Raw genomic sequence first — 101,794 nt, 5'->3', positions numbered from 1 at the left:
ATGGTGGAACATCAGTCTGGAGTGATGATGAGGAACAGGAGCGACCCAAACAACAAACATGAACGGGATTCTGTGAAACACAAGGTTAAAGGCTAGCCTCGTGAAACCAGACTGTGTGCATGCCAGATCAGGCTGGTTTAACAAGACAAGTTAAGGGCAGGACTTCCTGGCAACACCAGTCACATTCCATTAAGCTGCTATACAGTAGAGTGGACCCAACAAATGGTTCTCTATAAACAAGTCAATACTCAAATGTATGTACAATACATTTTGTATTCTATTTTATGGTTTATATTAGATTTTAACGGGGCATTATTGTTCTATTTATAAGGTTGGATTGTTCAGTTCTGGACTGCTCAAGCAAGCTAATGTTTGTAATGTATATGGTGCTACATGAAACTGAATCAATTTCATCCCCTCTGAAGACACTATCTTGAAATCACCTAGCTTTTTTTTTTATCACCAAAGGTTGTATACTGTACCTCAGATGATAATTGGCAATTGTATATTAAATATAACATTATTGAAAGTTGATGTATGTTTTATTAGGTAGAGAAGCTTTCTAGCCTGTAGGGGGGAGCATTGTTCAATTATAGTTGCTGTGTTGCCAAGTGTGCTCCCAGATACTCAATGTACACTAGAAACCACACGATGGCCTGTAATTGGTGCATTTCATTCAACTCATTTCATTGAGTGAATTGACAAATCATGTACAGGGAAATTGCCCATTATTTTCAAGTATTTGAAAAGGTATTGAAATTTGAAAGGTAGTGAGTGGAAATTGTATTGAATCCTCTCCACCCATGATAGAGATAATGGAAAACAGTCACTAGAAATGTGTTGAGGATGATCTTCACCTGAACAAAGAGATCATGACATGTCCTGATGTCCAATGCTAAATACCAAATATTACTTCCAAATCTTACCCCAATTTTTTAGGGGTGTGACATCCATTCATTTGTTACGTTTATTGTATTCATTTTTACCTAACATAGTATACACACATGTATGAGTGTTGAATGTATTTTATCTCTGCCTCTATGATTGACAAGCATAGCCTACATTTAGAGTCATGAGAGAACACTGTTTTGGGGGAATCTCTTTTTCTCTGTGATAACCCTTCCAGAGTGGGTGACTGTTATCATGGATGTCATGCTGTATTCTCCAAGACAGCACAAGACTCCGCCTGCCCATGTGACTACTGCCTCAAGGTTAACCTGTTACTATGGAGACAAGCCCACCAATGAAAATTCAGCAGATGGTTGCGATGTTGACTGCAAAATTTTTGTTTTAAGGGTGACCTATTTTTTTCTACAGCTAGTCAGACACGCGCACACACACACACACACACACACACACACACACACACACACACATAAACAAGGATACTCACACACATCTAGACTGTTCTAGACTGTAGGAGGTTATGAGGATACACAGAATAAATCAGAAAATTTGATCTTTGTCACACTCAAAGATAGTAAACAAAAAAGCTTTTTAATTAATCTTAAGATTACAGTTTACCGCGCAGCCCAAAACTGAATCATGTTGGCCAAAATGACACATTTCCTTTGCAAAATGCATTAAGGCTCTCAAAACATTAAATACATGACGCAAAATCAACTACCTCCATCAAAACATACAACTTGTTATCTAATGAAAAATTATTTCAATCAATCGTTGCACAATGGCCCAATAAATACTAACTACAACTATCAATATTCCCTAACAGGGTTAACCCTCTTTTATATGTCTGTGCCATCTGTTGATACTATAATCATAAAAGGCAACTAAACATATTATTACAGCATGGGCTGTATTCTTTTTTTCCTAAAATGATTTTACCAAAGATGACCAATGCAGAAAGAATGTTACTCAAGAACATGCATATTCAGAAACAAAAGGCTTTATTTTACATTTTTTCATTTTAACTGAGAGCTGAACTATCTTCCTTTATGGACCCCTCTACCCCTCCTTTGTCCTTGCCCTCGGCCTCTTACTTGGTCCATTCTTGCAAACAGTAATTCAGAGGTGACCTTTTTTATGCATGAATAAGGACTGATTGCTGATTGAACAATTGTGCAAAGAAGTTTTGCACACATGCAGAAGAGGTTCACATTCATGGGAGTAATTTGTATCAGCTGTGAGTGTGACCAAATGTTTGAATTTGGTTTTGTCATGATTTACTCAACTGAGTTTTGCATCTTTTATAGAGTTGTGTTTACCGTTTTGCAAAAATGTGCTTAGAATTAGCATTGTGTGTGAAAGCAATGAGAAATGACTTACAGTTTCGCAAAAAATAATACTGTTGTGCTCATTAGGTTATGATGGAGATCAAGTGAACCACAGTTTCATTAAAAGTGTCTTAGCAATCGAGAAAAACTGTCATATTTTGACATGGCAAATTTGAACATTTATCTCTGGGAAATGCATGAGAGTGTAATTATGGAATAAAGTGAATGGCAGATTGTTTCCTCAATGATAATCACCCTTATATCTACTTGAATGCATCTGACTTTCTCAATGTCTTAATAGCCAATTAAATAATGTTTTCCTGTGATAAATCTGTAGCACTATTGAAGAACCTTTGGCTTCCATTAGTCATCACCAGTGTTTTTCAGAGTTTCCTTTGGTTTCAGGATCAGTTTGAAATTGCTATAAATTTAGCCTACAATGGGGGTTAAAGACAACCATGTGTTTGATTTACGAGTTTGATCTATGTCAATGCTTTGATCAAATTGTATTTGTCACATGCTTCGTAAACAACAGGTGTAGACTAAAAGTGAAATGCTTACTTACAGGTCCTTTTCCAACAATGCAGAGTTAAATATATTTTTTAAATGGTTAAAAATAGAAATTGTGACACGAGGAACAAATACACAGTGGATAACGAATAATGATAACAAGTAAAGATAACAGCTATATACAGGGAGTACCAGTACCAAGTCGATGTGCAGGGGTACGAGGTACAGTGCCTTGCAAAAGTATTCATCCCCCTTGGCGTTTTTCCTATTTTGTTGCATTACAACCTGTAATTTAAATTGATTTTTATTTGGATTTCATGTAATGGACATACACAAAAAAGTCTGAATTGGTGAAGTGAAATGAAAAAATTAACTTATTTAAAGAAATTAAAAAAAAATAATTACGGAAAAGCCCCTAAATAAGATCTGGTGCAACCAATTACCTTCAGAAGTCACATAATTAGTTAAATAAAATAAAGTCCACCTGTGTGCAATCTAAGTGTCACATGATCTGTCACATGATCTCAGTATATATACACCTGTTCTGAAAGGCCCCAGAGTCTGCAACACCACTAAGCAAGGGGCACCACCAAGCAAGCGGCACCATGAAGACCAAGGAGCTCTCCAAACAGGTCAGGGACAAAGTTGTGGAGAAGTACAGATCAGGGTTCGGTTATAAAAAAATATCTGAAACTTTGAACATCCAATGGAGCACCATTAAATCCATAATTAAAAAATTGAAAGAATATGGCACCACAACAAACCTGCCAAGAGAGGGCCGACCACCAAAACTCACGGTCCAGGCAAGGAGGGCATTAATCAGAGAGGCAACAAAGAGGCCAAAGATAACCCTGGAGCTGCAAAGCTCCACAGCGGAGATTGGAGTATTTGTCCACAGGACCACTTTAAGCCGCACACTCCACAGAGCTGGGCTTTACGTAAGAGTGGCCAGAAAAAAATAAGCAAACACGTTTGGTGTTCGCCAAGAGGCATGTGGGAGACTCCCCAAACATATGGAAGAAGGTACTCTGGTCGGATGAGACTAAAATTGAGCTTTTTGACCATCAAGGAAAACGCTATGTCTGGTGCAAACCCAACTCCTCTTATCACCCCGAGAACACCATCCCCACAGTGAAGCATGGTGGTGGCAGCATCATGCTGTGAATATGTTTTTCATCGGCAGGGACTGGGAAACTGGTCTGAATTGAAGGAATGATGGATGGCGCTAAATACAGGGAAATTCTTGAGGGAAACCTGTTTCAGTCTTCCAGAGATTTGAGACTGGGACGGAGGTTCGCCTTCCAGCTTGACAATGACCCTAAGCATACTGCTAAAGCAACACTTGAGTGGTTTAAGGAGAAACGTTTAAATGTCTTGGAATGGCCTGGTCAAAGCCCAGACCTCAATCCAATTGAGAATCTGTGGTATGACTTAAAGATTGCTGTACACCAGCGGAACCCATCCAACTTGAAAGAGCTGGAGCAGTTTTGCCTTGAAGAATGGGCAAAAATCCCAGTGGCTAGATGTGCCAAACTTATAGAGACATACCCCAAGAGACTTGCAGCTGTAATTGCTGCAAAAGGTGGCTCTAGAAAGTATTGACTTTGGGGGGTGAATAGTTATGCACGCTCAAGTTTTTTGTTTTTTTGTCTTATTTCTTGTTTGTTTCACAAGAAAACATATTTTGCATCTTCAACGTGGTAGGCATGTTGTGTAAATCAAATTATACAAACCCCTAAAAAAATCCATTTTAATTCCAGGTTGAAGGCAACAAAATAGGAAAAATGCCAAGGGGGGAGGGGGGGGGAATACTCACTGTAAGTGAGGTAGCTATATAAACTCTGCAAAAAAAGAAATGTCCTCTCACTGTCAACTGTGTTTATTTTCAGCAAATTTAACATGTCTAAATATTTGTATTAACATAACAAGATTAAACAACTGAGACATAAACTGAACAAGTTCCACAGACATGTGACTAACATAAATTGAATAATGTGTCCCTGAACAAAGGGGGGGTCAAAATCAAAAGTAACAGTCAGTATCTGGTGTGGCCACCAGCTGCATTAAGTACTGCAGTGCATCTCCTCCTCATGGACTGCACCAGATTTGCCAGTTCTTGCTGTGAGATGTTACCCCACTCTTCCACCAAGGCACCTGCAAGTTCCCAGACATTTCTGGGGGGAATGGCCCTAGCCCTCACCCTCCGATCCAACAGGTCTCAGACGTGCTCAATGGGATTGAGATCCGGGCTCTTCGCTGGCCATGGCAGAACACTGACATTCCTGTCTTGCAGGAAATCACGCACAGAACGAGCAGTATGGCTGGTGGCATTGTCATGCTAGAGCGTCATGTCAGGATGAGCCTGCAGGAAGGGAACCACATGAGGGAGTATGATGTCTTCCCTGTAACGCACAGCGTTGAGATTGCCTGCAATGACAACAAGCTCAGTCTGATGATGCTGTGACACACCGCCCCAGACCATGACGGACCCTCCACCTCCAAATCGATCCTGCTCCAGAGTACAGGCCTCAGTGTAACGCTCAATCCTTCGATGATAAACGCAAATCCGACCATCACCCCTGGTGAGACAAAACCACGACTCGTCAGTGAAGAGCACTTTTTGCCAGTCCTGTCTGGTCCAGCGACGGTGGGTTTGTGCCCATAGGCGACGTTGTTGCCGGTGATGTCTGGTGAGGACCTGCCTTACAACAGGCCTACAAGCCCTCAGTCCAGCCTCTCTCAGCCTATTGCGGACAGTCTGAGCACTGATGGAGGGATTGTGCGTTCCTGGTGTAACTCAGGCAGTTGTTGTTGCCATCCTGTACCTGTCCCGCAGGTGTGATGTTCAGATGTACCAATCCTGTGCAGGTGTTGTTACACGTGGTCTGCCACTGCGAGGACGATCAGCTGTCCGTCCTGTCTCCCAGTCTTAGGCGTATCACAGTATGGACATTTTATTAATTATTAATTTATTTAAATGAATTGCCCTGGCCACATCTGCAGTCCTCATGCCTCCTTGCAGCTTGCCTAAGGCACGTTCACGCAGATGAGCAGGGACCCTGGGCATCTTTCTTTTGGTGTTTTTCAGAGTCAGTAGAAAGGACTCTTTAGTGTCCTAAGTTTTCATAACTGTGACCTTAATTGCCTACCGTCTGTAAGCTGTTAGTGTCTTAATGACCATTCCACAGGTGCATGTTCATTCATTGTTTATGGTTCATTGAACAAGCATGGGAAACAGTGTTTAAACCAGGGGTGTCAAACGTCCAGCCCGCGGGCCGGATCAGGCCCGCAAACGGGTTTAATCCGGCCCGCGAGATGATTTTGTAAAGTATAAAAATTAGCTGCAATTTTTCAATAAAATAAACTGCTGTTCCAATTGTGTCCACTGGACAGCGCAATAGCAATTGTGTTAAGCAAGCAAACTGTTTATACCGGGGCAGAGCAAATAGGTCAAGCAAGTGCAGCCAGTCCGGATGAGCTACTTTGTTTTGCCCGCGATATTTATTACGGCTTCTACTTTTAACATTATGTGATTTGGCACCCTCATTGCCCCAATATGTCTCTGTCAAAAAAGAGAAAAGTGTTCCAAGAAAAGTGTTCCAAGAAAAATTGTCATCCTTCTATTTATTCACGGAATTGAATGGGAAAGCTGTATGTTTGGTGTGTTCACAGCATGTTGCAGTGCTGAAAGAATATAACCTTCGTCGCCATTATGTGAGTCTTCATGCCGACAAATATGACAACTTTCAAGGACAGCGGAGAAGAGAGAAGGTGAATGAACTGTTGGTGGGTCTGAAGAAACAGCAGTCTGTGTTTACTCACAGCCGAGACATCAGTGACGCTGCAGTGAAAGCTAGCTACCTCATTGCTAATGAAATCGCAGTGGCTTCAAAACCATTTAGTGAGGGTGAATTTGTAAAAACATGCATGATGAAGGCAGCAGAGATTGTGTGCCCTGAAAAGCACCAGGCTTTTGCAAATATCAGCCTGACAAGAAACACAGTTGCAGACAGGATTTCCGATCTTTCAGTGGATTTGGACAGCCAGTTGAAGCAAAAAGTAAAGTCATTTATTGCGTTTTCGGTTGCAATTGATGAAAGCACGGACATTACAGATGTTGCACAACTGGCCATTTTCATCCACGGAGTTGATGACACATTGACCGTCACCGAGGAGTTCGTGGAGTTGGTGCCGATGACAGATACAACGACAGCAGCTGATATTTTCACTGCACTCGTCGGCGCGCTGGACAGGGTCTGAGTGGACTGGTCCCGCGCTGTCAGCCTGGCTACAGAGGGTGCGCCCTCAATGATCGGGAAAAAAGCAGGCGTTGTGACAAAGTTCAGAGAGAAAGTGCAATCTGCAAATGGAGGACGTGATTTTTGGACTTTTCACTGTATTTTTGCACCAGGAGGCTTTGTGTTGCAAGTCATTAAAGATGGATAACGTCATGAAGGTGGTCATCCAAACTGTTAATTTCATCCGATCCAGAAGCCTGAATCACCGTCAGTTTGACAGCCTTCTCAGAGAGAAAGACCACATCTATGGCCTGCCATACCACACTGAGGTAAGATGGTTAAGCCGAGGTGCTGTGCTGAGGCGTTTCTTTGATTTACGAGAAGAAATTGAACAGTTCATGGAAGAAAAGGGCAAACCAGTGTTAGAATTTCATTCCGCAGAATGGATGCAGAACCTTGCATTTATGGTGGATCTTACAGAGCACCTGAATAACTTGAACAAACAGCTGCAAGGGCGCAACGCCATAGATGTGGTCTTTCTCTCTGAGAAGGCTGTCAAACTGACGGTGATTCAGGCTAGGTCCAAAAGACTTCTCAACAGCTTCTACCCCCAAGCCATAAGACTCCTGAACAGCTAATCATGGCTACCCGGACTATTTGCACTGCCCCCCCACCCCATCCTTTTTACGCTGCTGCTACTCTGTTAAGTATTTATGCATAGTCACTTTAACTCTACCCACATGTACATATTACCTCAACTACCTCAACTAGCCGGTGCCCCCGCACATTGACTCTGCAACGGTACCCCCCTGTATATATAGCCTCCCTACTGTCACTTTATTTTACTGTATATATAGCCTCCCTACTGTCACTTTATTTTACTTCTGCTCTTTTTTTCTCAACACTTTTTTTGTTGTTGTTTTATTCTTACTTTTTTTGTTTAAAATAAATGCACTGTTGGTTAAGGGCTGTAAGTAAGCATTTCACTGTAATGTCTGCACCTGTTGTATTCGGCGCATGTGACCAATAAAATTTGATTTGATTTGATTTGATTTGAACAAAGTTGCCACGCAGTATTATGACAGCATACGTTCTTTCAAGTTGAAGCTGTCATTGTGGGAGAAGCAACTCGCCGGTGGTGATGCAGCTCACTTCCCCTGTCTGAAAAATGTGTGCGCGACCCAACATGTGGCAGACATGAAGCGGTTCAAAGATAAAATAACGGGACTGTTAAGGGAGTTTGAGCAACGCTTTCAGATTTTTGGTGAACTGGAGAAAGACTTCAAAGTTTTTTGTTCGCCATTCACCGTGAATCCCTCTGATCTGCCCGTCAGCATCCAACTTGAAATAATAGACTTGCAGTGTGACTCGGATTTGAAGGGCAAATTTGCTGCAGCTGGCTTGGACACATTTTATCAGAATCTCTTGCCAGGTTACCCCAACTTGACAGCCCTCACTGCAAAACTGTTGTGCATGTTTGGAACCACATATCTTTGTGAGCAAGTTCTCTGTAATGAGCATAAATAAAACAAAGCTGCGCTCAAGGCTCACGCACAAGCACTTGAATCACATCCTGAAGTTGGCTGCCACTCAGGATGTGACGCCTGATATTGATGCGCTGATGAAAGCTAAAAGATGCCAGGTATCAGGAGTCAAATAAACTATGCAACCCCACTTAAAGTGCTGCATGAGACACCCTGATATAGTTCTGTGATCTGTGATATACTTCTGTGAATCACTGAGGCATTGTGTGTTTGTGTGTTGTTTGTCCTCAGAATTTCAAATAACTTGGAGGTGTTTTATGATTAATAGTGATGTTGTGCTTTTGGACACACTGTCCTCAGGCTCCAGCTTTATGTTTATATGTTTTTATGTTGATGTGCTATTGTTTTTATTTTGATTTTATTTTATTTGTATATTTAACCTATTCTTGACTCTGTGGTTCTTGCACTTGTTTGGGGAACAGGATTTTATTATTTGTATCTACATTTCTGCCTGAGAAATGACCCCCTGATATAGTTCTGTGATCTGTGAAACAGTCCTGTGAATCACTGAGGCATTGTGTGTTTGTGTGTTCTTTTTCTTTAGAATTTTCAAATAAACTTGAGGTGTTTTATGATTAATAGTGATGTTGTGCTTGTACTATTTTGGACACACTGTCCTCAGGCTCCAGCTTTATGTTTTATGTTGATCGTACTAAAACAAAGAAAACAATCTGAAGTTGTTGTTTTTAAGTTATATATACCATGATTTTACCGGTCCGGCCCACTTGGGAATAGATTTTCCTCCATGTGGCCCCTGAGCTAAAATGAGTTTGACACCCCTGGTTTAAACCCTTTAAAATTAAGATCTGTGAAGTTATTTGGATTTTTACAAATAATCTTTGTAAGACAGGGTCCTGAAAAAGGGACGTTTCTTTTTTTGCTGAGTTGACATATACAGTGGGGAAAAAAAGTATTTAGTCAGCCACCAATTGTGCAAGTTCTCCCACTTAAAAAGATGAGAGAGGCCTGTAATTTTCATCATAGGTACACGTCAACTATGACAGACAAAATGAGAAAAGAAATTCCAGAAAATCACATTGTAGGATTTTTAATGAATTTATTTGCAAATTATGGTGGAAAATAAGTATTTGGTCAATAACAAAAGTTTCTCAATACTTTGTTATATACCCTTTGTTGGCAATGACACAGGTCAAACGTTTTCTGTAAGTCTTCACAAGGTTTTCACACACTGTTGCTGGTATTTTGGCCCATTCCTCCATGCAGATCTCCTCTAGAGCAGTGATGTTTTGTGGCTGTCACTGGGCAACACGGATTTTCAACTCCCTCCAAAGATTTTCTATGGGGTTGAGATCTGGAGACTGGCTAGGCCACTCCAGGACCTTGAAATGCTTCTTACGAAGCCACTCCTTCGTTGCCCGGGCGGTGTGTTTGGGATCATTGTCATGCTGAAAGACCCAGCCACGTTTCATCTTCAATGCCCTTGCTGATGGAAGGAGGTTTTCACTCAAAATCTCACGATACATGGCCCCATTCATTCTTTCCTTTACACGGATCAGTCGTCCTGGTCCCTTTGCAGAAAAAAAGCCCCAAAGCATGATGTTTCCACCCACATGCGTCACAGTAGGTATGGTGTTCTTTGGATGCAACTCAGCATTCTTTGTCCTCCAAACACGACGAGTTGAGTTTTTACCAAAAAGTTATATTTTGGTTTCATCTGACATTCTCCCAATCCTCTTCTGGATCATCCAAATGCACTCTAGCAAACTTCAGACGGGCCTGGACATGTACTGGCTTAAGCAGGGGGACACGTCTGCCACTGCAGGATTTGAGTCCCTGGCGGCGTAGTGTGTTACTGATGGTAGGCTTTGTTACTTTGGTCCCAGCTCTCTGCAGGTCATTCACTAGGTCCCCCCGTGTGGTTCTGGGATTTTTGCTCACCGTTCTTGTGATCATTTTGACCCCACAGGGTGAGATCTTGCGTGGAGCCCCAGATAGAGGGAGATTATCAGTGGTCTTGTATGTCTTCCATTTCCTAATAATTGCTCCCACAGTTGATTTCTTCAAACCAAGCTGCTTACCTATTGCAGATTCAGTCTTCCCAGCCTGGTGCAGGTCTACCATTTTGTTTCTGGTGTCCTTTGACAGCTCTTTGGTCTTGGCCATAGTGGAGTTTGGAGTGTGACTGTTTGAGGTTGTGGACAGGTGTCTTTTATACTGATAACAAGTTCAAACAGGTTCCATTAATACAGGTAACGAGTGGAGGACAGAGGAGCCTCTTAAAGAAGAAGTTACAGGTCTGTGAGAGCCAGAAATCTTGATTGTTTGTAGGTGACCAAATACTTATTTTCCACCATAATTTGCAAATAAATGCATTAAAAATCCTACAATGTGATTTTCTGGATTTTTTTTTCTCAATTTGTCTGTCATAGTTGACGTGTACCTATGATGAAAATTACAGGCCTCTCTCATCTTTTTAAGTGGGAGAACTTGCACAATTGGTGGCTGACTAAATACTTTTTTTCCCCACTGTAGATAGTGGTAAAGTGACTAGGCAGCAGGATAGATAAGACAGTACCAGCAGCGTATGTGGTGAGTGTGAAAGTGTGTGTGTGTGTGTGGCGTCAGTATGCATGTGTGTGCATGTTATGTGTGTGTGGGTGTGTGGGTAGAGTCCAGTGTGTGTGCATAGAGTCGGTGCAACAAAGGGTTAATGCAGGTAGTCCAGGTAGCCATTTGATTAGCTATTTAGCAGTCTTGTTTAACAGTCTTATGGTTTGGGGGTAGAATCTGTTCATGGTCCTGTTGGTTCCAGACTTGGTGCACTGGTACCACTTGCCGTGTGGTAGCCGATAGAACAGTCTATGGCTTGGGTGGCTTGAGTCTTTTAAATTGTTTTGTGTCTTCCTCTGACACCGCCTGGTATAGAGGTCCTGGAAGGCAGGGAGTTTGGCCCCAGTGATGTACTGGGCAGTACTCACCACCCTCTGTAGTGCCTTGGGTGATGAAGCCAGTCAAAACGCTCTCAATGGTGCAGCTGTCAAACTTTTTGAGGATCTGAGGGCCCGTGACAAATATTTTCAGCCTCGAGTGGGAAGAGGCGCTGTCGTGCGCTATTCACAACTGTGTGGGTATGTGTGGACCATGTTAATTCCTTAGATCATGATATTGTAATAGACATAATAGTAATAATAATCATATCTTATCTGTAACGATCCCGGCAGTCTGAGTCGGGTCCTGTCTGGTGACTAGTTTTTCTGTTCGTGATCTCCAGTTTCCCGAGGGTTCGGGAACGCTCCGGGGAGCTCTTTTGATTTCCGCACCTGTATCCCATCAGCAATCTGCACACCTGGTCCTGATCATCACCCTTCTTAGGCTCTGGCCTAACATCCAGTTCCTGCCGGATCGTTAGCCATGAACAGTAGGTTTACCAGAGTATCAGTCTTAGAGCCTAGCGTTAGTTTTGTTGTTTTTGCACCTTGTTGGTTTGTTGCTTACTCACCCCCGTTTTGTTCCATCTGCAGTCACCCGTCCGGAACCTTCATCCAACCTCTGCCTGGTGGTCGGCGGCTGCCGACCCAGGATGGGATCAACCACTGCACCCCCAACAACTAATCAACGCCGCCCGCTCTGTTCCCTGGATTATTCAGCATCACTATTGAACTTGTAAATAAACACTCACCTTCGTTTCACTTACCTTGTCCTGGTCTGCTTCTGGGTTCTGGCTTAGCAACTCGTGACAGAACGATCCGGCCAGAAATGAACCCAGCGGACCTGGACTCTGTTCGCCATGCCATTACCCAGCAGGAGAAGATGTTGGGCCATCATAGCACGGTACTACAGGAGATCGCGTTGTCAGTTCGGAACCTTTCTACCGGTCTGACGGAGGTCCAGAACCAACGCAAGTGTCCGGTGGAAGATCCACTACCGGTTTCACCCATCTCGCCTGCCGCTTCTGAAGCTGTGTCCTTCCGTGAGCCCAAGGTTCCGACACCGGATAAATATGAGGGGAGCTGGGAAGATGCCGTTCCTTCCTTATGCAGTGTGGATTAGTGTTCGATCTACAGCCCTACTCTTATGCCACAGACAAGGCTAGGATAGCCTTTGTGATTGAGTTGCTGCGTGGTCGAGCGCTGGAGTGGGCTTCAGCCGTTTGGGAACGACAGGATCCCTGCATGGCTTCATACCAGGGTTCACGGCCGAGATGAGGAAGCTCTTCGACCATTCCGTCCGAGGGAGGGACGCAGCTAGGCGCCTGTTTTCGCTTCGCCAAGGAACTCGCATGCGTGGCCGACTTCGTGATCGAGTTCAAGACGTTGGCTGTGGAGAGTGGGTGGAATGAGGAGGCTCTGCAAGCGGCCTTTTACCAGGGTCTGTCGGAGCAGCTCAAGGATGAGTTGATCTCCTATCCGGAGTCTAGTGACCTGGACAGCTTGGTAGCCTTGTCTATTCGGGTGGATAATCGAGTCCGAGAGCGAAGGAGGGAGAAGCAATGGGCTCCGTCCAACCGATCAGCTTCTCAGGTTCCAGTCGGGTGCGTCAAACTGCGCGGCTCGCTAAAGTTGGGAGGACTTTTAGCGAGCCAGTTTCGACCTCTCAATACCTCTGTCAGACCCCGTTTCCCGGCTACCCTTATGAACAGGAATCAGAGCTTAGCGATTAACGCTTTATCGATTCAGGTGCCGATGGAAGCTTTCTAGATGCCGAGTTGGTGGAACAGCTGGGGCTTTCCAAGGAGCAATTGCCGGAAGCCATTGAAGCTACCACTCTGGACGGCAGTAGTCTGGCACGTATCACGATGAGGACTGAACCGGTTAAGATGCGGTTGTCGGGGAATCATTCTGAGATGATTTCATTCTTCATTCTGCCGTCTTCCCAGGTTCCTCTGGTCCTTGGATACCCCTGGCTGAAGGAACACAATCCCACGTTCGATTGGGTGACGGGCAAGGTAACGAGTTGGAGCCTTGATTGTCATGCTAACTGTCTCAAGACTGCCTGCCCCCATTCGGTTCCCAGTCAGGTGATTGAGGCTAAACCCCCAGATTTGTCCCTGGTTCCCGAGACATATCACGATTTGGGGGAAGTTTTCAGTAAGCAGAAGGCTCTGTCACTCCCTCCCCACCGACCATATGATTGTGCCATCAACCTGTTCCCTGGAGCTGTCTACCCCAAGGGAAGGTTATACAGTATCTCCCGACCTGAACGTGAGGCTTTGGAGACCTACATCAAGGAGTCCCTAGCTGCTGGTCTCGTTCGTCCCTCGTCATCACCCCTGGGGGCAGGATTCTTCTTTGTGGGTAAGAAGGATGGCTCTCTTCGACCGTGTATTGATTATCGGGGGTTGAATGACATCACGGTCAAGAACAAGTATCCCCTGCCCTTGATGAGTTCTGCCTTCGACTCCTTACAGGGTGCTACGGTGTTCACCAAGCTAGACCCTACGCAATGCGTATCACATGGTCCGGATCAGAGAGGGGGACGAGTGGTTGACGGGTTTCAATACACCGATGGGTCACTTCGAGTATCAGGTGATGCCGTTTGGACTGACCAATGCTCCAGCGGTATTCCAGAGTATGGTGAACGACGTCCTGAGAGATATGATCGGTCTCTTTGTGTTTGTTTACCTGGATGACATTCTGATCTTCTCGAAGGAACCTTCCGACCACGTCCAGCATGTCCGGCAGGTTCTGCAGCGATTGTTGGAGAATCGCCTGTTCGTGAAGGCCGAGAAGTGCGAGTTTCACGCCCACACGACATCCTTTCTCGGGTACATCATCTCCAGGGAGAGATTAGGATGGACCAGGAGAAGGTTAGAGCGGTTCTGGAATGGGCCCAGCCCGGTACGAGATTGCAGCTCCAGAGATTTTTGGGGTTTGCGAATTTCTACCGCAGATTCATCCGGGATTACAGCCGTGTGGCCGCTCCGTTAACTGCCTTGACTTCCAGTATCAGGACCTTCAAGTGGAATCCGGAGGCGGATCGAGCGTTTCTGGATTTGAAGAGGCGATTCACCAACGCACCGATTCTCTCTCAACCGGACACGGCCCGTCAGTTCGTCGTTGAAGTGGGCCGCGTCTGATGTGGGAGTTGGCGCCATCCTGTCGCAGCGATGCTCCACGGACAGTAAACTCCATCCCTGCGCCTACTACTCTCGTCGCCTTTCGCCTGCGGAGAGGAATTACGATGTGGGTAACCGGGAGCTTCTCGCGGTGAAACTTGCCTTGGAGGAGTGGCGCCACTGGTTGGAGGGGGCGGAGCAACCGTTTATTGTCTGGACTGACCACAAGAATCTTGCTTACGTGCAATCGGCTAAACGTCTCAACTCCCCGTCAGGCCAGGTGGGCGTTGTTTTTCGGACGATTCAAGTTTTCCCTGACGTTCCGACCTGGATCTAAGAACGGCAAGGCGGACGCCTTGTCCCGGATGTTCTCCAAGACGGAGGAGAGTGGGTCCAAGACCGAGACAATTCTCCCCGGAACTGCGTCGTGGGAGCAGTTACGTGGAAGATTGAGGAGGAGGTGCTGGCGGCCCTTCGGACTCAGCCCGGTCCCGGTAACGGTCCACCCGGTCGGTTGTTTGTGCCTGAGTCGGTTCGTCCTGCTGTCCTCAAATGGTCCCACGCCAGCAAGATGGCTTGTCACCCTGGCGTGGCTCGGACAATGGCGTTTCTTCGCAGACGTTTTTGGTGGCCTGCCATGGCCGAGGATACTCGGGGTTATGTTGCGGCCTGTCCAGTGTGTGCGCAGAATAAGAGTACCAATCGGCCCAGCTCTGGACTACTTCACCCCCTTCCTATTCCCCGGCGACCATGGTCGCATCTGGCCCTGGACTTTGTCACTGGGTTGCCCGCTTCTGAGGGGAACACGGTCGTTCTGACTATCGTGGACAGATTCAGCAAGTTCGCCCACTTTGTGCCTATTGCCAAGGGTTCTCTGCCTCGGAGACGTCCGAGATCCTGGTTAGGGAGGTTTTCAGGGTCCACGGGTTGCCCAGTGATATCGTTTCCGACCGTGGCCCTCAGTTTACCTCTGCTGTCTGGAAGTCCTTCTGTTTGGCCATTGGAGCTACAGTCAGTCTCACATCTGGTTTTCACCCCCAATCTAATGGTCAGGCGGAGAGAGCCAACCAGAAGATGGAATCCACGCTACGCTGTCTGGCCTCTTCCAACCCCACCTCCTGGGTCTCTCAGTTGCCTTGGGTTGAGTATGCCCACAATACTCTCCCTACATCTGCCACTGGGATGTCTCCCCTTCCAGTGCCTGTATGGCTACCAACCTCCCTTGTTCCCTTCTCAGGAGAAGGAGCTCTCAGTGCCTTCTGTTCAGGTCCATATTCGTGCGTTGCCACCGGACCTGGCATCGGGCCAGAAAAGCACTCCTTAGAGTTTCGGACCGGTATCAGCTCCAGGCGAATCGTCGCCGGATCCCCGCTCCCACCTACACCATCGGAGATAGGGGTCTGGTTGGCCACACGGGATCTTCCTTTACGGACTGAGTCTAGGAAGTTGTTACCGAAGTTCATTGGTCCGTTTGTGGTGGAGAAGGTGATCAATCCGGTGGCAGTTCGACTCAAGCTCCCGAGGACGCTCAGAGTCCATCCCACCTTTCATGTCTCCTGCCTCAAGCCTGTTTTCCTCAGTCCTCTGTTGCCTCCTCCGCCTCCTCCTCCTCCTCCTCGGATGATCGGAGGTGGTCCTGCCTACACGGTGCGTCGCATCATGGATTCCAGACGGCGGGGCCGGGGTTTCCAGTATCTCGTGGACTGGGAGGGGTATGGTCCTGAAGAGAGGAGTTGGATTCCGCGGCGACAGGTCCTAGATGCTGACCTCATCAGTGACTTCTACCGCCTCCATCCTGGCGCTCCGGGGAGTCCCGCCCGGTGGCGTTACGTCGGAGGGGGGGTACTGTAACGATCCCGGCAGTCTGAGTCGGGTCCTGTCTGGTGACTAGTTTTTCTGTTCGTGATCTCCAGTTTCCCGAGGGTTCGGGAACGCTCCGGGGAGCTCTTTTGATTTCCGCACCTGTATCCCATCAGCAATCTGCACACCTGGTCCTGATCATCACCCTTCTTAGGCTCTGGCCTAACATCCAGTTCCTGCCGGATCGTTAGCCATGAACAGTAGGTTTACCAGAGTATCAGTCTTAGAGCCTAGCGTTAGTTTTGTTGTTTTTGCACCTTGTTGGTTTGTTGCTTACTCACCCCCGTTTTGTTCCATCTGCAGTCACCCGTCCGGAACCTTCATCCAACCTCTGCCTGGTGGTCGGCGGCTGCCGACCAGGATGGGATCAACCACTGCACCCCCAACAACTAATCAACGCCGCCCGCTCTGTTCCCTGGATTATTCAGCATCACTATTGAACTTGTAAATAAACACTCACCTTCGTTTCACTTACCTTGTCCTGGTCTGCTTCTGGGTTCTGGCTTAGCAACTCGTGACAGAACGATCCGGCCAGAAATGAACCCAGCGGACCTGGACTCTGTTCGCCATGCCATTACCCAGCAGGAGAAGATGTTGGGCCATCATAGCACGGTACTACAGGAGATCGCGTTGTCAGTTCGGAACCTTTCTACCGGTCTGACGGAGGTCCAGAACCAACGCAAGTGTCCGGTGGAAGATCCACTACCGGTTTCACCCATCTCGCCTGCCGCTTCTGAAGCTGTGTCCTTCCGTGAGCCCAAGGTTCCGACACCGGATAAATATGAGGGGGAGCTGGGAAGATGCCGTTCCTTCCTTATGCAGTGTGGATTAGTGTTCGATCTACAGCCCTACTCTTATGCCACAGACAAGGCTAGGATAGCCTTTGTGATTGAGTTGCTGCGTGGTCGAGCGCTGGAGTGGGCTTCAGCCGTTTGGGAACGACAGGATCCCTGCATGGCTTCATACCAGGGGTTCACGGCCGAGATGAGGAAGCTCTTCGACCATTCCGTCCGAGGGAGGGACGCAGCTAGGCGCCTGTTTTCGCTTCGCCAAGGAACTCGCAGCGTGGCCGACTTCGTGATCGAGTTCAAGACGTTGGCTGTGGAGAGTGGGTGGAATGAGGAGGCTCTGCAAGCGGCCTTTTACCAGGGTCTGTCGGAGCAGCTCAAGGATGAGTTGATCTCCTATCCGGAGTCTAGTGACCTGGACAGCTTGGTAGCCTTGTCTATTCGGGTGGATAATCGAGTCCGAGAGCGAAGGAGGGAGAAGCAATGGGCTCCGTCCAACCGATCAGCTTCTCAGGTTCCAGTCGGGTCGTCAAACTGCGCGGCTCGCTAAAGTTGGGAGGACTTTTAGCGAGCCAGTTTCGACCTCTCAATACCTCTGTCAGACCCCGTTTCCCGGCTACCCTTATGAACAGGAATCAGAGCTTAGCGATTAACGCTTTTATCGATTCAGGTGCCGATGGAAGCTTTCTAGATGCCGAGTTGGTGGAACAGCTGGGGCTTTCAAGGAGCAATTGCCGGAAGCCATTGAAGCTACCACTCTGGACGGCAGTAGTCTGGCACGTATCACGATGAGGACTGAACCGGTTAAGATGCGGTTGTCGGGGAATCATTCTGAGATGATTTCATTCTTCATTCTGCCGTCTTCCCAGGTTCCTCTGGTCCTTGGATACCCCTGGCTGAAGGAACACAATCCCACGTTCGATTGGGTGACGGGCAAGGTAACGAGTTGGAGCCTTGATTGTCATGCTAACTGTCTCAAGACTGCCTGCCCCCATTCGGTTCCCAGTCAGGTGATTGAGGCTAAACCCCCAGATTTGTCCCTGGTTCCCGAGACATATCACGATTTGGGGAAGTTTTCAGTAAGCAGAAGGCTCTGTCACTCCCCTCCCCACCCGACCATATGATTGTGCCATCAACCTGTTCCCTGGAGCTGTCTACCCCAAGGGAAGGTTATACAGTATCTCCCGACCTGAACGTGAGGCTTTGGAGACCTACATCAAGGAGTCCCTAGCTGCTGGTCTCGTTCGTCCCTCGTCATCACCCCTGGGGTCAGGATTCTTCTTTGTGGGTAAGAAGGATGGCTCTCTTCGACCGTGTATTGATTATCGGGGGTTGAATGACATCACGGTCAAGAACAAGTATCCCCCTGCCCTTGATGAGTTCTGCCTTCGACTCCTTACAGGGTGCTACGGTGTTCACCAAGCTAGACCTACGCAATGCGTATCACTAGTCCGGATCAGAGAGGGGACGAGTGGTTGACGGGTTTCAATACACCGATGGGTCACTCGAGTATCAGGTGATGCCGTTTGGACTGACCAATGCTCCAGCGGTATTCCAGAGTATGGTGAACGACGTCCTGAGAGATATGATCGGTCTCTTTGTGTTTGTTTACCTGGATGACATTCTGATCTTCTCGAAGGAACCTTCCGACCACGTCCAGCATGTCCGGCAGGTTCTGCAGCGATTGTTGGAGAATCGCCTGTTCGTGAAGGCCGAGAGGTGCGAGTTTCACGCCCACACGACATCCTTTCTCGGGTACATCATCTCCAGGGGAGAGATTAGGATGGACCAGGAGAAGGTTAGAGCGGTTCTGGAATGGGCCCAGCCCGGTGCGAGATTGCAGCTCCAGAGATTTTTGGGGGTTTGCAATTTCTACCGCAGATTCATCCGGGATTACAGCCGTGTGGCCGCTCCGTTAACTGCCTTGACTTCCAGTATCAGGACCTTCAGAGTGGAATCCGGAGGCGGATCGAGCGTTTCTGGATTTGAAGAGGCGATTCACCAACGCACCGATTCTCTCTCAACCGGACACGGCCCGTCAGTTCGTCGTTGAAGTGGACCGCGTCTGATGTGGGAGTTGGCGCCATCCTGTCGCAGCGATGCTCCACGGACAGTAAACTCCATCCCTGCGCCTACTACTCTCGTCGCCTTTCGCCTGCGGAGAGGAATTACGATGTGGGTAACCGGGGAGCTTCTCGCGGTGAAACTTGCCTTGGAGGAGTGGCGCCACTGGTTGGAGGGGCGGAGCAACCGTTTATTGTCTGGACTGACCACAAGAATCTTGCTTACGTGCAATCGGCTAAACGTCTCAACTCCCGTCCAGGCCAGGTGGGCGTTGTTTTTCGGGACGATTCAAGTTTTCCCTGACGTTCCGACCTGGATCTAAGAACGGCAAGGCGGACGCCTTGTCCCGGATGTTCTCCAAGACGGAGGAGAGTGGGTCCAAGACCGAGACAATTCTCCCCCGGAACTGCGTCGTGGGAGCAGTTACGTGGAAGATTGAGGAGGAGGTGCTGGCGGCCCTTCGGACTCAGCCCGGTCCCGGTAACGGTCCACCCGGTCGGTTGTTTGTGCCTGAGTCGGTTCGTCCTGCTGTCCTCAAATGGTCCCACGCCAGCAAGATGGCTTGTCACCCTGGCGTGGCTCGGACAATGGCGTTTCTTCGCAGACGTTTTTGGTGGCCTGCCATGGCCGAGGATACTCGGGGTTATGTTGCGGCCTGTCCAGTGTGTGCGCAGAATAAGAGTACCAATCGGCCCAGCTCTGGACTACTTCACCCCTTCCTATTCCCCGGCGACCATGGTCGCATCTGGCCCCTGGACTTTGTCACTGGGTTGCCCGGCTTCTGAGGGGAACACGGTCGTTCTGACTATCGTGGACAGATTCAGCAAGTTCGCCCACTTTGTGCCTATTGCCAAGCTTCCCTCTGCCTCGGAGACGTCCGAGATCCTGGTTAGGGAGGTTTTCAGGGTCCACGGGTTGCCCAGTGATATCGTTTCCGACCGTGGCCCTCAGTTTACCTCTGCTGTCTGGAAGTCCTTCTGTTTGGCCATTGGAGCTACAGTCAGTCTCACATCTGGTTTTCACCCCCCAATCTAATGGTCAGGGGCGGAGAGAGCCAACCAGAAGATGGAATCCACGCTACGCTGTCTGGCCTCTTCCAACCCCACCTCCTGGGTCTCTCAGTTGCCTTGGGTTGAGTATGCCCACAATACTCTCCCTACATCTGCCACTGGGATGTCTCCCTTCCAGTGCCTGTATGGCTACCAACCTCCCTTGTTCCCTTCTCAGGAGAAGGAGCTCTCAGTGCCTTCTGTTCAGGTCCATATTCGTCGTTGCCACCGGACCTGGCATCGGGCCAGAAAAGCACTCCTTAGAGTTTCGGACCGGTATCAGCTCCAGGCGAATCGTCGCCGGATCCCCGCTCCCACCTACACCATCGGAGATAGGGTCTGGTTGGCCACACGGGATCTTCCTTTACGGACTGAGTCTAGGAAGTTGTTACCGAAGTTCATTGGTCCGTTTGTGGTGGAGAAGGTGATCAATCCGGTGGCAGTTCGACTCAAGCTCCCGAGGACGCTCAGAGTCCATCCCACCTTTCATGTCTCCTGCCTCAAGCCTGTTTTCCTCAGTCCTCTGTTGCCTCCTCCGCCTCCTCCTCCTCCTCCTCGGATGATCGGAGGTGGTCCTGCCTACACGGTGCGTCGCATCATGGATTCCAGACGGCGGGGCCGGGGTTTCCAGTATCTCGTGGACTGGGAGGGGTATGGTCCTGAAGAGAGGAGTTGGATTCCGCGGCGACAGGTCCTAGATGCTGACCTCATCAGTGACTTCTACCGCCTCCATCCTGGCGCTCCGGGAGTCCGCCCGGTGGCGTTCGTCGGAGGGGGGGTACTGTAACGATCCCGGCAGTCTGAGTCGGGTCCTGTCTGGTGACTAGTTTTTCTGTTCGTGATCTCCAGTTTCCCGAGGGTTCGGGAACGCTCCGGGGAGCTCTTTTGATTTCCCGCACCTGTATCCCATCAGCAATCTGCACACCTGGTCCTGATCATCACCCTTCTTAGGCTCTGGCCTAACATCCAGTTCCTGCCGGATCGTTAGCCATGAACAGTAGGTTTACCAGAGTATCAGTCTTAGAGCCTAGCGTTAGTTTTGTTGTTTTTGCACCTTGTTGGTTTGTTGCTTACTCACCCCCGTTTTGTTCCATCTGCAGTCACCCGTCCGGAACCTTCATCCAACCTCTGCCTGGTGGTCGGCGGCTGCCGACCCAGGATGGGATCAACCACTGCACCCCCAACAACTAATCAACGCCGCCCGCTCTGTTCCCTGGATTATTCAGCATCACTATTGAACTTGTAAATAAACACTCACCTTCGTTTCACTTACCTTGTCCTGGTCTGCTTCTGGGTTCTGGCTTAGCAACTCGTGACATTATCAGATCATGAACAGTGCATATGGCAAAGGGTCCAATGGAGGGACTTCTTTCGACTGTGCTGTGTTTTAGTGAAGTTAGCTGACATGGTTGGACAGATAATTATTACCTTCTGGTAAAGTTAATCCTGTCTAATAAAAGGCATATGAGGTAAATGTTTAGATTTTTAAAAAGTGAAGCTTAGAGAAAACACATTTTTCAAAGTGCCACTTTATTACAAAAGTATAAACTTGACTGACATTTTCATGAATAGTAATCTTGATATAAAACATTACAATCTTTTGCATTTTTAGCACTTAATTACAAGCTTGGAGTACAAGACCCTGTAGTCTGATTAGCAAACACACAACATTAGCTGCCACATAAAACTTAGCTTGGCTTTTCAAAGAACACATCATAGCTTAAATGGCTTTGAAAAATAAACAAAAGCACACCAAAATTCACATTGTAACTTCTTTGCAATTTTGCCACCAGATAAGTCATTCCAAAAATACAACCAAACATAAATAGTAAAAGATAGATTTCTTGACACCAATTATATATTTATTATTATTTCTCTTTTTGTAACATACACACGCACACATTGCATCAACATACATAATAATAACCACATTGTGTGCTGGTATATTTGGTCAAATGAAGTTTTCTTCTTTAGTATCCAGGTTGAGATGACGTTTTATGCTATACTTCTTATATGCTCCTTTACAATATCTCTGTTGTATCGTTGTCATTTATTGTCACTGCACTGTTGTTGTTTTTCTGTATATTTAAGATGTCACTGGGGATTGAGAGGAGATCAAAATGTTCATCAGTGGAGTGATGAGACACAGTAGCTATAGAGGGTTTGATAATGGATGTCAGTTCCACCTGCGTTCAGAGTTGAGGAGGGTGAAATCACCACCATCAGTGATCGGGATCGTGAGGCAGAAGCAGTATCTTGATTGATCCACAGTTTGTGTAGACTCCACCAGCATGCCCCCTTGACTTGATATGGCCCCTGTGGTTCAGATAGTAGCATCCTCTCCTCTCTGTGTTAAAGATGAAGGCAGTGACCAACTTGACAGTAACCATTACCAGAGATTCCCAGTGACCAAAGCTATCCTGAATCAGAATGACATTTTGCTCTCTAAGAGAAACAAAGCAACGTAATAACTAAACAATCAACAACAGTAACAAAAAAAAAACGTTCTTAGGTACCACGACAGTGCTTGATTTGATTTTTTTTTTGCATGCAACACTAAGCAGGCAAAGTGCAAGAACTGGATCGACAAAATAAAACAATTAATTTACAGATGGCAGTGGAGACAGTTATCAGTCCATGTGATATGTAACAAATGAAAAGGGAAAAATATATTGTATTATCATCTGTGAATATGGTCAAAATTATTTGTGTTTTTTGTAGGGAGGAATGCAACAATGTGTGCAATTTAGTTAATTATTCTCTCATAATTTGACTCTTGGTCCCTGAGCTTTCAAGTCTTTTGATTAATATTTAATTTATTTACTTTTAATATTTTTAATTCCTTCCTGAATCACACCTCAACCAACTTGGGTGAAAGGTCTGCCATACACAGACTAAGTGCTACATCGGGAGTAAACTGAAAGTTGTGCTCATTCCTAAACTAGGGCTCCAGGATTGCCAGTACAATAACACTGTTTTAACCATAGAAATGAATTATATTTCAATGGTTATACCCGCAAAAATTGGGAAGAATTTAGGCAATTTTCCCTCTAATTGTGCTCTGCACATTGTTAAAATAGTGCTACCATCCTACAGATTTTTCTGTAATAGTTTTGTGCTCATTTCTCATCACTACCTTTGGATTCAAGGTAGGGTTTTGACCCAGCCAAGGACTTTCTCTTCAGCCCAGGTTGTTAACCACTGACCAACACTGTTGCCCTAGGCTCTGAAAGGCAGGAAGTTATGACTGTAATGTAAACATGTGTGAGTGAGCATGAGAGGGCTCAACCAGCTTTCCTTAACTGTGGTCTTCTTTTTAAATGCTAAGGAGGTGAGAGGTCACAGGTCACAGAGGGAGCAGCCTTAGAGCCCAGTGACATACATCTCCATGCCGTCGTTGAAGGTGAAGATGGTGGTGGTGCTGGAAGTGGCAGTTCCGCCCTGCTTCATGTCCCCAATACTCTCGTACAGGTTCTCCCCAGGCAGCAGCAGGGCTTTGGCTGGAAGGTGCTGTAACTTGGGGGTCTGCTGTGTGGGCGGCGGAGGGGGAGGCTGCTGCTGCTGCAAAGGCTGCTGGGACTTCTTCCTCCTGGGCCTGAGGGTGGCGCAGGTGTTGGGAGGCCGTTCGGTTCCTCCGACTCGCTTCCAACCCCCACCACCTTCCATTGGCTCATAGGCAGGGTTGCATTCCTCCCCCATCCCGATGGACTCGTAACAGTGGTCCTCCAGAGTTGCAGAGGCTCCTCCGACGAGCTTCCCTTCCTGCGGGGCCCAGTTCTGGGGCTTGACTACCACACTGAATCCCCCGTCTCGCTCCCGGTCCCGGTCGCCGCGCCCCAAGGTCCGGAAGCCAATGTTTGCTGGGGGAGACCCAGGAACAGTTCTCTTCTTCTTGCCTGGTTTGCACACCTTGGAGTACATCTCTGCAGCCTGGAAACCACAAAGCACAGGACAACCTTCAGTACTATTCAGTCTGATAAACACCATGAACACAGACTTTGTAATGACATACATACTCACCAGAGGAGGCTGGTGAGACAAGCTATAGTAGGACGGGCTCATTGTAATGGCTGGAATGGAATTAATGGAATGGTATCAAACACATCAAACATATGGAAACCACATGTTTGACTCTGTTCCATTAATTATTTTCCAGCCATTACAATGAGCCCGTACTCCCATAGAGCCACCCACCAACCTCCACTGATACTCACCATAGCAGTAGATGGCTGTATGTTCTCTCCACTGTGAGGACTCAGAGGGCCTAAGGGTTTGTTTTGGAGCATGGTGATTTCATCATCCTCTGGAGGCTTCCATATGTACTGCTCTCCATTACCCATGAAAACTGCCTCCTGCCAGCCAATCAGAGAACAGGAGAAATGAGTTGTCAACACATCACATATGATTAAGATGAAACACAGCAATAAAACAAACAAAACATCATGCTTTGGTATAATACTTGCGGGAGTGTAATGAAAAGTTAGGTTTCAGGCTTATTGTTCAAAATGCCTTTGCTCTCCTCTGCTAAGGAGCATACAAGTAATTCCTTTTAAAAAATCCTCATCAATCTACACACAATACCCCATAATGACAAAGCGAAAACTGGTTTTTAGACATTTTTGCAAATGTATTAAAAACAAAAAACAGAAATACCTTATTTACATAAGTATTCAGACCCTTTACTATGAGACTCGAAATTTAGCTCAGGCGCATCCTTTCCATAGATCATCCTTGAGATGTTTCTACAACTTGATTGGAGTCCACCTGTGGTAAATTCAATTGATTGGACATGATTTGGAAAGAAACACACACCTGTCTATATAAGGTCCCACAGTTGACAGTGCATGTCAGAGCAAAAACCAAGCCGTGAGGTCAAAGGAATTGTCCATAGAGCTCCGCGACTTGATTGTGTCGAGGCACAAAAATGTCTGCAGCATTGAAGGTCCGTAAGAACACAGAGGCCTCCATCATTCTTAAATGGAAGAAGTTTGGAACACACCAAGACTCTTCCTAGAGCTGGCCGCCCGGCCAAATTGAGCAATCGGGGGAGAAGGGCCTTGGTCAGGGAGGTGACCAAGAACCCAATGGTCACTCTGACAGAGCTCCAGAGTTCCTCTGTGGAGATGGGAGAACCTTCCAGAAGGAAAACCATCTCTGCAGCACTCCACCAATCAGGCCTTTATGGTAGAGTGGCCAGACGGAAGCCACTTCTCAGTAAAAGGCACATGACAGCCCGCTTGGAGTTCGCCAAAAGGCACCTAAAGGACTTTCAGACCATGAGAAACAAGATTCTCTGGTCTGATGAAACCAAGATTGAACTCTTTGGCCTGAATGCCTAGCGTCACGTCTGGAGGAAACCTAGCACCATCCCTACGGTCAAGCATGGTAGTGGTAGCATCATGCTGTGGGGATGTTTTTCAGCGGCAGGTACTGGGAGACTAGCCAGGATCGAGGAAAAGATGAACGGAGCAAAGTACAGAGAGATCCTTGATGAAAACCTGCTCCAGAGCGCTCAGGACCTCAGACTTGGGCGAAGGTTCACCTTCCAACAGGACAACAACCCTAAGCACACAGCCAAGGCAATGCAGGAGTGGCTTCAGGACAAGTCTCTGAATGTCCTTGAGTGGCCCAGCCAGAGCCCGGACATGAACCCAATCGAACATCTCTGGAGAGACCTGAAAATAGCTGTGCAGCGACGCTCCTCATCCAACTTGACAGAGCTTGAGAGGATCTACAGAGAAGAATGGGAGAAACTCCCCAAATACAGGTGTACCAAGCTTGTAGCGTCATACCCAAGTAGACTCGAGGCTGTAATCACTGCCAAAGGTGCTTCAACAAAGTACTGAGTAAAGGGTCTGAATACTTATGTAAATGTGATATTTCTTTGTTTTTTTTTTGTAATAAATGTGCAAACATTTCTACAAACCTGTTTTTGCTTTGTCATTATGGGGTACTGTGTGTAGATTGATGAGGATTTTTCTTTTTTACCATCTTAGAATAAGGATGTAATGTAACAACATGTGGAAAAAGTCAAGGGGTCTGAATACTTTCCAAATGCACTGTAAATCCATTACAATTAAATGTTTAGCTCGCAACAGAATTACTTCAGCTGTAGAAAGGCATCAGGAGAAATTGACTGTACAACTCAATGCTCTCTAGGGGCTGCCTAGGGACCCAGCATCCATGACAGATCCTAAAGAAGATGCATGCTCATTCAAACACCTCAAACAGCCTTGCAGGCATAAATGTAGGAATCATCTAGATTCTAGACCATTACAGTTATTCATGCAAGCTGTATAGCTCTACATTATTGGAGCACAGGGGATACTAACCAAATCAAGAATACATTATGTATATTAAAACTAGGATTACAGTCTTGACTTGAAGTACCACATCTTGTGGATTTTAACTGAAAGGTGCAGCTTGCTGTTTGAATGACAGGACTGAAAGCAGCACCATTGTCTTTCTGCAGGGATAATGGTTTGTGTTTCAATGCATTGCATCATCCAGATGGCATTGGGCCTGAGAGAGCAGCGCTGTGAAGACTGCTAAGTACAAAACAGAATCTTATACAAAACACACAAACATACACACACACAGTCTGTGAGTAATAAATGTAGTGAACTGCAAGTGCATAAAGAGACATGTAAAAACATGCAGGAAAATGCAGTGAAATGAATCAACATTTCTCCACACATTGCCTTTGTCAAGGTCTGACTTTTAGACTTCCCTAACGAACAGCAATATTTATCTATTTCATTCTGTATTATCAGCCTTTTCTCTACCAACCTTGGGGAAGGTGGGCAGGTTGAAGGCCTCCGCGTTTTTCCGGGGCATTTTCACGCTCTGAGGGTGTGGCGGAAGCGGGGCAGGATGTGAAGGTGGGGCATGGCGAGGAGGCGGCACCGGTGCCTCCCCCATATCCGTCCCACTATCTATCTTCTGGGGGACAGCCTTGTCCACCTTCAGGAGCTTCCGGACGCAGGCATACTCTGCAGTAGTCTCCGGGGGGTGTGGAGGAGCCATAGCCTGGGGGATGGGCTCAGGCTCGGGGAGTGGTTCATTCAACCCATCCCCGTCTGGGTCAGGGGGGGCAGGGGTGTTGGCTGGGACGGCTGGAGGGGCTGGGGTGTCTGTCTCTCCGGCCCTGCCCACTATTGCGTAGAGGTTGTTATCAGGGCCACGCTTCGGGGAGGAGCGTTGACCTACCTCAGAGTAGGTATGCTCTTCTCTGGTGCCAGAGGGTACCTGGGGTAGCGTCCGTCCCCCGGAGCGCAGGTCAGAGTTGGACCGGCGGCTGGGCAGCAGCAGGAGGTCCATGCTGGCCGGGCGGTTCTTTTTGGATGACTCTGCAGGACACATGGAAACCAGAAAGGTTAGCATTCTTTCACACCTAAATAAAAGAAGGCTTTGTAAAAGGTGTAAAGATCATTGTTTGTTATGTAGTGAAGATTTCTACAAATGGAACTGAACATTTGTGATACTCTTATGCCTAAGAGTTGTACTCACTCTTGCCATTGCAGTTTAGCTTGTTCATCTCACTGTCCGACTTGCTGATGGAACGCAGCCTTGACTGCTTGAGTATACTCTGAAAAAACAAAACAAAATTATAGCTTTTCTCAATTGCTTGAAAGCATAATGTATCCATGTTTAACCTAAAGTGATGCTCACAGCTGAGGTAAATGTGGAAATATGAGGGATTCTCTGCTCACCATGTCCATCAGCCTGTGCTTCCCACTTTCATTGGAGACATTATGCGTCTTTCCCTTCCTATAATATACACAACATTTAATGTACTATAAAGATGCAAACAGCTGTGTGTGTGTGAGTGCGTGTGTGTGCACATGGTCATGGTCATTAACTTGTCTCACCTCTGGCAGCCCACACAGAGCACCACGATGAGGATGGTGATGACGAAGGCTGAGGCAGCAGCGATGGCACCCAGCAGCAGGACCTTGCCGTAGGTAGGAGACGTGAAGTTCAGCCCGTCCTGCATGGAGGCCATGTGGGAGCGCTGGCGCTCGCTCTCTCACAACCACACACACACACTCACCACACACATGCACACCACACACGTAGGTGCCACAACCTCCCTAGGATCTGCAGAGATGGAGTAGGAGAGGAAGGAGTTGTGTGTTTGTCATACAGATCAGCTGCTCTTATTTAAGCACACATAATTATAATGGGAATGGGGAACTTGGGCAAACATATCATTCAAATAAAAGGAGAACGCATCATGAACAACAGTTGTTTCAATTGCTCCGTTTGTTCCATTGCTCCAATAACCAACAGAAGAAAGACATAGGAATAACCAAGAGGTCAACCACAGCATTTCTGACCTCATTTTCTTTGTCCTTCTCTTTTCCTCTCCACTGCCTGTCATTTACCATGTGGCATCTTTATCTTCCTCGGCTCGTTAACGATTTGGGGCATTTCTGACATATCCACAAACGTCAGGTACCTAACCTGTTGTGTCCAAAGAGCCCATAGTGCTACAATCAATATCAATGGAATTAATATCCAGATTCAAACGTGTGCTGGACTTTGTCTTTGAAACTACCACAATACACTTAGCCTTTAGTCTACAGGGACCACCCTCACCAGGACCTCTACACACACATATACTGTATCAATAATCCTTGAGAGACACCAGTTGAAGATATGCTGATATATTTGTTTGTTTAGTGTAATAAAATTCACCCCTGTAACTATCATGATTTGCCCCATGTTTTAATCATTTCTTCACAACAGTGTAAATATTAAGAGGGTTGATGAGTCACATTGGAGCTAAAAATACTGTAACACAGACAGAGACACAGGAACAAAGAGAGGAGGCACACATTGTTATTTTATTCCAAAACCAAAGAGAAGACAGAGAACAGAGGAAGTCATATTTTCTTTGATTATATTGTCCTCCAAGCTTTTTCCTCTCTCAGTGAAAGAGAAGTTTAAGGTAGACAGTTTGATTGAAACAAAGAGGAAAAGTCCTTATCAGGATTATTTCATGATGCCCTCCAAATCTCCAAGGGACAGCAGATATGTTTCTGATATAACTGTCCTGGTTAATCAGTTGCATATTTTCACAAAATCTGTTAAATTTATTGAACTACATATTTACAGAAGAAAACATATTCCCCACCAAGTATTTTGAACCAGCAACCCTCAAGGTGCTAGCCTATTTTGAAACAGGTTCCCAAACCTCTTCTCACATATATATTAATTGGTGAATATACTGTAGCACTCTTTATACATTACGATTCATATGACTCATTTTACTCTGATCTATAGTCTAAAGTCTCTATACCCTCAACTTTCATGACTTTCCAGAGTTTATCATAGCCTCTTGTTGACTTACAGTTGAGGCTGAGTCGGGATGGTCTCAATTAGTACATCGAAGGAAAGAGTTAAACTTTGTCTCTGCATGTGGCTATGGTGGGACACCTGTGCTTCTGAATATATTCATGCTAACTATGGAGTGCCATAACCTGGCATGAAAAACATTTGACATGTAAATCCTCAGGTCACACAGCATGCTGAGGTACAGTATAATAAGTCCTTTATGTCCTTGTTAACAGTACAACATTGTTTTCGGCCCCACTACCGCCATCTCCCCCCAAACACTGGTTCAGACCAGCTGCTAGGTAATTAGGAGGTACTGTGCTGTATGTCCAGTTTCACAGGTGCTTTTCCCCTCTTCAATTAACTCCTATTAGGTTACTCCTATATCCTTCTCTCTCACACACCCTTATCTCCCCTGACTGTCTGACATCCCTATCTCGGGATGGGTGGGGGTGTGGGTGGGGGGTTCTGGGCAGGTGGGGGGAGTTCTGGGCTGTGAGCCTTTGCGCTTGCATCATCCATTCTATAGGAACAGATGAGGTTGTAAATAATGTAGCACTGATTTGCAACATATGGAAATTTCACACAGGGAATTTCACCACCAACAGATATGCATGTTTCTGCAAAGTGTTGATATCTTTGAAGCATTTATCTTATGTCCTCCTTGGGATTTGGAGTAAATAATTGGTGGAATGCACACACATTCTTTTTTGGTTTTAGCAAAAGAGTGTCTATGGTCAGATCAATTCAGTGGCTATGGGACCAATGTGCCAATTTGGTATGCACTTACATGGTTTGTATTGGCAATGGTGATCCAAAATGGCTGAATCAGCTCAGATAAATGAGCCTTTACCATCGCAGTGGGGTGTGGTGATGGTCTGTACAGTGGTAGTAGGGCACATGTTTACATTGCAAATTATTTGGGAGAGAATGTTCTGATTCCTCCAAAAATATGGTTTCATCCAAACAGTCTTCCGCTGTTCTCATAAGTATGATACAAAGTGCTCTCAACAGGGCACAAACACAAACTGTGCTCTTTCTTGACTCGCAAATTAATCCCTGCTTGATAAATATTAATAGAATGTATTAATAAATTACATTTAGCAAAGGTAGAGAGCCAATCACTACATACCTGTACACATCTTTTGGCAATGACTGTACAATACATTGAGGCAGAAAACATGCTTAATAACAGCTCTTTATTACCTTACTACTTAATGGATGTACTTATACACTACCGTTCAAAAGTTTGGGGTCACTTAGAAATGTCCTTGTTTTCTAAAGAAAATCACTTTTTTTTGTCCATTAAAATAACATAAAATTGATCAGAAATACAGTGTAGACATTGTTAATGTTGTAAATGGCTATTGTAGCTGGAAACGGCTGATATTTAATGGAATATCTACATAGGCATACAGAGGCCCATTATCAGCAACCATCAATCCTGTGTTCCAATGGCACGTTGTGTTTGCTAATCCAAGTTTAGACAGGAGAGGTGAAAAAACCTGTAACTTTATACAATTAAATACATTCTCACCAGAATTCAAATGTCTTTAACTGCTTTCCAACTCCTTCCCCAGAGTTGACCCAGAATATGTATTTTGTAACACTCTCACCAGAATATCCTGAATATTCTGAAATACCCAAATGGATCCACAAAGTCATATTCTATTCATTCACAAATCTGACAGATTCCAGTGTATCTAAATCGCCTTGGGAACAGAACACATGTGTAGAGAGCAAGGGTAAGGCAAGAGGAAGAGAGGAAGCAGAGTAGGGCTGAAAGGAGGGCGAGGAAGAAGGAGAGAGACAGGCACATCAGTGTATGCGTGGGACTTCAGTGACAGGTGTTTGAAGAAGCTGAAAAGCTGATGATGAGAGGAGGCTGTCACAATCCCAGAGCCTGGTTCCCAGAGCTGCTGCCTTGTTGTCTCTGTCGGTCCTCCTCCTCCTCCCAACATATTCTAATCTACTCTCTCTCTCTCTCTCTCTCTCTCTCTCTCTCTCTCTCTCTCTCTCTCTCTCTCTCTCTCTCTCTCTCTCTCTCTCTCTCTCTCTCTCTCTCTCTCTCTCTCTCTCTCTCTCTCTCTCTCTCTCTCTCTCTCTCTCTCTCTCTCTCTCTCTCTCTCTCTCTCTCTATACCTTCCCTTACCCCTCGGCTCATAGGCAGAGTGACGCCTCAGCACTGCAGTGTAATCTCTGGCCCTGGAGCAGCTTCCTCTAAGCTAACCAATTGGACGTTGCACTCCAAGCAGAGCAGAGCAAAGCAGTCAAATGGTCCTTCACCAGAGCCTCCTCTGCTAAACAAAGCCCCTCTCCCCAGCCACAGAGAAAAACCCCTCATCCTATGGCACTACTACGCGCTTATACCTCAAACTGTAAATGTTCATTCTTCTTCTAATCTTGTCCTCCCTCATATCCCTCATTCCAGACATCCCCTTGTGTTGCCCTACCTGTCTGTGTGTTACTGGGGTGACAGGAGGCTGGCCATGTCAGAGTATAAGGGAGCTAAGGAGAGGACATGTGGTGTGGGTCCTTGAGAGACCATAGAGACAAGTTTTAGAGCATGTTGATGCACCTCTTTATGCCTACATTATGTCTTTAAGCCTGTATCTGCATGCTCATCTGTTTTGTGAAGAAGGGATCCGGGGGTGTATTTAATCTGTATAGTCTGGAAAGGGTACTGGGTTGGAAATCTTTAAAAAATGTGTCTGTGCTTGTCTACCTACCATCAACCCTCAAGCATCCTATGCAGACAGACAGACAGACAGACAGGCAGGCAGGCAGGCAGGCAGGCAGGCAGGCAGGCAGGCAGGCAGGCAGGCAGGCAGGCAGGCAGGCAGGCAGGCAGGCAGGCAGGCAGGCAGGCAGGCAGGCAGGCAGATAGACAGATAGACAGATAGACAGATAGACAGATAGACAGATAGACAGATAGACAGATAGACAGATAGACAGATAGACAGATAGACAGATAGCAGATAGATAGATAGATAGATAGATAGATAGATAGATAGATAGTGAAAGAAACAAAAAAAACTGAGAGAGGCAAGTAACTGGAACAGGGATGGGCAATTGCAGCCTCTAATGATGAGTTCAGATTTTATTGTGGCCCCCACCCCCATCAAAGTTACCCATCCCTGAACTCGAACATCCTTCATACACCCCAGGCCCATGCAAAAGGGCTCCGGTAATTAAAACATGTCAGCATCCTATCAGTGTGAGTGGGGGATACTGTACACAGAGCACTTTCAAGTAGAGCACAGGGAAATAAATACATACAGGATGTTCCTTTAGTTTAAAACGAATAGGAAACACCAACTGAAGCATGCAAAGCTCCAGCAATCGAAAACATAAATAAGTAGAGGAGTAAGAGCAGCACCTTGTTGGTAGGGTAGGGTTACACCACTACACTAAGGAGTATACACACAAACGATGTGCATCAAAAAATTGACTTTGTAAAACCATTCCTGTGGTTCCAAGTAATTTGTATGGGCTTATTTCACATGTGCATCCAAAATACTGCTAATGGCAGTTCTGCCACTTCTCTCGTGTGTCAAGGACAGTGAGTGGACAGAGGTAATTATGTTAAATGCCTAAACATTTAGCACCTGTTGCCTCTGTGCAGCAAACTGGGAATGTTCCTGGAGACTTTAGGCAGCTTAACATTCCAGAATTCCCATTGATCGTTCTTCATGTTTACCAATTCGGTGCCTTTTGAGAAGTGTAACTTTGTTTTTAAAAAACATTCTGTCATAGAGAACACATGTTCAACTTCATAAAAAATATGTTATCCCATCTCAAAAGGTTAAAGTTGCAATCAGCAGTTGAAACAATAACAATGCATACTCCTTGCACCTGTGTCGGTAAAAAGCTGAGGGATGGGGCTGGAGAAATGTAAACAATCTCAAATTCATAGGTACAGTTATGGATGCAAGGAATGACCCACCAATATATTAAAAGTATGGTTTGAATCATGTTTTGAGGCTATATAGTGTTTGTTTACATTAGAGTAAAGCAAGTTTATATTTTGGGTTCTGATGGGGTACGACAGTTGAACTAAGCTCATGAGGCATTTATAAAATATATTCTTAAAGAATCAATGGGCACATATCCTTAATTTATAAGTCGCAAAATGGATGTGGCAACTGCTGATTGCCCCTTTAAATAAAAAAATTACTATAGCAAGTGCCTATTAAGTGCCAAATAAAGTAACAGGTTTGACCGTAACAGGTTTGACCGTAACAGGGTTGACGATTTCATCTTAAATCAGCCATAAATCCCCTTGTGACAGGGGGAATGGAAGCTTGTTGTGTGCAACAGGGGGTGGCAATTGAATGCAAGCTTCTCAGACATTTTTACATTGTTCAAACATTTCTAGCCTATCTATCTATGCTTAACAGGAGTGACTTGTTATGCTCGACCCGCTATGTTTTCCACCACAAAACTACAGAAAATTGCCAAAAATAGTAGAACCAGCTCACCTGCTTTTACACTATGATTTGGCTATTAAAAAATGTTTTAAGTAATAGTTTCACCATATTAAAATGTGATTTCAGTTCAGGTAACAGGGTTGACCTTAAAATGAGGGACAGACGTAAATAAATCACTAATATAAATACTGATCTTCAGAAATGACTTTGTCAAAGCAATAAAATAACTACGCCTTTACAATGATGGCGAAAACTTGGAGAAATGTTTGGGTTAATGGGTTAAAATTCCTAGAAGTCACTGAGGGTGCACAGAGGGACATGTCAAACATGCTGATTGATTGAATTATCCATGTGGTCTAGCCTTTATTAAAGGGTACTTCATTTAATATAACAGGCTTTTAAATTTCAATATTGGTGCACAATTTCTACAATATCAAAAGCACTCATTTTGGGGAATGACCCATGATGACATATGAATGCCTTTTTACTGGTGATCAGTGATCTGCTTAGGCATCACATCATCAAAAACTTTCACACACACCAGGGTTGGGGCCAATTTAGAATTGAATTGAGAATGCATCATAAATTCCAATTAAATTCTTAAATTTGAATTGAAGTAGTAAACTGGATACAGAATTGCACTTTGAATTTGAATAAAAGGAAATAGAATTTAATTCAGTGAAATTCAAATGCCTCTTCTATTCCATATTATGTGTAGTCTACACAAATATATGTATTTTACACAAAACATCAAAATGTCATTATATACATGCATATCAAATATTGTTGAAACAATTGATTTTCAGGACAAACTCTTAAAATGAATGATCAAGGAAAACAGAACCTGTACGCAAATATTTAGTTATTATATTTCATTAATCAGTCTTAAAGGACACCCCAGAGGAAGTTGCTGGTACTGATTTTATGTACTTTTCTGTCGTAGAGAGGAAATGCACATTTAGGTTCCACCTCCGAGGAATGACGAATGCTACATATTCAAGAATTGGGTGTGGGAATTTCTACGTGGAGTTGATAAAAAAATAGGGCACTGTCAGCCATCAGTGTAGCTAGCTAGCATGCTAACCTTATCTAGCTAGCTAATGTTATCAATTCAAATCAAATCAAATTTTATTGGTCACATACACGTGTTTAGCAGATGTTATTGCGGGTGTAGCGAAATGCTTGTGTTTCTAGCTTCAACAGTGCAGTAATATCTATCTAACAAGTAATATCTAACAATTTCACAACATATACCCAATACACACAACTCTAAGTAAAGCAATGGAATTAAGAATATATAAATAAATATATAGACGAGCAATGTCAGAGCGGCATAGACTAAGATACAGTAGAATAGTATAGAATACAGTATATACATATGAGATGAGTAATGCAAGATATGTAAATATTATTAAAGTGACTAGTGTTCCATTTATTAAAGTGGCCAGTGATTTCTAATCTGTGTATATAGGCAGCAGCCTCTAATGTGCTAGTGAAGGCTATATAACAGTCTGATGGCCTTGAGATAAGCTGTTTTTCAGTCTCTCGGTCCCAGCTTTGATGCACCTGTACTACCCTCACCTTCTGGCTTTCCACCTTCTCCACTGCGGTCCCGTCGATGTGGATAGGGGGGTGCTCCCTCTGCTGTTTCCTGAAGTCCACGATCATCTCCTTTGTTTAGTTGACGTTGAGTGAGAGGTTATTTTCCTGGCACCACACTCCCAGAGCCCTCACCTCCTCCCTGTAGGCTGTCTCGTCATCGTTGGTAATCAAGCCTACTATTGTTGCAAACTTGATGATTGAGTTGGAGGCGTGCTTGGCCACGCAGTCATGGGTGAACAGGGAGTACAGGAGGGGGCTGAGCACGCACCCTTGTGGGGCCCCTGTGTTGAGGATCAGTGAAGTGGAGGTGTTGTTTCCTACCTTCACCACCTGGGGGCGGCCCGTCAGGAAGCAGGACCCAGTTGCACAGGGCAGGGTTCAGACCCAGGGCCTCGAGCTTAATGATGACCTTGGAGGGTACTATGGTGTTGAATGCTGAGCTATAGTCAATGAACAGCATTCTTACATAGGTATTCCTCTTGTCCAGATGGGATAGGGCAGTGTGCAGTGTGATGGCGATTGCATCGTCTGTGGATCTATTTTGGGCAGTAAGCAAATTGAAGTGGGTCTAGGGTGGCAGGTAAGGTAGAGGTGATATGATCCTTGACTAGTCTCAAAGCACTTCATGCTGACAGAAGTGAGTGCTACGGGGCGATAGTCATTTAGTTCAGTTACCTTTGCTTTCTTGTGTACAATGACAATGGTGGCAATCTTGAAGCATGTGGGGACAGCAGACTGGGATAGGGAGAGATTGAATAGGTCCGTAAACACACTAGCCAGCTGGTCTGCGCATGCTCTGAGGACGCGGCTATCGATGCCATCTGTTGTTGCTGTTTGTTCTTTTAACTACACCACATTTAAAAGATTTGCCAGCTGGCTCTATGGCTGGTTCTGGAACTGGATTTGTCATAAGCACTGATTTAGAGAAAACTTTGCCACAGATGGAAACCACTGGCCTATCTTTGACTTTGCCATCTATTGTTATCTCCAAAGTTATGGCATTTTCCATATTGAACTATTGAAATATAGCTGATATGCATTTTTCTACATTGTAATGGACACGGTGCAACCTTTGGTAGGTAGGCTGCTGGCAGGCTTCAGCTGTGGTACAGCAAAGCCAAGTCAGCCCATGCTTATGGTTCTCACAGGGGAAGTGAAATGATAGGCTACAATGACTTTGCTCATGATCATGCACGCCACAAATGACATGTAACTATAAGTTCCTTTAATTTTATTTTGCGGGTGCCCTTTCATTATCTGGATAGAAATTTTTCTAGCTAATGTTACACCAATCAAAGCAGTGGAGTGTGTAGTTAAGCAAAACTTTTGTGGTCAAAACCATTCATCTTGGGGGCGATGGCGGGAGCGGGTTTGCAAAATGCTATCATATCACGCAATTATACCATTTATCAAACGGTCATGTATAAAAATAAAAAAATACAGACTAGCTCAAAAATAAGTGAACATTTACAAATTATCCAATGGATATGATAATTTTCTGGTAAAAAATAAAAAATTGGAGGTTCAAAAACATACGTTTGTGCCCCTTATTTTAATTTGCTCCATGGCTCAGGCAGCCAAGTGGACACAAGGCTGTTTGGCTCATCTCAGTTGGGAAGAGGAATAACTTTGCAGCTGTTTCTGATTAATAAAGAATGCCATGCTGGTGGGTGGTAACATTCAAATAAAACCCAGCACTGAAACAAAACGAATGGCATAGGAAAAGACACCGCATTCACACGGATTTGAACAAAGTGGGCAGTTCGGATGTCAATTCAAGCCCAAATATATCATACTTTGACTAAAATGATGACTTATTGACTTAAATCATTGTGCAACATCATGGGTAAGATCTGGCCATTGTTTTTCATCTCGAAAAAGTGGATTTCTACTGGTGTGGGCCTTTAAATTTTGTTCAATATGGCAAAGATAAAAATACTCAATTTCACAGAATGCATTAGTTAAACCCTCAAGTTGACCCTGAGGACTTCAAAAAGAAGCCAAACAAATGAAAAAATTGGTGGAAAAAAAATTGGCTATTGTAGGCACTACATTTAAAAGAGTACAGTGGGCTCCAAAATTACTGGAACCCCTGACTGGCAATGCACAAACAAAATATAAACAATATAACTATAGAGATAAACTCAAAATACCAACATGTGAAAAATACTGTACTATATTAATGTCCCAATGGAACCCACCAAAATCATTTATTGATTAAATTAAAAATCAATGTCCTTCAAATCAAGGTTTCACAATTAATGGCACCCTTAAAGATTATTTTAAATAACATCTACCAAAATTAAACCAGGAATTAAATTCCACTTATTTAAGTTTATCTAAGTCTTAAGGAACTATATTGAGCCATTACATCACTTCCTGTTTCACTAGGGTATAAAAATGAGGTAACACGCATGCAATATCCCTTTGTCATCCAACATCATGAAGAAAACAAAAGAACTGGCAGTTCAAAAGAGACAGATGGTCATAGTTCTTCATAAATCTGGTAATGGCTACAAGAAGATCCACAAACTAATGAATATACAGTGGGGAAAAAAAGTATTTAGTCAGCCACCAATTGTGCAAGTTCTCCCACTTAAAAAGATGAGAGAGGCCTGTAATTTTCATCATAGGTACACGTCAACTATGACAGACAAAATGAGGAAAAAAAATCCAGAAAATCACATTGTATGATTTTTAATGAATTTATTTGCAAATTATGGTGGAAAATAAGTATTTGGTCAATAACAAAAGTTTCTCAATACTTTGTTATATACCCTTTGTTGGCAATGACACAGGTCAAACGTTTTCTGTAAGTCTTCACAAGGTTTTCACACACTGTTGCTGGTATTTTGGCCCATTCCTCCATACAGATCTCCTCTAGAGCAGTGATGTTTTGGGGCTGTCGCTGGCCAACACGGACTTTCAACTCCCTCCAAAGATTTTCTATGGGGTTGAGATCTGGAGACTGGCTAGGCCATTCCAGGACCTTGAAATGCTTCTTACGAAGCCACTCCTTCGTTGCCCGGGCGGTGTGTTTGGGATCATTGTCATACTGAAAGACCCAGCCACGTTTCATCTTCAATGCCCTTGCTGATGGAAGGAGGTTTTCACTCAAAATCTCACGATACATGGCCCCATTCATTCTTTCCTTTACACGAATCAGTCGTCCTGGTCCCTTTGCAGAAAAACAGCCCCAAAGCATGATGTTTCCACCCCCATGCTTCACAGTAGGTATGGTGTTCTTTGGATGCAACTCAGCATTCTTTGTCCTCCAAACACGACGAGTTGAGTTTTTACCAAAAAGTTATATTTTGGTTTCATCTGACCATATGACATTCTCCCCAATCCTCTTCTGGATCATCCAAATGCACTCTAGCACGGGCCTGGACATGTACTGGCTTAAGCAGGGGGACACGTCTGGCACTGCAGGATTTAAGTCCCTGGCGGCATAGTGTGTTACTGATGGTAGGCTTTGTTACTTTGGTCCCAGCTCTCTGCAGGTCATTCACTAGGTCCCCCCGTGTGGTTCTGGGATTTTTGCTCACCGGTCTTGTGATAATTTTGACCCCACGGGGTGAGATCTTTCGTGGAGCCCCAGATCGAGGGAGATTATCAGTGGTCTTGTATGCCTTCCATTTCCTAATAATTGCTCCCACAGTTGATTTCTTCAAACCAAGCTGCTTACCTATTGCAGATTCAGTCTTCCCAGCCTGGTGCAGATCTACAATATTGTTTCTGGTGTCCTTTGACAGCTCTTTGGTCTTGGCCATAGTGGAGTTTGGAGTGTGACTGTTTGAGCTTGTGGGCAGGTGTCTTTTATACTGATAACAAGTTCAAACAGGTGCCATTAATACAGGTAACGAGTGGAGGACAGAGGAGCCTCTTAAAGAAGAAGTTAAAGGTCTGTGAGAGCCAGAAATCTTGCTTGTTTGTAGGTGACCAAATACTTATTTTCCACCATAATTTGCAAATAAATTCATTAAAAATCCTACTATGTGATTTTCTGGAATTTTTTTCCTCAATTTGTCTGTCATAGTTGACGTGTACCTATGATGAAAATTACAGGCCTCTCTCATCTTTTTAAGTGGGAGAACTTGCACAATTGGTGGCTGACTAAATACTTTTTTTCCCCACTGTACCACTGAGCACTGTCAGGGCAATTATAAAAAAATAAATATGGAACAGTTGAAAACCTCACAGGTAGAGGACGCAAATGCATTTTTCCCCCCAGGATAGGGAGGAGGATGGTGAGAGAAGCAACAAAATATACAAGAATCACTGTGAAAGAATTGCAGGCCTTGGTGGCATCTTGGGGTCACCAGGTTTCAAAAAGCACCATCAGACGCCACCTCCACAACCACAGGCTCTTTGGAAGGGTTGCCAGAAGAAAGCCCTTTCTGACCCCAGGACACAGACACAAGCGCTTGGAGTTTGCCAAACGTCATTTAAATTATGACTGGAAGAAGGTGCTTTGGTCAGATGAGACCAAAATTGAACGTTTTGGTCAGATACAGCATCGGCATGTTTGGCGTCGAAAAAGAGATGCATACAAGGAGAGGTACCTCATACCCACGGTGAAATATGGTGGTGGGTCAGTGATGTTTTGAGGCTGTTTTAATTCCAGAGGTCCAGGGGCACTGGTTAAGATTGATGGCATTATGAATTACAGTAAGTATCAGGCAATTTTGGCTGACAATCTGGTTGCCTCTGCCAGAAGGCTGGGACTTGGCCATAGGTGGACTTTCCAACAAGACAATGACACAAAACATACCTCAAGATCCACACAGAAATGGTTCTGTGACAACAAAATCAATGTTCTGCAATGGCCATCTCAGTCACCGGACCTCAATCCAATCGAAAATCTGTGGGCTGAGTTGAAGAGGGCAGTTGATAAGCACAAACCCAAGAATGTGAAGGATCTTGAAAGGATCTGCATAGAGGAATAGACCAGAATCCCTCCAAATGTGTTCCTTAACCTTGTCAAACATTACAGGAAAAGACTCCATGCTGTTATCCTTGTCATGAGCCCTCTCACTCCACCGGGTTACCACCTTAATGTGTTTCCACTATCTTCCACTCTGCTCATCTCTCTCTCTCTACTCAGCCTAACTAGCTCCACCTGTCCCTGCTCTGCTCGGCTCTAATTACTCTGCCAGCTGCGCTGCATTACCCACTAACCTCTCCCAGTATTTAAAGTCCTGTCTTTCAGCTCTCCTTTGTCAGATCGTCTGCAAAGCTCACACCCGGAACCTGTGTGCTCGCGCTTCTGGCTCACCCTTGTTTTGTGACCCCGGACCTGCCTGATTCTTGGATACTCTTCTGCCCCAGGAAAACCAGACCGGCTTTCTGCCATTACGACTCCTGACTACTCTTCGACCCCAGTAACTCTGACCAGCCTTCTGCCTTGCTACAACGTATTTGGATTTCCCTTGAACTGTACTTCTGCCTTGTTTCATCCGCCCCGTTGTGTCTGTGTTTCCTCCCCCCAGGACTTCTGGACCACCAACCACCGGCGTCATCGGACGCATCGCTGCCACTGGGGGGGCACAGACCCAGCACATTGGACGGGATAACCCCTGGAGCCTTCACTCACTCCCTACTTCCCTTTTCCCTTAAGTTTTAATAAACTTTCTGGTGTGACGCAATTGTGGTCCTCTTGTCGTCTGTCTGAACCGTGACAGTACGATCTGACCATCATGGACTCAGCGCACACTTCCCCGACATGGAAACCGAAGAACCTGAGCAACCCACCGCCATGCTACGCCTGGAACACACTGAGAGAGAGCTAGGCCGCATGAGCGGCGACATCACCTCTCTGCTTCAGGTCGGCCACCAACAGCATCAGCAGTTCCAGCAGCACCAGCAGCAGTCCCAGCAGCAGCAACAACAACTCGCCAGGATCATCCAACTCCTCACCAACCTTACCCCAGCCAGTCTGCCCACCAGCCCTGCCTCCGAGTTACCTGCCCCGGTCATTGCAGCCGCTGCCCCGGAACCCAAGATTGGAAACCCCGAGCGGTTCAACGGCGATTCTACCCAGGTCCGGCCATTCCTGACTAGCTGCCGACTTCAGTTCTCCTTGCAGCCAAGGACCTTCGCCACGGAGGGGGCTAGGGTCGGGTATGCCATCACTCACCTGACGGGCCGAGCTCGACTCTGGGGAACAGCAGAGTTCGAACGTCAAACCCCCGCATGTGCAACCTTCGACCTGTTTGCTGAGGAGATGCTGAAGGTGTTTGACCTGGATTCACCAACCGCAGAGGCGTCTCGTGAACTGTTCAGTATTCGACAAGGCAGACGTACAGTCGCAGACCATTCCATCGACTTCCGAACCCTGGCAAGACGAAGTTCTTGGAACACACCATCGTTGGTGGACGCGTTCTTCCATAGCTTGGCTGACTATATCAAGGACGAGTTGGTCTCCCATGAACTGCCTTCCACTCTTGATGAAGCCATCGCACTGACTGTCCGGATCGACAGAAGGATACAGACCCGTCGTCGTGAGAGGGGGCGCCAAGGTCCACCAACTACCGGCATTCGGAGAGATCCGACTGGGCTCCTGTCAGCTACTGCCACTCACCCAAGTCAGCTTGATCAGTCTGAGCCTATGGAGATTGGGCGAGCCTCTCTCACTCCTGCAGAGCGCCAGCGCCGCTTCACCTCAAACCTCTGCCTCTATTGTGGAGGTGATGGACATCGTGTGGTAACCTGCCCTTTAAAAGCCGAAGCTCACCGGGCATAGGGGGAGTCCGGTTGAGCTCAATGACCATCCAGTCCTCCGACCGCAAACCCTTGCTGCAAGTTCACCTCCGCCTCTCTGACTCAACTCACACCCTGGCTGCTCTGGTGGATTCTGGCGCCCGAAGCCAACATAATGGACATCAAGCTGGCACGCCAACTGGGACTGGAGAACCTCCGTTTGACACCTCCTATTCCTGCCCGGGCACTGGACGGACACTTACTCGGATCGGTCACTCATGTCACGGCCCCGGTCTTGATGGGTCTGTCCGGAAACCATCAAGAAACTATCCAGTTTCACCTGCTCCCCTCTCCAGGCCAACCCCTCATCCTGGGTTACCCATGGCTCCGCCGGCACAACCCTCAGCTCGACTGGGTGACCGGGGTGATCAGGGAGTGGGGAGAGGACTGCCACCGAACCTGCCTGCTTGCTGCCGCACTACCCCCTCGGCCAGTACCTACTAACTCCGCTCCTGACCTCTCCCATGTCCCAGAATGCTACCATGGTCTCAGAGAAGTGTTTAACAAAGCAAGAGCCACATCTCTGCCCCCTCACCGACCGTACGACTGTGCCATCGACCTCCTCCCTGGAACAGCCCCTCCAAGGGGCCGTCTTTATTCGTTGTCTGCTCCTGAAAGAAGGTCCATGGAGGACTACATCAATGACTCTCTGTCCACAGGATTGATCCGTTCATCTTCATCTCCGGCTGGTGCTGGCTTCTTCTTTGTGGGGAAGAGGGACGGATCTCTTCGCCCCTGCATCGACTACAGGGGACTCAACGACATCACAGTGAAAAACCGTTACCCTCTCCCTCTGCTCACCTCTGCTTTTGAGTTGCTCCAGGGAGCCACTGTTTTTACCAAGTTGGATCTCAGAAACGCTTACCACCTAGTGCGGATCCGGGAGGGAGATGAATGGAAGACCGCATTCAATACACCAACAGGCCACTACGAGTATCTGGTTATGCCTTTTGGCCTCACCAATGCTCCTGCTGTGTTCCAGGCTCTAGTGAATGATGTACTGCGGGACATGTTAAACAAGTTTGTCTTCGTTTACCTGGATGACATCTTAATCTACTCCAGAAACCTGTCTGAACACACCCGCCATGTCCAGCAAGTCCTTCATCGTCTTCTGGAGAATTCCCTCTACGCCAAGGCAGAGAAATGTGAGTTTCACGTCAAGACAGTGGCCTTCCTGGGGTACATAGTGGCAGAGGGAAGTATCCAAATGGATCCTGCCAAAGTATCAGCAGTCACTTCATGGCCAGTTCCGGAGAACAGAAAGAAGCTGCAACAGTTTCTGGGGTTTGCTAACTTCTATAGAAAGTTTATCCGGAACTACAGTACCGTTGCTGCCCCTCTCACTGCTCTAACCAGCACCAAGCAACCCTTCACCTGGACCCCAGCAGCCGACAAGGCCTTCAGTACCCTCAAGGTAAGGTTCACCTCCGCTCCCATCCTCCAGATGCCTGACGTGGACCGGCAATTCATTGTGGAGGTGGACGCCTCGGATGTGGGAGTTGGTGCTGTGATTTCTCAGTGGGCTGCGGAGGATAGGAAGCTCCATCCCTGTGCCTTTTTCTCACGTCGGTTGTCGCCCTCTGAGTGCAATTACGACATAGGGAACCGAGAGCTGCTGGCTGTGAAGCTTGCCTTGGAGGAGTGGCGTCACTGGCTGGAGGGGTCCACCATTCCATTTCTCGTTTGGACCGATCATAAGAACTTGGAGTACATCCGCACGGCCAAACGGTTGAACTCCAGGCAGTCCCGCTGGGCCCTGTTCTTCACCAGGTTTAATTTCACTCTGTCATACCGGCCTGGATCACGCAACACCAAGCCAGACGCCCTCTCCCGTCAATTCCAGAAGGATGACAACCCCTCCAAGGATCCTGTGTCGATTCTGCCAAGTCCCTGCATCGTAGCAGCTCTGACCTGGGCTGTTGAGGAACAGGTGCTGGAAGCTCTCCGTAACCAGCCCGGTCCCAGCACTTGCCCAGCTGACCGCCTTTTTGTCCCCGAAAACCTAAGGTCCCAGGTCGTTCAGTGGGGACATGACTCCCGCCTAGCTTGTCACCCTGGCTCCACCCGCACTTACAACCTGCTCGCCCAGAGGTTCTGGTGGCCCGCTCTGAGAAAGGATGTACGGGAATTCGTCCAAGCCTGCCCCATCTGCAACCAACACAAGTCGTCCTGCCAGCCCCCAGCCGGATTGCTGCAGCCCCTGCCTGTGCCCAGACGTCCCTGGTCTCACATCGCCCTTGACTTTGTCACGGGGCTGCCCCCTTCAAGGGGCAAGACCGTCATTCTCACCATAGTTGACCGATTCAGCAAGATGGCACACTTCATTCCCCTCCCCAAGCTCCCAACCGCCAAGGAGACCGCCCAGGTGGTCCTGGAACACGTCTTCCGGATCCACGGACTGCCAAAGGATGTAGTTTCTGACCGTGGTCCACAATTCTCCTCCGCTTTTTGGAAGGAGTTCTGTCACCTGCTGGGAGCCACAGTCAGTCTGACTTCCGGATTCCATCCCCAATCCAATGGGCAGTCAGAGCGGGCAAATCAGGAGCTCGAGAAGGCACTGCGATGCATGACTTCACGCAACCCCCACTCCTGGTCGCAGCAATTGACATGGGTGGAGTACGCACACAATTCTCTGACCTGCTCTGCCATCGGTATGTCCCCTTTCCAATGTGTTTATGGATACCAGCCTCCTCTATTTGCCAGTCAGGAAGGGGAGGTTACTTGCCCATCTGCACTTGCGTTTGCCCGTCGATGTCGCCGCACCTGGTCACAGGCCCGAGCCACACTTCTCAGATCCGTTGCCAGCTACACTACCGGGGCCAACCGTCGGAGAATCCCTGCTCCCACCTACCATGTTGGTCAAAGGGTGTGGTTGTCGTCAAGGAACCTGCCACTCAGGGTGGAGTCGCAGAAGTTGGCACCTCGGTTCATTGGCCCATTCCCTATCATAAGAGTGATTAGCCCAACTGCTGTCCGGCTCCAACTGCCTAATTCCATGAGGGTGCACCCCACTTTCCATGTGTCTAAGATTAAGCCCATTCATGAGAGTCCGCTGGTCCCTGCTGCGCCTTGTCCTCCTCCTCCACAGCTCGTCGATGGTGGTCTGGTTTACACCGTCCGCCGCCTGCTTCGGTCCAGACGGAGGGGTAGGGGTCTCCAGTACCTCATTGACTGGGAGGGCTATGGACCTGAGGAAAGGACCTGGGTGCCAGCTAGTCGGATTGTGGATAGGACTCTCATCACCGCCTTCCACCAACGGCATCCTGATCAACCTGCAATCCGTAGGGGCCGCCCCAGAGGGATCCCTAACCGTCCTGCCCGCTCGGCTTCCTGTCCTGTGCCTGATCCTGTCTCGGGACCTGTCCCATCTCCCGACCACGGCCCTCCGGCTTCCTCCGAGGATGAGGGCGTTCGCTCGGACCGTTCGGAGGAGTTCTAGCCCTCCTCCGGCTCCCCTCCTCCCGCCCGGCGTGGTGTTGCTCTTGGGACTTCTGGGGCCGTCCCTTGGGGGTTCTGTCATGAGCCCTCTCACTCCACCGGGTTACCACCTTAATGTGTTTCCACTATCTTCCACTCTGCTCATCTCTCTCTCTCTACTCAGCCTAACTAGCTCCACCTGTCCCTGCTCTGCTCGGCTCTAATTACTCTGCCAGCTGCGCTGCATTACCCACTAACCTCTCCCAGTATTTAAAGTCCTGTCTTTCAGCTCTCCTTTGTCAGATCGTCTGCAAAGCTCACACCCGGAACCTGTGTGCTCGCGCTTCTGGCTCACCCTTGTTTTGTGACCCCGGACCTGCCTGATTCTTGGATACTCTTCTGCCCCAGGAAAACCAGACCGGCTTTCTGCCATTACGACTCCTGACTACTCTTCGACCCCGGTAACTCTGACCAGCCTTCTGCCTTGCTACAACGTATTTGGATTTCCCTTGAACTGTACTTCTGCCTTGTTTCATCCGCCCCGTTGTGTCTGTGTTTCCTCCCCCCAGGACTTCTGGACCACCAACCACCGGCGTCATCGGACGCATCGCTGCCACTGGGGGGCACAGACCCAGCACATTGGACGGGATAACCCCTGGAGCCTTCACTCACTCCCTACTTCCCTTTTCCCTTAAGTTTTAATAAACTTTCTGGTGTGACGCAATTGTGGTCCTCTTGTCGTCTGTCTGAACCGTGACAATCCTTGCCAGAGGTGGTTGCACTAAGTACTAAATGAGGAGTGCCAATAATTATGAAACCTTGATTTTGGTGACATTTATTTTGTATTAAATAATTTTATGATTTTGGTTGGTTCCATTGAAACATTAATATAGTACAGTATTTCTCACATGTTGGTACTTTGAGTTTATCTCTATAATTATATTGTTTATATTTTTTTAAGTATTGTTTGTGCATTGCCAGTCAGGGGTGCCAGTAATTTTGGAGCCCACTGTATATAAACATTGTTTCCAGAGAAAAGTGATATATTCTTTGGTATCTGGAAGTGTGACCTGTCAGATTCAATGAAACTCTCATGTTCTATGGCTGAGTGGAATTTATTTGAATTGCACTGAATTCAATTCTACTTCCTGTCACTCAAGCTCAAATTCTAATTCTACATCCTGTGGGTTGTGGCCAATTCAATTTGAATTTCAACTCATGAGTTGATTGGGAGTCAATTCCAAAATCCTGAAATGAGCCCAACCCTGACACACACACACACACACACACACACACACACACACACACACACACACACACACACACACACACACACTCATATACCAACAGATACATTGTCTCTATTCTCTCTATGTCCTGAACTCCCATGGCCAAAGCAAGCATAGCACTTAAGTCCTGATCAATCAATTGGGAGATGATGTGGAGAGCAGCCCCACCTTTTATCTGTGAGTCATTCCAGCCACACACACACATACAGACACACACACACACACACACACACACACACACAGAGAGAGAGAGAGAGAGAGAGAGAGAGAGAGAGAGAGAGAGACACCATGAGCACATTGAGCCACAATGTGTGTGCACCCTATGATGCTGACAAAAGCAAATCCCAAACCACCACCTCCTTTGCTACATTTTATCCTGTAGCAAACTCAAATGTATTTCGTCTTCTCCACAAGTAGGCTACACACAATGTTTCATATTCAACCTCTTCATTAAGCATCAGTCCAGTAGCCTGCTATGTGAGCCTAATGATTTGCGCCCTTGCCTGCACTGCACACCGCGACTCTCTCATAGGCTGGTTGGGTTTTAACATCTCATCCAGAACCCCGACAGCTCAAACTGCAGTGATTCCGGAGACAACAGGTTAGAGACCAAACACCGAGCAGGCATGGCTGGCACACCATGACACTTGCCATGACAGAGAAGACTGGGTGTGAACACGCGAGGCGAATTTGACCGTGCCAAGGCATTTGAAAGAATCACAAAAAAGGTTCAGAGACACACACACACATGAGAATCGATGCAGTGATTGTCATGTGTGCGTGTTCTCATTCACTGACCAAGCTTGGTGATCTCTTATCAAACAAAAATATCGGTCTAATGTTAATTATCTTTATGATTCACAGAAGCCTCTCGAATACTAAGCATGCGATGTAAACGTAGCCTAGCCTACACATAAACGTTTCCATAATGCTCGCATGCAATTGCATTGAGGTTCTCTGATGAATCGGTTAATTAGATGTCTAATCACGAAAGCCAGGCAATGCAGTGATATTGTGGCTGTTGCACACGTGTCTGCTCTATTAAATGCATGACCACTGGAAATAAAGGTAAGGGACCCTGTGAACACAAAGAAAAAATCGCGAGGAGCAATGCATTTAGCTTACCAATCAATGATCATATTGAAAAATATGAATAAGCTAATCAAATTTATGTCAGCAGAAAATCTATAATCAAATTATGTGGATATATGACAATCCCACATGCTGATAGAAAGACATGTTCGAGGCAGAGCATTGCGCCAGGAGCTCATCTCATACTCACTCAGCTCAGAGATTCGGGAGGCGCGACGGCGCGCAGCGTCCACTTTGGTCTGTTCCTTCAATTTCTGCTTCCACTCAGACCATCCACTCCCCGCTAGCATAATCAATTAAAGGCGATAACTGGAGCCTCTTGTGTGAGAAAACATTAGCCTAATGCAGCATTGCATTTGGCATTTTTGGACACCTCCGCCCCCCTTGCACCCGCTATGCATGCGCCCCGCTTTCCAAGTCGAAAAGCAAAGCAAGCAGACAGATTAACTATTTTCCGCTGTATCCCCTGTGTTGTATCGAACCGTCAGATTTTCCACCACAGTTTCTCAAGCCCCCTCCATCTCTACACTCTATTCCTCAGTTCAGTGGTATAGCCATGTGACAGAGAGAACTGGAGAACCCCAATTATGAATTTGTGTTTTGCTTCTAGCGTCATCCCTCGGAAGGATGGAGAAGTGCGGTGAATGGAGCGCGTGGAGATTGGCATAACCTTTCAATCTAAGCCATCACATTGATGTGGACGTCTGAGGTGAAATAGATGACCATGTGTAGGCTTATAAATGTGTAATAATAATGTGGTGAGTGTTAGCCAAATGCTTTGTAATCACCAAGGACGGGTCATAATTTGGTTGATCAGGCTGTGTTATCACATCACTGGATGAAACCAAATAATTATTATTCTGTATTTTACTGTGTCACAGTAATAGAACACCCGTTTGACAAAGTGCTGACAAATCATCACAACGATTCCAACCTGGTCTATTGAGTGGCGCTATCCTTCAGCACCGCCCTAACGCGGGTTTTTCTGTGCAAGCGTTTTCCTGTTTGGGTTATAGGCTTCAATATGAGTTGGACATGCCTTTGTAGTACTTCCATGGTCCATAGGAACCAGTTGTTTTAGGTCCTGTGGGCCTATGCAATGTTTGTAAATGACCCCAGGTGAGGGTTGCTTGAAAGTGAACAATTTGGGTGGAAAGAATGGACAAATATTTGTTTTTGAGAAAATATCACTGAGCCCAAAAATGTTCTTGGTCCTGTGCACATATAGGCTACTAAACGTTAATTCATTGTCCCTTCCACCAGCACCACCAACTACTGGTGTCTTCCACTAGTGCAGGGTAGAGCGTCCTTAGCGCCACACCTACCAGAGCATCCGTGTAGGGCAATTACTATGCCCCCTACCCTCCCCCTCGTTGTAACAGTCCTATGTGTTTTTCCTTCTCAGCTAGTTTTGTTCCACCACCGCAAACCACGACACGTCCCCGGACGGGAGAGCTTGTTTCAATTTGTAAGTCACTCTGGATAAGAGCGTCTGCTAAATGTTTGGATATGGGAAGGACTATTCAATTTGCCCCTATTAATTTATAAAAAGTTGCTTTGCTGTTTCGATTCGCCTGTTTGGAACCCGTTTATGCAGAAAGAGACGATGACGATGTATGCTGATCTTCCTCTGCATTAAAAAACAAAACAAAAAAACATTTATAGTCATTTAGCAGACGCTCTTATCCAGAGCGACTTACAGTTAGTGAGTGCATAATTTTTTTTTTCTTCTTCATACTGGCCCCCCGTGGGAATGGAACCCACAACCCTGGCGTTGCAAACGCCATGCTCTACCAACTGAGCTACCACTCTCCAAGTGGTGAGTTCATTATTCTGCGATGATGGTATGTCTATACAGACTTTCAAAAAACACCTGCTACCATAGCCTTGATTTACTTCTATTCAACGATTACTGCCACTTCTGCTAGCTGATGTTGTTGAAATTGTTTTTGGAACGACAAAACGAAGTAGCCACATTTTGCAAGTTTGAGATAAACGTGTAAATTAGAGTTCCCACGACACACCAGTCAAATAGTCTTTCCATTTCATAATAATATAATAATAATATGCCATTTAGCAGACGCTTTTATCCAAAGCGACTTACAGTCATGTGTGCATACATTTTTACGTATGGGTGGTCCCGGGGATCGAACCCACTACCCTGGAGCTACAGAGGACCACATTTCCTTATACAACTAAATTGAATTAAACAAATTTGAAGTAAAATTATGCAATAATTGGCCATTCATATTGTGTGCTGAGAAAACTAATTTAAGTGTATTATTATTATATAAATGTTACACATCAATAAAACATAAATCAAACATAAATTCATCTTTCTCTCCAACATATTTTTTTTAAATTAAGATTTTTGTATTCATGCTCACCATTACTACAAGCTATGGGTCAACACTGAAAATAAAATAATTGATTGTGTGCTTTTAGAATACAAAAAGATGCATGTTTATCTTGCTTGCATGAGTTACCAATGGGGAAAGGGAGCCAAACCCCACTCTGCCTGAACCTTAGTCCCACTTTGTCCCGCTCTTTCTTCCCACCCTACCCCCCTTTTGAGTGATTGAGAAGGCGACCTCAGAGGACAGAATTCACATCCCTGCTCTGCCCCTCTCCCTGCAACATGGTTTGTCCCAGTGGCTCAGTTACCTTGACAACCCAGAGAGAGCAGTCAGCATGGGGAAAAAATAATCTAGTGAATGCTTTGTAGGGAGATGACCGTTTAACACCACCATCCATCAATTCAGAACCAACTGTTTAGATTAGAATATCTGGAGAGTCTTGAAGCAGTGAGTGGATGACTTGATAAGATGCTTCATCATGCATAATACATGTCATAGAGATTCTTAACCCACCATCTCTTTCTGCCCCTCCTGCTCTCTCCCTTTGACATCCCAGATGACAGCATTAGAGAGGCAGGCTTTTGACTTCCTTGGGTACCAGTGGACTCCCATCATGGTCAACTTCCTGCACATAATCATGGTTATCCTCTGCCTCTTTGGCACCATTCAGTACAGACCACGCTACATTGCTCTAGTAAGTCACATCTAGGCCACACTATTTTTGTGTTAATCTGCCCCAGGCTATCATACAATGGATAATGTTGTGTTTTTGTCTAAGACAAATAAAAGCAATTTTCAGTCCTCACTGAAATATTACTGTTAATTCATAATCCAATGTACAAGAGCTGTAAGGGATCACCTGTAATGTAAGAATGTTTATGTGCTGCAAATATAAATATTGACCCCACGTTATATTAAAAGTCGAGAAAGTTATGTCATTAAATGGTTATTACATAGGCAAGTTTAAATGCAGTGTACTGTATTTACTTACAAATTACACCTTGAAATCAACATGGATAATTCCATGAAATGTGCCTATTCTTCATAGAAGAATGGAACTGTACGTGTGGAAGGCAAAGCCATTTGTATAACTATTGTGGAACAGCATTGGCCACTGTTACAATTGTGTCATGTATAGAGATTTGCCTCCATACAAATAGATAGACATTATGTGTCTAAAATGATCATCAAATATATTTTAATCCCTCAGTACCTGCTGTGGACATTACCTTGGGTGGCGTGGAATGTCTTTGTGAGCTGTCTCTATTTGGACCTGGGAGGCCTTTCCAAGGTATTGGTCACTAATATTCAGACCCGCTATCAAGTAATAAATTTGCTTCACCTTGAATTGTGTATTATTTTGGCACTGCATCAATCAGTCTTTCTTTTCCCAAACAATTACATACCATAAATACATAAACATGCTTTACAGTTCAGCGTTCAACACCATAGTGCCCACAAAGCTCATCACTAAGCTAAGGACCCTGGGACTAAAAACCTCCCTCTGCAACTGGACAGCCGCCCCCAGGTGGTAAGGGTAGGCAACAACACATCTGCCACGCTGATCCTCAACACGAGGGCCCCTCAGGGGTGCATGCTTAGTCCCCTCCTGTACTCCATGTTCACCCACGACTGCGTGGCCAAGCATGACTCCAACACCATCATTAAAGTTTGCTGACGACACAACAGTGGTAGGCCTGATCACAGACAACGATGAGACAGCCTATAGGGAGGAGGTCTGTCACGGTTTCGGCCGAGGCTGCTCCTCCTCCTTGTTTCGGGCAGGCTTCGGCGGTCGTCGTCCCCGGAGTACTAGCTGCCACCGTTCGATGTTTCATGTTTGTTTGGTTTTGTCTGTTTGTACACCTGTCCCTTGTTAGTGTTTGATTTGGTTGCCTATTTAGTTTTCGTGTGTGGGGGCAGGTGTTATGTGGTATTGTTTATTGTCAAGCTGTTGCTCTTTTGTATTACTCTCGTGTTTGTTGTTTTCCGAGAGTCCGCACTGTGTGCGCTATCTTCATTTTTACGCACTGTGTGTGTTGTGCGTAATTTGTATTTTGCCTCCCGGTTGGGTTGGCTGTTCGCCTGTTTGGTGCTGCATTTTGTTAACTAAAGTCTGTTGACGAACGCCCGTGTTTCCTGCGCTTGATTTCCTCACCGCATCTACACTCAGCTACTGACAAGGTCAGAGACCTGGCAGTGTGGTGCCAGGACAACAACCTCTCCCTCAACGTGAGCAAGACAAAGGCGATGATCGAGGACTACAGGAAAAGGAGGGCCGAACATGCCCCCATTCATATCGACGGGGCTGTAGTGGAGCGGGTCGAGAGTTTCAAGTTCCTTGGTGTCCACATCACCAACAAACTATCATGGTCCAAACACACTGCTGCTACTCGCTGTTTATTATCTATGCATAGTCACTTTACCCCTACCTACATGTACAAATTACCTCGGCTAACCTGTACCCCCACACATTGACTCGGTACCGGTACCCCCTGTATATAGCCTCATTATTGTTATTTTATTGTGTTACTTTTATTTAATTTATATATTTATTTACTTTAGTTTTTCTTAGCTTTATTTTCTTTCAACTGCATTGTTGGTTAAGGGCTTGTAAGTAAGCATTCACGGTAAGGTCTACACCTGTTGTATTCGGCACATGTGACAAATAAAATGTGATTTGAACATGAACAGCCCATATGCTGTGTCACTGCAGGAGAGCGACCTGCTATCCCTGGGTGTATCCTCACAACGTTCATGGTGGAAAGACAACGGGCCAGGCTGTGACGACAGGGACCTTCATGCCACTAGATGGCAGAGTCTGGAGAGCCCAAAACTCATCTCTGCTCTGGGATGCTGGCTGGAATACCAATACATAAGAGTTCCTACACTGTATCATACAACTCCTAATCTCTGTGAGTACTCTCTCTTGCTCTCTCTCTTACACACAAACACACAATGAAATAAATTCAGAACATACCCATGTGGTGGGCTTCATTGGAATGTAATGTTACATGTTACCCACACACTCACACATACTTACACTGACACTCCAACACACACACACACACACACACACACACACTACATATGCTCACACACATATGCTCACACACACACATGCATATTGACGCCACACACACACACACATAAACACACTTTCACACTCTTCACATACACTGCTGCTACTCTGTTTATTATCTATCCTGATTGCCTAGTCACTTTTACCCCTACCTACATGTACATATTACCTCAACTACCTCATTATTGTTATTTATTGTATTACTATTTTCTATTTTTATTTGCTAATTTTCTTACTTTTTAATTGTTGGGGAAGGGCTCGTAAGTAAGCATTTCACGGTAAAGTCTACACCTGTTGTATTCGGCGCATGTGACAAATAAAATTTGATTTGAATGTTGAACTGGTGGTCTCTGTGTTTGTGCCTACAGCTCTTGGGATTGGTCTATGCCTGCTATGTGGTCAGCACCTTCACAGAGGAGGAGGACAGCTGTATGTGAATTTAAAGTGCATTTTACACATGTCACAACACACTTTACAAAGAAAACACATACACAATTTGACACACATAGTACAGAACAGATAGTACGGCATAAGGTCACAGCCACATGTAATACTGTCAAGTAGGGCCGGGACAATACCAGTTTTGCGACACACGTTAGTATCGTGGCAAGGAAACAAAACACGGATCGGATTTAACTTCTTTAGAAAAACCGCCCTAATGTTGGAAACAAACATCATTATGTTGTCATCCAGAGTCACATTCATGTATTTCCCAAGCTATAGCACACACTATTTTACATATAGCAGGTTTGTAAAGGACCAAAGAGAGAGTTTAGTCTGCTTCATGGTTTCATTTTTGCCATGGAAAAAATTGCGCGATGCTGGTAATGTCACAGGCCTTGTTTATCCTTTTTTATTTGTTATGTTTCACTTGTTTTAATAATTTATGCCCTTTTATTTAAGAGTTGGTTTAAACTGTCTAGAGCTCAAAAGTGACGCTTCCATCCAAAAAGTTCATTGATTAAATTAGTATTGCATCATTTTATATTTATTCATATAATTGGATTTTCTTTTTCAGTTAATTTCATTGGTGGGGTTCATTATCCATCTAAACCATCGCCGCAGTATTTATAGTGTACCATTGGGCTGTAAGTACCATTATTTTCAAAGGGGGAACAAAATCACACATATTCGGCACACACAGTATCAGACCACACACATACGTGTGTGTGCGTGTATGTGTGTGTGTGTGTGTGTGTGTGCACACATTGGATATTGAAGTATGTACTCAGTATGTTTCTGTCTGAGACTGTGCAGTTACCTTACCATCATGTTTTGTTTTACAGACTATAAGAAAAGGCTTGCAAGTGGGTTGAAAATGACTGACAGGCAAGGAGGGCAGAAGAGGAATGACAGAGTGAAATACCTATTTTGGAAGAGTGAGATCATATCTCCAGTCACTGAAACAGAAGACATCCCCACACTGCTCAAAACATAATTCCTCTGCCTCCCAGCACTCTTAATGCATACTAGCCTACACCAACAGGAGTTCTCTGTTCAGTGCAGTTATGGTCAATACTAGCCTGGTCCCAGATCTGTTTGTGCTTTTGCCTACTCCAATGTCATTGTCAAGCTGTTTGGCATGACAATTCCATATGAAGTTGGCAAGAGAGGAGAAAAAACAGAGTGGCACCCTGCAGGCTATAGGTCAATACAGATACAATCAGAAAACTACTAATAATTCTGACATAACATGTATCAGTGTACAGGGAATGGTATTTGTTGTATTATGACATAATGGCACTGTAAAAAAATATGCATTTACGCATACCATTGAAAATGGACCAAACCCTATAATTGTGTGTCCTACATTGATGTTAATAGGAGATTTGCATGAACATTTGAGTCACGTGCAAATTATCAAAGTTATGTAGACAGATTTATAGTGAGGATTTGGACCTATGTGAAGGTATAAGTGTGTAAATGTGTATGTGTGTGTGTGTGTGTATGTGTGTGCGCCTGTGCGCAGTTCATACATTAGATTCCAGATAGCAGAGGAAAATAAAGATATTGTGATATAAATTAGCTAATGTCAGTGGTTGTCATGTAAAAAAGCATATTCTATTTGTTTAGTCCTACCTCTGAATTTTGTTCGAATTGACATGCCACTGGCAGTGGCGGCTCCTGAAAAAATTCTCAGGGGGGGCAATTTTTCTGATGATTTAGGTGACCTACACACATTTTAAAAAATATATGTCCAGCAACAACATGAAGACAGGGGCAGCATATAAGTCAATACCAGAAGCATTTATTGACTGATCTCAAAAGTGTTGGCTTACAAAAGCAAAATAAGTTATCACAGTAAAAATAATCAAGGGTGTTCTTTCACATTCCTCAACACTGCATAAACAATATGCATTTCCATAAAACACCTCATCTAATTGTGCCACAAAGTTGACAAGTCCAAGAAAAATACCAGGGTTGGTGGAGCCCTCAGTTTCATCTTTGCCTCGCAAAGCTAACTCAAACACTCCGCAAAACTTCACACACTGGATTAGCCGGCTGAGGATGTGGCGGTTCTTGCTAACCTCATCGTTGTGGCGGCGGACAGCTAGCCTGTATCCCTCATCCAGTTGAGTGGCAATGTTCACTCTCCCCAAAGCAGACAATCTCAAACAGCTATCCATGTGGGTCTTTGACAGCTCATGTTTCTTAATCTTTTCTGAAAGATGGTGCATGTCCGTTACACCAGTCGCTGTCCAAGCGGTGCTGTCTGCCGTGCCGCCTTCAGGGTGAAAGAGTAAGCAGGGGTAGCAGAAGACTGCATTAGCTACATCGCAGCCTGCTAGCCAGGTTTTTCGTTCGTACCAATTTTTGGAAAATCCTCGGGTGTAGGACTTTCCCCCTTTAGTAGAAACCTGTTGAATTATTAAATTTGGTCTGGGAGGTCCTAATTGTTTCGTTGCCAATTTATCTTGATTTGTTCGCGACAAAAAGGAACTTCTTTCAAAGAGACAATCGAGTTGCACTGAACGCTAGCCATCTTGACAGTAGTTCGTGAATTGATTGACGCTGCTACCCGCTCTTTTCTTAGTTACGTTCATGGTTATGTTACGTATGACGAAAGCGCGTAAGTGCAAGCCCTCCCGAACCCATAGAGATTGTATTGAAAGCTCTGATATTTGAAAAAAAAGATTTTACATGAGAGTCTATGAGAGACTTCTGGGGGCGATTTTCAACCTGACTGAAATCGCCCGCAAAAGGGCGGGGCCATTTGAAGCACGACTTTAGCCTGATTGGACATTTAGTGGCAGATCAGACGTCTAGATTAGAACACTGATAACTACTGTTGCCGTGATATAATTGATTAGAAAAAAAATCCCTTCCTTTTCCCGTTTGGCAGTGCGTCGCCCATATCGCCCTAATGAACACACCGCCCCTGGCCACTGGTGGAAAAAGGCCCTGACTGTATCTTTAAGTGAATTTTGTTTAAATAAACTGTGCTTTTCTTTTAGCCAATGTGTGCAGGTATGTTTTGTGTCATATTCCTCATTTACTTGCCTTACTATTGACTTTTTTTTTTAAATAACATGTTAACCATTGGCTCGGTCAGTGAGTATCACTGTATATTATTGAAGTCGCGACTCACAGAGTCCAGTCCATCAAATTCCAATGTTATAAAATTATTGCAGGGGTGTAGGTCTACTTGGAGGCTATGATAAATACATGCAGCTTTACATTCTCTCTATGAAGCACTTATAACAAAGATATAACTTAATGTTTGTGAGAAACACAACAGAATAATTGTCTTTAAAAAGTGTGAGTGGAAATAAAAGTCACTAAATGGCTTCACTGCAATGTTTTAGACATAATCTTTGTAGTAACTTCACGTAAGCCAACTCAAGTGTCTTGCAGTCGTGAAGATAATGTACATGATATCTAAATTGCTATTGAGAGTATTTCCTCTAGTGTGAAAGTTTGAAATGTTATTATCAAAATCTTAATTTAAATCTAGTAGATTGTGCCTCAAATAAATCGGCCCCTTTCAGAACGTCCCCATCACTCTTCCGTTGGATTGGTTAGCGCGCTGACTCGTCATCGCGGCAGAGCATTAAAGATCACAATTGATGCTTCTGAAACGCGATTACCGCAGTCCTCCTATTGAAGAGGCATGACTTCCGACGTTTTGTCATTGATGCACCGCGCCTGGTGTGCCGCTGACGTAAATCCCCTTCATTTAGACCCCGGATGAACCTGCTATTGGGGGAAGTGAACAGGGCCATCAGCAGAATAACTGCAATTTGGTATTTGGTGGAAAAAGCAAAAATACAACCCTCATTGGATTAATCCTAACAGTGGACCCTTCGAAACCACCAGGACTATCTCCAAATTGGATTTACGTAAACATAGGGGGACTGGCAGAATTGAGCCTTGGAACAGTAGTTTGAGTTAGCTTGCTGCTGACTGTAACGAAGGAAAAAATCTTGCTGAATAGCTAGCTAGCTACTGTTCTGGGATACGAATAAAACGCAGGTTTTGAGGGAACACGTCTAATTGAAACGCTCTACACAAATCCAGTGGCTTGCTTCATGAATTATGTCTGCTACAAGTATTGACCCTCAGGTAGGCAGACTGTATTTTCCAGAAAAAATCCACTCAGCGTCAAGAAGGCCTTGCATTGAGGAAAGGGGGTTGATTGTGCGCCCAATTCACCCGTTGCCATTGCTGAGATGCTATCTAGCTAGCTAACGTTAACTCCAATTTAGTTAGCAGGTTAGCTGCTAGCTACCATTTAATAAATCATACTTTTATACCAATAATAATTAGAAGGTATCGCCACGTTTCGTTCCTAGCACTTAGGCTTTTAGCTAACGTTAACTAGCTAACGTTATGTATTTCATATGTATTCTCCTTATTAATATTGGCAGAAACAGTTTCAGCTGTTGCAGTTCTAGCAAGTTGTGGTTCTGTGCTAACGCAATGACGTGTTTACATAGCTAACGTTAGCTAGCTAGTAACGTGTTGGGTAGCTAACGTAAATGTAAGCGAGCTTCTAATTTTCAGCGAGTGTGTTGGATGTTAATTAGACCGCTAAAACGTTGATTTTCTCTCATTTACATGTTAACCAATTACACGGGAATGAAGAATGCAAAAGGACAAGACGCTAAAGGTAAGATCACTGTGGTTAACGTTAGCTAGATAATTTGTGTGACTAGTTAGGTATACGGCGATTGCTCAGCTGGTTGCCGGTAGCGAGCACTGACCATGCACGGACTGAGTTACAAACAATGCACCTGCGGTGTAAATACAATGCTGGCTCGTGCGATCCAAATTCTATGTAACGGTCAACACACCACTTTCTGACAATTTCAGTGATGCATGTCTTATGCATTTTATGTCTTACAGCTTTTACACACCCAAGTGTTAGTCAGTACTGACTGCAGAACAACATTGCTAACATCAGATTTCTATGGTCTTCTCATGCATATATTGATGTTTATTGAATGAAGGAGAGACATGTAAGTGTGTGTTTGTCTGTTTATTTGACATACACATTGATAAATAACCCTACTATCAGTCTTTCCAGTTTCAGTGCAAAATGGCTCACTCCACCAGAAGGAAACTGTACATGATAATGACTTTGAGCCCTATCTCACTGGCCAATCCAATCAGGTGAGTGAGTTTTGAAATGTGTGTATCTGTCTGAATTAGAAGGGGAAAATGTGACTTAGCTGCAGGGGAAGACCAAAAATCAATACTGTCTCACAGGAGGACAGGAGTTTTGCTTGGCTACACTGTTAACAGATATTATTACCATTGACATAATTAAAGATGATGCCTTAAGCACTGCACGCATGGCCCTTTGGTCCCAAAATATGGATTTTTGGGGTATAAGCTAACGGTCATTGGAGTTTTGGTGGTGGTAGGTCATGTTGATATTTAGTTTGATATATCAGGATTTCAACAACAAATTGTATTTACACTCTTTCTAGAACAACAGCTACCAATCCATGACTGACCCTTACCTGTCCAGTTACTATGCCCCCTCCATTGGATTCCCCTACCCCCTGAGCGAGGCCCCTTGGTCCACCGGTGGCGACCCCCCTATCCCTTACCTGACCCCATATGCGCCCCTCAGCAATGGAGACCACCACTTCATGCATGACACTGTGTTTGGCCAGCCTGGGGGGCTTGGCAACAGCATCTACCCACATAGGTTTAACTTTTTCCCTGAGAACCCGGCCTTCTCCACCTGGGGTACCAGTGGGTCTCAAGGCCAGCAGACTCAGAGTTCAGCCTATGGGGGCAGCTACAGCTACCCTCCCAGCTCCCTGGGGGGCACACTAGTCTCTGATGGCCAGACAGGGTTCCACAGTGACACTCTGAGCAAGGCACCAGGCATGAACAGCCTGGAGCAGGGGATGCTGGGGCTAAAGATAGGTGGGGATGTGTCGGGCAATGGCTCAGGCGTGAAGAGTGTGGGCTCTGTGATCGGCGGTGGTGCTGTGGCTCAGGCTGTTTCTACAGGCAACGGTGGAACACCAATTGGCATGCCCGCTCCTAAGCCCACGTCCTGGGCTGCTATCGCCAGCAAACCAGCCAAGCCACAGCAGCTGAAGGCCAAGCCAGGCATGCCCATGGGGGGAGCCCTGCCACCACCACCCATCAAACACAACATGGACATTGGGACATGGGATAACAAGGGGCCTATAAGCAAAGTGGCCCCTCCGCTGCCCCACCAACAGCAGCAGCAGCTCCACTCTCATGGCCACGCCCACCTCCCCCACGGGCTCCCCCCTCCCCCTCAGCAGTCCATTCAATCTGCCCAGTCCCTTGTGCAGCAGATGACCATGGGCCCGCCCCCCCCGCAGTCATACCAGAACCACAACTCAGACCCACCCCCTCAGACCCGCTGGGTTGCCCCACGCAACCGTAACCCGGGCTACAGTGGGGGCAGCATGGACAGCAGCAGTTCCTCTAGTGGTGGGGGTGTTGGGAATGGATGCGGAGGGGGTGGAGGTGTGCCTCCAGGTTCTGGCCCAGGTCTAGAGAACCACCCTGTTTTGGAGAATCTGCGGGCTGCCCACAGCTACAACCCTAAGGAGTTTGACTGGAACCTGAAGAACGGCCGCGTGTTCATCATCAAGAGCTACTCTGAGGACGACATCCACCGCTCCATCAAATACTCCATCTGGTGCAGTACAGAGCACGGTAACAAGCGTCTGGACTCAGCCTTCCGTGCCATCAATGCCAAAGGCCCTGTCTATTTGCTGTTCAGCGTCAATGGCAGCGGCCACTTCTGTGGCGTGGCAGAGATGCTCTCGCCCGTGGACTACGGCACCAGTGCTGGCGTTTGGGCGCAGGACAAGTGGAAAGGCAAGTTTGACGTGGACTGGCTGTTTGTGAAAGACGTGCCTAATAGCCAGCTGAGGCACATCAGGCTGGAAAACAATGACAACAAGCCAGTGACCAACTCTAGGGACACTCAGGAGGTCCCTCTGGAGAAGGCTAAGCAGGTGCTCAAGATCATTGCCACTTACAAACACACCACCTCCATCTTTGATGACTTCTCCCACTATGAGAAGAGACAGGAAGAAGAGGAGGTTGTCAGAAAGGTAATCATAATTACTGTCTCTTGTTAATCGCAAAGATCCTGAACTAACTCATCATACATTAAGGATATGTTTAATCCATTTTTGTAAAGACCCCCCCCCCAAAAAATAAAATAATATATATATATATATATATATATATATATATATATATATATATATATATATATATATATATATATATATATATATATATATATATATATATAGTTCATTCGGAAAGTATTCAGACCCCTTTACTCTTTCCACATTTAGTTACGTTGCAGCCTTATTCTAAAATGCTTTTCTCCCGCTATGCGTTTGGGGTGGAGATCGAATAAATGAAGTTGTGGCGGAGGTGTGTCTACAGATACGCCTTATTCTGACCTTTACTTAATTCCCTAATAATTCCACCACCTTTACACGCGTTGAAACCATAAATAAGGTCTATCGAACCTACCGGTTCCAAGTGGAAATAGCATCTACTTTATTTTTTCCTGATAGAAATAAGACCATTCTCCATGCACTATAATGTCAAATCAAAATAAAATAAAATGTTATTTGTCTCATACACATATTTAGCAGATGTTATTGCGGGTGTAGCGAAATGCTTGTGTTCCTAGCTCCAACAGTGCAGTAATATCTTAACAATACACTCACATCTAAAAGAATAAAGAAATATACACTCCTGCATTGTCCTGGCTGTGTGCTTAGGGTCGATGTCCTGTTGGAAGGTGAACCTTTTCCCCAGTTTGAGGTCCTGAGCGCTCTGGAGCAGGTTTTCATCAAGGATCTCTCTGTACTTTGCTCCGTTCATCTTTCCCTCGATCCGGACTAGTCTTCCAGTCCCTGCCACTGAAAAACATCCCCACAACATTATGCTGCCACTACCATGCTTCACCATAGGGATGGTGCCAGGTTTCCTCCAAAGAGTTAAATCTTGTTTCTCATGGTCCTTTAGGTGCCTTTTGGCAAACTCCAAGCGACTGTCATGTGCCTTTTACTGAGGAGTGGCTTCCGTCTGGCCACTCTACCATAAAGGCCTGATTTGGTGGAGTGCTGCAGAGATGGTTGTCCTTCTGGAAGGTTCTCCCATCTCCACAGAGGAACTCTGGAGCTCTGTCAGAGTCACCTCCCTGACCAATGCCCTTCTCTCCCGATTGCTCAGTTTGGCAGGGCGGCCAGCTCTAGGAAGATTCTTGGTGGTTCCAAACTTCTTCCATTTACGAATGATGGAGGCCACTGTGTTCTTGGGGACCTTCAATCCTGCAGAATGTTTTGGCACCCTTTCCCAGATCTGTGCCTCGACACAATCCTGTCTCGGACCTCTACGGACAATTCCTTCGACCTCATGGCTTGGTTTTTGCTCTGACATGCACTGTCAACTGTGGGACCTTTATATAGACGTGTCCAATCCAATTAAATTGACCACAGGTGGACTCCAATCAATTTGTAGAAACATCTCAAGGATGATCAATGGAAACAGGATGCACCAAAGCTCAATTTTGAGTCTCATAGCAAAGGGTCTGAATACTTATGTAAATAATATATAAATTAGGAAAATGTTATAAAAATCTGCACTTTGTCATTATGGGGTATTGTGTGTAGGTTGATGAGAAATGTTTTATTTAATCCATTTTAGAATAAGGCTGTAACGTAACAATGTGGAGAAGGGGTCTGAATACTTTCCGAATGCACTGTACATCTCCTTTACATAGGGATGTTTTTAAAATGTCGGGCCAACCTGAGTTTGTATTGCTTGATTTGTCCCATCACAGACCAAATGTCTACTGTTTTGTATTTGTTTGCTGCCGTTTTATTGTTTTGTGCAAGAGGTGTAACCATCCCTAAAGGCCTGTTACTTCTTTCAACAGACCTATGAGCCAGCTCCAATACAGAGAGGGTCCCGACTTGATCAGGTAAATAACCTTTTGAGTGAAGTTTCACCGTTTATTTGGCTTCTGCCCATCAAGACATTGTTCCCTATGTCTCTAAGGAAATAATAAACGATTGTGGGGGGTGGAAGATGTCATTTATTAATGGTTTTCGAATGGTAACAATTTTGTTATTTCTTCCCCTCCCCACCCAAGGAACGCCAAAATCGAAGTAAACCACAATAGAAGAATGTTCCTTATAGCTTGATCAATGGTTATACTTGGATGGACATATTGGAATTTAGATAATGAAAAAAAGAGGACATAAAGAAATTGGAAACTCATATTTATTTTGGCCCACATCAAACTTTGAGCCACACTGCTTCTGGTCCGGTTTCCAGTCTCCAAGTTGTGCGCAGGGATGAAGTCAGTTTCCATTTAATCAAATTGCTTCATCCTTTTGTTTCTTCTGTATTTTTAGCCTGGCAGGTCTTTATTTGCTATACTCCCACACTCACATCCTTAACTATGAGTAACAAATATCTGCACGTCTCAACAAAAAAAAATCAAACATGCTGCTGATATTCAGTGACTGTTCAACTTGTGGTGGTGTGAGTGTTGGAGAAACGTTAAGTGCTTGTATTGGTTGTTCTGATTTAGGAGGAGTGAACGCAACAATAACTGAATCTTGACAAATGTTTGATAACTGTACTTGGCCAGTTTTATTTTGCATAATCAAAAGAAACTGTTGTGTTATGCCCTTCTTGTCCATGTGAGGGTGGTCTTGTGGCTTGGTAGAAGATGCGAAAAGCTTCTGCAAATGATGCATATAATGGATAATGTGAAAGGTTGTGACATTAGAAAATGTTAATGTTTAAAAAAAGAGATATTTTTGAAATAATGTATCACTTGGCTTAACACTGTTGTGGCAACAAATGATGTTGAAGAGATACAAGACGTTTTATTTTTGTTTCTTTTTTCAGAGTGGAGCCTTAACATTTCTTTCTGACAACAGTGTCAATGAAACTCTAGATTTGCTGTACTGTAACTCAAGTGTGTCAGCAAAAAGATTCAGGGGAAAGATGTCTAGAACATCCGCTCTCAAAGGAGGTCCCTTTCTTTTTTCTTGATGGGGTGGAAATGCAAAACATACTGTCTGAGTTCAGGTTCTTAGCTGGTCAATACTATTATGTTGTCTCTTTCCTTGTTATTTTAAAATCATAGCTGTTACTTTTCTCTGTTCCCCGGCATTCCAACAACAGGGGTCTATGTTTAAGTCATGTTGGGGACAAATGTAGCATGTACTGTACTGCTTTTAAAATCAAGATAGCCCTGTCACTCTTTCTTTCCTTGTCCTTAACAGAAATAAAGCGTTGATATTTACGTCACTATAACCCTTCCACTTCATCCTCAGAAATGTTAAGCTTTAATGTACTGGCAATGCTAACTGAGAATGCCTCAAATGTGTAATCTTAAAATTAATTTGACTAATTTAATGTCAAGTGTATGAAAACCCAGAGAATAGTATATATGGTATCTGTGATTTCTTTTTTTTTCCTTATTTCCGGGACCTGCTTGCTGTACTGTGTATGTCCGTATGTGTATGCAAAAGACAGCGGGGAGTGTGATTGAGGGAATCAGATTTATATAATGGTATTTGTGAGAATATATGAACATTTAAGAAAACAAACGTTTAAGATACCCCTGAATTTAATATGCGTTGTATCAAAGGTCACTATCACATTCTTAGATTTGATCATGGTCATTATTAAAGGTATACTATCTATTGTAAGTGTTTTTGGTTTGTTCCATTGTGAGTGAAAGGTGCATCTACAGTAGCCTATGTTTCCCTTTGTACCCCTGTTTCCCTTTGGGGGGGAAGCCCACATTGTTGTTGTTCGTTAGATATGAGAGAGTGGTGCCTGAAGTATGGATGTTGCCATTTCAGACCTGGGTCAAAAACACATCAAATACTTGTACTTTCTCTGCTGAAACCAATGGTATAGTCCCAAACCCAAAACACCTTTTATTTATTTTTGATTCCATGATCCTTAAAAACAAATTCAACTGTAGGCCTACATAATTCACAGCACATCAAACCAAGGCTAACAGACTCTTAAAATAATGTGTCCATATACTTTTCCAGTGTTTGATCACAAGAGTTCATAGTTGTAGACTATGTTTCTTACCAATGAAGTAACTATGTTGATGATGACATGTTTTGTTTGATTGCTTAAAATACAATCACTTCAATTATTTGGATCGATGTTAACGTGATTCCTCTCTTGGCATCCACCGCGTGCCTTAATTGTATTGCTATTAAATCAAGGTCCGCCGTGAACACGAAAAGCGGTAATCCTAACCCCCAAAACACTTGTGCAGTTTACCTATAAATTGACCTAGAATGCAGGTGGATTGCTTCATTCGATTAATGCCAATAAACACCAGCAAGACCGTTTCCAGTATTGGGAGTAGTGAACTACATGTAGTTCAACTAGTAATTTAACTACAGTATATTGGTGGTAGTGTAACTAAATTGAAATCGAGGTAGTGTTTTCAGTAGTTAATTACTTTTTTGCCATTTCGTGGTGTAGCTAACTGCTGCAACCTGGTCTCAGAGCATGTTGTATTATTTTGTACGTAAGTCCGAGATCCTCCATTTAGTATGATATGGTACGTTTTTCATTTGGTATGTATTAATTTGTGGATGTCCATAATCCATTTTTGTATGATATGTTACGAATTCCAATTTCTTTTGGCTAATGTTAGCTAGGTGGCTAAGGCTAATGTTAGCTAGGCTAGGGGTTGGAGTTAAGTTTAGGCGTTAGGTTAAAGGGTTAGCTAAAAGGGTTAGGGGAAGGGTTAGCTAACATGCAAAGTAGCTAAAAAGTAGTAAGTAGTTGAAAAGTTGCTAAAATGCTAAAGTTGTCCATAATGAGATTCTAACACGCAACCTTTGGGTTGCTAGACATTCACGTTATTGCCTTAAGTAACCTGTCTTATGTACCATGCCAAACTGTTTATAGATTTTTTTAAAATATTAAAACACAATCTACCTGCAGTGAAGCCGCTCAACATTTACATTACATTCAGTCATCTAGCAGACTTCCCATCCAGAGCGACCCACAGGAGCAACCAGGGTCAAGCGCCACGCCCAAGGGCACGTCGACAGATCTTCCACCAAGTCAAATCAGGGACCCGATCCAGTGACCTATTGGCCACCGGCCCAAGCTCCTAACCACCAGGCCACCAACCAGCCAAGATCCCTTCACAGTTCCCCGAGAGCTGCCTCTCAACCATCCGAGACCCTCCCTCCACCCCCAACCCAAGCCACCATCCCCCAATGCACTAACAAAATTGAAAAAATAGATAAACAATCGAAAACAACAATACAAAAACAAAATACATCAAGGCCAACAAAAATCAAAACGGCAAGGCCGACTATGCGTTTGAGTGCACATGTGTGCGTTTGAATGCAAGTATGTATATGCATGTGTATGTGCGTACAAGCACCTGCGCGGCATCATATGTAACAGCGTTGCCCCTCAGTGTCATTCAAACATACTTTTTGTTGTTGTTTATTTTGACTTTATTTTTGACCTTTATCTTTGACCATCATTCTATCCCCCACCCAGCAACTCCACTCCCACTTGTCTCCAGTTCCACATCCCAACCCTCTGTTTCCCTCAGTTCATCCCACCGATCTCTGCTGGCCACCCTCTTCGGATTTCTACACGCCATATAGCTTTCAAGTATGCTGTGATGTTTAACATACAATTTGAATCTATCTAATCGAATAGAATCCACAGATTGCGAGTTATATATAAATACGCTTACTAAGAGTATTAGTATATTAGTAATTGACTGACCAGGTCTCTCCAGATCTCCCAACAATGCTATTTCTAGGGTCAATTTTAGATGAATGTTATGCTTTTTCAGCCATTCCTGAACCTGAGACCAGAAACATGGCTACCTGAGGGCAATACAAGAACAAATGGTCTATTGATTCTGTATCCTCACAACAAAATCTGCAGAGCTGCGATGGTTGTATGCCCCAAATATTCAACATTTTGTTGGTGGCAAGAATTCTGTACAATTAGTTTAGCTGAAAAGCACGAAGTCTTAAATGAATCTTGCATCGTTTTATATATAAACTCATACACCCTTTGCCATGGAATCGGTACATCAAAAATCTCTTCCCAGCTATTTTGCAATCTGTATGGCACAGCTGTCAACATCCTGGTCCTCAAATGAAACTGGTATACACTGAAACTGGTATAAAATGTAATTTGATGAATCATGGATGATTCCGTCTTTAGTAACGGGTTTCTGAAAATTATTTTTGGTTGCATTCCATGCCAAAGGTAACATATCATAATAATTTGAGTGTCCCTGATTTACATTTACTATGCTATGTCTAGTATATGAGACCAGGCTGAACTGCTGGAACTACAGTAGTTGGTATTTTTGCAAAAATAAAATATGGGTGAAGTAGGCTATTCTTGCAATTGACCTATTCTTGCAATTTGTTGTCTATGACATTTCAGATTTACATATTGATCATTTTTCACGAAGTAGTTTGGATGTAGTGAACTATACTTTATCAAAGTAACTTTAAGGAAAATACATTTTAGTGTAGATTAACTTCTTCCAGTGTGACGTAATTGGTCAACTATATTTTCACAGTAGCTTCCCTAACACTGACCGTTTCCAAAACTCCCTCACCTCACACCTGTTTTTGTTCAGGCATGTAAAGTTGACAGAGACCACAAGGGCATATCGCTACACACAAACAACGGATAGTGCCAGCCAGCAATACTGGAGAAGGAACCTTTGGCGCAGGCTATTAAAATTAATCTGATGTAGCCTAGCATCCATTAGCCTATCTCGTGAATCCGCAGCGTTAGACAAAACACCGGTCAGTGTACAATGTCCATACCACATTGGTCCAGTTTCATCAGGGTGCCACTATAATTCTAGAAACATTATCCACCAGAAGCATCAATTCGTTTACATATCTGATGCACCACTGACTCCAATATGCGCGAGTGATTTTAGCAAACGAGACCTCGCTGTCGATGTCAACTACACCCTTGTTGTACAACCTTGGATCTGGAGAATGATGTAGTTGCCTACTAGGCCTATGGAATGTACTCCAAATTCGGCTATTGAATAAACTAAACCTAAAACAATGGTCCAGATTAAGCTAAACCTAAAACAATGATCAAGGCATCCGCAGCACCACTCCAGCCGTGACGGGAGAGAGGACATCGGTTCAAATACATTTGCCCAATATATTAACCTTGAATATCCGAAACAGTAGTTGCGTAGTCCACTTGTTTTGTTTTCATAATCTCTGAGCCAATCTAGCAGGATTTGTATCTCTTCTTCCCATCCCAGTGACTCGTCCTCTTCCGCCGTTTGAATGCAATGCTCGAAGATTAGAAGCAAACTGACGTCAAACTCCCCCCACCATAAACCATCAGCAAAATGTTTTTAAGATGAGCGGTTGACGTTTTGCATAACAGCTTACTGTTCATTTCCAGTGTGCATAATAACTATAATATCCGATTATTATGTAATTGTCTGACTTTCTTAAACCTACCTGAATGATAGATAGACACATTGTGGGGCAAATAGTGTTAGACCTATAAACACCGACGATAACACCTCAACAACCAACCTGGTCTCAGAGCATTTAGTATTATTCTGTACATAAATAAATGCAACCTGGTCTCAGAGCATTTTGTATTATTCTGTATGTAAATCCGTAGTACTCCATTTAGTATATGTTAAGTTTCGTATGGTATGTGTTCATTTGTGGATGTCCATCACCCATTTCATATGATATGTTACGAATTACCATTTGCAATATATGTTACGAATTTTCTAAATGTACAATACGTTACGAATTTGCAAACTTACAATATGTTACAAATTTGCTAAATGTATATGTTACGAATTCTAGCTAGGTGGCTAGGTGGCTAATGTTAGCTAGCTGGCTAACGTTAGCTAGGCTAGGATTTAGGGTTAGGGGTTAAGATTAGGGTTAAGTTTAGGAGTTAGGTTAAAGGGTTAAGGTTAGGGTTATGGGGAAGGATTAGCTAAAAGGGTTAGGGTTAGGGGAAGGGTTAGCTAAAAGGGTTAAGGTTAGGGGAAGGGTTAGCTAAGATGCTAAGTAGTCGCAAAGTAGCTCAGGAGTAGTAAGTAGTTGAAATGTTGCTAATTAGCTAAAATGCTAAAGTTGTCCGTGATGACATTCGAACTCGCAATCTTTGGGTTAAGTAACCTGTCTTATGTAACCATACCAAACTGAACATATCATTCTAATTTGAGCGTCCCTGATTTACATTTACTATGTTACGTCTAGTCTAGTCTAGCCGAGTGGTGCAGTGGTCTAAGGCTGTGACACTAGAGATCCTGGTTCGAATCCAGGCCGTGACTGGGAGACCCATGGGGTGGCGCACAATTCGTCCAGGGTAGGGGAGGGAATGGCCGGCAGGGATGTTGGGTTCGATTCCCACGGGGGGCCAGTATGAAAAAAATAAAATATACTGTAAGTCGCTCTGGATAAGAGCGTCTGGTAAATGTCTATGAGACCAGGCTGAACCACTGGAACTACAGTAGTTAGTCTTTTAGCAAAAATAAAATATGGGTGAAGTAATCATTGCCTTTATTTTTCGGCATCAGGCCTGATTTATTCTCACTTGAAACATAGTTTTTATGTTTAATAGACTAAAATACACATTCTGGTAACATACTGTATGACCCCAAAGTGATCTATTATTGCAATTTGTAGTCTATGACATTTCAGATTTACATACTGATAATTTTTCATGAAGTAGTTTGGATGTAGTGAACTATACTTTATCAAAGTAACTTTAAGTAAAATAAATTTTTCTTAAGACCACAAGGGCATATTACTACACACAAACAACAAATAGTGCCAGCCAGCAATACTGGAGAAGGAGCATTCGTCGCAGGCTATTACAATTCCTTTGATATAGCCTAGCATCCTATACCCTATTTCCTGAATCCAGTGTTATAAAAAACACCAGTCAGTGTCCAATGTCCATACCAACATAATTCTAGAAGCATTATCCACCAAAAGCATCAATTGATTTACATATCTGATGCAAGTGATTTTTTTGCAAATGTAAACTCGCTGTCGATGTCAACCACACCCTTTGGATCTGTACAACTTTGGATCTGGAGAATGATGTAGTAGCCTACTGGGCCTACGGAATGTGGTCCATATTCGGCTATCGAATACATAGAATAGGCTAAGCCTAAAACAATGGTCCAGGCATTTGGCGTCCGCTGCACATCTATAAACTATGAGACCAGGCTGCACCAACACCACCGCTGTCCACTGGCTATGGTGCTGAAACTGCACCAATGCTCTGCGAGCTTTTCCTCCCCAAGTCTGTGCATGCCTACCCGCACATGAAGTTGCTTTCTACTAGTTCTTTATTTCTCTATTCAATTTCAGAGAACGAAAATGTATTTTGACAAAGTTCTACCAAGTAAAACATTTAACTATACATGTTTTATAACCCTTATTTTATGTTACAACAAACATGCTTTGGGGATGTTTTAAATGGGTTCAATAGCTAAATCTATTTTGTAATGGCACTTAGTTCCATTGTATCCCAACATGATCTTATTCTCAGACCTGGTGCTAGAGGGCATAATTTAAAACAGGTTAGCATGTCTTGGGGGCATGATCTTTGTGCCTGTAACTTTCTCACTTATCATCATTCACGATTCATTTATGATCATTCGTAATCATGGTAGCGTCCACATTAATGTATAAGTGATCGGAAACATATTATATTCTTATTTACAATAGAAGTGACTCCAAATGACACAATACATTATTTACCATTAATTTCTATGGAGCACTACATGATCTGAAACAAAAACAAAACAAACTGAAAATGCATCCAACACATTTGTAGAGTCACAAGCTCGATGTAGTCATTGTGTGCTCGGAATGTCGGACCAAATACTACATTTTTGACTACTTGAATACACATATAAGTGAATTTCAAATAAAAGGAGACATTCTGTACTGTCACTTCATATGAAACATTTTATCTCAAATCCAAAATGCTGGTACAGAGACAAATTACAAGTTTTAGCTTCACTGTCCAAATAAATATGCAGGGGAGTGTATACACACTAAGTTATTGGCAGTATCTCTGTGTGGGTCATACAAGTGTGACTTGGGACAAATTCCACAAGTCCACGGAATTGCCATCTCCAAACATGAGGAACGCTCCCAGGCCCATGGTATTCACCATTGTGATGAGGGAGAACACCGTAACCCAGGAAGTAGTGACCTTAATCAGGTTAGCAGAGATGTTGAAAAGCACCAGTCCTGTAGGATACACAAACTGGTCTCATTTACACAGTAAAATACAGTACATAGGCCTATAATACACTTAACCGTGAATATCATATAATTCTGATGTACAGTATACATCCTGTCTTGATATCTGATACCTACCTGTGAAAGCCCCACACATATTCAAAAATCCTGTGAAAAAAATGAAAGGAATAATGAGACATTTCTGGGACCAACATATTTGTTTGCCAATCTAAATGGAACAAATGGAAAGGTGTACAGACACAGTGATGGCTATAGATAATGGGTCCATACTTATAGAACATTAGAAAAAGTTTCAACTGAAACTTTTTCTCAGTCTCAAAATCTGCATCAGCAAATTAAAATCGTTGACATAGTTGCACGTGATAGAACGCTACATGTTGGCTGTTCCCATTAGGTAACCTGGCACACTTAGCCCTATGCTAATTCCCGTAGCAAATTCCGTATCAGCCAATCAAAGGTCTTAGACTTATATCCACCAACCAATGGCATTTCTTAAAATAGGTGAACTTGGCCACCAGAGGGATATTTTAAACCTTGAAATTCAAGGTTTACTTTTGTTCCGCTCTGGAACAAGTGTAGTGTGCCAATATTGCATGACATCTTTGAATAGTCTACAGGCTACTAACGTTTGACAAAATTCAAAAGCCATGTTTTCACATATATGACAAAATCCCACGTTTTTGCTTATGCGTTTCACACACATGCTTTTAAAGAAAAATATCAATGAGGTCTATACATTTTAAGTTTATCTTAAATTGATAAAGCTGCAATATGTAACTTTTTGGGAGACCCGACCAAATTCACATAGAAATGTGAGTTACAGATCTGTCACTCTGCTGTAGATCTGTTCTATGGGCACTATTCCTATGCTTCCTGTGCTTAAATTTCGTTTTTACTTCTTTTACTTTCGGTTTTGGACACTAGCTTCAAACAGCTGAAAATACAATATTTTTATTATGGAAAATATATTTCACAGCGGTTTAGATGGTACAATGATTCTCTACACTATACTTGCTTGTTTTGTCACATAAACTGAAATTAGGAAAACTATTTTAGCAATCAGGAAATGGTGGTGCGATTTCTGCATAGTGCATCTTCAAAAAAGTAAAAGAGCCTTATGGTCTCGTCAAATAGCTGTCATGTACCTCTATTACCATCGCTGCTAGATAGCGCACACCGCTTAAGCGGTTAACGTGATGAACTGAGAATCCCTCTGGCTGGACCGATTTTGACAGAGTATCCCGAGAGAGCCATGTTTCTGTAATTGTAGTAACATACAGGAACTCAAGTCCTTTTGTTCACCCGACCTAGAATACCTCACAATTAAATGCCGACCATATTATCTCCCTAGAGAATTTTCCTCCGTTATAGCCACGGCCATTTATATCCCCCCTCAAGCCGATACCACGACGGCCCTCAAGGAACTTCACTGGACTTTATGCAAACTGGAAACCTCATATCCTGAGGCTGCATTTATTGAAGCTGAGGATTTTAACAAAGCAAATTTGAGGACTAGGCTGCCAAAGTTCTATCAACATATCGACTGTAGTACTCGCACTGCTAAAACACTCGACCACTGTTATTCAAACTTCTGGGATGCTTACAAGGCCCTCCCCAGCCCTCCTTTCGGTAAATCTGACCACGACTTCATTTTGCTTCTCCCTTCCTATAGGCAGAAACTCAAACAGGAAGTACCCGTGCTAAGGACTATCCAATGCTGGTCTGACCAATTGGAATCCACGCTTCAGGATTGTTTTGATCACGCGGACTGGGATATGTTCTGGGTAGCATGCGAAAATAATTTAGACGAATACACTGATACGGTAACTGGGTTTATCAGGAAGTGTATAGGACATGTCGTACCAACTGTGACTATTAAAACCTACCCTAACCAGAAACCGTGGATAGATGGCAGCACGCCTCCAACTCAATCATCAAGTTTACAGACGACACAACAGTAGTAGGCTTGATTACCAACAATGACGAGACAGCCTACAGGGAGGAGGTGAGGGCTCTGTGAGTGTGGTGCCAGGAAAATAACCTCTCACTCAACGTCAACAAAACAAAGGAGATGATCATTGACTTCAGGAAACAGCAGAGGTTGCACCCCCCCTATCCACATCGACGGGACCGCATCACTGACAAACTAAAATGGACCACCCACACAGACAGTGTGGTGAAGAAGGCGCAACAGAGCCTCTTAAACCTCAGGAGGCTAAAGAAATGTGGCTTGGCACCTAAAACCCTCACAAACTTTTATAGATGCACAATTGAGAGCATCCTGTCGGGCTGTATCACCGCCTGGTACGGCAACTGCACCGCCCGCAACCGCAAGGCTCTCCAGAGGGTGGTGCGGTCTGCCCAACGCATTACCGGGGGCAAACTACCCATCCTCCAGGACACCTACAGCACCCGATCTCACAGGAAGCCAAAAATATAATCAAGAACATCAACCACCCGAGCCACTGCCTGTTCACCCCGCTATCATCCAGAAGGTGAGGTCAGTACAGGTGCATTAAAGCTGGGACCGAGAGACTGAAAAACAGCTTCTTCTTAAGGCCATCTGACTATTAAACAGCCATCACTAGCACATTAGAGGCTGCTGCCTATAGACATAGACTAGAAATCACTGGCCACTAAGAAATGGAACACTATCCACTTTAATAATGTTTACATATCTTGCATTACTCATCTCATATGTATATAATGTATTCTATACTATTCTACGGTATCTTAGTCACTTTAATAATGTTTAACATATAACATATTACATTAACATATTACATTAATGTTTACATGAGTCTCCTGAGTGGCGCAGTGGTCTAAGGCACTGCATCGCAGTGCTAACTGTGCCACTAGAAATCCTGGTTCGAATCCAGGCTCTGTCGCAGCCGGCCGCGACCGGGAGACTCATGGGCGGCGCACAATTGGCCCAGCGTCGTCCAGGGTAGGGGAGGAATGGCCGGCAGGGATGTAGCTCAGTTGATAGAGCATGGCGTTTGCAACGCCAGGGTTGTGGGTTCGATTCCCACGGGGGGCCAGTATAAAAAAAAAGTATATATATGTATTCACTAACTGTAAGTCGCTCTGGATAAGAGTGTCTGCTAAATGACTTAAATGTAAAATGTACATATCTTGCATTACTCATCTCATATGTATATAATGTATTCTATACTATTCTACGGTATCTTAGTCCATGCCGCTCTGACATCGCTCGTCCATATATGTATATATTCTTAATTCATTCCTTACTTAGATTTGTGTGTATTGGGTATATGTTGTGAAATTGTTAGATATTACTGCACTGTCAGAGCTAGAAGCACAAGCATTTAGCTACAATGACATCTGCTAAACACTTGTATGTGACCAATAAAATTTGATTTGATTTGATTTAACTCTGGACCTTAGGGGTACAGTAACCATGGGTTGGAGGCCCCCTTGCATCAAGCTTTTTTGTGAAGGTAAAAACGGTTAATTGCTGGTCCTTGATGCTCGATTCAAATAACGCATATGTAACGAAGTGGATGATTATAATAATGCATAATGCATCTACGTTCATTCCACCTGGGCCTATGGACCCAGTTGTGGATAGGTACCACAGACTGGTGCGTAAAGACATAGCCAAGCTCCGGCAATAGGAAATGCCAGGAATAACTTGACCAGCTCTGAGACACAAGCCCTTAAGTCTCCAGAATGACACATCTATAGTCATCCTCCCAGCAGACAAGGGATGCGCTGTTACTGTACACGGCTACACTGTCTATAAGACTGAAGTACTCAGGCAACTGATTGATCAGACGTTCTATAAGAGACTCACTACAAACCCCACAAAACAGCTTTTGGCTGTAATCTAACAGACTGTCACCAAGGGCATGCACAATGGTGATATCACCAAAAGAGAATACAGATTATTGGTGCATAAAAACAGCTCGACGCAGTCCCAAAAATACTGTTTAATTACCTAAATCCTCAAAGGGACAGGAATAATCTTCTTTGCGATATCAGACCAGATTTGGCAGAAGGCATGAAGATCTCTGCTCGGCTTCAAATGCCCTGATTGATACCTATGTATTGTGACACTTTTGTTTACCAAAGACACAATTAGACATCAGCTAAACTTCTTCCCGCTAATAAAAACCACTCCACACGACATTATTGTCCAAATAATCCGTGCACACCTCATAATTTTCTTTGCCCAGTAGGTCGCTTTTGACTATAGCTTGAAGTATTTGAAATGGCCTAATCGGTCGCCGTCAGCCTGCACAGAATAGTAAGGTAGCAGTGGTACCCAATTGTCATACTTGAGTAAAAGTAAAGATACCTTAATAGAAAATGACTCAAGTAAAAGTGAAAGTCACCCAGTAAAATACTTCTTGAGTAAAAGTCTAAAAGTATTTGGTTTTAAATAAAATGTAGTTGCTAAAATATACTTAAGTATCAAAAGTAAAAGTAAAAGTACGAATAATTAAAAATCCCTTTTATTAAGCAAACCAGACGGCACAATTTTCTTGTTTTTTATTTATTTAGGGATAGCCAGGGTCACACTCCAACACTCAGACATAATTTACAAACAAAGCATTTGTGTTTAGTGAGTCCGCCAGTGTAATGAATACTCGGACAGAGTGGTAAGATCCAATCGCAGAATAGCGATGCTTTATTAGAGTACAGACAAGGGTATAGCTTAATCGTGGTCGGGCGGGCTGTGGTCAAAACCGGGCAAGGCATAGACAGGCAGAGGTACCAAAGGAGCGGGCTTAGTCGTAGTCGAGGGCACAGGCACAGGATCAGAGCACGGTAATCACTGGGGTAGACAAGCAGAGGATTAAGCAATTCGGGGAGTCAAACAAGGCACAGGTCGGATACACGGGTAATCAAAACAACAAACTCTCTCTCTCTCTCTCTCGGAACAAAAACGCTTAGCAAGTCACAAAGGAACAATACCTCACACCGACTGAACTTCTGAGCACACCTTATATCCTACCCTAATTACGGACAGGTGTGCTCAGAACTCAGGTGAACCAGATCGAGTCTGATGACTCCCCCTCTCTGTAGATCGGGGAAGTGTCAGACTCTGTCTAGACTCCAGCCAACCCCCGATCCCTTACAGTATCCCCCTCCCCCAGGGCCGGCTCCTGACGGCCTTCTACCTCTACCGGGTGGTCTTCCTCTGGGTCGGGGTCCGGGATGATCTGGGTGTTCAGCGTGGAAAGTGTCCTTGAGAGCGGGGTCTAGTATGTCCTTAGCAGGAACCCAGGACCGTTCCTCCGGTCCATATCCCTCCCAGTCCACGAGATATTCGATGCCCCCCTCGTCTCCGTCTTGACTCCAGTATCTCGTGGACTGTATAGGTGGTGTCCTGTTCATCCTCCAAAGGTGGTGTAGTAGGTTGTTGAGCGATTGGTGGATACATCGGGCTATAATGAACAGGTTTCAGCAGGGAGACGTGGAACGTAGGGTTTATCCTGTAGTGTCGAGGGAGTAACAGACGGTAGGTGACAGGGTTAATACGTCTCTGTACTTTGAAGGGACCAATGTACCTGGGTTGGAGCTTCTTGCAGCTCCGTCGGAACCGCAGGTCTCGGGTAGACAGCCACACTCGTTGCCCGGGTTGATAAGTGGGAGTAGGTCTCCGGCGTCGGTCGGCATAGGTCTTTTGCTGCTGTGAGGCTTGACTGATATGTTGATGGGCCGTCTCCCAGACCTGCGCACTCCGACGGAACCACTCATCCACCGCCGGTACCATCCCGGGTGCGGTATCCCACGGAAACAGGGGTGGTTGATACCCTAGAACACACTGAAAGGGCGTTAGACGTAGGGAGGTGTGAACGAGTGAGTTCTGAGCATACTCTACCTAAGGAAGGAATCGGCTCCACTCTTGCGGCTGCCGCGAACATTGTTGCCGTAGATACTTCCCAATTTCCTGATTGAGCCGTTCTGTCTGCCCATTGGCCTGGGGATGATACCCGGAGGTGAGGCTCACCGAGATGCCCAAGCGTTCGCAGAAGGCCTTCCAAACCCGGGATACGAACTGGGGTCCCCGGTCGGAAACAATATCCTTTGGAACACCAAACTGCCGGAACACCTGGTTAAACATAGTCTCCGCCATCTGAGTGGCGTTAGGTAAACGGGTCATGGGTACTAACCGACACATCTTTGAGAATCGATCGATGACCACGAGAATTACAGTATGGCCCTCTGATTCTGGTAGGTCGGTAACAAAGTCCATCGCAATGTGCGACCAGGGTCGTTGAGGAGTTGGCAATGGCATCAGCTTACCCTCCGGTAGTGCTCAAGGCGCCTTGGACTGAGCACATACCGGGCAGGATAATACGTAGTCTCTGACGTCATCTGTGAGGGAATCCCACCAGTATTTTCGACTGATGAGTCGTGTAGTTCGAGTGATTCCGGGATGACCAGATCCTAGCGACGTGTGGCACCATTCCATCAGTTGAGGTCGAAGCGGAGCTGGTACAAACACCTTGGACACCGGGGTTTCTGGAGGGGCTGGTTCCGCTTGTAGGCTCTCCTGAATTGTGTCATCGATAGCCCACCTCACAGGACCAGCACGGCAACTCATGGGGAGGATAGGTTCTGGTTCAACCGGTCTGTCAGTGCGCTCGAACCGTCGGGAAAGCGCGTCCGCCTTACAATTCTTGGACCCGGGAATATAAGAAACAGTGAATTGGAAACGGTTGAAGAACAAAGACCACCTTGCCTGTCGGGAGTTCAGCCGTTTAGCACTGTGAAGATACTCCAGATTGCGGTGGTCCGTGAGCACTTGGAACGGATGAGCTGCTCCCTCCAGCCAATGTCTCCACTCCTCCAGGGCTAACTTCACCGCCAGTAATTCACAATTTCCCACATCGTAGTTCTGCTCGGCCGGATTCAGCTTCTTAGAAAAAAAAGCACAGGGTCGTGATTTGGGCGGCTCACCTTGGCGCTGGGATAGCACGGCTCCCACTCCAACCTCCGAGGCGTCCACCTCCACGATGAACGGCAAGGTAGGATCCGGCTGACATAAAATGGGAGCGGTGGTAAATCGTTGTTTCAATGTCTCGAAAGCCCGCACTGCCTCCTCCGTCCATTTCAGCCCACGGCCCTTGTGGCTGGTCATCGCCGACAGGGGAGCTGCGGTTGTGCTGAAATTACGCACGAACCGTCTATAGTAATTGGCAAACCCCAAGAATCTCTGAAGCTCTTTCACCGTCTGGGGTTGAGGCCAGTCTCGTACAGCTTGTACCTTGGATTCATCCAGTCTTACCCCGTCGGGAGTGAGTATGGCCCCAAGGAAGGAAATCGTCGTGACATGGAATTCACTCTTCTCGGCCTTCACGAACAGAGAGTGTTGGCGGAGTCGGTCCAGAACCTGTCGCACATGGGACACATGTTCTCTCAGAGAGTTAGAGTAGATTAGGATGTCATCAATGTACACTATGATGAAGCGATCAATCAAGTCCCTAAAAATGTCATTCATGAACGCCTGGAACACAGAGGGCGCGTTAGTAAGTCCATAGGGCATGACACAATATTCATAATGTCCTCGATGGGTGATGAAGGCGGTCTTCCATTCATCCCCCTCTCTAATGCGCACCAGATTGTACGCACTCCTGAGGTCCAGTTTACTGTAGACGGAGGCCTGCCCCACCTGCTCGAGGGCTGCTGGAATCAAAGGAAGGGGGTAACGATTCTTAATGGTGATATCGTTCAAACCTCGATAGTCTATACAAGGACGCAGTCCGCCATCCTTTTTCTTAACAAAGAAAAAACTGGATGCCGCGGGAAACGTAGATGGGCGAATGGCCCCTTGCTGAAGTGCCTCATCAATATACTTGCTCATTGATTCCCGTTCCGGCTGTGACAAAGGGTAGATTCGTCCGCGAGGAGGTGTAGCCCCGGATAGCAGATCAATTGCACAATCCCAGGCCCGATGCGGTGGTAACACGGTAGCCCTCTCCTTGGAGAACACCTGCGCGTAATCCTGGTACTCTGTAGGAACAACAGTAGACACCGCACCCTTTGCATCCTCCACAGTAGACGTTTTGCAAGGTAAAATGAGGCACTCAGCCCTACATACCTCACTCCAAGCCGTGATATCGCCAGACTTCCAGGAGATGACCGGATCATGGGTAACGAGCCAGGGGTGGCCGAGGACTAGCGGCTCCCGTGGAGCGGAGATGACGAACAGAATGATGTTATCATGGTGCAGGGAGCCCACTTGTAACTTGATTTCCCGGTACGGTGCGTAATGAACCCAGTGCCCATGGGCTCACCGTCTAGCGCGTTGACTCGCAGGGGAGGTTGAATTGGGATAAGTTGAACTCCCAACTCCTCAGCAAGACCCATATCCAGAAAGCTGGCCGCCCGCTCCGGAATCAATAAGTCCTTCCAACCTGCGCACTTTCTCTCCGACAGATAAGGTAACAGGTACATACATTTGTTTAGATGTAATGTTCAAAACGGGAGTCTCACTCACCGGTTTGGCAGTTCCGAGGCGATACCCTGGGATACGGTTAGGTCGTACCGGACATTGACGAACGACATGACCCGACTGACCACAATACAGGCATAGTCCGTCTTGCCGACGTTGTTGTCTCACCGACCCTTGTAGAGGTGACCGTCCCAGTTGCATAGGTTCCTCCTCAGATTCTCTCCTCCGCTCTGTCGATTGCATAGGACCAGTGCTCGAGGGCTCCCGAACAGTGGATGCCTTGTGTTGCACTATAAGATTATCAATAGCGATGGCTATTTTGATAAACTCATGTAGCGCAGTGATATCTCCTCGACAAGCCAACTCAGTCTGTACGTCTTTGCGCAGCCCTCTTTGGAAAACTGTGAGCAAAGCAGTCTCGCCTCCATCCGCTACCGGCTGCTATAGTACGGAACTCTAAAGCGTAGTCGGCTACTGTGCGACGGCCCTGCTGAAGTTCGCACAGTTGGTCTCCCACACTACGCCCAGATACTGGGTGGTCGAACACCTCTTGAAACAGTCTCTTGAACTGAACTTCCGCATTCAGCTCGGGGACCTCAGCTGCCCAAAGCGCAGTAGCCCAATCCAGTGCTCTTCCCGTTAGCAGAGAAATCATGAAATCCACCCTGCTACGGTCATCTGAAAACATAGTACGATTATATGACAGATACAGGGACATCTGGAGTAGAAACCCCTGACATTTGCCAGGTTCCCCGTCGTACCTTGTAGGTAGAGAAATCGGAGGTGCATGACGAGGACTGACCGTGCTCGGTGTGGTGCCTTCAGCCGCACCAGCGTGGAGTAGCTGTAGGAGTTCATCCATCCGTTTCTCTTGTATCTCCCATCGCCTCTGTAATTCCGCTGGATCCATGGTAATGGCGAGGTATTCTGTAATGAATACTCGGACAGAGTGGTAAGATCCAATCGCAGAATAGCGATGCTTTATTAGAGTACAGACAAGGGTATAGCTTAATCGTGGTCGGGCGGGCTGTGGTCAAAACCGGGCAAGGCATAGACAGTCAGAGGTACCAAAGGAGCGGGCTTAGTCGTAGTCGAGGGCACAGGCACAGGATCAGAGCACGGTAATCACTGGGGTAGACAAGCAGAGGATTAAGCAATTCGGGGAGTCAAACAAGGCACAGGTCGGATACACGGGTAATCAAAACAACAACAAACTCTCTCTCTCTCTCTCTCTCTCTCTCTCTCTCTCTCTCTCTCTCTCTCTCTCTCTCTCTCTCTCTCTCTCTCTCTCTCTCTCTCTCTCTCTCTCTCTCTCTCTCTCTCTCTCTCTCTCTCTCCTCTCTCTCTCTCTCTCTCTCTCTCTCTCTCTCTCTGAACAAAACGCTTAGCAAGTCACAAAGGAACAATACCTCGCACCGACTGAACTTCTGAGCACACCTTATATCCTACCCTAATTACGGACAGGTGTGCTCAGAACTCAGGTGAACCAGATCGAGTCTGATGACTCCCCCTCTCTGTAGATCGGGGAAGTGTCAGACTCTGTCTAGACCCAGCCAACCCCCGATCCCTTACAGCCAGATCAGAGGCAGTAGGGATGACCAGGGATGTTCTCTTGATAAGTGTGTGAATTGGACCATTTTCTGTCCTGTAATGAGTACTTTTGGGTGTCAAGTAAAATGTATGGAGTAAAAAGTACATTATTTTCTTTAGGAATGTAGTGAAGTAAAAGTATAAGTAGTCAAAAATATAAATAGTAAAGTAAATTACAGATACCCAAAAAAACTTTAAAGTAGTACTTTAAAGTATGTTTACTTAAGTACTTTACTCCACTGTAAGGTAGTAATAGTTTATTATTATTATTAGGCCTAAAACTGCTACTACTGCATGAGGCAATAAAACTGCATGCCACAGCAAGTTGATCCCTGCAATGTGACAATTTATATTGCAACCTGTCAGCTAAATCCATGCATTATGCACGGTTCACCCTTATCATCAAATTAATAGGTTGTTGTCATCGGTGCTATTGAAAATCGGATAGCTTCCTTATATTTCAGTAAACCATTAGCCAACACTTCAACAATTAAAGGATAAACCAGCCTATTATCTCTGAAGTTTATTCATTTATTGGTGATGGATACTTTAACGTTTAGGCTACTGTTAAAGAGCTCACATAGACTACTTCTCTGCCAGAGTGCATGAGATAACTAGTCCTACCGGTTAGTGCGGTCTAAGCAATTCCCTTATGATATCAAGTTACCTCCCTACACATAGGTGGCGTGTCCATAAGGTTAGGGGAAGCTAAGCGTTCCCTAAAGTAAATATAATTGAATTGCCAAAATTATATAGCCTAATTAGCCTACTGCTGTCTATACATAAATAAATAAAACCATTAAAAATAGGCTACTAAAGTATGATTTGGCCACAGAGGATCCTTAGCTTAGCTTTAAATCACATTGTCTACAGTCAGAAGGAAAGGCAGCACGAGTAAGGCAAATATCAAATAGATGATTGTTTAGTTGCGACTGTCAGTGAAAAGTAGAGGTCCAGCCAGGCTTATCAAAATATTACAAAATACAATCGCTGGAAAACATAGTTTAGAAAGCAAATGGCTATTGCTGTAAAGAGAATACAATGAAAATAAATACTTGAATCTGTATTTTAGTTTTGAAAATTATCTTGACTAAGTGTCACAATACATAGGGGCATATTTATCAATCAGAGATCTTCATGCCTTCTGCCAAACCTGGTCTGATATGCAAAGAAGATTCGCCCTGTCCCTTTAGTGGCAAAGTGGTCGTAGGCTACACCTTACAAAAATACTGTCCGTCTAGTGAGGGAGCGAGAGTTTAGCTAGGTCGAATGCACCTTTAGTTTGTCAGCAGGCACGGACTGATATTTTGCCTTTTTGGGGGATTCTGTAGTTGGAATGAGAGGCATCTCAGATGGAAGGAGAATGGTGCTTGCTAACGTTAGCTATAGCTCAGAGATGGGAATCTCCATTGCTTTGGACACATTTCTCTAAATATCTCTGGTTAGCTCTATTCAGTCTGGGGGTGTGTGTGATTTAGCAGAAGTGTAGTGGAATATCCCCCCTGCTTTTGTTATCCTTATTAATCCATTAAATTAATTAATTCAGAAACAACAGGCACAGACTGATATTTTGCCCTGCAGGATATTAAAGTTATCTTTTATTTTCATTTTCTTCAGATTGTGTGGTTAGCTCGCTATCATTATTCAATGGTCATGGCATTTTCCCGCTTGAGTTGAATTTTCCCTCGTGCTTTTGCTAATCTTTCAGAAGTTATCCTTATCCATCCATTAATTAGGCAACTTTAAATTAATTATATCTGAAACATCAGGCACAGACTGATATTTTATTTTGCATTGTAGTCTATTTTTCTTGAGATTGTGTGGCATGAGTTGCATGGTATAGCTTGATAGCTCCAGGTGTGTGCATGCAATTTGGTGGCTGGGTGTAGTGTAATTTTCATATTGCAGGCTGGCTGGTAGCTGTAAGTAGCTTTATTGGTAATGTACAGGTGTAAATCCTGCGATTTCTGTTGCCTAAATATTAAAGCATTCATTACTCATGCAAAAAAACTTAGAAATGTGGCGAACTACAGTTTTGCTTGTGGGGTAGAGGAGTGCCCTTGCAATTTTAAGAACTTCTCTGATTTTAAATCCCATGTATATAGGCGGCATAAAAAGACAAAACCTCAGAATGAGGCGACTCAACATGGACCTGCCAGGTTCAGGGATGCTCATTTCAGAACCCTATTTTTTCAGTTTTGTGTGCTCATTTGAGATGGCATATCAGAGATGGGGAAAAAGGTGTCTTGTCCCCATAGAGGCTGCTCCAGATATTTCCGGGTCAGGTCATCTTTTAACTTCCATCTGAGCAGAAAACATAAGGAGCCGGTTGCAGATCACAGTCATGTCAGACAAAATGCAGAAAACACAGTAGATGATGAGACTGTCACACTCGCAGATGCACATGTCGATAAAGATGATTTAGTTGATGAAGTTGACCAAGGGGCATTGTTGAGTAATTTAGCAGCACAATACAGTCCATAATAGAGGAGTTCCAGGAGGTCCATAACTGTGGAATGAAAGGTGTGCTTTCAAAACTCCACGAGAAGTTATCTATACTTAACTTGCAGGACAGTGACATAAAGCAAATCATTGATGAAGTATCACAAGAAGATCTGCTTACAGTACATAATGAAGGAGTCTTAAGGTCGGAATAAAACACGAAAGTCATTTTTCAAAAAGAACTTTAGCTACAGTTGAAGTCGGAAGTTTACATACACTTAGGTTGGAGTCATTAAAACTCGTTTTTCAACCACTCCACAAATTTCTTGTTAACAAACTATAGTTTTGGCAAGTCGGTTAGGACATCTACTTTGTGCATGACACAAGTAATTTTTCCAACAATTGTTTACAGACAGATTATTTCACTTATAATTCACTGTATCACAATTCCAGTGGGTCAGAAGTTTACATACACTACGTTGACTGTGCCTTTAAACAGCTTGGAAAATTCCAGAAAATGATGTCATGGCTTTAGAAGCTTCTGATAGGCTAATTGACATCATTTGAGTCAATTGGAGGTGTACCCGTGGATTTATTTCAAGGCCTATCTTCAAACTCAGTGCCTTTTTTCTTGACATCATGGGAAAATCAAAAGAAATCAGCCAAGCCCATAGAAAAAATATTGTAGACCTCCACAAGTCTGGTTCATCCTTGGGAGCAATTTCCAAATGCCTGAAGGTACCACGTTCATCTGTACAAACAATAGTACGCAAGTATAAACACCATGGGACCATGCAGCCATCATACCACTCAGGAAGGAGACGCGTTCTGTCTCCTAGAGATTAACGTACTTTGGTGCGAAAAGTGCAAATCAATCCCAGAACAACAGCAAAGGACCTTGTGAAGATGCTGGAGGAAACAGGTACAAAGTATCTATATCCACAGTAAAGCAAGTCCTATATCGACATAACCTGAAAGGCCGCTCAGCAAGGAAGAAGCCACTGCTCCAAAACCGCCATAAAAAAGCCAGACTACGGTTTGCAACTGCACATGGGGACAAAGATCGTACTTTTTGGAAAATGTCCTCTGGTCTGATGAAACAAAAATAGAACTGTTTGGCCATAATGACCATCGTTATGTTTGGAGGAAAAAGGGGGTACTTGCAAGCCGAAGAACACCATCCCAACCGTGAAGCACGCGGGTGGCAGCATCATGCTGTGGGGGTGCTTTGCTGCAAGAGGGACTGGTGCACTTCACAAAATAGATGGCATCATGAGGAAGGAAAATTATGTAGATATATTGAAGCAACATCTCAAGACATCAGTCAGGAAGTTAAAGCTTGGTCGCAAATGGGTCTTCCAAATGGACAATGACCCCAAGCATACGTCCAAAGTTGTGGCAAAATGGCTTAAGGACAACAAAGTGAAGGTATTGGAGTGGCCATCACAAAGCCCTGACCTCAATCCTATAGAACATTTGTGGGCAGAACTGAAAAAGCGTGTGCGAGCAAGGAGGCCTACAAACCTGACTCAGTTACACCAGCTCTGTCAGGAGGAATGGGCCAAAATTCACCCAACTTATTGTGGAACGCTCCCCGAAACGTTTGACCCAAGTTAAACAATTTAAAGGCAATGCTACCAAATACTAATTGAGTGTACAGTGGGGGAAAAAAGTATTTAGTCAGCCACCAATTGTGCAAGTTCTCCCACTTAAAAAGATGAGAGAGGCCTGTAATTTTCATCATAGGTACACGTCAACTATGACAGACAAATTTAGCATTTTTTTTCCAGAAAATCACATTGTAGGATTTTTAATGAATTTATTTGAAAATTATGGTGGAAAATAAGTATTTGGTCACCTACAAACAAGCAAGATTTCTGGCTCTCACAGACCTGTAACTTCTTCTTTAAGAGGCTCCTCTGTCCTCCACTCGTTACCTGTATTAATGGCACCTGTTTGAACTTGTTATCAGTATAAAAGACACCTGTCCACAACCTCAAACAGTCACACTCCAAACTCCACTATGGCCAAGACCAAAGAGCTGTCAAAGGACACCAGAAACAAAATTGTAGACCTGCACCAGGCTGGGAAGACTGAATCTGCAATAGGTAAGCAGCTTGGTTTGAAGAAATCAACTGTGGGAGCAATTATTAGGAAATGGAAGACATACAAGACCACTGATAATCTCCCTCGATCTGGGGCTCCACGCAAGATCTCACCCCGTGGGGTCAAAATGATCACAACGGTGAGCAAAAATCCCAGAACCACATGGGGGGACCTAGTGAATGACATGCAGAGAGCTGGGACCAAAGTAACAAAGCCTACCATCAGTAACACACTATGCCGCCAGGGACTGAAATCCTGCAGTGCCAGACATGTCCCCCTGCTTAAGCCAGTACATGTCCAGGCCCGTCTGAAGTTTGCTAGAGTGCATTTGGATGATCCAGAAGAGGATTAGGAGAATGTCATATGGTCAGATGAAACCAAAATAGAACTTTTTGGTAAAAACTCAACTCGTCGTGTTTGGAGGACAAAGAATGCTGAGTTGCATCCAAAGAACACCATACCTACTGTGAAGCATGGGGGTGGAAACATCATGCTTTGGGGCTGTTTTTCTGCAAAGGGACCAGGACGACTGATCCGTGTAATGGAAAGAATGAATGGGGCCATGTACAGTGAAATTTTGAGTGAAAACCTCCTTCCATCAGCAAGGGCATTGAAGATGAAACGTGGCTGGGTCTTTCAGCATGACAATGATCCCAAACACACCGCCCGGGCAACGAAGGAGTGGCTTCGTAAGAAGCATTTCAAGGTCCTGGAGTGGCCTAGCCAGTCTCCAGATCTCAACCCCATAGAAAATCTTTGGAGGGAGTTGAAAGTCCGTGTTGCCCAGCGACAGCCCCAAAACATCACTGCTCTAGAGAAGATCTGCATGGAGGAATGGGCCAAAATACCAGCAACAGTGTGTAAAAACCTTGTGAAGACTTACAGAAAACGTTTGACCTGTGTCATTGCCAACAATGGGTATATAACAAAGTATTGAGAAACTTTTGTTATTGACCAAATACTTATTTTCCACCATAATTTGCAAATAAATTCATTAAAAATCCTACAATGTGATTTTCTGGATTTTTTTTCCTCATTTTGTCTGTCATAGTTGACGTGTACCTATGATGAAAATTACAGGCCTCTCTCATCTTTTTAAGTGGGAGAACTTGCACAATTGGTGGCTGACTAAATACTTTTTTCCCCCACTGTATATAAACTTCTGACCCACTGGGAATGTGATGAAAGAAAGAAAAGCTGAAATAAATCATTCTCTCTACTATTATTCTGACATTTCACGTTCTTAAAATAAAGTGGTGATCCTAACTGACCTAAAACAGGGAAGTTTTACTAGGATTAAATGTCAGGAATTGTGAAACAATTAATACATCCCTATCAAAGAGACACTGAAATCGCTCCTGGGACAGTCAACTATGAAAGACCAATACAAACAGGCAAAAATGCATGTCTCTTGCCAGTGTTTTAGAAGACGTGACAGATGGAAAAAAAATTAAAGGAAAATGTACTGTTACAAGAGTTTCCTTATCGTTGTCTATCATTCTCTACCAGGATGCATTGGGTGAGATTCTGCCCCACAATCGATCATCAATCGATCCAATGCATTGCTCTGTAGGGAGAATGATTTTAAATATTTTGGGCATGAGAAAGTGTTTTCCAATCTGATTGCAGATCTTAAGGATATTGAGGATTCAGGCTTTGAGACAGGGGATGGTGAAACTCTTAAAGGGTCATTGATCGCCATTGCTGGGGACAATATTGGGTCCCACTGTATTGGTGGGTTTACAGAAAACTTTAGCTGTAGTAAGTATTTCTGCCGATACTGCTTAGTTGAGAGAGAGACCTTTCAAAGAGCACCTCACAAGCTTGGCCCAAACAGAACAATCAGTAACTATCAAGACAGTGTTGAGGAGTTGTCCACCACTGACCAAGACATAATTCAAGGGATCAAGTTCAATTCAACACATTGAACCACGTCCATGTGTGTAAAGGGCTTCCTCCTTGGGAGCCATGCAGCCCAGAATTTGTGTTTTCTGCGACTACTACCAGTGTATGTAGGCGATAGGATAAAAAACCCACTAGACAGTGAGGTCTGGCAGTTGTGTCTCAAACTGAGGGAGATGGTTGAGCTAATTTGTGCCCACAAAATTAGTCACAATCAGATTGCATACTTGAGGGTTCTGATTGAAGAATATGTGCATTTGAGAAGCCCTATGTTCCCTGACTCCAAACTGAAACAAAAGCATCACTACTTGTTACACTACCCCGACCTCATCCTGCAATTTGGGCCACTCATTCGTTTGTGGACACTGAGGTTTGAGAGCAAGCACTCCTACTTCAAGGAGTGTGCCAGAAAACTTCACAACTTTAGAAACCTGTGCAAAACATTGTCTGAGAGGCGCCAGTTACTCCAATCTTACTTATGAAGCTGCCAATTGTTTCCACATAGCATTGAAGTTGTTGGTGTCATGAATGAATTTGAGGAGCAATTCTATAACAATGCCGTTCAGGGAGCTGTACAGTCCAAAGGGTTCACAAATCAAAGCACTGCAGAGGTGTCTAAAGTTGTATACAAAGGAACAACAGACACTAAAGGCCTTGTTGTTGTAATGGGAGAAAATGATGCTGGATAAACATTTGGAAAGATCTCACTGATTCTGGTCACAGAATCACAGGTCCATGTAATTGTTGGTTTCTATCAGTCTGTGTCACTGATTGATCTCAGGGTTCATTTTATACCAGATTCTGTGATTAATTATGTATGTGTTAATGCTGATATTCTGAGTGATAATTACCCACTACCAGTTTATAAAGTGTCAGGTTTCTCTGTTGTTTCCCTGCATCACTCAGTGTGTTCTCATTAAACCAGTGTAGGCATGGAGGGTCTTCAAGAAATGTAGGAGCACAATGAAAAATTAGCTGTTAAATCTAGAATCCTTTATATTTTTCTAGGCACACTGGTGCGCCTAAATTAAAATTCTGTGTCGCAAAGCAAAATATTTAGGCGCATATGCGAGTAAAATGGTCACACTGTAGAGTCCTGCCATGAATTATTATTTAGTCAATTTAATTGATAATTGAATAGCAATCGTTTCTTACCTTTGAACAATGTGAGAATGAGTAGGAACACACCACCCCAATATTTAACCTCAAATAAAAGGTGACATGTACTTTCACATCATATTCATCATCTGATCTCAAAGCCAAAATGCTGGAGTATAGAGCCAGTGCTCTACTCTTCACTGTTCAAATACATATGGTGATGGCAAATGTTCTCTCTAAGCTGCACCCGTGCGCAGCTCCCCAGGACTGCCACGCAGAATAAATATGAGCCCACGAAGAGAAGCACAAGATTGAACTTCACACAACTTTCTGGAGTTTTCCGTTAGTTAACACTATCAACGTTTTCCTTTAGTGTGGAAATTGTGATGAAATCATCGCAATATTAGCCACTTTCAATGCAACATACCGAAACAAAACGAACTACGCAAGATATTTTGTTGTAGGCAGAACGCATCAGAGTAGGATTCTGTTGCATTGACACACAGGACTCAGCCCCTACTCTACACCAGTGCGGCATAACCAATCAGAGCTGCAGTAGGCCTATATGCAAATAGACCATTGCCATAAATGGATCTGTGCCATTTACTTTTAACTGGACTGTGTTTACAGCTGTGGTCCTGAGTAGATGGACTTGTTTAGAGATCAAAGCGAGAGCTACATGTAGCCAAGTGTGCACAAATTTTGCTAGTTAGTGAGTTATTAGCCCAGTTATAGATCATTTGCAGTCAGCAATAGGGGAGTGATTGCTTCCTACAAGAGCACTAAATGTGTACATTTCTAGAAATCTTTGAAAAGCCAGTCAGGTAAAGAGCTTTTTTTTGTCTTCAAGGGGTAGTGTTGTATATTGAGACAGGCTTGAATAAGCTAAGTAGCCAATAGGCAGAGGGCAGCATAATTTGTCTGATTCTCTGGAATAATAATATGGGAATAATAATGCATTTTATTTTGTTAAGTGGTTTCTTGCATCAAACAACACAACAACATTTTCAGTCACCTCCTTATCTGAAGAACAAGTGGATAAACAGGTTAATGTCAAGCCCTGCATGTTTTTTTCAAAAGTCTAATGGAATGCAGGCCTACATTGAACAACACATATTGGCTGCTACTGGACGCTGAATGATAGAACAGCTGTTATGGGATGCATCTTCTCCATTGTTTTTGATGGTAGGCCACTCTGGTAGGCCTACATTATGATCAAAAAGCCACAGTAGCCTACTTGGCCACTTAAAGCGGGTACAGCCTCAGTGTTCACAGTAAACGCGCGCTGGAAGTTGCACAGAATTTTCACAACGTTCAAGTTTGTGCTCAGCAGACCTGAAATTTGCTCAGTGCTGAAAATAATTAGAGCGAACATTGGTGAGGACTGTATTTCTTACACATTGTAATTTTCTTCTTTAACCTCTTAAGGATCGGACCCTTTTTTTCAATTTTGAAAGGAAACACTTTGAAGTTTGTGGAAATGTGAAATTAATGTAGGAGAATATAACACATTAGATCTGGTAAAAGATAATACAAACAAAAAAACATGCGTATTTTTTATTTTTTTTGTTCCATCATCTTTGAAATGCAAGTCCCCTGTAGCTCAGTTGGTAGAGCATGGCGCTTGCAACGCCAGGGTTGTGGGTTCGTTTCCCACGGGGGACCAGTATGAAAAATGTATGCACTCACTAACTGTAAGTCGCTTTGGATAAGAGTTTCTGCTAAATGACTAAAATGTAAAATGTAAAGAGAAAGGCCACAATATAATATTAGATTTGGGACATTAGATGGCAGCAGTGTGTATGCAAAGTTTCAGATTGATCCAGTGAAGCGTTGCAATATTGGACTATTTTGTATCAAGTCTGCCCAAAAGTGCCAAATTGGTCAATTGATACATTTTCAAGTACATAACTATAGAGAACATACAAAAATGATATGGTAATACAAAATGTAAGTTTACACACTCCCAGGAATGTCATACATCATAAATCATTAGCTTATACACTAACTTTCACACATCTAGATGGCAAAGAGTGTGCAAAGCTGTCATCAAGGCAAGGGGTGGCTATTTGAAGAATCTCAAATATATTTTGGTTTGTTTAAAACGTTTTTGGTTACTACATGATTCTACATGTGTTATTTCATAGTTTCGATGTCTTCACTATTATTCTACAATGTAGAAAATAGTAAAAATAAAGAAAAACCCTTGAATGAGTAGGTGTGTCAAAACTTTTGACTGGTACTGTATATTATTAATAGTGTTTATACTGTAATATTACACATTATTTGAATCTTTTTTTATTTATGTTTTGTGATTTTAGGTCACTGCAACTCGGGTTGATGTCGAGGCGCAAATTCCTTTGCCAGACACACCAAGGCTGATCATGCTTGGTAATACAATTATTTGATTTAAGGTGTAACAGAAATATATAGTATTGTGGTACCTATCTAGAGATGCAATGTGCGTATGAATTAGTAGTCGAAACGCACTGCAGTTGTGCGTCCTGATATTCAGGCTGATTTACTCGTATATGTTTTATTTTATATATATTTTCTGTATATATCTCCCACGCTCAATGCACATATGAAGCTTGTTGGGGCTTACTTCTGTGCGCAAATCATTTCACGGCTGCAGTTTGAGCTTATATATTACCTTTTATTTATTAAAGGAAGCTGATAATGGCCTTTATTATTGACGATTTCTTTCTGATATTTTAGCTTAATTAAATGGATTTATATTATGGTGTTTCCATTCCAAGAAAAACAAAAATACATTTTATAGTAGCCTATGTATTGCCATACCTAAAACATCCGTTAATACATTAGAAGTCCTTCAAAATAGAACCTACACATCCTAATGTTAAAAAGTAGAATATAAACTAGATATATGCTACCGTGGGTGGGGTAGGCTAAATCATTACAACTGAATAGGCCTAATTTAAAGAATAATGATAATGGAAACAAAATATTCTAGGCAGAGCATACCCAACGCTTGTGGCTGAGCAGTACCAGAGCGAAATTGGAGCCGGAGAGAAGGCCGGCAACATTTTAAAAAATCTGCTCTATTACACTCTGCTCCTCGCTCCACACCCCACTGACATGCTCTGACATTCAAAAGCAGCCATGCTTTAGGCTATCAAAGAACTGTCAATCATATCAATAGATAGAATCAGTGAATGAATGATTGCAGCAACTATTACATGGTCTGACAACCAGCATAACAAATTAGGCTTAATTAGACAGAAGAACAATTATCTAGTTTGAAGGACTTAGTATCTTGTTTGAAGGACTTAGTATCTCGTTTCAAGTACTTTTTACTAAGTAGATAAAGAGATTATAAGTCGTTTGAAAGAGATACAAAGTCGTTCAAACAAGATCATTTCAAGGGTCAACATTTGTATTATAATTTTTTTGCCTTGGGCTTCAGGGCTTCCATATATAGTCTATATTGTAGCGACGATTATTTATATAGCAGTAGCCTATGTGTAGGTCTCCAAGAAGCTCCTCATTAAATGTCTTAATAATCTTCATTTAAAAGATTTTGGCTGGCCTCCCGAGTGGCGCAGCGGTCTAAGGCTGAGGTGTCACTACAGACCCGGGTTCGATCCCAGGCTGTGTCACAGCTGGCTGTGACCGGGAGACCCATGAGGCGGTGCACAATTGGCCCAGCATCGTCCGGGTTAGGGGCGGGTTTGGCCAGCTGGGATGTCCTTGTCCCATTGCGCTCTAGCCACTCCTTGTGGCGGGCCGGGTGCCTGCAAGCTGACTTTGGTTGTGTGGTGTTTCCTCCGGCACATTGGTGCTTCTGGGTTAAGCAAGCAGTGCGGCTTGGCAGGGTCGTGTTTCGGAGGACGCATGGCTCTCGACCTTTATCTCTCCTGAGCCAGTACGGGAGTTGCCCCGATGGGACAAGACCGTAACTACCAATTGGATATCACGAAAATAGGGGTAAACAAAAAAGGTTTGGGCTGCACTTCCCTTTGCAACACACTCACACAATAAATGTAATTCTAAATTTCAAAGGAAAAAACTTTATCTTACCTGCTATTCGAACTTGGCAAAAACTACAAGGAATCAGGCTCACTACATTGTGAGCTATTCCTCCAGTTGAGGTTCTGTATTTGTTTTAGTAACTTTGATTAGCAGAAAGTGAAGTTTGACTTCTGTTAAGGATGCTTTCATAAAAAAGTGTTAGATCATGTCCAACTATGTCAACATTGGTAATTGGCTGATGCAGAATTCGTTACAGGAAATAATCATACCCAGCTGATGTTGTTAACGTAGGGCTAAGTGTGCCAGGTTATCCAATGGGAACAGCTAACATGTAGCATTCTATCATGTGCAACTACGTCTACGATTTTGATTGGTGGATGCAGATTTTGAGACAGAGAAAAAGTTTAAGTTTAAACTTTTTCTAATGTTCGCAAGTATGGACCTAGCGAGTTGGAGATGAACAAACTGACCAAACCAGGTTCCAGCTCACGATGGGCGAGGTCCTGTACATTCACAGACACACCACTAGGGCATAGGGATAATGGTAATGAGTTAGTATACTAATACCTGGATGAGAAGTTACCCTACAGGTGTATGTATGTACAGGTGTACCTCTATTATGTGTACTGAATAATGTGACATGAACACACAAACAGATGCACACCTGATGTTGAAGGTGGCCAGGCCCATAGCAGTAGAGACAAAGGCCACAGCTGAAGGGAAATGGAGAGTGGATAAACACACTGGACACACCCATGGACATTAACTGTATTTAAGGAGGGACAGAAACATGCTGATCACCAGAGAGGATGTAACATAGCAGAATCAACTTTTTTAACTTTAAATTCCCCATTTCAAGAGATAGCTAATTCAGTTATGTCAGTCATGGAAAATAATTCAGACATATTCCGATGGATATGTCTCATTTCCTTGTCTGGCATGAAAATGTGGAGATCCCACCTGTCTGAACAAACCTCTTACGCATTCTTTCTCTCTGCCCACATAACACTGAATATTATGTGTTCAGTTACACAAGAACGTAAATTAGAGATTTTAAACCTTACCTGCATCATCTTCTTAACAGATGCTGTTCCAAATCCTAGAACAGAGAACAGTCTGTTATTACCAAATGGCTTCAATAACTACGAAAGCACTGCCAGCAGCAACACAAACAACCAAACAAACATTGTCCTCTAAACTATGTCATTCTTACACCTCGCTGAATGAGGTGATCTGAAATTATGCCTCCAAAGAGCGCAGATAGGACTGCAACCAACAATTGAATTACATTACACACCCATACCTGGAACAACCCATATTAGAGGTATGAGTTATGATATAGTGAATTGTCAGATTACACTAAATTGCAATGGTTAGACCATTTATTTTGGGTGAAGAAGGCCAGTATAGGTAAGACATACTTTTTGGATAAGGCAAAGAAAGAGACTGAAGTAATAAAGTTCAATACCTGGCGTGCGGAAATGAATCTTTGAAGAAGGTTGGTAGCCATGACATCAATGTGTAACTAGTATTGCAGAAGCATACCACCCTGCATTCCACTGCTGGCTTGCCTCTGCAGCTAAGTTGAGTTGGTCCTGGATGGGAGACCAGATGCTGCTGGAAGTGGTGTTGGTGGGCCAGTAGGAGGCAATCTTTCCTCTGGTCTAAAAATAAATAAATATCCCAACGCCCCAGGGCAGTGATTGGGGACATTGCCCTGTGTAGGGTGCTGTCTTTCGGATGGGACGTCAAACGAGTGTCCTGACTCTCTGTGGTCACTAAAGATCCCATGGCACTTATCGTAAGAGTAGGGGTGTTAACCCCTGTGTCCTGGCTAAATTCACAATCTGGTCCTCATACTGTCACGGCCATTCCCTCTCTTCCCCCCTGTGACTATTCCCCAGGTCGTTGCTGTAAATAAGAATGTGTTCTCAGTCAACTTACCTGGTCAAATATGGGTTAAATAAAAGGAAGACCATGGCACTGGAGAGAGGTGAAGAACAAAGCAGTGAAAGCCATGCAAGCAGGCAAAAACAAGAGGTTGCAGCACAACATGCACGTGGCACACGTGGCATATTTTACCAGGTAATTTCAAACTATAAATGTATTATTCAATACAGTACTATACAGTAGTATGAGATATTATAACAGCCTACCTCATATGAAACCTAAAACCAACCACTTCATTAAGTGGTTGGTTATTATTTGACGCTCGTCGGACGTGACAGGGCTTGCAAACTATCATGGATTACAAAGGGAAACCCAGCCATGAGCTGCCCGGTGACACAAGCCTACCAGACGAGCTAAATGCCTTCTATGCTCGATTCGAGGCAAGCAACACTGAACCATGCATGAGAGCCTCCAGCTGTTCTCAGACGACTGTGTGATCTCGCTCTCCGTATCCGATGTGAGTAAGACCTTTAAATAGGTTAACAGTCACAAGGCCGCAGGGCCAGACAGATTACCAGGACGCATACTTCGAGCATGCGCTGACCAGCTTGTAAGTGTCTTCACTGACATTTTCAACCTCTCCCTGACCCAGTCTGTAATACCTACATGTTTCAAGCAGACCACCATAGTGCCTGTGCCCAAGAACGCCAACGTAATCTGTTTAAATGACTATCGCTCCGTAGCACTCACATCTGTAGCCATGAAATGCTTTGAAAGGCTGGTCATGGCTCACATCAACACCATCATTCCAGACACCCTGGACCCATTCCAATTCACATACTGCCCCAACAGATCCACAGATTACGCAATCTTTATTGCACTCCACACAGCCCTCTCCCACATGGACAAAGGGAACACCTATGTGAGAATGATGTTAATTGACTACAGCTCAGTGTTCAACACCATAGTGCCCTCGAAGCTCACCACTAAGCTAAGGTCCCTGTGACTGAACACCTCCCTCTGCAACTGGATCCTGGACTTCCTGACAAGCCGCCCCCAGGAGTTGAGGGTAGGCAACAACAAATCCGCCATGCTGACCAAGGGCCGCTCAGGGGTGCGTGCTTAGTCCACTCCTTTACTTCCTGTTCACCCATAACTGCGTGGGCGCGCACGACTCCAACACAATCAATAAGTTTGCAGACAACACGACAGTGGTAGGCCAGATTACCGACGATGATGAGACAGCCAATGGGTAGGAGGTCAGAGACCTGGCAGTGTGACGTTAACGTCAGTAAGACAAAGTGGCTGATCGTGGCCTACAGGAAACGAAGGGCTGAGCACGCCCCCATTTACATTGACAGGGCTGTAGTGGAGCGGGTTGAGAACTTCAAGTTCCTCGGTGTCCACATCACTAAGGATCTATCATGGTGTGGGTATAGTCCACACACTGGACTATACCCACACACTTACACTAACACCCCAACACACACACACACACACACTTAACATGCACGCACATGCATACTGACGCCACACACACACACTTTCACACTCCCCACATACACCGCTGCCAGTCACTTTACTCCTACCTATATGTTCAGTACATAGCTACTTCAATTACCTCGTACCCCTGTACATCAACTCGGTACTGGTACTCCCTGTATATAGCCATATTATTTTTACTCATTATTTTTATTTGTTATTCACTGTGTCACTATTTATATTTTTTACTACATTTTTTTATCTTATCTTTAATTCTGCATTGTTGGAGAAGGACCAGTAAGTAAGCATTTCACTGTAAGGCTACACCTGTTGTCTACGAAGCATGTGACAAATAACATTTGATTTGATTTGATACAACACATGCATTCAAATGTTTTGATACTTTCAAACTACATATATTTATTCACAAAGCACAAATTATATTGATTATCATATTGCTACCCTACAGCAGACCTGGGATTAACTTTACTTTTAAATATGCTTTGTGGAAAGTAACTATTTGGGGGGGGGGGACATTGAATACAGATCTCATAAAGTAACTACTTTTAAAAACTATTTGAATACAGATATCAGAAAGCAACTACTTTAAAAAATGTCATACAGAAATCATGAAGAGACAATTTTTCAGAAAACTATTGGATTGGATTACTTTAACTAATGGGAGGGTTGTATCTGGAACGGAAACTCTTGGATTGGCTGCCATCAATGATAGTCCCGTATAGCTCAGTTGTTAGAGCATGGCACTTGAAACGCCAAGGTTGTGGGTTTGATTCCCATGGGGGACCAGTATGAAAATGTATGCACTCACTACTGTAAGTCTCTCTGGATAGGAGCATCTGTTTACTGACTTTACATATAAGTCATTTAGCAGACGACTTACAGGAGCAATTAGGGTTAAGTGCCTGGCTCAAACGCACATCGATTTTTCACCTAGTCAGCTCGTGGATTAGAACCAGCGACCTTTCGGTTACTGACACAACGCTCTTAACCACTAAGCTACCTGCCGCCCTTTAAACGTAAAGGCAGGGCTATATCAGGAACCGTATGTTGCAGATATGAATAGAGCACACATAATCTCCTATCTGACAGTAGATCATGGATCTACACAATCCATTTTTATCTGAACATTCTGTGCATTTCCATTCTCCTGAACAGGCCCCAGGTGTAGATACAGTGAGGGAAAAAAGTATTTGATCCCCTGCTGATTTTGTATGTTTGCCCACTGACAAAGACATGATCAGTCTATAATTTTAATGGTAGGTTTATTTGAACAGTGAGAGACAGAATAACAACAACAAAAATCCAGAAAAACACATGTCAAAAATGTTATAAATTGATTTCCATTTTAATGAGGCAAATAAGTATTTGACCCCCTCTCAATCAGAAAGATTTCTGGCTCCCAGGTGTCTTTTATACAGTTAACGAGCTGAGATTAGGAGCACACTCTTAAAGGGAGTGCTCCTAATCTCAGTTTGTTACCTTTATAAAAGACACCTGTCCACAGAAGCAATCAATCAATCAGATTCCAAACTCTCCACCATGGCTAAGACCAAAGAGCTCTCCAAGGATGTCAGGGACAGGATTGTAGACCTACACAAGGCTGGAATGGGCTACAAGACCATCGCCAAGCAGCTTGGTGAGAAGGTGACAACAGTTGGTGCGATTATTCGCAAATGGAAGAAACACAAAAGAACTGTCAATCTCCCTCGGCCTGGGGCTCCATGCAAGATCTCACCTCGTGGAGTTGCAATGATCATGAGAACGGTGCGGAATCAGCCCAGAACTACACCGGAGGATCTTGTCAATGATCTCAAAGCAGCTGGGACCATAGTCACCAAGAAAACAATTGGTAACACACTACGCCGTGAAGGACTGAAATCCTGCAGCAACCGCAAGGTCCCCCTGCCCAAGAAAGTACATATACAGGCCCGTCTGAAGTTTGCCAATGAACATCTGAATGATTCAGAGGAGAACTGGGTGAAAGTGTTGTGGTCAGATGAGACCAAAATCGAGCTCTTTGCCATCAACTCAACTTGCCGTGTTTGGAGGAGGAGGAATGCTGCCTATGACCCCAAGAACACCATCCCCACCGTCAAACATGGAGGTGGAAACATTATGCTTTGGGACTGTTTTTCTGCTAAGGTGACAGGACAACTTCACCGCATCAAAGGGACGATGGACGGAGCCATGTACCGTCAAATCTTGGGTGAGAACCTCCTTCCCTCAGCCAGGGCATTGAAAATGGGTCGTGGATGGGTATTTCAGCATGACAATGACCCAAAACACACGGCCAAGGCAACAAAGGAGTTGCTCAAGAAGAAGCACATTAAGGTCATGGAGTGGCCTAGCCAGTCTCCAGACCTTAATCCCATAGAAAATCTGTGGAGGGAGCTGAAGGTTCGAGTTGCCAAACGTCAGCCTTGAAACCTTAATGACTCGGAGAAGATCTGCAAAGAGGAGTGGGACAAAATACCTCCTGAGATGTGTGCAAACCTGGTGGACAACTACAAGAAACATCTGACCTCTGTGATTGCCAACAAGGGTTTTGCCACCAAGTACTAAGTCATGTTTTGCATAGGGGTCAAATACTTATTTCCCTCATTAAAATGCAAATCAATTTATAACATTTTTGACATGCATTTTTCTGGATTTTGTTGTTGTTATTCTGTCTCTCGCTGTTCAAATAAACCTACCATTAAAATTATAGACTGATCATGTCTTTGTCAGTGGGCAAACGTACAAAATCAGCAGGGGATCAAATACTTTTTTCCCTCACTGTAGGTCCGTGCTATGTGGGATCCTTGGGACTTCCCTACCACATTGAAGTTGAAATTGAAAAGGGTTATGGTTAGGGTTATGGTTAAGGCTATGGTAAGGGTAAGGCTAGGGGTTAAGGTTAGGTTTTAGGGTAGGATGTCCCAAGGATCCCAGATAGCATGACAGTGTAGATAATCAAGTCAGACCAATCAAACAATGATATTTTGTAACCTATAGATAAGTATAAATAAGCTGTGATACTTAACTACTGTATGCCTCTTTCAACATGCCACTGAAAAGGTTGAAAGCTGCAATTCATTTTATGATACCTGAAATTCAAAGCTATTTGCAAACATTGCAAACGGTAAGATGGAAGCTCAGCAAAAACAACTTTGAACCTCTGTCTATCTGAGTGTTCCTTTTTCAAACACTCACTATACCACATTTAAAGGAACAGTTTACTCAGAATACAAATTAACATGATTTTCCACCTACTATGGCTGTAGTTGATTCAAGAAGGCTGTTTTTGGAAATGTTGTTCCCTTAGACAGTATTCTCAATAACATTAAACTGTTATTGTGCCTGTGTAATAACACTGTCATTACTTTTAGAGCAACCTTTTATTTGCATGATGTTACATAATACTTTGGTAATTGCATTTAAATTGCAGAGCAATGAGCTGAGTAGTTTTGTAACTACTGTATACAAGATGAATAGTGATTGTACCTTATTCCACTTATGTAATAACTCCATTATTATGCAATTATGAAGCAATTCCTGAAGTCCTATTTAACAACAACATTGATATTGTAGTAATCACAAAGTTACTACATACAGTCCAGTCAAAAGTTTGGACACACCTACTCATTCCAGGGTTTTTCTTTATTTTCTACATTGTAGAATAATAGTGAAGACATCAAAACTGTAGAACCAAAAAAGTGTTAAACAAATCAAAATATATTTTTATTTGAGATTCTGAGCCACCCTTTGCCTTGATGACAGCTTTGCACACTCTTGGCATTCTCTCAACCAGCTTCATGAGGTAGTCATCTGGAATGCATTTCAATTAACAGGTGTGCCTTCTTAAAAGTTACATTGTGGAATGTATTTCCTTCTTAATGCGTTTGAGCCAATCAGTTGTGTTGTGACAAGGTAGGGGTGCACTATTTGGTAAAAAACCAAGTCCATATTATATCAAAAACAGCTCAAATAAGCAAAGAGAAACTACAGTCTATCATTACTTTAAGACATGAAGGTCAGTCAATACCAAACATTTCAAGAACTTTGAAAGTTTCTTCAAGTGCAGTCGCAAAAACCATCAAGTGCTATGATGAAACTGGCTCGCATGAGGAGCGCCACAGGAAAGGAAGACACAGAGTTACCTCTGCTGCAGAGGATAAGTTCATTAGAGTTACCAGCCTCAGAAATTGCAGCCCAAATAAATGCTTCACAGAGTTCAAGTAACAGACATATCTCAACATCAACTGTTCATTGGAGACTGTGTGAATCAGGCCTTCATGGTCGAATTGCTGCAAAGAAACCACTACTAAAGGACACCAATAATGTCACGGTTTCGGCCGAGGCTGCCTCTCTTCCTTGCTCGGGCAGGCTTCGGCGTTCGTCGTCTCCGGAATACTAGCTGCCACCGTTGCATGTTTCTATGTTCGTTTGCTTTTGTCTGATTGTTGTTACACCTGTTATCGTTTAGTGTAATTAGTGTCCTATAAGTTCTCGTTGTGTTTGTCTAGTGTTGTGTGTGATTGTTTTACTGTCGTGCCGGTAGGCTGTATTTCTGCTGTTTGCTCGGTTGAGCTATATCTCCATTGTTTGGAGTGTTTTTGTTGCGCCTGTTAGTGCGCCCGTTATTTTCGCCTACGTGCGGAGTTTCGCCTCAGGGCGTTTGTTTGTGATTGTTTTTCGTGTGCATCAACTAAAGTCTGTTGGACTAACGTTCTGCATCCTGCGCCTGATTCCACCACCACACCCACCTACATCTACCTTGACAGAATCACACACCAACTCGATGGAGTCAGCAGGAGCCGCAGCAGCACAGGCGACGTTGGAGGACAGGATCCGCGAACAAAATGACCAGATCCTGCGGATGGGGTCCGCACTGCAGGAGGTGATCACCACCATCCGAGGCTGGGAGACCCGAGGGACTCCTCCACCGCCATCCTCCCTGCCCGCACCATCGGCAGGTCAGCCCATTCCCGCTCCGGAACCCAGAGGAGTTCGGCTCTCGCTCCCGAGGGCCTACGATGGGACCGCGGCCGGGTGTCAGGGATTCCTTCTCCAGGTGGAGCTTTACCTGGCCACCGTGCACCCGGCGCCCTCGGGACACGAGAGCGTGTCTGCCCTGATCTCCTGCCTTTCCGGGAAGGCGTTGGAATGGGCCAACGCAGAGTGGAGGAGAATCGACGCGAACACCATCACCTACGACGAAGTTCTCCCGCCGCTTCAGGGCGGTGTTTGACCATCCCCGGAGGGGAAGCGGCGGGGAGCGTCTGGTCTGCCTCCGGCAGGGGAAGAGGAGTGCCCAGGAGTTCGCCTTGGAATTCCGTACTCTAGCGGCGGATGCAGGGTGGAATGAGCGGGCTCTCATCGATCACTA

At 44.5% G+C, this 101,794-nt stretch overlaps 2 protein-coding genes, 1 long non-coding RNA gene and 2 pseudogenes across 3 annotated transcripts; 3 read left to right on the top strand and 2 right to left on the bottom strand.

Annotated features, from left to right (window-relative positions):
- LOC121546478 overlaps window positions 1-492 on the top strand; it is a 5,735-nt pseudogene extending 5,243 nt beyond the window's left edge.
- Window positions 493-21,814: 21,322 nt separating this feature from the next.
- LOC121545679 (protein PRRC2A-like) lies at window positions 21,815-48,792 on the bottom strand. The gene is made up of 7 exons (XM_041856429.1): window positions 48,425-48,792; window positions 28,175-28,403; window positions 28,016-28,073; window positions 27,813-27,891; window positions 27,093-27,652; window positions 24,518-24,655; window positions 21,815-24,233 (listed from the first exon to the last, which is right to left on the bottom strand). The coding sequence occupies exons 2-7, from the start codon at window positions 28,306-28,308 to the stop codon at window positions 23,667-23,669; spliced, it is 1,536 nt and encodes a 511-aa protein (XP_041712363.1). The 5' UTR covers window positions 28,309-28,403; window positions 48,425-48,792; the 3' UTR covers window positions 21,815-23,666.
- Window positions 48,793-49,986: 1,194 nt separating this feature from the next.
- Window positions 49,987-55,666, top strand: LOC121545680 (annotated as a pseudogene).
- A 2,141-nt stretch (window positions 55,667-57,807) lies between these two features.
- Window positions 57,808-64,871, top strand: LOC121545681 (YTH domain-containing family protein 1-like). The gene is made up of 6 exons (XM_045209478.1): window positions 57,808-58,236; window positions 58,759-58,783; window positions 59,192-59,286; window positions 59,607-61,229; window positions 63,080-63,124; window positions 63,296-64,871. The coding sequence occupies exons 1-6, from the start codon at window positions 58,210-58,212 to the stop codon at window positions 63,323-63,325; spliced, it is 1,845 nt and encodes a 614-aa protein (XP_045065413.1). The 5' UTR covers window positions 57,808-58,209; the 3' UTR covers window positions 63,326-64,871.
- Window positions 64,872-71,199: 6,328 nt separating this feature from the next.
- LOC121546702 lies at window positions 71,200-93,770 on the bottom strand. The gene is made up of 3 exons (XR_005996402.1): window positions 93,698-93,770; window positions 71,592-71,621; window positions 71,200-71,462 (listed from the first exon to the last, which is right to left on the bottom strand). It is a non-coding gene; the product is annotated as an uncharacterized LOC121546702 (long non-coding RNA).
- Window positions 93,771-101,794: the final 8,024 nt, after the last annotated feature.

The sequence above is a fragment of the Coregonus clupeaformis genome, chromosome 30 (assembly GCF_020615455.1).
Source record: "Coregonus clupeaformis isolate EN_2021a chromosome 30, ASM2061545v1, whole genome shotgun sequence".
Lineage (NCBI taxonomy): Eukaryota > Metazoa > Chordata > Actinopteri > Salmoniformes > Salmonidae > Coregonus > Coregonus clupeaformis.
This window is presented reverse-complemented; position numbering and strand designations above follow the sequence as displayed.

Coding starts and splice junctions, on each gene's coding strand:
- LOC121545679 (XM_041856429.1), bottom strand. CDS start 28,308: ATGGCCTCCATGCAGGACGGGCTGAACTTCACGTCTCCTACCTACGGC. Junction 28,074..28,174: donor CTCTGTGTGGGCTGCCAGAG/GTGAGACAAGTT, acceptor TGTATATTATAG/GAAGGGAAAGACGCATAATG. Junction 27,892..28,015: donor AGCACAGGCTGATGGACATG/GTGAGCAGAGAA, acceptor TTGTTTTTTCAG/AGTATACTCAAGCAGTCAAG.
- LOC121545681 (XM_045209478.1), top strand. CDS start 58,210: ATGTCTGCTACAAGTATTGACCCTCAG. Junction 58,237..58,758: donor CTACAAGTATTGACCCTCAG/GTAGGCAGACTG, acceptor ACGGGAATGAAG/AATGCAAAAGGACAAGACGC. Junction 61,230..63,079: donor AAGAGGAGGTTGTCAGAAAG/GTAATCATAATT, acceptor TTCTTTCAACAG/ACCTATGAGCCAGCTCCAAT.